At 38.3% G+C, this 140,093-nt stretch overlaps 3 protein-coding genes and 1 non-coding gene across 12 annotated transcripts; 1 reads left to right on the forward strand and 3 right to left on the reverse strand.

The window, feature by feature from the left end:
* Positions 1-17,780: 17,780 nt before the first annotated feature.
* Positions 17,781-66,017, reverse strand: LOC133069352 (torsin-1A-interacting protein 2-like). 5 transcript variants are annotated; one of them, XM_061160840.1, is made up of 6 exons: positions 59,757-59,889; positions 59,568-59,682; positions 29,758-29,936; positions 27,295-27,804; positions 24,153-24,257; positions 17,781-23,351 (listed from the first exon to the last, which is right to left on the reverse strand). In XM_061160840.1, exons 3-6 carry the CDS (start codon positions 29,789-29,791, stop codon positions 22,591-22,593), a joined length of 1,410 nt encoding a protein of 469 aa, XP_061016823.1. In that variant the 5' UTR covers positions 29,792-29,936; positions 59,568-59,682; positions 59,757-59,889; the 3' UTR covers positions 17,781-22,590. The 5 variants fall into 5 exon arrangements, with proteins under 5 accessions (XP_061016823.1, XP_061016821.1, XP_061016819.1 ...); XM_061160838.1 differs by lacking the exons at positions 59,568-59,682; positions 59,757-59,889 and adding an exon at positions 65,878-66,017; XM_061160836.1 differs by lacking the exon at positions 59,568-59,682 and having other exon boundaries at positions 59,757-59,892.
* LOC133069354 (torsin-1A-interacting protein 2) lies at positions 43,809-45,962 on the reverse strand. Its single transcript, XM_061160841.1, has one exon. The coding sequence runs from the start codon at positions 45,754-45,756 to the stop codon at positions 45,361-45,363; it is 396 nt and encodes a 131-aa protein (XP_061016824.1). The 5' UTR covers positions 45,757-45,962; the 3' UTR covers positions 43,809-45,360.
* On the forward strand, positions 65,345-111,540 carry TOR1AIP1 (torsin 1A interacting protein 1). 5 transcript variants are annotated; one of them, XM_061160830.1, is made up of 12 exons: positions 65,349-66,040; positions 68,435-68,512; positions 75,440-75,499; positions 76,568-76,612; positions 91,774-91,815; positions 93,239-93,322; positions 95,290-95,346; positions 98,063-98,104; positions 98,730-98,798; positions 104,515-104,559; positions 104,922-104,978; positions 106,905-111,540. In XM_061160830.1, the coding sequence occupies exons 1-12, from the start codon at positions 65,560-65,562 to the stop codon at positions 107,690-107,692; spliced, it is 1,848 nt and encodes a 615-aa protein (XP_061016813.1). In that variant the 5' UTR covers positions 65,349-65,559; the 3' UTR covers positions 107,693-111,540. The 5 variants fall into 5 exon arrangements, with proteins under 5 accessions (XP_061016817.1, XP_061016815.1, XP_061016814.1 ...); XM_061160832.1 differs by lacking the exon at positions 68,435-68,512 and having other exon boundaries at positions 65,346-66,040; XM_061160831.1 differs by lacking the exon at positions 76,568-76,612 and having other exon boundaries at positions 65,347-66,040.
* LOC133069777 (U6 spliceosomal RNA) lies at positions 92,510-92,616 on the reverse strand. Its single transcript, XR_009695991.1, has one exon. It is a non-coding gene; the product is annotated as a U6 spliceosomal RNA (small nuclear RNA).
* Positions 111,541-140,093: the final 28,553 nt, after the last annotated feature.

Below are 140,093 nucleotides of genomic sequence, written 5' to 3' on the forward strand. Positions count from 1 at the left end.
CCAGGCCCCTGGAGTCAGGGTGCTCTGCCCCGGCAGGCCTTTGGCCCTCAGCCAGGGGGCAGTTGGCTACAGCTCTGTCACCAGCCGTCCCCTGGGAGCAAAAAAGCCTGAGGCAAATCTCTCTCATCCCTGCACCCACCCCAGGCGAGCACCTCCTCCACTCCCCACAGAGCAGCCACACACACGCTCTCCCACCCCCAGCCTCTCCCCCAGCACCTCAGGCCACGGGGTGGACTTCTCTGCGTCTCAGTTTCCTCATCCATAAAATTGAGCTTGTGAGGCCTACCTTATTCCCTTGAAAAGTAAGTGAGCCTGGCACACACGGGAGCCATTGTCGTTAGAAGGATTTGGTGGGGACTCAAATAGGAGCTGTGGAGGCAGCTGGGATCGCTCAGGCATCGGGGTGAAAGGCTCCTCGGGGTTCATTTTCATCTCTGCTCCCCACCAAGCTTCCTGCAGCCTCTCCTCCATCACCACCTCTCCCAGACACTGCCGGAACATCTCTCTGCCCATTACTGCCTCTCCCTTCATTTGGAACTTCCCTTCCCATAACTGCCTGTGACTCTTGGAGGGACCCAGGGTCCCATCAACCTGTGCTGTGCTGCGCTTAGTCACTCAGGCGTGTCCGACTCTTTGTGACCCCATGGACTGTAGCCCACCAGGCTCCTCTGTCCATGGGGATTCTCCCAGCAAGAAAACTGGAGTGGGTTGCCATGCCCTCCTTCAGGGGATCTTCCCAACCCAGGGATCAAACTCAGTTCTCCCACTTTGCAGGCAGATTTACCACCTGAGCCACCAGGGAAGCCCAAGAATCCTGGAGGAGGTAGCCTATCCCTTCTCCAGGAGAACTTCCCGAGCCAGGAATCAAACCAGGCTCTTCTGCGTTGCTGCTGCTGCTGCATTGCAGGCAGATTCTTTACCAGCTGAGCTACCTGGGAAGCCCCCATCAACCTAGGACTCACATTTTGGCCTCACATTTGCCCCAGTAAACTATACAATTAAGGGAGAGAATATTCATACAGACAAGAGTTCAGCTCTCAGCTGGGTTCTGTGCTTATTTCACTGGCTTCCAAGTTCAAGTCCAAGGCTTGGGTTCAAAAGTCAGGTCAGAAGGGGTCCAAGGGACCCCTCCAGCTCTCCCTCTTGAGCCTGGACTCCCCATATTGTCCATCCCTGGCCCTGCTGAGTCTCACCCAGAACCTGCTAGACATTCTGGCTTCTCTGTTGAGGAGTGGACGAAGGCCTCCAGGTGTTGGTGGGGAGGAGAGAGTGGGAGAAAGAGTAGAGGGGGGGATCCCAGCATCTGGCTGGGAGGGACAGGAATGCGCTTCTCTAGGACACCATCTGCACTGTCACAGAGTTGGGGAACCAGAGGAGAATGGGACCTGCCCCATCCCTGCTGCCTCTCGCAGTGGGCTCTGCGGGACCCACCTTCACTCGGCTCTGAGTTCCCCTCCTTGCGTTCTGCCTAAACCCACAGAGAACAAAGGGAAATGATGGCTGAGCTCTGCAACATAACCCGCAGGCCACGAAGGACTCTATTTCCCTGGCTAACCACTGTATCATCACTTCTAATCCCTCCTATCTGGGGGGTGCGCGGGGGAGAATTCCTAAGAAATAAGATCAAAGTCCTCTTTCTCTATTTAGCTAACCCTGCTGTGCTCCTGTTCATCTGTTTTTGTCATAACACTTAAAGTGTGACTTTAGGGAAGTTTTTCATGTAATTCTAAGTTATTTGGGGAAATGTATCCACAGACTTGTTTCCACTTCAAAATGAGCTAAGGCAGCTTGAGTGGCACTAGGAGACTGAGAGCGGGGAAATAAGACTCTGGGACCTAACTGTACTAGTTCTGTAAAAGAACATCAAGCCATTCCCATGGCCTGCTTCCACATGCATCCTTAGAGGGGGCTGGCCAGCCAGATCCAGACAGCCACCAAGCACCACCCACCCACCTCCTCCCTGCCTGCCTTCATCCCTCCTCTGTGTCTTGCTGTGGATGCAAGTGGGAAAAGGCTTCATCAGGCCAGATCATATTGCCTCTGCCTTTCCTCCCTTTCCTTTTGCTTCAGTTCAGTACAGTCACTCAGTCGTGTCCGACTCTGAGACCCCATGGACTACAGCATTCCAGGCTTCCCTGTCCATCACCAACTCCTGGAACTTGCTCAAACTCATGTCCATCATTGGTGATGCAATCCAACCATCTCATCCTTTGTCGTCCCCTTCTCCTGCCTTCAATCTTTCCCAGCATCAGGGTCTTTTCCAATGAGTCAGTTCTTTGCATCAGGTGGCCAAAGTAAAGCAAAGATACATCCTTTGCATCAGGGGCTTACGATCCTATACCTTTTATCTTTTCTTGGATGTGGCATGCAGGATCTTAGTTCCTTGCTCAGGAATCAAACCATCTCTCCCTGCAATGGAAGCACAGAGTCCTAACCACTGGATCAATAGAGAAGTCCCTACAGGGTACTTTTAGATGGGAGGAAAGAGAGCCTATGAGTGTAAAAAAGTGAAAGTGTTAGATGCTCAGTCATGTCCAACTCTTTGTGACCAGGTGGACTATAACCCACCAGGCTCCTCTGTCCATGGAATTCTCCAGGCAAGAATACTGGAGTGGGTAACCATTCCCTTATCCAGGTAATCTTCCCAACCCAGGGATCAAACCCGGGTCTCCTACGTTGCAGGCAGATTCTTTATCATCTGAGCCACCAGGGAAGTAATGTTGACACTTTAATCATGAGTTCTGTTCTAGATCTAACTAAACAACTCAAGGTTAAACCGAAGCCTGACCCTCCTCACAAAGTTCTCTGAACTCTTAGCAAACATAGGACCCAACCAGGGAACAGGTCTTCTCCAGATAACCAGTCAGTGCTGTTACCTGCAATATCAGTGTAGTGAGGAGGCCATGACTCACTCCCCAGAGAGGGAGTCTCTTGAACTCTCCTTCTGACAGGAATCACGAGCAAGGCAGGGCCCTGGTGGAGGGTGAAAGGAGGGTGGAGAATGGCACCTCCACCTTCTAATCTCTAAAACGCAAGATCGTCAAAAGCAACCACGTGCAGGCTATGAAAAATCTCAACGTTCACCAAATCTGAAAGCATTGTCCAACAAACAAATTCAAATACATCCAGGAATAACACACTTCTCATGAATATTCTTAAGGATAATATTTTCTGCCTTTTAATCCAGTTGTTGGGCAGCCATGAACTCTTCCTGAAGCTTAGGAGCTGAACATCCATCCAGGGTCCCAGCCCTAAACATGGCAGAAGTCCCCCTTTCTCCAGCAAACTGCCGCCACAATCCTAGGTGAGCCTGCTTCCCAGGATGGTCCTTTTCCAAGGGTGATTGGTCTCTGGGGGACAATCTGCCCAGGTCTCCAGAAGAGCACTTGACTCCCCAGCTTCCTCTCCATCCTGTCGTGAAGCAACCCCCACCTCCTTCCCACATACACACCACCACTACCACCAGCAAGGAGCCCCAGCCGCAGCTTGGAGCTGGCAGGTAGGCAAGGCAGCCGTTTCCCTGAGCTCACGGGCTCCCAGGCCTGCTCCACCCAGTGGGCAGGACAGGTCCAGTCTTCAAGGGGTGAACGTCCAGAAACTGGGTGACTGGACATCCGAGATCACCTTCCCCTCCAAGTCTTCACATGGTGGAGATGATGACAGGGCCCAGCCAGCCCTGGCCATTGGCACCCGAGGCCCTGGAGGCCCATGGGGCTCCAATGCTGGCCTGCCTGCAGGTAGAGGCCAGGTCCCACACCCACGCCAACCCATCACAGTATCTATATATCCTCCTGGGCTGGGTTTTACCTTAGGCCAGAGATTTTCTTTCTACCCATTGGGAATTACATCCTTACTCCTAACAAAAGATCTTTCCCCTGAGAAGATCCATGTTCTGGGTCTAATCAAACCTCCTAAATTCATAACTGAGGCCTGACCTGCCTCACAACATTTGAGTTCTTTCTGCAAACATGTAGGGCCCAACCAAGAAATCTAGAATGATCAGAAGACCTCAAACCCCAGACCCCTGCATAGAGATCAAGGGTCTCACCAGCCCCCTCACCCTCCCCTTCCTCTGCCTCCCTCCCTCCGCATGTGGTCGCTTGTCTTCACACCTGAGAAGGAGTCGTGAGCTGGTGCCAGTGAATGAGGAGGAACCCAAAAGAGAAAAACTAAGAATCGAGAATTTTCGAAGAGGGAAAAAAGTGGTAATATAAAATTTCAGACACTGGAAGAATACACAGACACACACACACAGACACACAGACACACAAAGAAAAATGGCTTCCTGTTGGAAGGGAGAGGGGAGTCGGTGAGATGAAGGCAGAACCAAAACTTTCCAATGTGTGCTCGCTTGGGCAGCACATATACTAAAATTGGAACAAAACTTTCCAATGTATGCACGTGCTAGGTTGCTTCAGTCATGACCCACTCTGTGTGACCCTATGGACTGTAGCCTTCCAGGCTCCTCCTCTGTCCACGGAATTCTCCAGGCAAGAGTGCTGGAGTGTGTTGTCATGCCTTCCTGCAGGGGATCTTCCTGATTCAGGAACCAAACCCGTGTCTCTTATGTCTCCTGCATTGATTGGTAGGCAGGTTCTTTTCCACTAGCGTTACCTGGGAAGCTTCTTTCAACATATACCTGGTTATATTATTTTCCTTTGGTGACTTTATATTTTGAAAAGTGTTTTCTCTCAGTTAAATTATACCAGACTGTGTCTGAGAACAGCAAGTACCCTCCAGGCAGTCATATGCAGGTACATACCTGGCTATGAGCAGAGCCCTTGGGGCAAGCCTGCTGAGGCCTGTGCTCAGATCTGAAGAGAGGCCAAGTGGTCAGGAGTCTCTTCAGATGTTGCCGCGTTTGGACTCTCCCAGCTCTTGGGCTGGGTCACGGCTCGTGTGTGCCCACTCTCCACAGGCAAAAGGGGCTTGTGTGCTACAAGTTTGGAGTAATTTTCTCTCCACAAGACCAGTGGGCAGAAGACTAAAGGGAAAAACACTGTCAACCCACATAGGTTCATATCAAATAAATATTTTTTTTTTTTTAAGTCTTTTTTTTTTTTTTTTCCAGTGGGTTTTGTCATACATTGATATGAATCAGCCATGGATTTACATGTATTCCCAATCCCGATCCCCCCTCCCACCTCCCTCTCCACCCGATTCCTCTGGGTCTTCCCATTGCACCAGGCCGGAGCACTTGTCTTGTGCATCCCACCTGGGCTGGTGATCTGTTTCACCATAGATAGTATACATGCTGTTCTTTTGAAATATCCCACCCTCACATTCTCCCACAAAGTTCAAAAGTCTGTTCTGTATTTCTGTGTCTCTTTTTCTGTTCTGCATATAGGGTTATCGTTATCACCTTTCTAAATTCCATATACATGTGTCAGTATGCTGTAATGTTCTTTATCTTTCTGGCTTACTTCACTCTGTATAAGGGGCTCCAGCTTCATCCATCTCATTAGGACTGGTTCAAATGAATTCTTTTTAATGGCTGAGTAATATTCCATGGTGTATATGTACCACAGCTTCCTTATCCATTCATCCGCTGATGGGCATCTAGGTTGCTTCCATGTCCTGGCTATTATAAACAGTGCTGCGATGAACATTGGGGTGCACGTGTCTCTTTCAGATCTGGTTTCCTCAGTGTGTATGCCCAGAAGTGGGATTGCTGGGTCATATGGCAGTTCTATTTCCAGTTTTTTAAGAAATCTCCACACTGTTTTCCATAGCGGCTGTACTAGTTTGCATTCCCACCAACAGTGTAAGAGGGTTCCCTTTTCTCCACACCCTCTCCAGCATTTATTGCTTGTAGACTTTTGGATAGCAGCCATCCTGACTGGTGTGTAATGGTACCTCATTGTGGTTTTGATTTGCATTTCTCTAATAATGAGTGATGTTGAGCATCTTTTCATGTGTTTGTTAGCCATCTGTATGTCTTCTTTGGAGAAATGTCTGTTTAGTTCTTTGGCCCATTTTTTGATTGGGTCATTTATTTTTCTGGAATTGAGCTTCAGGAGTTGCTTGTATATTTTTGAGATTAATCCTTTGTCTGTTTCTTCATTTGCTATTATTTTCTCCCAATCTGAGGGCTGTCTTTTCACCTTACTTATAGTTTCCTTTGTAGTGCAAAAGCTTTTAAGTTTCATTAGGTCCCATTTGTTTAGTTTTGCTTTTATTTCCAATATTCTGGGAGGTGGGTCATAGAGGATCTTGCTTTGATTTATGTCGGAGAGTGTTTTGCCTATGTTCTCCTCTAGGAGTTTTATAGTTTCTGGTCTTACATTTAGATCTTTAATCCATTTTGAGTTTATTTTTGTGTATGGTGTTAGAAAGTGTTCTAGTTTCATTCTTTTACAAGTGGTTGACCAGTTTTCCCAGCACCACTTGTTAAAGAGGTTGTCTTTTTTCCATTGTATATCCTTGCCTCCTTTGTCAAAGATAAGGTGTCCATAGGTTCGTGGATTTATCTCTGGGCTTTCTATTCTGTTCCATTGATCTATATTTCTGTCTTTGTGCCAGTACCATACTGTCTTGATGACTGTGGCTTTGTAGTAGAGTCTGAAGTCAGGCAGGTTGATTCCTCCAGCTCCATTCTTCTTTCTCAAGATTACTTTGGCTATTCGAGGTTTTTTGTATTTCCATACAAATTGTGAAATTCTTTGGTCTAGTTCTGTGAAAAATACCGTTGGTAGCTTGATAGGGATTGCATTGAATCTATAGACTGCTTTAGGTAGAATAGCCATTTTGACAATATTAATTCTTCCAATCCATGAACACAGTATGTTTCTCCAACTGTTTGTGTCCTCTTTGATTTCTTTCATCAGTGTTTTATAGTTTTCTATGTATAGGTCCTTTGTTTCTTTAGGTAGATATACTCCTAAGTATTTTATTCTTTTTGTTGCAATGGTGAATGGTATTGTTTCCTTAATTTCTCTGTCTGTTTTTTCATTGTTAGTATATAGGAATGCAAGGGATTTCTGTGTGTTAATTTTATATCCTGCAACTTTACTATATTCATTGATTAGCTCTAGTAATTTTCTGGTAGAGTCTTTAGGGTTTTCTATGTAGAGGATCATGTCATCTGCAAACAGTGAGAGTTTTACTTCTTCTTTTCCTATCTGGATTCCTTTTACTTCTTTTTCTGCTCTGATTGCTGTGGCCAGCACTTCCAACACTATGTTGAATAGTAGTGGTGAGAGTGGGCACCCTTGTCTTGTTCCTGATTTCAGGGGAAATGCCTTCAATTTTTCACCATTGAGGGTGATGCTTGCTGTGGGTTTGTCATATATAGCTTTTATTATGTTGAGGTATGTTCCTTCTATTCCTGCTTTTTGGAGAGTTTTAATCATAAATGAGTGTTGAATTTTGTCAAAGGCTTTCTCTGCATCTATTGAGATAATCATATGGTTTTTATCTTTCAATTTGTTAATGTGGTGTATTACATTGATTGATTTGCGGATATTAAAGAATCCTTGCATTCCTGGGATAAAGCCCACTTGGTCATGGTGTATGATTTTTTTAATATGTTGTTGGATTCTGTTTGCTAGAATTTTGTTAAGGATTTTTGCATCTATGTTCATCAGTGATATTGGCCTGTAGTTTTCTTTTTTTGTGGCATCTTTGTCTGGTTTTGGAATTAGGGTGATGGTGGCCTCATAGAATGAGTTTGGAAGTTTACCTTCTTCTGCAATTTTCTGGAAGAGTTTGAGTAAGATAGGTGTTAGCTCTTCTCTAAATTTTTGGTAGAATTCAGCTGTGAAGCCATCTGGTCCTGGGCTTTTGTTTGCTGGAAGATTTTTGATGACAGTTTCGATTTCCTTACTTGTGATGGGTCTGTTAAGATCTTCTATTTCTTCCTGGTTCAGTTTTGGAAAGTTATACTTTTCTAAGAATTTGTCCATTTCATCCAAGTTGTCCATTTTATTGGCATAGAGCTGCTGGTAGTAGTCTCTTATGATCCTTTGTATTTCAGTGTTGTCTGTTGTGATCTCTCCATTTTCATTTCTAATTTTGTTAATTTGGTTTTTCTCTCTTTGTTTCTTAATGAGTCTTGCTAATGGTTTGTCAATTTTGTTTATTTTTTCAAAAAACCAGCTTTTAGCTTTGTTGATTTTTGCTATGGTCTCTTTGGTTTCTTTTGCATTTATTTCTGCCCTGATTTTTAAGATTTCTTTCCTTCTGCTAACTCTGGGGTTCTTCATTTCTTCCTTCTCTAATTGCTTTAGGTGTAGAGTTAGGTTATTTAATTGGTTTTTTTCCTGTTTCTTGATGTAAGCCTGTAATGCTATGAACCTTCCCCTTAGCACTGCTTTTACAGTGTCCCATAGGTTTTGGGTTGTTGTGTTTTCATTTTCATTCATTTCTATACATATTTTGATTTCTTTTTTGATTTCTTCTATGATTTGTTGGTTATTCAGAAGCGTGTTATTTAGCCTCCATATGTTTGAAGTTTTAACAATTTTTTCCCTGTAATTGAGATCTAATCTTACTGCACTGTGGTCAGAAAAGATGACTGGAATGATTTCAATTTTTTTGAATTTTCCAAGACCAGATTTATGGCCCAGGATGTGATCTATTCTGGAGAATGTTCCATGTGCACTTGAGAAAAAGGTGAAGTTGATTGTTTTGGGGTGAAATGTCCTATAGATATCAATTAGGTCTAGCTGGTCCATTGTGTCATTTAAGGTTTGTGTTTCCTTGTTAATTTTCTGTTTAGTTGATCTATCCATAGTTGTGAGTGGGGTATTAAAGTCTCCCACTATTATTGTGTTACTATTAATTTCCTCTTTCATACTTGTTAGTGTTTGCTGTACATATTGCGGTGCTCCTGTTGGGTGCATATATATTTATAATTGTTATATCTTCTTTTTTGATTGATCCTTTGATCATTATGTAGTGTCCTTCTTTGTCTCTTTTCACTTCCTTTATTTGAAAGTCTATTTTATCTGATATGAGTATTGCGACTCCTGCTTTCTTTTGGTCTCCGTTTGCATGAAATATTTTTTTCCAGCCCTTCACTTTTAGTCTGTATGTGTCTCTTGTTTTGAGGTGGGTCTCTTGTAGACAGCATATATAGGGGTCTTGTTTTTGTATCCATTCAGCCAATCTTTGTCTTTTGGTTGGGGCATTCAACCCATTTACATTTAGGGTAATTATTGATAGGTGTGGTCCCGTTGCCATTTACTTTGTTGTTTTGGGTTCACGTTTATACAACCTTTCTGCATTTCCTGTCTAGAGAAGATCCTTTAGCATTTGTTGAAGAGCTGGTTTGGTGGTGCTGAATTCTCTCAGCTTTTGCTTATCTGTAAAGCTTTTGAATTCTCCTTCATATCTGAATGAGATCCTTGCTGGATACAGTAATCTAGGTTGTAGGTTATTCTCTTTCATTACTTTCAGTACGTCCTGCCATTCCCTTCTGGCCTGGAGGGTTTCTATTGATAGATCAGCTGTTATCCTTATGGGAATCCCTTTGTGTGTTATTTGTTGTTTTTCCCTTGCTGCTTTTAATATTTGTTCTTTGTGTTTGATCTTTGTTAATTTGATTAATATGTGTCTTGGGATGTTTCGCCTTGGGTTTATCCTGTTTGGGACTCTCTGGGTTTCTTGGATTTGGGTGGCTATTTCCTTCCCCATTTTAGGGAAGTTTTCAGCTATTATCTCCTCGAGTATTTTCTCATGGCCTTTCTTTTTGTCTTCTTCTTCTGGAACTCCTATGATTCGAATGTTGGGGCGTTTCACAGTGTCCCAGAGGTCCCTGAGGTTGTCCTCATTTCTTTTGATCCTTTTTTCTTTTTTCCTCTCTGCTTCATTTATTTCCACCATTTTATCTTCTACCTCACTTATCCTATCTTCTGCCTCCGTTATTCTACTCTTGGTTCCCTCCAAAGTGTTTTTGATCTCATTCATTGCATTATTCATTTGTAATTGACTCTTTTTTATTTCTTCTAGGTCTTTATTAAACAGTTCTTGAATCTTTTCAATCTTTGTTTCCAGGCTATTTATCTGTAACTCCATTTTGTTTTCAAGATTTTGGATCATTTTTATTATCATTATTCTAAATTCTTTTTCAGGTAGATTCCCTATCTCCTCCTCTTTTGTTTGACTTGGTGGGCATTTTTCATGTTCCTTTACCTGTTGGGTATTTCTTTGCCTTTTCATCTTGTTTAGATTGCTGTATCTGGAGTGGGCTTTCTGTATTCTGGAGGTCTGTGGTTTCTTTTTGTTGTGGAGGATTAACCCAGTGGGTGGGGTTAGACGATTGGCTTGTCGAGATTTCCTGGTTAGGGAAGCTTGCGTCAGTGTTCTGGTGCGTGGAGCTTGATTTCTTCTCTTTGGAGAGCAATGGAGTGCCCAGTAATGAGTTTTGAGATGGGTCTATGTGTTAGGTGTGACCTTGGGCAGCCTGTATGTTGATGTTCAGGGCTATGTTCCTGCGTTGCTGGAGAATTTGCGTGGTATGTCTTGCTCTAAAACTTAGTGGCTCTTGTGTGGTGGTTGGTTTCAGTGTAGGTATGGAGGCTTTTGGACAGTCACTTATTACTTAAAGTTCCTTGTAGTCAGGAGTTTTCTGGTGTTCTCAGGTTTTGGGCTTAAGTCTCCTGCCTCTGGATTTCAGTTTTATTCTTCCTGTAGTCTCAGGACTTCTCCAACTATACAGCCCTGATAAGAAAACTTCTAGGTTAATGGCTAAAAGATTCTCCCCCGTTAGGGACACCCAGAGAGGTTCAAATAAATATTTTTTTAATTGCTTTCTGTTGTGGTAAATTATCTATAATGTAAAATTTACAGTTTTAAACATTTCGAGGTATACAATTCAGTGGCATTAGTTCAATAGTGGATTTATTTATTTACCTATGTATCTGAGATATAATTGACATATAACATTGTATTAGTTTTAGGTGTACAACATAATTTAATATCTATATATATTGCAAAATTATCACTGCAATAAATTTAATGTCCATTACCACATATGGTGACACATTTGTTGTTTCTTGTGATGAGATTTTAAGATCTGTTCTCTTAGCAACTTTCCCAAATGCAATACAGTAATTTTTAAAATACTTATTTGGCTGCACCTGGTTTTCATTGTGGCATGTGGGATCTAGCTGCCTGACCAGAGATTGAACCTGGGCCTCCTGCATTGGGAGCGCAGAGTCTTAGCCACTGGACCACCAGGGTAGTCCTCAGTAATTTTTTAAAATAAATTTAATTTATTTAAATACATAATTATTAAATACATAATTATTAAATACATAATTATTGACTCAAAGAGTCAATACCATTGTGAGGATCAGAGTCCTAGGGATAGAGGGCAGTCAGAGCTCACATAATCACCCTTACCTCAATGTACTGTCAATGCAAATAATCAATAACCCATCTGAAAATAGAGGGGAGTTTTATTCAAGCCAAACTGAGAACTATAGCCCAGGAAACAGCTTCTCAGTAGCTCTGGGAATTACTCCAGAGAAGCATAGTTTTCAGCAGTTTTATATCTTATCAGAACAAAGAACATCAAACATGACAGGGGTGCATTCCTTCAAGTTAAAAAAAAAAAAAAAAAAGACAGATTAGCACATCCAGTGAGTCAGTATGACCTTGGCGCCAGGAAGCGAGCCTTATCATCAAAGGAGTACTCACACTGATGTCCCAGGAAGGGGGGCATTTATCTCTGTCTTCAAAACAGACATTCTTTACTTCTGAACAGCACACCCTTTTCTTTAATGGTTAGAGCAGCTGTAAAATATACGTGTGATGGACCACAGACAGAATATCCTAACTGGCATAAAGTTCAAGCCAAACCATGTACAAGCTAGAATGACTTCCTCAAAGCTCAATATGTGAAAATTTCTTCCATCAACCATTAGAAACCATTTGGCAGGGAGTACTTCCCTGGTGGTCCAGTGATTAAAAATCTGTGATTCCACTGCAGGGGACACAGATTTGATCCCTGTTTAGAGAACTAGGATCCCTCATGCTGTGTGATGCAGCAAAACAAAATACACATGCATGCTCTTTGGGTTTCCCTAGCAGTCCAGTGGTTAGGATTCCACACTTCCACTGCACGGGGTGCAGCTGGAAATGGAAACCCACTCCAGTATTCTTGCCTGGAAAATCCCATGGATGGAGGAGCCTGGTGGGCTATAGTCCACAGGGTCACAAAGAATTGGACACAACAGTGCAACTAACACACACATACACATAGGGAACTAAGGGGCTTCCCAGGTGGTGCAGGAGAAAGGATCCACCTACCAAGCAGAAAACGCAGGTTCAGTCCCTGGGTTGGGAAGATTCCCGGGAATGGCAAGCCACTCTCGTACTCTTGTCTGGGAAATCCCATAGACAGAGAAGCCTGGCAGGCTATAGTCCATGGGGTTACAAGGTTGGACACGACTTAGCAACTGAACTAAACCTTTAGGAGAATAACATTACATTCTTTTTAAGATAAACATCACTTATTAAAATGTAAATAATAGTGAGGAGATGTTAGTCAAAAGGTACAAACTTTCAGCGATAAGATGTAAGTTCTGGAAATCGAATACAGTATGGTGACTGTAGCTTACGCTGCATTGTATACTTGAAATTTGCCAAAAGAGTAAATCTTGAGTGTTTTTAACACAAAAAAGGTGACTATGTAAGGTCATGAATATGTTAATTAATTTGATTGTGGTGATCATTTCACAATATACATATATCAAATTATCATGTTGTACACTTGAAATATATATATTTTTATTTGTCAATTGTACCTCAGTAAACCTGGGAAAAATGTAAGTAATTCAAAGCAGGTAAGAGATTAGATATCATAATTCTAATATTCTATCTTCCTATGATTATTTGGGGTACTATTAGTTAACAACCTAGTCTTTAAAAACTACATTTAATTTTTAGGTATGTAGTAGGGAACAACCTTTGTGTTCTCTTATAAGCTAATCACGAAGGGGAGTTGCCTATAAGCTTAAATACACATAATGGTCCAACTCTGGGAACCTTGCCTTCCAGGTAATGAGCATTAAGCTAAAACAACTTTGTTTAGCTCAGAGGAATCATCCTGACCAGGTCCACATGTGAATGACTGCAGGGAGGAAGAAATCAACACATTCCCTCCAGAGGCTGATGGGAACCAGGAAGTGCTTGACTTTACGCCCTCCCTTTTTAGTATAAAAGAAGCCTGAGTTCTAACTCAGGTAAGATAGTTCTTTGCCATATGAGTTCCTCATCTTAGTGTGCTGGCTTCGGGAATAAAGTCACTGTTCCTTGCCCCAACAGCTTATCTCTCAGCTTATTGGCCTGTCATGCAGCTAGAAGTATGAAGTTGGATAACAGGTATTTATTTCCATTTAGGTCAAGAGTCTTTTTTTTTTTTTTTTTTTTTAGACTTACTAGGAATTTTTCACATCTTGTACAGATGTGTTAAAAATAAGATGTCAGCTTTGCTACATTGAAGTATTATGGGAAGGAAATAATTCCAAAACTATATATAAAACAGCTAGGAATCAGATATAATAAAAGACAAAGTATATGATGAACAGAAGTACAATATAATACACTTGATCTTAGCCAAAAGGCCAAGAAGTGGTAGAGGTCTGATATAAATGCTAACTAATATTAAATAATACTCATTTAGTAATACAAGGGGACTTTTGGTCATATGAAAAGAACTGTTAGTGGTTTTAACATCATGGTGGACTGATGGTGAAGTCATCTGTGCTTCTGCTTCCTCTTGCTTTCTGAGAAATTTCTGAGGATTTCTGATCTCACTCAGGAAGCATTATGGTAAAAATCTGATTGAAGAAATATACATTGTATCTATGCTGGGTTTTTTGTGGGTTTTTTGTTTTTTGTTTTGTAATTGGAATGGCTAACTACTTGGTACTTCTGCCCCAGACTTTCATCACTAAATAAAACCCACTGAACTGTTGGCTATTCTAAAAGGTACTTTCCTTCTTTGTTTAAATTTGCTAATTCAGGCATGAAGTTTAAAGACAGCTCCATAGAAAGACTATTACCTCGAGTTCACATGGAGTAATTATTGAGGGCGATATTCTTTAATTAAAGAAAGAGGGAGAATAGTTTTTCTTCCTGTACCTACCAAGAATATAAATTTTTTAAAAAATGGCACCAGCTCCTCTATTGTGGCTCCTGTGTACGTTTTTAGACGTTTACTTACTTGGCTGTGTTGGGTCGTTAGTTGCGGCAGGTGGGATCTTCCCTGGCAGTGTTCCGGGTTCTCTCTAGTCGTGGCATGGGGGCTCCAGAGCGCAAGAACTCAGTAGTTGTGGTGTGCTGGCTTAGCTGTCTCGTGGCATGTGGGATTCTGGTTCCCCAACCAGGGATTGAACCCATGTTACCTGCATTGGAAGGCAGATTCTTAATCACTGGACCACCAGGGAAGTCCCAGCTCCTGTTCATTCTGATTGCTGCTGTATAAAATTTTCAAATCAAATGTAATTGTTGAAGTTTTTGTTACTTTTTCTCTAGTTTCCAGCAAACATATTGACATTCTTCTAAAAACCATTTGCTCTAGATTTTACCTGGGGAATATTCTACATGTGGCTTACCATCTCTGTGAAACTCATAAATAAATGAATGAAAAATTGATAAAATGGTCATGCAATATTGCTGACAACAGACCAGGATGGCGATTTAGTAACCAGGAGTGTATAGTTTTTGTTCACACTGTTCAGTAATGTGTCTGATGAGTAATTATAGCCCCACATCAAGTAATGAAACTACTGGCTATAATCAGAAAGATAGTGGGGCCTTTTTAAATTAACTTTCTCCAGACAAACTACATGGAATATAAGAAATTATGAAACTGACTTGCAGTACACTTATAAGATGCATTCAAACGAGATGTTTTCTTAAAAAGCTGCTTGAAACAAAGAATTACTGAATTTTGTGGATAACAATACCAATTTTGCAGGGCTTGCCTATTAGCTGTCTTGTTGATAATAACTAAACTGGTGGGCCTCACATGGGGCACTTGGTTCTAAGCACCCAGAAGCCTCTGCCTGACTGGATGCAGGACCCAGCAGGCCTGTGGCTTCAGCCCCACTTATCACTTTTTTTTTTTTTTTTTTTACAATTTCTGATCCTCAAAGGTGCATCTGTTGTTCTTGAACCTGGCTTTGTGTTTTGTTTTCTAATTTTATTGACGGTAGAGTTGATTTATATTGTGTTAATTTCTGCTGTGTGGCAAAGTGATTCAGTTATATATACATTCTTCTTCATATTCTTTTCCATTATAGTTTATCACAGGATATTAAATATTGTTCCCTGTGCTATATAATAGGACTTTGTTCTTCATCTGTCCCACATATAACAGCTTGCATCTGCTAACCCCAAACTCCCAATCCTCCCCTTCCCCATCCCCCTCCCCCTTGGCAACCACAATTCTGTATTCTATGTTTGTGAGTCTGTTTCTGTTTTTTAGATTATGTCATTTTAAATTTTACAGGTAAGCATATGGTATTTGTCTTTCTCCATCTGATTTACTTAGCTTAGTATGATAATCTCTAGGTCCATCCATGTTTCTGCAAATGATGCTTCATTCTTTTCTACGGCTGAGTAATACTCCATTGTATATATCTACCACATCTGCTCTATCCATTCACCTGTTAACTGACATTTAGGTTCTTTCCAAGTCTTGGCTATTGTGAATAGTGCGGCTATGAACATAGGGGTCCATGTGTCTTTTTGATTTAGTTTTGTCTGGGTATATGCCCAGGAGTGGGATTGTAGGATCATACAGCACCAACTTACATTCTCACGAACAGTGTAGGAGGGTTCCCTTTTTGACCATACCCTCTGCGGCATTTGTTATTTGTAGACTTTTTAGATGATGACCATTCTGACTGGTGTGAAGTGGTACCTCATTAAATTGTTAACGATTTGCATGTCTCTAATAATTAGCAATGATGATGGCTCTGTTTTTTTTTTTTAAGTTCCCTTGAATTTATTTCATCTTCAGAGTTACAAAATTCAGAGTTACAAAATACAGAGTTACATATTCAGAGTTACAAAAAAGTGTTAAAGTGAGAACTTAAAATGGCATCTTTGGTGTTATAATAAAAGGCATTACCAAGTTGAGGGTTCATTTTAAGTACTGGTTTGTATATCAGAAAATTAGAGATCTCCTAAAAGGTGTCCAGCTACAAGTCAAAATAAGTAGTTTGTGTCTCATTTGTAGTATCTGTGTGTATGAAGGCCTTCTGCAGGCCCTAAATTCATATATCATGTGGGTGGATTCCTCAGTAAAGAGTACCCTGCACATATATGAAACAGGATTTGTTCCCTTTTCTTAAAGTAGCTAAGGACTTCAGTAGCTAAGTTCCTTCCCTAGTTTAGCTCAATGGAGCTACTTGTAAAAGAAAAAAATATTCAATGACACATGTTAAAAATGATAAGGCAGACTTCATTCAGGATGTTAATGCTGGTATAGAGACCACTGCAATGGGATGTTACAGTGTGGAGACAGAACTGGGTTCAACTCCAAATACACCTTGCGCAAGAAGCAATTTAGAGGCAAGGAGCAGGGATAGAAAACAACTGAGAGGAAACACCAGGGATAACAGGGGTTCTGGCTAAACTGACTTATCAGATTTCTAGCTGAAGGCAGGCCAGGGTGATAAGACATCACCAAGGGCAGGGGTCCCCAACCTCCAGGCCGCAGACCCGTACCTCCTGTCAGATCAGTGGTGGTATTAGATAAGAAATAAAGTCCACAATAAATGTAATGTGCTTGAACCATCCCCAAACCATCTACCCACCCATTGTCTGTGGAAAAACTGTCTTCCCTGGAATCAGTCCCCGGTGCCAAAAAAAGGTTGCAGACCGCTAAGGGATGCTGAAGGATGAGGAACCAGGTTAGATATTGAGGGTGGAGGGTCAGTTTAACACTGAAACACTTTCAGTTTAACACTGAAAGATGTTAAACTGGGATTCTTGTGAAAACGTTATTTTCTGAAGTACACAGATAGGCCTAAGAAGATATTCAGGAACCTGACTAAAGTTTGGGCAAGCAAAGAATCACTGTCAGCTTCTGTATCAAATATACCATGATCCAGAATGCAACTTCAGACTTCATCTTTATAGTATACTGTTTAAAATTAATTTCCACAGTAACCAAATAATTCACAGCACCTCTTTTCCTTATTAAACAATTTTCACAGCACTGAAGCCTGTCTGTTCCAATGTATTTGGAGAAGTATGTTAACATCCTCTAGTGGTGAGTTTATGAATAAGAATAAAAAAATCATGTTGCTGGAAACCCACTGTGGCTATTTGGAGAACCGTATGCTCTCTACCTTCAGGCTTGACTTATCCTTTGACTTTAGCCCATTCCATGGAAAGCTCTTATTTTAAGACATGCTGATTCCCAAGAGTTTCTATTATTCTGAACTGCAAGAATAAATCTCAGATTTTCAAAACTCAGTTCACCCAACCCCAACACACTGAAAGATGTCTGCCCTTAAGAGTAACACAATTCCCAATCAGCACACCTAGGTTAGGAGCAGTTCCCAGAGGTCTGCTTATTAAGGCAAGTCCTGTTTCTCTCCTACTCAAGAAAGCCTTGTTAAGTAAAAAGAGCACATGCAGAATGCCCAATGAGGCCAGTAACTGATGGCCAAGTGCCACCTGACATTCACAGAATTCTTTGGCTCTTGAACTTACTACCAAATGAGGGCAGTTTCCCTTCCCATCATCAATGACAATACACCCATTTCTATAAACTTGCTATTTTGAGAAACAGAATCAATAACTAGACAATAAACAAAAATTAAGGAGATTTATTTTTGGTAAAACCACGTAACTAGTTTGAATAAGGCACATTTGTCAACATCTATGAGAAACAAATGCAAACACAATCATGGTTACATAAGGAAGAAGGGGAAATACGCAGAATTTTGACATTAATATGGGCAAAGCCCATTTATGTTTGTTAAGTAGAAAAAAAAGCAAAATGCAGTTGTTTGAAGGTCAATGTGTGCTTCCTTTTATGACAGGGATGACAAACTGATTTTAATCTCCTGTAATCTGACCAACCAGAACCAACTGCCTGAAGCTTTGGGCTGAGAAGGCAGAGGCCAGTGTGGGCACAGGAACAAGGATCTGACTGCTGTGGGCGGGGGTGCCAAGCGTCACATCTTCCTACCTACTCAGCCCGCTGCTTCCCAAATCCAAAATGTTCTTTCTGGTTCAGGTGACTGCTCTTAGCCAAGGACAAATTTAGTTTAAGAGCCTCAATAAGGAAAAGTGGGAGAGCATTTCTCAGTATAGGAACCAATCTACGGATTTTTAAAGCCATCAAAACAAACTGAAGTAAACAGAGCATGTAACCTTGGGAAGAAAGGCATTGAAGACTAAATTATTTGTATCTTTACCAATTATTTACAGATTACGGGATACTAGTTGTGTTCTCAGGCCATTTAGACAAGGCTAGTGCTCTTAAATAGTTAGTAAATTTTTAAAACCAGTCGAGGAGCACTGCCATATACAGATCTGATAGGGCAGTATTTTGGAAATAAGTTTCAGTAGCCCAGTCTCTGAATGAGGCAAATTTAGGCCCCCCATCATCAGCTACTTTAAGCCTAAACCCTAAAACTTAACATAATAGGAATAAGGGATATCTTAAATTAAGTCACCTGGAAAACTGTTTCACACAGATATTTTTAGTTAGTTCTCTCTAGAATTGGTAACATCTTCTTTGTAAATGCATTATTCAAAACAAGTATTCCCCATGTGACTCACAAGCCTCAGTATTTCATAAACTCATAGAACCCTTAGAAATATTTTAAAATAATCATTTCATCATATTTCTATGGACTATAGTATTTGTAATCATTAACAATAATCATAATACACATATAAAGACAAATATCAACAGTCCCATTGAGCAAGTGATATAGTGTCCCAGGTATTTTAATTTTGGAAAAACACAAACAGAAAACAGAACCACTATGACTTTCCAATAAATAAATTTCAAAGTGAAATATATTATGCTCAGATTGACAAAATATTAAAATGAAGATTAGTATTTAATTACAAATGCAACAATGACAAATAGATTAAAAACTGCTTTTATAAAATGATATAGAGAAGGCTTTATAAAGATGTCTTACTTTTATAATTATTTATTTCCAGATGATAAAAATAAGGTGTCAGGTTCCTATTTGGAAGTCCTTCTTTATCAATAAACTGTATATAGATATAAGATTTATTCCCATTAAATGATAATCAGATATAATGATTATATCTTCTGCTTAGGTTTTGAAGTACTAGACACCTGATTATGCTGCATAAAAACTGGTCAGATGTATGCAAACACAGTCCCAGTGAAGAGCACCTCACTGAATTACCACTTTCACATGCTGAATTCATTGTAGTTTTAACACCAGTGCTCCTTATGCTTCCTATATACATCAAATAATTAAAAACTGTGAAAGGGACCAAACCACCTCAGCAGCTAACACTGTTTACCTGGGTCTTCACCTGGAGGATGGTGGGTCACAGGCCTGCTGAACCTTACTCACCACATAAGCTTGGCAGGTTTCAGATGAAATTTATTTAAATTACTTAGTTGATTTAAAAATTCAAAATAAAAACAACAGCATTGCTACCTTTGGTTTTATGAATCCTCTAGAACTTCACTGCTAACCCTTGGGAACTGGGAAACTCAAAATTTACCCCATGGGGAAAGACACTTAAGTCTAGAGATGGTCTATAGTTCTACCAGTTGCTTTCAGAACTCTGGTATCACTCAAAGAAGTGACTTACATTAATGTATAACATAATGAGAATTTTCTGTGATAATAATTAAATGGCGATGCTTGGATATCATGCATGGTTATCGTACGCCCACAAGTCATTGTTCGAAGTCAGACAAACTATCTATTACAGTAATGAAAGCTGAACATAAAAGAAAATTTGGAAACTTGAAAAATGTAAAAAAAAAAAAAAAGGTACAACTGAATAGAAATTAACTTGAGTACATTATATAATAGATTTTATTTGTACATTTAAAAAATAAAGTTTTATGCTTTAAGAATAATCATTTTATTCATGAGAAGACCCAGAGCTAACATACTGCTTCTTTTAAAAATGATTTTTGAAATAGTGGCCAGAAAACTGACAACAGTTTCAGTACTTATACATTGGAGGAGACTTTTTTAACGACGTGAGTGAATGAGTGAAAGTCGCCCAGTCGTGTCTGACTCTTTGCGATCCCGTGGACTATACAGTCCATGGAATTCTCCAGGCCAGAATACTGGAGTGGGTAGCCGTTCCCTTCTCCAGATGTTCCCAACCCATAGATAAAACCCAGGTCTCCCGCATTGCAGGTGGATTCTTTACCAGCTGAGCCACCAGGGAAGCCGTTTTTAACAGACCAAAGAGTTAAAAAAAAAAAAAAAAAAAAAAGTGACATTTGGAAATGTTCTTCTAAATTATACTGAAAGGAAATGAGGAAACACCATAGTCAACTGAATGAAGAAACGATCTCTGTCTATGATCTGAGTCATAGTATGTGCATCACTGATGTCATGTGCATACTCCACACTGGTTCTTTATAGATCCGAGGTAGCACAGGTCAGCAGTCATCAGTTCTACAAGGCACCACTGGTTTTGTGTGATGTAATGCTAGCATCTGATATCTAGAAATATTGAAAAAAAATTTAATATGGTATATAGATTTTCCTTTCATTTCTACTGATTTTATACTGTATTGATATTGATCTTATATACACTATGTTTTAACTTTTTGTTCAGGAAGGTCTCGCCTCAAATCTAGCGGAAGAGTCCTTCTCCAAGGCCCCAGTGAAAACAGTGTCTTTAGGTATGTGGCCCTACACTCCGCTAAGCACAGTGTCAGGTCTTGGTTAGAACAAATTTATATGTTTTCCTGTGACAAACACTGTCAATGGCTTCTTCCTCCCATATCTTTATTATCTCTCTATAGGCATCAATAAAGACCCCTATATCTTCTTACTGTTTTTGAAAATCCTTCCACCCTTTAGTCACTGGACTTTAAAGGTCAAAACTTAGCTGAAATATTCTAGGTTCATGGCGATAGTTCCTAGGTATGCCATGTAATGGGTTAGATCCTTCACTTGGTCAAGATCATTTTACTAAAGTTTCTGCTTTAGGGGTTGAAATGCAAATCAATAATCACTGTCTCCATAAACACTGTTCTAGAGCTTTCTTACAATCACAGAACATGATCCAACAATTAACACTAGCTGTTAAAACCTCTTAGAATCTACCTACCATTTCTACTTCCTCTCACTAAGTATAATAGCTTCTGCATTTTTCTAATTGTTAACCTACTAGTACTTCTAACTAGAAGGTCAAGAAATGAGCTGCATTATATAATGTTCCATCACTGTACAATAAGCAAACAGTATGGTAAAGTTATGCCAATGTACCCATATAAAAAGCTACTATTCAATTGGTTATTAAAATCAGTTCTGCATAAAGCATTCAAACTCATCTTAGATAATACAGAATTCCGTCAGGAGAGACAGAAATGCTGAGTAACAAATTAACAAAAGCATAGAAATATGCTAGTAAATACTAGTTTACACATTCTGCTATTCATCTGTAGGTCTTTATATTCTTCATAAATAGCATGTCTCTATGATAAACTTGTACTTCATCTTCTACCTACTCATGAGTTTTAATTCATTTCTTTCTACCCATTTCCTATCTTCTAAGCTGTCTTTTCCCTTAATCAGTGATTTTCAAACTTATCAGCAGAACTCTTTATTCCAACTAAATCTTATGTAGGATCTCAATATGTAAAATGGCAAAAGCAGAACTTCTCTGATACAAAAGGGAGAGGGGCCAGTAGACAGCTTGGAAATCACTGCTCTATATCAGAAAAATTGAAGCAAAGATATAGCCAGTTGCAATTTATTCATTTGCAATGATTATAAGCAGTTCCCCCATCGTTTCCAATTTTTAAGAACATTTCTTGAGCACAGGCTGCTTTTTCCTTAGAGTTCATTAACGGAAGAAAAACATAGGGCCTTACATATAGTATTTAGGTAAATAAGTATTTGAATTCTTTTGTCCTTTTTCATACTATTCAAAAGTGCAAAAAAGCATAAGATGTAGTCCTGCAACTAGGTTATTAAAATGAGTTTTTAAAATATTTAACATGTAATAGAAAATTTTTAAAAATTTTAACTGCTTTATAATTGTAATTACTTTAATCTGAGTCCAAATACTATCCAAAAGGCTCCTTAGAGTCTCAAGAAAACAAAAATCACTCTGTAGTTACTGTGAGATTATCTTCCCACTTAATCATTCTGTCGCTCTATTTTTGGACTGGAAAAAATTCCTCAGTTGTATATACCTGATTCACTTGAAAGGCAAGGAAAGAAAGTCAGGTCAACTTTTAGCTTTGCCAAGCTTAGATTAGAAAGATTTTACGGGATGTAAAAAATGAAAATTTCTTTTCTAAAATAAGCTTGTTTGTGCTTTCCAGGCATTTCCCCACATTCATCAACCTCCTTCCATATAAAAAGACTTTTCAACTGACTTTTTAATAATCCCATGCCGATCATAACCACCTCTGTGCTTAGCTTATACAAAGCAGCCCCATTCTTCTATGCTCCTCACTGGCTGGACGGGCAGCACCAGGTGGGAAATACGGCTCCACAGCCCACTCAATTTGTCTGAATCCATTTGGTTGAAGGAGCTGGGAGTGTTAGAGTTGGTAAACCTCGCCCAGAGAAAATCTCGCACTTTCTCTTCGGTTTCCCTTGGGCTGACGCTTGCTTCTAACGTTTCCTCCTCCAGTAGAACGGTCAGGACCAGGGCCACATCTTTAAAGGCAGCGTTCTCATAGTCACAATACTTGTAGAAGATCAAGGTGGAGCCTGCAGGAAGGGATTCAAAGCGATGGACCACAGCTGCCTTCTGGCCCTTCTCAAATCCAGAGCTCAGTTCCATGTCAACTAAATGCTTGACCTGATCACTGTCCTGCAGGGTTTTCCCAGCCCCATCAATCTGAATGGCAGAGACCTTCTGGGCAGATGTGTAGGCATCCGCAACATAATGGCTGAGGCACTTCAGGGTCTCTCTTCCCTCTCGGGCTGCTGTGAATATGATGGTGGCTGGCTCACTGGGGTGTGAAGTGTTGAGGTGCTTCTGGAGAAATTTACGTGCTCTCTGCCACAGAAAGGAACTCTGGCCTGGAAATTTATCCTTCAGTTGGCTAAAATGAACCAAGAAAGCCTCCAATGCTGGATTTTTGGGGACTTGCTGGGCTGGAGACGAATAGTAGCTATTAACAGAACTTAGCAAAACTATGGTAAGAACCAGGAAGCCAAGAAAGATGGAGCCTGTCAGAGAAAAAGAAAATAAAAGACAAAATTAGAGAATGAGTCAGAAATAAAGCCTGTGGCAAACTAAAAAGAGGCAAGGACACTGTCAGATTTTACTGGATGTGTTGTGTTTCTTTTGCTTAAATCCTTATAATTTTTAGCTGTTAAAATCTACCAGAAATACTTCTTAATTTCTTAACTTATTTAAAGATATAATATCTTTGTTAAAAGGTAAAATCTAATTTATATATTTTTTGCTATATCTAATGATGTGATTTAGAAATGAACTATCAGCATATTCTTCTATCAACACCTTCTGAGAAGTATCTACTACCTACAGGCCATTTTTTCCTAAATGGTCAAAATGTAAAAAAGCCACTTCAAAAGTTAATACTTTCTCACTGAAAAGGCAGCTTGCAGCTTTAATAGGAAGCTATATTGAATATCTTTTAATAGCCTATAATGAAAAATAATGTGAAAAAATATACATATATATAATTAATCACTTTATTGCTCACCTGAAATTAGCACTACATTGTAAATCAGGTGTACTTCAATCAAAAACTGTTTCAGTTTCTTGGTTTATGAAAAGACCTTCCTCCACTGGGAATTCCCATTTTGTAAGGATGGCAAAATGTTGGCTAAAACACCTAAAGGAAAAAATCCCTAAAACTCAATTGCTCTATTCTCATATTACTATAAACATTAAAAAAAAAAAATTAAAACAATGCTAAAACTGTTAAATCTGCTAGTTTTCTGGCCAGTTCTCTGAGAATTTCTGAATGTGAATTACTGCAGTAAAACCAGTTTTGTTCTCACCATAGCTCAAAAAATCCTTTTTATCAGTCCTTCTTATGGTATCCTGTGCATTTTTCTCTTTGTTTTCTTCCAATTCTTGTGTTTCTTGTTGATGTCTCTCAGCCTCTGGGAAAAAAAAAAAACATTATTCTTAGACAGTGTACACTAATGAGAGTGTGCATACCTTTATACTTCTTATCAAAGCAAAGAATTTGACTGAGGATGCCATACTTCATAAAATTTTGTTTTGTACAAAGCTAATTATTTTTCCTGTCTTTTACTTAAGGCTCACTATTGTACTTTATTCTACTTAGAAGAATAAAATAAAATGCTGTGAAATCACTTAAGGATACATCCACAATTCTTCACTAGCCCTTATATCAAGGACAAAGAAACAAGATTGCAGCCAAACCTATTTAAAATGTGATTTGACAAAACGTACAGAACTAAGAAGGAATTTAAGAAATGCTAGCTATATACAAGACTCAACATCATGGGTTTCAGCATTCATCAATAATTTCAGTATTCAGTTCAGTTCAGTTGAGTCGCTCAGTCGTATCCGACTCTTTGCGACCCCATGGCCTCCCTGTCCATCACCAACTCCCGGAGTTTACTCAAACTCATGTCCATCGAGTATTATTCATCACTAATTTCAGTATTTATATTTCAAAAGGTTCCTCAACTCCCAAATATGCAAATAACAGACACTAAGTTTAAAGACAGGAGAGATTACTATACACTAATAGCTTACTTTGCAAAATAACTTACAAAAGTAAGCCTGAAAATTAATGAGTGAGGTACATGAAACAAGGAATACAAGGTTAAGAAAACTTATGAACTATATAAAAACGCAGGTATGAGGTGTGATATCAATCTTAATTGATATCACATTTGTGATAAAATGTGTTGGTGAAAAGGAGGCAGTATTTTGTAGACTGAGCTAAGTCCCTCTAGAGTCAAAATGTGTGCCTGACCCCAGCCAGGTACCTCATATAAGAATGACAGCTGACTACTGCCCACAATCCTTACTAGAGAAATAACTCAAATAGCATACTCTATTAACATAAAGGAGTACAGTCATCTCCACCTATAAAGAACAGTTAATCAGATCACACCAAAATGTGAGTTTTTAAACTATCATGTCACAGAATTTAAGGACTGAAAGGATCTGTAATGATCATCTACTCTAGCCCCCTACCTTACCTACTGTGACAAAAGGTCCAGAGACGTCAAGGGCTTTGCCCAGTGCCAAGCTGAGATTAGAAAGAGGTTTCTCACCTCCTAGATGAGCTCATTCCATTATATTAAGCTGCTTCTCACACATGAAACTGCATTTTTAAAACAATGTTTTCTTCCCCTACTCAGTGAACCTGCGTAACAGTGAAATTCTGATGGCACATTATTGGTCCATATACAAATGCTATCATTTGCTCATTTAACAAATATTCATGAAGTCACTTCTCTGTGCCACGTGCCAAAGAAACACAATGAATGAGACATAGCCCTTGTCTTCACTCAAGTTAATAGTAAACTAATGAAACACATATTTGAGATCAGCCATTGAGTTACACTGAAACATGGAATTCTAGCTCGCAGTCAAGTCCAACAAAAACAATGTCTTACATTTTATACTCCTTTGCTGTGGCAAATAGGCTGAGCTTTCAGAGTACTTATACAACACAAATCCACACAATCCAACTCCATAATATCACAAAAGGTAAAAGCTGGAAGAAACCAGCTGGATATCATCTTGTTCAACTTCTTCATTTCCACAAATAGGAAACTGAAGTACCAGGAAGTTGGGAGATTTGCTTGCTGCTGCTGCTGCTGCTAAGTCACTTCAGTCGTGTCCGACTCTGTGTGACCCCATAGACGGCAGCCCATCAGGCTCCCCTGTCCCTGGGATTCTCCAGGCAAGAACACTGGAGTGATTGCCATTTCCTTCTCCAATGCATGAAAGTGAAAAGTGAAAGTGAAGTCACTCAGTCATGTCTGACTCTTAGCGACCCCATGGACCACAGCCTACCAGGCTCCTCCGTCCATGGGATTTTCCAGGCAAGAGTACTGGAGTGGGATGCCATTGCCTTCTCCGGGGAGATTTGCTTAAATTCACCCAAATTAGGAACTGGTAGGGCTGCAACTAGAATCCATATCTCTTGAGTTCCAGTTAAAGACTTAGCACACTGCAACTATTTTTCGTGAGGAAAGACAGGATGCTGTTATCCTTAACATACAAGTGGGGAAAATCAGGTATAGAGAAATAACTGATTTGCTCAAAGTCCTATAAAACTGAAATATGACTGAGTTAAGGATACTGGCTCAGATGGTAAAGAATCTGCCCGCAGTGCAGGAGACCCAGGTTCGATCCCTGAGTCGGGAAGATCTCCTAGAGAAGGGAATGGCTACCCACTCCAGTATTCTTGCCTGGAGAATCCCATGGACAGAGTAGCCTGGTGGATAACAGTCCATGGGGTCGCAAAGAATCAGACACATACTGTAGTGACTAACATTTCACTTCAAGAATACTATACCACTGATGCTGGTTTTTAAATATACCTATCTCTCGATTTATGTAGCATTTAATTTTCCCCAAAGTAAAAGATTTTAAATAGTGTAAGTGAAAATATAAGAAATAAAGAAAAGGCCAGGGGTGAATTTTTTAAGTCATACCTGTTAAAAAAAAATCATACATACAGTAAATAAATAGAAACTGTTAAAAAATGCAGCTTATGTATAAGTGGGAAGCAACTTAATGTAGTGAGCAGAATGAGCTAGTTTGAAAGTGAAAGTGTTAGTTGCTCAGTTGTGTCCGACTCTGTGACCCCATGGACTGCAGCCTGCTAGGCTCCTCTGTCCATGGGATTCTCCAGGTAAGAACACTGGAGTGGGGTGCCATTCCCTTCACCAGGGGATCTTCCCAACCCAGGGATTGAACCTGGGTCTCTCACATGGCAGGCAGAGCCTTTACCTTCTGAGCCACCAGGGAAGTCTTAGGAGATGAGAAACCTCATTTAATCTCAATGCAGTCATATCTCTTTGTGACCTTGGGCAAGATGCAAAGGCCTTAATCCTATGAAGTAAAGAGAAGCTCTCTGAAAAGAATGGCCCCACCTATGCTGTGACAGAATAGTACACAACAGGACAGGCTCAGGGCTTTTCTCACCTGGTGCCAGCAGTCGCTTCCTCAGTGTGTGCTGGCTCTCCAGCCCTGTGCTGGAATGGCCAGGGCTCTGGGCATCCTGAGGGTCAACGACTGGTGGCTCCTGAGAAGCTCCAGGTCCATCACCGACGTGCTCAGGGAGGGCTGCAGAGCTGCCCGCTATGTGTGTGTCTGTTCTTCCTACCTTGTCACTTGGAGAACACTGGGGTTCTGGATCCACAGGGTCTTCACTCAGACTCTCTGAAGGGAGCTGATGGCCTTGTTCTCCACCCTGAAAACTCTGGCTGTTCTCACCGTCTATATCCTTTAGATATTTCCCATAATCTGTTTCGTCTGGATTTTCTGATTGAGCATCTATATCTGTACTTCCTGGGCCAATTGTTTCTACCTCTTGGTGGTCTTTGTTAAGACGAGGGGCAGGGTCTAGGGTGTGAGCTTCTTCAGTGGTACTTGCAGTGACTGTAGTCTCCTGAGTATTTAGTGATGGATCATTTTCCAAATCCTTCTGAGGGTCTATTGAGACAAAAATTTACAATTTAAAAAATTTCCCTACATTTTTTATTTCAACAAGATCCCTGATTAATAAAAATATTTATATAGATTTTTATGGCTTTAAGAGGCACTCTTCTTAAACATTATTTCTCTTGACTTTCACTAAAGGTGACTGATTACCCAAATTTATTATCATGCTAATCTAACAAATAATACTAATTGAAAACTATTTTGAATGGCAAACCAACTTCTGGTAATATTAAAAATACCCTCTTCCCTAATGAAACAACAAATCTAGGCAATAATCATCAATAGCAACTGAAACCATTATTTGAAAGACTGAAGAGGAATTTTATAGTGAATGAACCAGGCTGACAACTTCCTTCTGAACCCATTGATGAATCTTAATACGACAAAAAGAAGGAAAATCAGACATTTCTAACTTCCCAAATTCCATGCAATAGGAAGTACACTATACTACCTATGAGGTATTCTTGCCAAACTAAAGCAGAATCTAATGAAGCTTCTAGAGCTAACTACCAGTTTCCAAGAAACACAGGGACAGAGGAATACATTAAATTATGCCTCAGGAATGTAATCAGAAAAACCCAAAATGATGGAAATTCTAAGAGACAAAGACTCTGTTTCTTGAATAACACCAGGAGATAAAAATAAATGGCAAGAAAAGATAAAAAAAGGAGGGGTGACCTATTGATTGAGATACTAGAGACACATCAACAATGTGTGGACCACATCATAGATCCAGTGTCCCACAAACCAACTGTTAAAGAAGTATTGATGAGATAATCAGGAAAATCTGAACACCAGCTATTTGATGAGATGAAGGAATTATTGGTTCATATTCTAGGTATGAAAAGGAATTGGGGTAATGTTTTTAAAAAGGAATCTGTACCATTTGGAGATAAGTGTTCAAGTATTTTGGCTAAAATTATATGATATCTAGATTTTGCTTCAATACAATGATATGGGTATAAGGAGAAGAGAGTATAAATGAAACAGCATTAGCCATATGTTGATAGCAGATGAAGCTGGGTCACGGAATTCATTTCATCTCTCTACTTTTATATATGTTTGAATTTTCCATAATAAAGTTTTTTTTTTTTTTTTAAAGCAACTGAAAAGATATATCAACAAAATGCAGTATGTGACCCAAATGTAAAGAAAAAAAAAAAAATTAGAAACCCAACTGTGAAGAAAACAGATTAAGAGACAATTGGGGAAATGTGAATGCTGACTGTATATATGAAGAATAGTGTGGAATAACAATTTATTTTTAGGTATGACAGTGCTATTTTGGTTCTTTTTTTTTTTTTAATCTAGCTTTAAGAGATGTAAACTAAAGTCCTAATAAAATTATATCATGTCTTGCATTTACACTTAAATATTTCAAGGCAGGTAAACAAGAGTAGCATTATGTAGGTAAAAATTGAAGTTAGATGTTGAGTACATGGGACTTCATTATACTGTGCTATTTTTTGTGTGTGCTAATTTTTATATATTGAAAAATATCCTTAATAAAATATTTAAATATGCCCTTCTCTTCCAAAAAACCAATATCATATTTTGCCTATATTTCCTATATATACACTTAAGCAGAATGAAGAATTTAAATTTCATCTTTCCTTATAATTGAAAGATCCTGCTCTAAATTTATAGCATATCACAGCTAACTTGACTTTTAAAAATATAACTCTAAAGATCTGTCTACCATCTTTTTTTAGGATGTTATTTTCCCAATACTACAGGAGTCTCTAAAACTTAACTCTTCTTCATAATTAGGGTCTGGTATGATGGTAAAATTCGGTAAATATCAAAGAATAAGAATCATAATAAATTAAGCAATTCAGTTCTTTTTTACTTCCAAACTTCAGTTTTAGTCACCAGAGACTTTCTCTCCTAGCACAGCCCTAGTTTCCGACAGCACAAACTTCGTGCTGTACAAACGAGCCTTACCCTCTGGAGGATCCCCAAGTCCTCTGTCAGTCATGTTTGAGTTCTATCTCTTCAGACTTTGGGATACTTTCTGTTAGTATCTGGATTTCCTTGTAAAGATGTCTTGGTTTCTTCTTGTCCCAAGTCCCAACAGACTCATGCTTCCCATGGACCCAGGAAACAAGGCATATATACAGTGACTAAAACAAAATAAAAAGAATTAAAATGACTTTTTTATTCATACATGGGAAAAATGCCTAGTTCAACTTTATTTACTAAGTCTGTTTAATTTGAATACTATTTTCTCGCTGAAACTTATCTAGTGAAGAAAAAATGTTTTCTGGCTTTCATGAGACTCATATTCCAAATCCTAGACTATAAATAGAAAAAAAAAAAACAACTTCAGATTATTAACCCTTGTATAGATGACATAACCTCCTAATACATTCTAGTGTGTCTGGAAGGATGTAAAAAGTAAGAACAACAACAACAACAACAACAAAAAAAGTAAGAACAAGTGATCAGAATCTTGAAGGAAACACCTTTGAAACTGAGATAAAAAGTAATTCCAAGAGTAAAAATTTAAGTCACTGCTGAGTTAATCACTGCAGATTTCCCTTATGTCAATTTCTGTCCCATATAAATTTCTCAGAGTTTGCCTACCAGAAACTTCCATTTATCATTAACAAGAAACATGCACCTACAGATGAAGATGGCTGTCTTGGTATTAGGAAAGGCAAATACACATTTAGGGTTTCGTCACTAAGAGTAGTTTTCTTACAGTATTCTTTTATAAAATATGGAGATAGTTATCACTTTATATGATCCCCTTCTATACACTGCTCAAAGAAGTTGTTGTGTTAGTCACTCAGTCATGTCTGACTCTTTGCAACCCCATGGACTGTAGATCAAAGAAGAATATATATAAATTATTAAAAGCTGTATACAAAAGGAATCAAAACCAGAGGTAACTTGTAAGCAATAAAAACTCAATTATATCTTATATTCAGTTGGTGCAAACATAATTGCAGTTTGGGTCCTTGAATTTTAAATCATTATAACTAGGCTTGAATACAGCTTAATTAATCAAAATAGGAACCATTACAATCAACACATTTTTGCTAAAGAGAAATAAGTTTGTTTATTCCTGTAGCATGAAAATCTATGCTTCATGATTTGACAAACTCTTGGAAAGCATTTTCTGCATTCTGTTTGTTGTGAAAGTGTTTTCCCTGCAAAAAGTTTGAGATGCTTGAGGAAGTGGTAGTCAGTTGGTAAGAGGTCAGGTGAATACGGCAGATGAGGTAAAACTTTACAAATAAATAGAAAATCCAGTGACAGAGCAGTCTGGTGGGCTACAGTCCATAGGGTCGCAAAGAGTTGGACATGACTGAAGTGACTAAGCATGCATGCATGCACCTCATAATAAAAACTAAAAGGTACCTAGTAATAAATCTACAACACATATGCAAGGACTTTGGAGTGGGTGAAGTTTATGGTATGTAAATTATACCTCAATAAAACTATTTTTAAAAAAAAGAACTTCTAGGGAGAAAAGTATTAAAACTTTATTGAAGGACATAAAAAGGACCTAAGTAGAGAAATACACTGTGTGTATAGACAGTAAGATTCAAGGCCATTTAGTGCTAATTGCATTCATCTCACATGCTAGCAAAGTAATGCTCAAAATTCACCAAGCCAGTCTTCAATAGTACGTGAACTGTGAACTTCCAGACGTTTAAGCGGGATTTAGAAAAGGCAGAAGAACCAGAGATCAAATTGCCAACATCCACTGGATCATCGAAAAAGCAAGACAGTTCCAGGAAAATATCTATTTTTGCTTTATTGACTACGCCAAAGCCTTTGACTGTGTGGATCACAACAAACTGTGGAGAATTCTTAAAGAGATGGGAACACCAGACCACCTGATTTGCCTTCTGAGAAATCTGTATGCAGGTCAAGAAGCAACAGTTAGAACTGGACATGGAACAACAGACTGATTCCAAATCGGGAAAGGAGTATGTCAAGGCTGTATATATTGTCACCCTGCTTATTTAACTTATATGCAGAGTAGATCATGAGAAATGCTGGACTGGATGAAGCACAAGCTGGAATCAAGACTGCCGGGAGAAATATCAATAACCTCAGAAATGCAGATGACACCACCCTTATGGCAGAAAGCAAAGAAGAACTAAAGAGCCTCTTGATGAAAGTGAAAGAGGACAAGTGAAAAAGTTGGCTTAAAACTCTACATTCAGAAAACTAAGATCATGGCATCTGGTCCCATCACTTCATGGCAAATAGTTGGGGAAACAGTGAGAGACTTTATTTGTGGGGGCTCCACAATCACTGTGAGAGTTGGACTATAAACAAAGTTGACCGCTGAGGAATTGATGCTTTTGAACTGTGGTGTTGGAGAAGACTCTTGAGAGTCCCTTGGACTGCAAGGAGATCCAACCAGTCCACCCTAAAGGAGATCAGTCCTGAATATTCCTTGGAAGGATTGATGCTGAAGCCGAAACTCCAATACTTTGGCCCCCTGATGCAAAGAACCAACTCATTGGAAAAGACCCTGATGCTGGGAAAGACTGAAGGCGGGAGGAAAAGGGGACGACAGAGGATGACAGGGTTGGATGGCATCACTGACGTGATGGACATGAGTCAGCAAGCTCTGGGAGTTGGTGATGGATGGGGAAGCCTGGTGAGCTACAGTTAATGGGGTCACAAAGAGTCAGACACAACTGAGCGACTGAACTGAACTGAACACCAATTCCCTCCAAAATAATCTGTAAATTCATTGCAATCTGAAACAAAATCTTCAGACAATTTTTTTATTATATGTTTCTTATGAAATGAATGAGCTGACCCTAAAATTCATAAAAAGCAGTAAAGAATTAAGAGTCAAGCTAATTCTGAAGGAAGAAAAATGAATTCTGAAGGAGGGAAATCTTTACCAGATATATCAAGATATTAAAAACAATAGGGCACTGGCATTAGAACAGACAAACATAATAACAGAATAGAGAGCCAAGAAATATGTACATACTTAAGTAAAGGAAACTGAGTGACAAAGAGAAGAATGGACTAGTGAATAAACAGTTATGGGACAACTGATTTTTCAAATGGGGAAAAAAACTAGATTTCTACCTCCACAAAAATCAGTTGCAGATTAGAGACCTAAATGTAAAGTGCAAAAACTTTGAAATTTTCAGAAGAAAGTGGGGAATACCATTATAACCTCAAGGTTTTCTTAAGCAAGATATAAAAGACATGCAAACCATGAGGGGAACAAATGTGATGACATTAAAAAAGTTATCTCTATACAAATCATCAAAATCAAGGTCAAAAGATAAATTCACTGACTAGAAAACTATCAGCAACACATATAATCATCAACGGATTAATATCTAGAATACATAAAAACTACCCCAGATCAGTTAAGAGACAAATACTGCTATTTTGCTTTTTAAGTGGGCAAAAGAGATGAACAAGTAGTTAAATAAAAAGAGGACTCTAAATGTCTAATGAATTGGTAAGAAATGCAGGCAAGGAAATGCAAATATTAATGATGAGATACCATCTCACAACCACCAGATTGGAAAAAAAAAAATGTAATACCAAGTGTTGGTGAGGATTTGGAAATACCCAGACCTGTATTGCGGAGAAGGTAATGGCAACCCACTCCAGTACTCTTGCCTGGAAAATCCCATGGACAGAGGAGCCTGGTAGGCTGGAGTCCATGGGGTTGCTAAGAATCGGACACGACTGAGCGACTTCACTTTCACTTTTCACTTTCATGCATTGGAGAAGGAAATGGCAACCACTCCAGTGTTCTTGCCTGGAGAATCCCAGGGACGGGGGAGCCTGGTGGGCTGCCATCTATGGTGTCGCACAGAGTCGGACACGACTGAAGCGACTTAGCAGCAGCAGCAGCAGCAGACCTGTATTGACAATGAGGCCACCTGTTACAACTTGGAGGGCAATACAGCAATACCGAGTTGACACACACATTCTACAAATCAGCAATTCTTTTAGACATGTAACTTAGAGAAACTTTTCCTAAAGTGCCCAATGGTGTTTGTGGCAGCATTGTTAAAAAAGAAGAGGAAAAACTGAGAAAATCTTAAATGTCTATAAATAAGGAACTAGTTTTAAATTGTGGCATATTCTTTAAATGTAATATTATATATAGCAATTAACTAGTTATGTATCAAAAATTCATAAAATGTTCAATATTAAAGCCTTCATATAAAATATAAGAAGCATAAAATACTACATGTGTGTGTGTGTGTGTGTGTGCTCAGTCATGTCCAACTCTTTGCAACCCCATGGACTATAGCCCACCAGGTTCCACTGTCCAAAGAATTTTCCAGGCAAGAATACTGGAGTAGGTTGCCATATCCTACTTCAGGGGGTCTTCTCGATCCAGGAATCAAATCTGAGTCTCATGTGTCTCTTGTATTGGCAGGCAGATTCTTTACCACTGCACCACCTGGGAAACCTATAAATACTATAGAGTGATTAAAAAATAATTAAACAAATGGAAAAAAAATGAACCAACTACTGATACATAAGATGGATGAATCTGAAAAAATGTGATGAGTGAAAAAAGCCACACACAAGATTATATGCCAAATGATCCAATTTATATGAAGTTCTAGAATGGCCAATGGTCTACAGTGAGGGAAAACAGAGAAGTGGTTCCAAGGGTAAGGACTACTGACTGGAAAAGGGCATGAGAAAACCTTTTCGGGTAATAGAAGTGTTCTATATTTTTACTGAGGTGGTGGTTACATTTGTCATCAAGCTTAAAATCTGTGCATCTTATTGCAAGCAGGATATCCTCAATAAACTTAATTTCATGTAAACCTAACTGAATGCTTTAAAAAAAAAAATATTACTTGGAAACTAGGTTGCAGTCAATAAGCAATCTGCAAAGGAACACCAGAGATGTATCTATAATCTTACAAGTGCTCAATATAAGCCTTTCTTATCACAAGGCACACATCATTTCTATAGCCCATTTCACTCAGACCCTTGGACACACACTGCTGTTCATAGCTGAACCAGTATTCCCTCAAGGCTACAAGGAAGAAATGGTATAAACACAGAAGTTCTTGATGTATCTTCAGAAGAAATTACATGGTGTGGTATCTGGGAGACCTGGAGGCAGATTCCAGAGGCAGGTTAATTTTTTGAACTGTGTCTAATCCATACCAGGAAATGTGTGCATTAGAAACCTCTGGATTGCATAGCAGAATTGAGGTAGCACCTCATTCTGATGGAAAATGGACATGTTGAAAACTTTTTGCAGCTTCAGGAAAAACCATCCATGAGCATCTCAAAAAAAAAAAAAAAAAACAATAACAACCCATCTTTGATGGTATCTTGAAAGAAAAAACAACAAACTGATGAAGACCTACATGCTTCATTTAGCACAAAGGATGTTTGCTTTTAGTGAATCCCTTACAAGTTCAATTGTGAAATATTGGTTTTCAGTGCCCCATTTATAGAGGTTGCAATGATTCATTTTTCCATTTAAATAAAACTTAGCCTTATCATTGGTAGGTATCTTTGCTTCCCTGTGATCCTGAAATCTGCAGCAAAACTTACTGTTTTCCTTTAACTTGTCTCCATGAGGGCTCAAATCAGGTTCAAGTTATAAGGTTTTATTGTCTATGGAGAATATAACAGGGATTCAACTTACTGAATTTTAATATCCTGAGACCTCCCTGAAGAGGGACACAGATTTACCTCACTGCTTCTTCTGTTTTGGATGCCCTGGCTTTTCCTTCTATATATTTATTTCGCTGCACTGGGGTTGCAGCATGTGATCTCTTAGTTGTGGCATGTAGGATCTAGATCCCTGACCAGGGGTTGAACCTGGATTCTTTGCTTTGGGAGTTCAGAGTCTTAGCCACTGGACCACCACGGAAGTCCCCTGGCTCTGTCTTTTAAGGTGCACCCTTTCTGCTCCATCTCAATGTACCAACGGTAATGCTTTGACAACCTGGTAGGTGTTCATTGTTTGGTACATAGAATGATCTCTGAACTGCGGTAATAAAACCAAGTCTAGCAGCCTGGAACACACAAAATTAAAAAGAGTAACAGTAACTTTAAAATTGATGCATAACATTGACATTCTAGGAATCAGTGAACTAAGATGGACTGGAATGGGTGAATTTAACTCAGATGACCATTATATCTACTACTGTGGGCAGGAATCCCTTAGAAGAAATGGAATAGCCATCATAGTCAACAGAAGAGTCCGAAATGCAGTACTTGGAAGCAATCTCAAAAACGACAGAATAATTTGTTTGTTTCCAAGGCAAGCCATTCAATATCACGGTAATCCAAGTCTATGCCCCGACCAGTACCACTGAAAAAGCTGAAGTTGAACAGTTCTACGAAGACCTACAAGACCTTCTAGAACTAACCCCCAAAAAAGATGTCCTTTTCATTATAGGGGACTGGAATGCAAAAGTAGGAATTCAAGAGACACCTGGAATAACAGGCAAATTTGGCCTTGGAGTACAGAATGAAGCAGGTGCTAATAGAGTTTTGCCAAGAGAACACACTGGTCATAGCAAACACCCTCTTCCAACAACACAAGAGAGGACTCTACACATGGACATCACCAGATGGTCAACACCAAAATCAGATTGATTATATTCTTTGCAGCCAAAGATGGAGAAGCTCCATACAGTCAGCAAAAACAAGACTGGGAGCTGACTGTGGCTCGGATCATGAACTCCTTATTGCCACATTCAGACTGAAATTGAAGAAAGTGGGGAAAACCACTAGACCATTCAGGTATGACCTAAATCAAATCCCTTATGACTATACAGTGGAAGTGAGAAATAGATTTAAGGGACTAGATCTGATAGAGTGCCTGATGAACTATGGATGGAGGTTCGTGACATTGGACAGGAGGCAGGAATCAAAATTATCCCCAAGAAAAGAAATGCAAAAAAGCAAAATGCCTGTCTGAGGAGGCCTTACAAATAGCTGTGAAAAGAAGGGAAGTGAAAAGCAAAGGAGAAAAGGAAAGATATACCTACTTGAATGCCCAGTTCCCAGGAATAGCAAGGAGAGATAAGAAAGTCTTCTTCAGCGATCAATGCAAAGACATAGAGGAAAACAATAGAATGGGCAAGACTAGAGATCTCTTCAAGAAAATTAGAGATACCAAGGGAACATTTCATGCCAAGATGGGCTCAATAAAGGACAGAAATGGTAGGGAGCTAACAGAAGCAGAAGATATTAAGAAGAGGTGGCAAGAATACACAGAAGAACTGTACAAAAAAGATCTTCACCACCCAGATAATCACGATGGTGTGATCACGCACCTATAGCCAGACAACCTGGAATGTGAACTCAAGTGGGCCTTAGGAAGCATCACTACGAACAAAGCTAGTGGAGGTGATGGAATTCCAGTTGAGCTATTTCAAATCCTGAAAGATGATGCTGTGAAAGTGCTGCACTCAACATGCCAACAAATTTGGAAAACTCAGCAGTGGCCACAGGACTGGAAAAGGTCCATTTTCATTCCAATCCCAAAGAAAGGCAATGCCAAAGAATGCTCAAACTACCACACAATTGCACTCATCTCACACACTAGCAAAGTAATGCTTAAAATTCTCCAAGCCAGGCTTCAGCAATACGTGAACCATGAACTTCCAGATGTTCAAGCTGGATTTAGAAAAGGCAGAGGAACCAGAGATTAAATTGCCAACATCCACTGGATCATCGAAAAAGCAAGAGTTCCAGAAAAAATCTATTTCTGTTTTATTGACTACACCAAAGCCTTTGACTGTGTGGATCACAATAAACTGTGGAAAATTCTGAAAGAGATGGGAATACCAGACCACCTGACCTGCCTCTTGAGAAACCTGTATGAGGGTCAGGAAGCAACAGTTAGAATTGGAACAACAGACTGGTTCTAAATAGGAAAAGGAATACGTCAAGGCTGTATATTGTCACCCTGCCTATTTAACTTATATGCAGAGTACATCATGAGAAATGCTGGGTTGGCAGAAGCACAAGCTGGAATCAAGATTGCTAGGAGAAATATCAATAACCTCAGATATGCAGATGACACCACCCCTATGGCAGAAAGTGAAGAACTAAACAGCCTCTTGATGAAAGTGAAAGAGAGTGAAAAAGCTGTCTTAAAGCTCAACATTCAGAAAACTAAGATCATGGCATCCGGTCCCATCATTTCATGGCAAATAGATGGGGAAACAGTGGAAACAGTGTCAGACTTTATTTTTCTGGGCTCCAAAATCACTGTGGATGGTGACTGCAGCTATGAAATGAAAAGACACTTACTCCTTTGAAGGAAAGTTATGACCAACCTAGATAGCATATTAAAAAGCAGAGACGTTACTTTGCTAACAAAGGTCCGTCTAGTCAAGGCTATGGTTTTTACCGTGGTCATGTATGGATGTGAGAGTTGGACTGTGAAGAAAGCTGAGTGCCAAAAATTGATGCTTTTGAACTGTGGTGTTGGAGAAGACTCTTGAGAGTCCCTTGGACTGCAAGGAGATCAGTCCTGGGTGTTCACTGGAAGGACTGATGTTGAAGCTGAAACTCCAATACTTTGGCCATGTCATGCGAAGAGTTGACTCACTGGAAAAGACCCTGATGCTGCGAGGGATTGGGGGCAGGAGGAGAAGGGAACGACAGAGGATGAGATGGCTGGATGGTATCACTGACTTGATGGACATGAGTTTGAGTAAACTCCAGGAGTTGGTGATGGACAGGGAGGACTGGTGTGCTACAGTTCATGGGGTCACAAAGAGTCGAACAGACTGAGTGACTGAACTGAACAGTTTAGATACAACTGTTACTGAGCAATAAAAATTTCAAAGTGTTCAACTATTTTATTGCAGTGTACATTGTTTAAATGTACATAAAAATTAAACACATGATCAGAAAAGATACATGTTTGCTTCTTGGAGGAAAGGATAGGAAGAGGATGAGAAAGAGAATGAGTTTCAACTGTCATCTGTTAAGCATTTTTTTTTAGCATTTTTTTAAATATGAGGTATATGTGGCAAAAGGTTAGTATACTTTATCTATTTTTAAAATTGAAGTACAGTTGATTTACAATGTTGTGTTAATTTCTGCCAAACAGCAGTGATTTGGGTTATATATATATATATATACACACACATCTTCCTTTTTACATTCTTTTCCATTATGGTTTATCTCAGGATATTGAATAGAATTCCCTGTGCTACACAGTAGGACCTTGTTGTTTATCCATTCTGTATATAATACTTTGTATCTGCTAACCCCAAACTCCCACTCCACTCTCCCTAACTTCCCTCCCCATTGGCAACCACAAGTCCCTTCTGTCTGTGAGTCTTTCCGTTTCATAAGTTCATTAGAGTCATATTTTAGATTCTACATATCATCTTCTATCCATGGACATTTACATTGTTTCTATGTCTTGGCTACTGTGAACAGTCTTGGCACTATGAACCCAGAGGTACATGTATCTTTTTGTTTTTGCCATGCCAAGAACCTTGCAGGATGTTCCCCCATCCGGATTAAATTTAGGTCCTCAGTAGTGAAAGCAAAGAATCCCAACCACTGACCCACCAGGGAATTCCCTGTCTTTCTGAATTATAGTTTTGTCTGGAGTGGGATTGTTAGATCATATGATAATTCTATTTTTAGTTTTTTTGAGGAACCTCCACACTGTTTTCTATAGCGGCTGCACCAACTTACATTTCCAACAACAGTGTAGGAGGGTTCCCTTTTCTACATCCTCTCTAGCATTTGTTATCTGTAGACTTTTTTTCTAAGAAGTGTTGCTTTTTCTTTTCTAATACTTTTATTTTCAGCTGCACAGGGTCTTTGTTGCTTTGTGGGATGGGCTTTCTACAGCTGCAGAGTGTGGGGGCTACTCTTCCTTGGGATGTACAGGCTTCTCACTGTGGTGGCTTTCTCTTGTGGAGCACAGGCTCTAGGGTGTGCAAGCTTCCGTAGTTGCAGTAAGTGGGCTCAGCAGTTGTGGCACGTGGTCTTAAGTTACTCCTCAGCATGTGGAATCTTCCCAGACCAGGGATCAAACCCATGTCCCCTGCATTGGCAGACAGATTCTTATCCACCGCGCACCAGGGAAATTCCATTTGTAGATTTTTTAATCTTGGCCATTCTGACTGGTGTAAGGTGGTACCTCATTGTATTATAGTCTTGATCTGCATTCCTCTAATAATTAGTGATGCTGAACATCTTTTTCATGTGCCTATTGGTCATCTATATGTCTTCTTTGCAGAAATGTCTACTTAGGTCTTCTGCCCATTTTTCTTTTTCTTTTTTCTCTTTCTTTTCACAATTACAGGAGACTTGGAAAATACAGAACAAAATTAGATAGTTCCACTATTTTTTAAGTAGGTAAATTAAGATTTTTATTTGGAGCTTCAATATAAAACTCTCAAAAATTATCAGAATGAGTACACAGAAAAGTAGAATACAGTAGACCTGAAAGCACCATGAACCAATTCAACATAATTACAATTTATAGTGTATGATGTCAGTATCTTTAGTTTATGAAATTTTTGCAACTGTTTTATGTTCCTGTATATGTTTCAGTGTCTCCTAGTTTATAGAAACTTGAATAGAATTTGTATCCTACTATTGTATGAAAATTGCCCATTTTTCAATTGGGTTGTTTGTTTTTTTGTTGTTGTTGAATTGTATCAGCTGTTCGTATATTTTGGAAATTAAGACTTTGTCAGTTGCATCATTTGCAGATATTTTCTCCAAGTCTGTAGGCTGTCTTTTTGTTTATGGTTTCTTTTGCTGTGCAAAAGCTCGTAAGTTTAAATAGGTCCCACTTATTTTTGTTTTTATTTCTATTGCCTTGGGAGACAGACCTAAGAAAATATTGGTACGATTTATGTCAGACGTTTTGCCTATGTTCTCTTCTAGTAGTTTTATGGTTTCATGTCTTATGTTTAAGTCTTTAAGACATTTTGAATTTACTTTTCTGTATAGTATGAGAGTGTTTCAACTTCATAGATTTACCTGTGGCTGTCCAACTTTTCCAAATCACCTGCAGAAGAGACTGTCCTTTTCCCATTGTATATTTTTGGCCTCCTGTGTTGGAGACTGATTATAGGTGTGGGGGTTTAATTTTGGGCTCTCTATTCTGTTCTACTGGCCCATGTATGTCTGTTTTTGTGCTAATATCACGCCATTTTGATTGCTGTAGCTTTGTAGTATTGCCTGAAGTCTGGGAGGGTTATGCCTTCTTTGTTCTTTTTCCTTAGGATTGCTTTGGCAATTCTGGGTCTTTTATGGTCCCATATAAAGTTTAGGATTATTTTTCTATTTTGGTGAAAAATGCCGTGGGTAATTTGGTAAGGATCACATTACACTTGTAGACTGCTTTGGGTAGTATGGCCATTTTAACAATATTAATTCTTCCAATCCAAGAGCACAGGACATCTTTCCTATGTTAATGTATTTTAGGTCTGGGTGCATAGGTGAACACTATTTTCAGCACTTTTCTAAATGATTGATGTTAGTAAATTTTTTAAATGAGTAATAAAATGTAATGTATTAGCTTCTGTGAGGAAAAGTTAAGAATCAAAATGAAAAACCTATAAGGGTTAACTCTGAGCCCACACACAATGAACTTATGTTACAAAGGCACACTTAAACAACAGTTTCCTATGCATTTTGTCACAATCAGCTGAGAGGAGACAGGACAAAGGAAAGCTACTCTCAAGAATAAATTGGGGCTGGGAGAGCAGTAGGACCTTACCTAACCTCTATTCCATCCTGGAAGCTTCAATCTTATGATGTATGGACTTAATATTCCTTCTATTTTACAGATGAGGAAGTTGAGACAGAGAAAGGTGAAGAATCTTACCCAAGAACACACAACTAGTAGAGGCAGAGTTAGGATTTGAACTCAGGTGATTTGAACTCAGGTATCCTGACTGTGGGACCCTAGCTGTTAACTAAAGCAACTGTTGATACTAAAACAACAAAACAACAATAAAACCACACAGTAAACATACTACAAGGCACTCCAAATCTAGGTTTGAATTGTGACTCTAGCACATATGACCTGGGTAAATTTACACACTTCAACTTTTCTCTAATTGCTTTTTTCAGCATTGTGTTAAAGTCTCAGGTGATAATAAATCATAAAATAAATTAGTTATATCTACCACAATTATGATTATAAATGGGCCTAAAAAAAGGTGACAAGGATCTGCCTTGGGTCATTCATCCTAAGCCTCTTAATCTTCATCTCAGACCATGTGATTCACACGACTACAGGCCTGACCTCAGGTACAAGACAAATCTTGTCCTTCATCAGAAAAGATTTAAGAAATTTTTGATAATTTAGCATCAAGTTCTAACAGTTGGCCTTAATCCTTATTCTAAAACTGAGACTCTATCTTATCCCTAGTTCTAACTTTTGCCTCATTCTCTTATACCGCTCCTCTTCCTAAAGATTTACTATGGTGCTGACTGATAGACATGTACCACATTTAAACTTCACAACAGTATGAAGAAGGTATTATTACAAAACTTATTTCATAAATGAAACTGGACAGAGAAAGGTTAAAATGCCCAAGCTCATTTAATGTCAGAAGACAAACTGAGGTCAGCTGGCTGCAAGGCCATTATTTTTCCTCTATAACAAGCAGTTTTCAAGCTGTGTTCCGAAGACTGCATTGAGACTCAAGGGCTGCCAGGGGAGATTCCAGAGGGGTATGGCTCTCAACTCACTTTTACAGACACGTGTATTATGACTGCCACCTAGTCTTTGGATGTCATGGAATTCTTTCTTGCATGTGTGCTTGCCTGGACTATGTTCTCCTACAAGTTAAGAGATGAATCTTAACTCAGTCACCCACAATCCAAGACAGCCTTCTCTTTAGTAGATACTTTCCATTAAATTTCTACTCCTAGGTCTGCATTAAAGTAAAAGAAAGTATTTCTGGAAGTTATTTTAGAAATGGCCACCATTACATGTAAGTAATATTATCAACTCTCCCAGAGGATGGAAGTGGAGCTTAATATGGCTCACATCATCCAAAACAGTGGATCATCTGTGTTAAGAATTTTAGGAATACACTTATACTTTCAAATTCATTATTCATAACCATGAATGAGTATTTTAGAATAGTCTGCAATGTTTTAAACCCAGTGAAGTCCTACTAAAGACCTAAGTTGAAAAGCTATGCAGTTTTCTAAATTTTCTCCCCTGCTCCATTTTATGACCTCTACCACATGATGTTGTTTCTGAGAGCTGACCATATCAGGTATGTGGTAATAATCATGTATGAAGGCAAAGTACCCTTCTTAATGTAGTATTAAAATTAGCATTTTTGATTCCTTTCTCTTGCCCATATGCTCACAAAGTTTATAATGACACCCTACAGAACTGTTTAAGGGCTACAATAGAGCCCTCCCCACAAACAGTTGAGAAAAATGTGACTGAGTTATCACCTGAAATATCAGCAGAGTCCTTCAGGCTGCTATGAAACCTCTTTATATGTCACTGGCAAAGTACAATAACTACCACCATCTTACAGTGTTATGAGTACTCTTGGTTCCTACTCTTTTAAGCTAGGTAACTAAATATGATGGATATGCTGCTATGGTATTTTTCAAGGTATGGTTCATAGAGCATCTGCATAAGAATCTTTTGAGGCACTATTTATAAAATGTAGATTCCTGGGCCCCATAAGAAACCTTGGAAATCAAAATTTCTGTAAGATCAGGAAATTTGCATTTTTGACAAGCTCACCCAGGCACTGACTTGAAACTCAACTGTATAAATCCATTTAATGTCCTACTATTTAAGAATGAGATTGGTTAAAACAAAAAAGAAACTTTCTCTATTCTCCTGAATTGAACATAAGCAGTGTTTTTTGGTGTGTGTCTGAGAAAGTTTAGGAGACAGTAATATTGACTATAATACCATCCTCAAAAGCAATACCCCAAAGTAAATTTTCACTTTTTAGATAAAGCTTTAGGATAGTGTAGTTCTTAACCAAGGATTGATTAATAAACTAATTAGTCTTCACTCAGTATGGCAGTCCACACACAATTTATTCAGCAATAGAACAGAAGAGAACGTCAATCATGACAGACATAAGGCAGATACAGGGCAGATCTCGGGGTACACTCTTTATACAGACCAACAGATGACTTTAAACAACATGTGGCAGGCATGATTTGCTGCACACCAACAGCCATTCATCCCTCACTTCTTCCTCAAAGAGCCCTGATTTTATTAGGGGAGACAACGTGTCCTACCCAGGCAATGTCAACTCCATTCCCCTCTGTCAGGTTTCCCAGGCTCCTTTCTGAATCAAGGATGTAAGGGAAAATCCCTGATGTAATTAATGTAAGGAAAAATCTGAGGGACTTTTGAGAGAGAGATTTTCTTCCCAAATAAAAAATAGAGACTTGAAAGAACAAAGCTTTTTGCTCCCTACTTCCAGTCTTTGAGAGAGATTGAAATGTCTGGAGCAGCAACAAGCTACATTGTACTCACTGAGAAAACAACTATGTGGGCAAAAAGCCAATACAATAAGGATCCCAGAGGGGAAAGACAGAAAGAACCTGGGACCTTGAGACCATTGTTGAGTTTCTACATAAGCAATGTATTATTTAGCATCTTAAGTGGAATTTTTAAATTGTTAAGTGGACTCTGAGATGTTTTCAGCTGCTTTTTCCAAGTTTCTTAACTCAAACTCTGGTTCCATGATTCTCATGAACAAGTGAAGGCCAGAATGAGGCCAATGTCAGGTAAGTCCTTTTTAGTTCTAAGAAAAATGCTTCCCCTAAACTGTTCATAATCTATATGGAGTCAAGTTTGATAACTCCTTCTGTCACCTAGCCCCTAATACAGGTACTTTTCCATTTCCAGAGGAGGACATTCTAAGTTCAGTCACCACAAAGACAGGAGAGTCTTTGCTTATGTAGAGCCAAGTAACTAGATGGTGGCATTTCTGCATATTTTCCTGTAACCTATACAGGTATTGCCTGATTGAATGTGGTTTCTCTGACAGTGACCAGTTAATAAGGAAGGTCAAAGCCACACTGAGAATAAACCAAATAGAGCCAGTGATGAACATTTGGTTAGATATGAATAAACCTTATATATATATATATAATTATCACTGATTAATATATAAGAGGTGGAATTGAGAATATAGATTCTTATTAAACGTCTAATTGTTTTACTGGAATAATCTAGAATTCAGCTACAAGGATGCTTTCCCACAAAAGTTATTACTAGAATTAAAGTACACACAGTATAGGCTTCTCCTCCAGGACTACCTTGTCATAATAACGTCAATGATTAGGCTGTGGAGATTTTTAGGAGGAGCAAGCTAATTCCAAAACATAGGAAATATGGATTAGTCAGGTTCCAGAGGAACAGTCTGGCTTGGACTAATAATTAAATTCATGCTGAACAAGAGATGTATAGACCCTGGAAGCAGATCCAACAATTTAAGCAGTTTCCCAAAGCAGTGACAGTCTGGATCAGATTTAGAAAGGAGTCATTTTTCCATCTTCCTTGGGTTACTAGTACAAAACCCTCTAGAGTCTCCATGATCTTGACTGTTTAAGAAGTTACTTGCTTTGGCCAAGTTTTTTGTTTAAGGTTTTGTCTGTCCTCGTCAGGATTAACTGTAGTGCAGGGTTAAAACCAGCAACTCTAGAGTCATGTATTCTTTTTCTAACCAGTGGAGGACCCAAAAGAAATGGGTGGCAGGCTTTTTCAAAGGTCCACCTGGTAAGATTTTGAGGAGCCCACTCAAGTGGGAAAGACCAAGGAAGAACAAGGCTTCTATTAGCAGGATTATCAGGGTAACACTCAGGGCAATAATCAGCTCTGTTAATACGGTCTAAGAACACTTGGTAACATTCATTCTCAACCAGTTCAGTTTGGTACAACCAATGGCCTAGTTCTAAACTAGGGAACCACTGCTGCCCACAGTCAGGGCAATGTGAATTATCTGAAAACATTGGGATCTGGAGAGACAACACAGACAGCAAATGTAACAGTAAGAGGCAACAATGATAATACAGAGAGACACCCAAGTAACCAGACCTATTACAGTTTCGGTTTAGCACTTTCTCAGTCCAACCACCATTACTTGGAGAGGATAAAATGTGGCTTGCACCTCCGTGCAATTCTTCACGATTTCTTTGTCTATTTTTCACTCACTTGTAGCCAGTCTCCAAACTCAGGGACTGATCCAGTCTGTTATCAGTCACTACTAGCAGCACAGATGTCACAAGAGCTCCTTTAAATCTCAGCTTCTTAAGAAAAGACAGGGTTCTAGTCTAAGTTACTTTTTCTTGTGTGTTATCAGCTGGTGGTATGTGCAGAGGCACTTGGCTTACTCTGCTTTGCTGGTAAGTTATTATGTCTGTTTGGTGAAACAGAAGCTGACAGTCCAGTGAGTCTTTGGTGGGTGCTGGCACTCTTGCCGTTGTAATACAAGTACCCAAGTCTTAAGGCCTTAGTGCTTTATAGCGATGTAGAGGGGTCAGGAAAACTTGGCAGTGTCCTCTTGAGCGTGGATCCAATGAAGTCTTTCTTGGGAGGACCTTAATCAGGACCCAGTCACAGGGAAGTAGCTGCTGTTGAGTTGGTTGAACGGTTCTGGGAATGCTTCACATACCTGTAAATAATAAAACTTCAGACAACTCATATGGGCTTTGAGTTGCTCACAATATCATTAGAAACATGCATTTGGAAATCATTTGGGTCAGTCAAGGTGCAGAAGAATTGTCTCATGGGATTCCCCATGACAACTTTATATGGATTCAAACCAACTTATCTGTTGGGAATTATTCTTATGCTCAACTGGGCAACAGGGAAGATTTTGGTTCATTTAAGATTTGTACTAGTTTCATTTATTTTTTTAGGACTATGTATTTATTTTTCCTCCTCCTTTTGCACTTTGGGAATACTACAGTCTGTATAATCATATACATGGTAAAACTTTGAGATTTCTTTTATCTGTCTTCCATGAAATGGGTGCCATATATAGTATTACCATAATGGGTGGGATAATGTTAACAATGGTTACAGCCTTCTAAAACAGACTTCAATGCAAGGAAAACCTTACAAAATTATTAGATAATATTCTTAATAACTATCCATAGAAAGTTGGATGAAATCCTTTTGAAGGCTGGAAAAGAAACCACAAGGGACATGCCTCACTGCCCACATCCGTCTTTATAGGCTTATAAGCATGTAAGTTTAAGCCAATTAAAGCAAAGTCCTGAACTATCCTTGGGACATATATAGTAAATCAGTTGGGATTTACAGGCACTTTCACCATCTTTGTACTCCTTCATGACATTTAAATGTAGCAAGTAAACAAGGTGGGGTAGAGTAAGATGTACTGAACAACTAGAGAGCCACCTAGAGTATGCCACAGACCATCAGAATACGACATATAGCCTGCCTTTCTCCAGCAACTCTTTTGTGAATTCTGAGGCCTGATTCTGTGAAAGCACTAAGGAACACTGGGGAAGATGGGTGTCCCATTTACACAGGGTTAAAACTGTATAAAGACATAGCCTGAAAAGCAGAGGCAGTTATATCCTTAGCTGTGATCAGCCAAATCATTTTCCTTACAGACTATCAATAGTAGCTGTGATTCTTCGATTTTAAAATGAACACTTTAAAAGATAACTGGAGAGCCACCTCTGAAAGGGCTGCAACATGGAGTGAATATTTTGGTGGGGACTCCAGATGGGGTGAGATAGAATCAGAGTCGATACACTGATGTGTTTTATGAGGTTAGGTGACAATGTGTGAAGGCTACCAATCCAGCCCCTCACGCAAGAATGAACACAAAATAGGATTTCTGACCTTTGTGGTGGCAACACAGGGTATAGCAGATTTCCCTGAGGATCTACTGTCAGGAGCCACTACAGTAGAAGTTTCACTTGCTGAATCAGGAAATCTAGGGTACATGAAAGAGATGATGAATAAAACCCACATGATTGTGGGGTTTAACACAGAAGTTAGTGGTAGTTATATGACTAAGTTTGATGTTGAAAAAATATAGAATTTTGGAATTTTTAGAGTAAAAAGGGGAAACTCAATTAAAACCACAAGATACCATATTTCATTTCCACCAGACTGGCAAAAATTAACAAGTTTGACAATGTGGGCTCTATATACCCTCGGCAAGACTTCCCCTCCCCCATGACTCCACATCTCTGTTATAGCAGAATCAAGAGGAAGCTGTAAAGCTCCAAATGCTCAGGATAGATCCACCCTTCTCCCAACCTTCATTTCTCCAACTTTAAGAGTTAAGAAAGCACTAGAGCTCCAAGTGCTTATATTATATATTAACTGCTTAACTTATATGCAGAGTACATCAAGAGAAATGCTGGGCTGGATGAAGCACAAGCTGGAATCAAGACTGCCAGCAGAAGTATCAATAATCTCAGATATGCAAACGACACCACCCCTATGGCAGAAAGCAAAGAACTAAAGAGCCTCTTGATGATAGTGAAAGAGGAGAGTGAAAAAGTCGGCTTAAAACTCAACATTCAGAAAACTACTAAGATCATGGCATCCAGTCCCATCACTTTATGGCAAACAGATGAGGAAACAATGAAAACAGCGAGAGACTTTATTTTTCTGGGCTCCAAAATCACCGAAGATAGTAACTGAAGACATGAAATTAAAAGATGCTTACTCCTTGAAAGAAAAGTTATGGCCAACCTAGACAGCATATTAAAATGCAGAGACATTACTTTACCAAGAAAGGTCCGTCTAGTCAAAGCTATGGTTTTTCCAGTAGTCATGTATGGGTGTGAGAGTTGTATTATAAAGCAAGCTGAGAGCTGAAGAATTGGTACTTTTGAACTGTGGTGTTGGAGAAGACTCTTGAGAGTCCCTTGGACTGCAAGGAGATCCAACCAGTCCATCCTAAAGGAAATCAGTCCTGAATATTCATTGGAAGGACTGATGCTGAAGCTAAACTCCAATACTCTGGCCCCCTAACTAGAAGAACTGACTCATCTGAAAAGACTCTGATACTGGGAAAGATTGAAGACAGGAGGAGAAGGGGACGACACAGGATGATATGGCTGGATGGCATCACTGACTCAATGGACATGAGTTTGAGTAAACTCTAGGAGTTGTGATGGACAGGGAGGCCTAGAGTGCTGCAGTCCATGGGATCGCAAAGAGTCGGACACGACTGAGTGACTGAACTGAACTGAGAGCTCCAAGTATTCTTGAACCAAGAGAACTCTAGTGTTCCATATGTTCCAGACAAAACTGACCCTCCCCTGGTCCTCCAAACCACTACAGGTAAGAAGGGAATCAAAAGGGGGCTCCAAAGCACTAAACGATCAGAACAAGATCACGTACTACCAGCCTCCTAACTCATTCCCAGCCTTATCACCAAAGAGTGAAGAGGCCTTCCCCAAAATACTCCTGGAAAGATTCTCAAACCTTCCCACTTCTCGCCCTCACAATTTCACTACCATCATCTGCTTGAAAATATGAGGACAAACCAATCCCATCAAACCTGTACCTCTGTTCATGTCAATCACCACATGGAGCCCAAAGCTTCCTGATTATACTTCATCCCCTTAGTCTCTAATCTGCTATGGCTCTGAGCACAGTGAGACAATATTCCCTCTCCTTCTTTACTTTTCCTCCCCATAAAACATGTACCATTTTGATATATTAAATATATATCAGAGAACATAGAGTAACTTGAATTCTTATACCCTAATGACAGGAACATAAATTAGTATAACCATTTTGGGCATTATCTAATAAAGCTGAGAATGTGCGTTTCCTATAACTCAGTAATTCCACTCTTAGGTAATTACCCTAGGGAAAATTACATGTTTATTTAAAAACATGAATAAAAATATTCATGGTAGTTCTATGTATAATAGCGAAATAACAGCTAAAGTGTCCACAAACAGTAGAATGGCTAAAAAAAAAAATGACATATTCTTATAAAAAGCAAGTAGCAGAAGGATATACATACTCTCTCTTATGTAATAGTTTCCATCTACATAGTTTCAATATATTGCTTAGGAACAAATATGCACTAAAGCTAAAAAGAAAAAGTTAAGCACAAGGATAATTACTACCTTTGATGCGAGAGGGAAGTAAATGGGGTCAGGAAAGGCATACAGAGTATTTCAAAGATAATTATAAACATTTTTTCTTTGAATGGTTGGAGGTACATGAATGGTCACAGTATCACAAATCCTAACAATTTACATAACCTCTATTTGATACTTTATTTTTTTCTATTTCTATCTTCATTTTTATATTTTAAATAATTTTTACTGGAGTATAATTGATTTGCAATGTTGTTAAGTTTCTGCCGTACAGCAAAGTAAATCAGTTATACTTAAATATATATCCACTCTTTAGAGCAGAGCAGAAAATATGAGTGGGCTAGAAAAACAGATTAACAGGCAAAACCAAACTTTCAAACTGTGGACAAGAAGATCAGCAGCAATTATTCTGTTCAGAGGCAAGGTGGGTGACTGAGGAAGAGGAACGCTATAGAAAGACATGGAGCTGTGTTTTTCTCATAATACTGCAAGCAACTATCTCTTTGTACAAACAAGGTAAAAGGAAATATAATATTATAAATCAGCTATTTGTTGTTGTTGTTCAGTCACTCAGTCGTGTCTGATTCTTTGCGACCCCACAGACTATAGCCCGCCAGGCTCCTCTGTTCATGAGATTCTCCAGGAAGGAATACTGGAGTAACGGGTTGCCAGGCTCTCCTCCTAGGGATCTCCCCAACCCGGGGATCTAAGCCTGGTCTCCTGCATTGCAGGTGGATTCTTTACTGTCTGAGTCACCAGGGAAGGCCAAGAACATTGGGAGTGGGTAGCCTATCCCGTCTCCAGAGGATCTTCCTGACCCAGGAATCGAACCGGGGTCTCCTGCATTGAAGGCGGATTCTTTACCAGCTGAGCTACTAGGGAAACCCTACCTAATGTTAATTAATGGAATTAATTTCTCCATTAGCTACCCAATGGAAAGGAAAGTTTATCTTGGCATATTTTATAAAGGCACGAATCTCTGTGCAGCACTTTTTTGTTTTTTCATATGGTGTCTTTGTGCATATTAGAAAAGCAGCACTCTCCTTCCAGGCAAGATGAAGCCCAAAGGACCTCAACTGGCCTCACCTGGCCAAGCCTTCAACAGTAATCCTCCATCTGTGGAATACTAATCCTTTTTTTTTCCCCTGGCCACACAGCACGGCAAGTAGGGATCTAATTCTGCACCAGGGATGCGCCCCCCTGCAGTGGAAACAGGGTTCCTCCACATCCTAAGATTCAAACAACCACAGACTATGCAGTACCATACTATTTATCGTTGAAAAACATCTGCATGTAAGTTGACCCACACAATTCAAACTGTGTTGTTCAAAAGTCAACTGTACACACATTTAGATTCACAAAAGAATCTGAAATGGTTCAGAACCATTGAGCAGGAATGGTTCCGAACCATTTCACTATCAAAGGCAATTTTTATTCGTACGCTCCCCCCTCAGATCTCACTTTGGAAGGATGCTGGAACAGCTACCATTCCTGTAATAATGTCATTTTCTCATTTTATTAATTAGACATGTAACTCTGCCAGTCAGCACTTCTAATAAAACAAGTAAAAACCAAGGGTTAATAGCCCTGGTTAAGAAATTTTCAATACTTTAGAGATAATACTCAAAGCACCTGTAACATAAAGTTGGAAAGACTGAGACATTCTGGATTTGTTTCCTTTCTCAACACCATTAGCTTAAGTCAGAAGTGGTTGATTTGAGGTGAATATATGATAACCATTTTTGCATGCATGCGCAGTCACATGTGACCCTTTGTGACCCCCACGGATTATAGCTCACCAAGCTTCTCTGTCCATGGAATTTTCCAGGCAAGAATACCGAAGTGGGCTGCCATTTCCTACTCTAGGGGATCTTTTAGACCCAGACATCAAACCCATATCTTTACTACTGTGCATCATTATGCTTGTAGAAATGCTGAAAATACCCAGGAACAACCAGTACTCAACTGATTATTGTATTGTTTAAGTTACTGAGGAAACCACCATGCACTAGGCACAATGCTAAATATTATAAATACAAAGAGAAAAACCTTACAGAACTTCTAGATGTCCAGGGAATCCAGAGTGGAACCAGTGCTTTAGGTAAAGGTCTTATAAGGGCCTTTTTTTTTTTTTTTTTAAATAAGGGCTTTTGAAAGTGAAAGTGAGGTCGCTCCGTCATGTCCGACTCTTTGCCACCCCATGGACTGTAGCCTACCAGGATCTTCCGTCCATGGGATTTTCAAGGCAAGAGTACTGGAGTGGGTTGCCATTTCCTACTCCAGGGGATCTTCTTCCTGACCCAGGGATTGAACTTGGGTCTCCTGCATTGCAGGCAGACACTTTTACTGTCTGAGCCACCAGGGTGGGTTTTAAGGGCTTTCATATGGATATTAAAAGACTGCCTATAGAAATCACAGAAAATTATGGAAGGCCCACGGAAGAAGTTGGAATGTTTTTATTTTCAACAACCTTCCAGCCAACAATAGTGAGCAAAAAACAAAGTTTAAAAGGCTTCTCTACCACATAAACTCTATACAGTCATCCTATATAAGTGGGGGATTCAATCCAGGATCACCCAGATACCAAAATGCAAGGAGGGATGAACACTCCAGTCCCTTATATAAAATGGCATAGAATTTCATATAACTTATGCACATATCAAGATTACTTACGATACCTTATACAAACTAAATTCTAAGTAAATGGTTGCCAGAGCACAGCAAGTTCAAGTTTTGCTTTTTGGAACTTTCTGGAATTTTTTTTCACAAATATTTTCTATTCATGGTTGGTTGAATCCACAGACATAGGACATGTAGATACAGAAGACCAATTCTACAAAAGAAAAAATAAAAATTTTTTTTTTTTTTTTTTTTTTTTTTAACTGCACTGTGAGGCTTAGTTCCCCAACCAGAAACTGAACCTGGGCCATGGCAGTGAATGTGCCCAGTTCTAACCACTAGACCACCAGGGAACTCCCTAAGTCAAAATTTTTGTGTGTGAGATGTTTTCTGCAGCTTTATTAGAGGAAAATTTAGAAAACAGCACTTTAACATCAAAATAGAAAATGCAGTTCTATTTAAACCAGTTCAATTTACATCTACTAAAAACGGCAGCTCAATATATATTAAATAATCATCTCTAAATATTTTGAGTCTATATCAAGAATTGCTATTTCCTGAATGCATGTTAGTTAGACAGCTCACATCTGCCTTTGATAGACAAAAACTCCCTTATTCTTTTTAGGCTGGATAATATGTTTCAGATTGAGTAGAGCTGGGGTGACTTCTCCAGGCAAATCTATCATTTCAGCCAGGTCCTCATATAATACATAAACCAAAAGACAGGCATGGAAAAAATACAAATGCTCTAAATTTTCTTGAGTTTCCATTTTAAATATTTTCTTCTGTGGAATATTTTATCCTAAAGTTAATCAATAATCAAAACTATTTTTTGTATGAGACAGAGCTTCTCTGGAAGTCTCATGCGTGTGTGCTCTGTCATGTCTGACTCTCTGTGATTCCATGGACTGTAGCCCATGAGGCTCTTCTGTCCATGGAATTAACCGGCAAGAACAGAGGAGTGGGTTGCCATTTCCTACTCCAGGGTATCTTCCCCTGTAAGTCTCACATATAAAGTGAAATCTCAAAAGCTTCATATTTCATTAACCAGTTCTGAATTTAGATGTTGAGAGTGAAGAAGTAGGGCTTCCCAGGTAAAGTGGTAAAGAATCTGCCTGCCAATGCAGGAGACCCAAGAGGTGCCTCAATCCCTGGGTTGGGAAGATCCCTTGGAGGAAGAAATGCAACCGGCTCCAGTATTCCTGCCTGAAAAATTCCATGGACAGAGGAGCCTGGTAGGCTACAGTCCAAGGGGTCACAAAGATTCAAATACGACTGAGCAACTGAGCACACACAGCACAGATTATAAAGTATGGAAAAAAAATTCCTCTTCTTTTTAAATTGACCTAACCTAAAATAATTCTTTGCTTAAAATATATTATGAAAATACAAGCTCCTGAAAGAAGTTTTCAGTCTGTTTTGTGAGGAATTACTTTGAATTTGGCAAAGTCGTGAGATCAGAGAGAAGGCACACTCCAGCACTATTTGGCACATACACTATTCCCTCTTTGAAAGAAGATAAGCTGAACAAAAAATATCCTGAGTCGCACAGGAATTGACACAAAGAGAATTCCCCTGGTGGTCCAGTGGTTAGGACTCTGAGCTCTTAATGCCAAGAACCAGGGTTCAATCCCTGGTTGGGGAACTAAGATCCCACAAGCCTGGAGAGGTGCAGTCAAAAAAAAAAAGCAAGGAACTGACAAACATAAGAGGTGTGTTTGTGCATTGCTGGCATTCCACAAAGGGGAACAACTGGTTTAGACATTTACTGGTGCATTTCAATCTACTCTGCCCTAACGGACACAAGTTCATGGTTCAAATTCTGCCTACAGTTTCAATTTAAAACACCAGGGGCCAAACTTTTAAAGTTAATTCGCAGTTTTCAATAGTGAGACCTAGTAGCGCTAAGGTTAGGTATTTCTGAATTTGTACCAGCAATTTGGGCTTCCCTGGTAGATCACTGATGAAGAATCCACCTGCCAATGCAGGAGACTCAGGTTTGATCCCTGGGTCAGGAAGATCCCCTAGAGAAGGAAAAGGCAACCCACTCCAGTATTCTTGCCTGGAGAATTCCATGAACAGAGGAGCCTGGCAGGCTCGTCCATGGAATCCCAAAAGAGTTGGACTAACTGAACAACAACCAACACCACGCATGTCTGTGTTGAAAACTAAGTACCTAAGTCTTGCCTACTCCTCTGTACCATATCCATTGTCATAATAAGTCAGGATTAATATTTTTAAATTTTAAAGTCATTTCCCAGTGCTTTCCCTAAGTACTTATCCCATATTTTAAAAGGCGAGTTGAGAAAGTACTAAAACCTAGAAACAAAAAGCACTCCACTTACTTCCCTAGGGAACTGTTTCTTTTCAAGAGCCTGGAGCAGTTCAGATATATACCTTTTCTGAGTACAGAAAGTTTTCTTTTCCTTCTTACCCTTTGTTCTACTCCCTCCCAACTCCTCTGATTTGTATCTCAGGTTTAAGATGACTTATGTAGAGGCAAAAAGCAACACACAAAGGTTCAGAGAGTTTGCTATGATTCCAACAGTGGGCAGCACAACTGATTCCCAGTGTCAGTTCAAGTCCACTAATCATCTTTAGTATCTACATGAAGCCAGCACGTTTTTATTAAACATTTTATTTTTAACTAATTTTATACCTGTTATAAAACCAAGACATTAACATGGTACAAGTCAATTAACTACAGACTGTTTGAATTTTGTCAGTTTCTCCACTAATGTTCCTTTTCTGTTCCATGGTTCAATCTGGGATCCCTCATTGCATTTAGTTGTTAATTCTCCTGAGTCTTCAATCTGTGACGGTTTCTGTCATTATCTTTTGTGACTCTTCCTGGTCTTTGTAACCTTGATACTTACAAAAAATACCAGTTGGTTATTTTGTAGAATGTCCCTCAATTTGTGTTTATAATGTTTACCCATGAGTAGAAAAGGAGGAGGCAATGGCACCCCACTCCAGTACTCTTGCCTGGAAAATCCCATGGACGGAGGAGCCTGGTAGGCTACAGTCCATGGGGTCACGAAGAGTCAGACCCAACTGCGGGGCTTCACTTTCACTTTTCACTTTCATGCATTGGAGAAAGAAATGGCAACCCACTCCAGTATTCTTGCCTGGAGAATCCCAGGGACAGAGGAGCCTGGTAGGCTGCTGTCTGTGGGGCTGCAGAGTCGGAATCGACTTAGCAGCATCAGCAGCATGAGTAGAAAGATAAAGACGTTATGCATTTGGGGCAAGAATAACACCAAAGAAATGATGTGTCCTTCTAAGTGCATCACATCACTGGGTTCATGAAATCCATATGCCTTATTTCTGTGGAGATTTTAACCTTGGTCAGTTGGTTATCACAGTATCTCCACTGTGAAGTTACTAATAATTATCTTGGGGAGACATTCTGAGACTGTGCAAATATCCTGCATTTCCTCAAACTTTCACCTACCAGCATGACAGGCACATTTTGTTTGCGATAATTACTATGCTGCTGTTTTGCCTAACAGTGATTTTCTATTTCCTTCTTGCTGTATTTATTCATTGGAATTCTTCTATAATAAAGAGCTGCCCCTCCTTGAATCCTATCTATGTACTCAGCTATGTCAGTACGGACTTATGGCCACTTATTCTATGAGTTAAAATCCAGTACTACCATTGTGCATTCTATTACTCAACGTGTTCCAACGTTGGCAATCAGGAGCTCCTTCAAGTCACTCTTGTGTCTTTTCAACAAGCTCCCAAACCGTTTCGAACACTTCCCTAATTTCCAGCACCACAAAATGTTTCAGGCTCCTCTTATATTTTCCCTGCCCATGCCCTAGATTCAAGTGCTCCACTCCCCCCACCCCGGGAAAAAGTTCAAGTTCCTTTTATTAGAGGATAGGATTTTAAAACAGGAGCTGGGAGCTCAATGCTACTGAGGTTTCACTATCAGGCCAACAATTTGGACAACCACCACTAATATTTGTTTCCTTACTAAACTCATTAGCTGGAAATCATTAGCATCACCTGGGAACTTATTAGAAATGTAAACTCTTGGGCCCCACCCTAGACTTATTAGACAGAAACTTTGAGGGTATACAGGAATCTGTGTTAAGAGGTTCACCAGATGATTCTGATGCTCCTTATAAAATTTAAAAAACACTTATAAACACTGTTTTAATGAAGAAAACATAGCTCTCTTTCACTATAAACCCTGTATTTATGTTTATCTCTAATTAAAAAAAAGGGAAAATTTAGTCTTAATAACTTGTCTGGTATATAAATCATATTTTTTACTGCCACAACTATTAAAACTATAGGTGAATGCCTCAACTGTGAAGACACTAAACACCTCCCTACTCCTGTTCTCCTACACATTTTTTTTACCTGTGGTGGTCATGGTTGTTGTAAGGTGTCAGGAAGCAATTAACTGCTTCCTGTGTGCTGTTTTGGCTCTGTCATGAATCCTCTCTTCCTTATTAATTCCTGAGTATTCAGGAATTAAGAGGAGAGGCAAGCCTCTCCTGAGGAATCCAGGCATTTCCTTTGTTAGTTTTTCAATATGGTGGTAAGTACCCTCTTCCCTCTTATGAACCATACGGTAAAAGTGATTGTTTATGACTCTTTCTCTTTAATATGGATCGCCTTATGCTTTGTAAGTCTGGAATTTTAATCTTTATCTCTGCTGAGAATAACTACCTTGTAAGACAGTATATATGCCCACACCATGTTGATTAAAACACCTTTGCTCCATCAGAGCTTGGGTCCCCATGTCTGTCTGTCTTTCTCTCTCTCTCTATTTCTGGCTGATTCCCTGGAGCGCGAAGGCTGGCTGCGTAACCCAGGGAATATTAGCCTCTTTCCTTCTTTCACTTTCTCCTTGTTGACTCCGGACCACCAGGTTCTGGTCCATTAAAGGACCAACAATAAGATACAAATACTGTTTGTTGTTTTTATACAAAGAAGTTGTAAGTCAGCCTCCAGGATCATCTCCTGCATACACGTACAACTTGACATCCATATAGTGAATCTATAAATAGGAAAGACTGGCAGCACAGTCCCCTAAAGTCAGACTGCCTAGGCCTGAATGACTGCTCCAGCACCTGACTTGGTGAACTCTTCCCTGTTTCTCTGGTTTTCTTAATAACCACAAAATAGAATAACACTACCTACATGAAAGAAGCATTATGAGTGTTAAAGAGATAATGTGCAGTCCTTACCACAAAATAAGTCTCAGAAAGTGTTTATTACTAGTCTAACTAGTAAGTGAAAATACAACTAGACATTTATTTTTCAAACTGAGAAAAACAAGTGGAAACTGTACTAAAGGAAAGCTCTGCTCTTTCATCACTAGTAGATCAGAGAGGCAGAACCAGAAATTTATATAATTTATATATTTTATTTAATATATAAATAATATATAAATATATATTTATATTTATAAATATATATTTATAAATATATATTTATAAATATATAAATATAAATATATATAAATTTATATAATTTATTATTTATATAATTAAGACAAAACCTTTAAAAGTTTACAAACTAATGTCTTAAACTTGCCTATTTGCAAAAATGTTATTTACATTATGTATATCCATGAACGGAGGCTAAAGAGGAGTGTATAAAAATTTTAAATTTTTTATTTGTTGAAGTAGTAGAATTATAGGTAAATTTTCCTCCACTCTATTTTGATTATCAGCACCATATGCCACTTATTTTAATATTAGTAAAGAGAAAATTAGCCAATTGGCAATAACTGTTTCCACTTAGGTCCTTAAACTATCCCATTTAATGTTCCAAACAACTCTAAATCTCTGCTTTCATGGGCTCAGCTGTGACTCCAAAGTCTATGCTCCTAACCAACGTGGGCACCATCTTTCTTTACTCACAAATGCTTAATTTGCTGTCCAAAACCTACGGTAAAGTATAATCAGTGTACTGAATTATCTCTTGTTGGGCACAATAGTCATAAAATATTGCCTAGCAATGAAATTTTAACACAATTAAACTTCTAAACGCAAATGAGAAACAGCATAAAGCATACCAAGCTTCTCTGAGCAAACTTTCCTTCAGGAAATTCAAGTTGCACTTCCGAAGAATGTGGATTCTCATTCAGATTTCAAAACTACCTCCATGGCAAAGACAGATTACATACAAGACACTGTGCATTATTAAAATACCCAATAACCCCCAAATAATTAAATAAATTATCGTTACTTTATTTGTGAATTATAGACGCTCTCAGGCTAGTATTATCTCTACTTAAGTTAAAAAAAACAAGTGAAACACTGCTTAATGAGTCACTTATGGTTACGTGATAAACCAGAAGCAAAACTGGTAATCAAGCTCTGGACTCTTGTGTTCAGCATAAAAAATATTGCTGAGGAGAGGCTTTCAAAGTTTTCAAAGCAAAAGCCAGTTTTCCAAACTATTCTAATCCACATAAAGGCTTCCAGGAACATTTTCAGTTCCTTTACCATTAAGTTCCTTTTAAAATTATTTTCCACTGGCCAGTTACATACTAATCCTGTGCTTGAAAAACAAAACTGAACTGATAGACATGGAGAACAGTCACAGTCCTAATTCTTAACAGAGACAAGGAAGGAATCTCTCACAGAGACCCAAAATAAAATGTTTTAGAACCTTGAGAGAGGTAAAATTGAAATAAAAACAGTGTATTGAATCAGATTAAGATAACTGATTTTTGTATCTTGTGTATAAAATCTTTCAATTAAGGACTACTGATTAAGTAGGCAGTACATTTTTTTGAAGGAAGGAAAAAGGGATAAACTTTCTTACTGGGTATGAAATACAATTGGGAATACATATATAATATGTAATAAATTGGTAATTGCAGGGTCTCATTAAAACTTCAAACTTCGCTCTTTTTAGCACAATTAAGGCTAAAAGGCAGGGGTGGGGGAGTGAGGGGCGGCCGGGGCACTATCTTTCAAGGATTAAGACGACGAATGACGGAATCTAGGCAAACACGGAGGTAAGGGAGTAATCAACACCTGCACTGGTAGATTTCCCGTTTACATTTGAACCTTAGAGGAATTGTGCTTCTCGTTTCAAGGTCCAAACCAAACATTTATTCTCACCTTCCTGTTTAATGTTTACGCGATTCTGTTTTTCACTCCAAAACAAAAATATACCTCCAACCTGCTCCGTTTAAGGTTTTTGCGGTAAGGAGGTGGGGGTGGGGAGGGATCTTTTCTGAAAGATATTTAAAAAGAAGGTATCAGAGCAAATATTAAAACATGGGAAAGTTGTACACACATTTTACTTACAGTGTCTAGCGATGTTTTAAGCCGTCGACTGTCAACGTCAGGAGAGCCCTTCGAGCGTTCTTTCTGGTTCACAACGCGGGCTGCACCCCTCGGACGCCACAGAACTGAACGTCGCCCCGTCCCTGCCCACGTGATGGCGACCTCCGCGGGGAGGGTAGGCGCCCGCGGAATGCTGGGACTGGAAGGCGCCGGCCCCTCCCCCTCCTCCCCCAGGCGTCACCCCCGGCTCCACTCCCCCGGCTCCACTCCCCCGGCCAGCCGGCGGCCGGCGGGAGGCTGGAGGCGTGGGCAGTGCAGGGACAGGACCGCAAAGCCTCCCAGCGTTCTCGCTGTCGCGCTGCTCTCTGACCCGAAGGCAGATATCTCTGCAACACATTGGAGGGCCCTGGAGTTGGTGAATGGCCAGGGAAGCCTGGCGCAGCTGTTGGGGTAGAAAGGAGTCGGACATGTCTGAGCGACGGAACTGAACTAAACTGAGCCCTTAAAAAGACCTAAAGCTCATAGGCTTGAGGAACCAATGGAACCAACGCAGTGAGCGGCACTAGCCAATGATAATGGCAAGCACCAGTCAGGCTTGATTTGGAAACCGACTGCCTGCCACCTTTATGAGGTGCGTGCCCCCATGTTAAATGCGGACGCTACATACATACCTCATAAGGTGGTTGTGAGTAAATGAAATAATGAACAGAAGTGTCGGTTAAATGGATAAAACATGTTTTCTTGATCTATTAATTTTATAAACATGAAAAGTGAGAGATGGAAAGCAGTTTACCCAAGAACACATAATTGGTTAAGGGCAACTGTCAAGTCAGTCTAAAAGTCCTGTTCCTGAACTGGGCCAATTCAAGACAACAGAGAAGAAATCTGCTCATATAAATCTCACTTCCCCTTTCCTAATTTTTTCCCTATAAAACTCCTGACCAACATACTGTTTTACTTACACTGATTTTTATCTGACTCCCATAGAATATAAAATCCTAGAAGGAAGAGAAGGTTGTCTTTGGTCTATTCTTTTCTGCTATATCCCCAGCACCTAGAATAGGGTTTACCTAGTACATAGCACAAGCTCAGAATTTTATTGGGTTAATGATTCTTCATGTAAGTAACTTATTTTTTTGGTGTCTTCAACCATCCTTTTTTGGCAGAAGTTGCAGGATTTGGGAACATTTTTAGATGTTTAATTGCAATTTCAAATTCAACAAAGAATAAATGGAAGGCTATTTATTGTAGTCACTTCATTTCCAGCAAGACATTTTCATTTATATTAATAGTCTTCAAAATATTTTTTCTATCACTTGTGAGAATGGGGAATAAATGCAGCTGGTTACTATGTCTTTACTTCCTCTTATTTAGTATTTTAATCTTTTTATTAAAAATAACAATGCTACCTTTTTCTACTAAGATATAACCCCAAAGTTATTTTTCTGACCAAAATTGTGAACACTATATACAATGAATTGATAAATGCTTTCTCACTACATAACAGGATTTCTGCTTACCCTGAACAAAAAACTCCAGGAGATAATGGAGGACAGAGGAGCCTGGCTCCTGGAGTTCATGGGGTTGCAAAGAGTCAGACATGACTTAGCAACAGAAAAGCAAACAAAAAACTCATGTACAAAAATTATCTTATTAAAATAGCTGCTTTACTTAGAAATCCAGAGTCAAGAACATTAGATTTCTAGACTGAGGCCTAATAGTTAGGTATTTAAATTAATGCCAATTATAATTTTGTATATATCTGTCTTCCCTCAGTTCAGTTCAGTCGCTCAGTCATGTCTGACTCTTTGCGACCCCATGAATTGCAGCATGCCAGGCCTCCCTGTTAATCACCAACTCCTGGAGTTTACTCAAACTCATGTCCATCGAGTCCGTGATGCCATCCAGCCATCTCATCCTCTGTCATCCCCTTCTCCTCCTGCCCCCAATCCCTCCCAGCATCAGGGTCTTTTCCAATGAGTCAGCTCTTCACATGAGGTGGCCAAAGTATTGGAGTTTCAGACTCAGCATCAGTCCTTCCAATGAACACTCAGGACTGATCTCCTTTAGGATGGACTGGTTGGATCTCCTTGCAGTCCAAGGGACTCTCAAGAGTCTTCTCCAACACCACAGTTCAAAAGCATCAATTCTTCTGTGCTCAGCTTTCTTCAGAGTCCAACTCTCACATCCATACATGACCACTGGAAAAACCATAGCCTTGACCAGACGGACCTTTGTTGACAAAGTAATGTCTCTGCTTTTTAATATGCTATCTAGGTTGGTCATAACTTTCCTTCCAAGGAGTAAGCGTCTTTTAATTTCATTGCTGCAGTCACCATCTGCAGTGATTTTGGAGCCCAGAAAAATAAAGTCTGCCACTGTTTCCACTGTTTCCCCATCTATTTCCCATGAGGTGATGGGACCAGATGCCATGATCTTAGTTTTCTGAATGTTAAGCTTTAAGCCAACTTTTTTCACTCTTCCACTTTCATCAAGAGGCTCTTTAGTTCTTCTTCACTATCTGCCATAAGGGTAGCGTCATCTGCATATCTGAGCTTATTGACATTTCTCCCGGCAATCTTGATTCCAGCTTGTGCTTCTTCCAGCCCAGCGTTTCTCATGATGTACTCTGCATATAAGTTAAATAAGCAGGGTGACAATATACAGCCTTGACGTACTCCTTTTCCTATTTGGAAGCAGTCTGTTGTTCCATGTCCAGTTCTAACTGTTGCTTCCTGACCCACATACAGGTTTCTCAAGAGGCAGGTCAGGTGGTCTGGTATTCCCATCTCTTTCAGAATTTTCCACAGTTTATTGTGATCCACACAGTCAAAGGCTTTGGCATAGTCAATAAAGCAGAAATAGATGTTTTTCTGAAACTCTGTCTTCCCTAATATATGAAAAATTCCCTCAGGGTAAAGAATACTCTTAATTGAATTCATATATTTATTAAGCATCTATTCTGTTTCAACACAGATGTTTAATAAATACATGAATTAATGAGTCTATTCTTTGTTCTAATCATTTTTTCTCTTGTTTTCTTTCGATTCATTGAATTCCTCCACAGATTTCAAACTCCCACAATAACTAACATTCAGAGCTCATGCTTCCTATTGGATTAGCAGTCCAGCAATTCCCTTATGATATTAGCTGAGTCTACCATCTCTATAATGTCACCTCTTTTGTGCCACCCTTGGGTTTGGAAAACATCTAGAGCAGAATATCTGGTTCGACAAGGGTTTAGCTTTACCTCACAGTTGGTAATGAAAGTTGGTATTTGTAAGGTTGCTAAGTGTGGGAGGCACTTATGTCAGAACTAGGATTATGTACCCTTATTACCTAGACAAAAGAGGGAAAACCCTAAAAAAATGTATGTTTTAATGCTAAAGTTACCATTCCTCTGTTTCTGCATCAAGCTTCTCATGATTTTGAAAACCATTCCTAAGTTCTTCAAGCATTTTTAATTACAAGATGACACAGGTGGCGCTACTGGTAAAGAACCTGCCTGCCAATGCAGAAGACATAGACATGCAGCTTCATTCCCTGGGTTGAGAAAATCCCCTGGAGGAGGGCCTGGCAACCCACTCCAGTATTCTTGCCTGGAAAATCACATGGACAGAGGAGCTGGTGGGCTACAGTCCGGGGCCGCAGAGTCTTGGACAGGACTGAAGCAAATTAGCAGCAGCAATACATGTATTAATATATTGAATCTCCTGTCTTCTTTTTTAATACATCCCCCCAAATCTGTTTTAAAATCTGTATCCATTTCTATATAGTTAACTGTCCTCATAACTGTTTTAAAGAGCTTAATATATGTATTAATATTACCACTATATTAACTTTATTAATACTACTTGTATAAAGTTTTATATCCTTTAATCTATTAAACCCTTTATTATATCCTTGAATCTATTATATCTTTTCATCTATTACAGTACTTTTACTGTTACATATTAATAGAGTAATATAATAGGTACCTTATAAAGCACTAGTTAAAACAAGTAAAAGCCAGATATTAACCAAGTATCAATACTACTCAGCATTTTATCAGAAAAGAGTTAAGTCCCACAAATTTTCCAAATATACTATCTAACTCAGCTGACAAGGGAGAACATGCTTTTAATTTTCCCTAAGATAAAAGATTCTTTAAAAAGTAGCATCTCTCATGTTACTATTCCTTCAGTTTCTTTGGCTATATTGTATATAATTAAAAAAAAAAAAAAACAGAACAGAAAACTAAAGGAGAGCTTTTATCAAGCAAAAACCTAGGTGATTCTAAAGCATGTAATTACTTGTGTCTGTGGCCAAATTTATGGACTATTAGTGAAAACATAGGACATCGTTAAGATTTCATTAAAATGAAATATGTGCCCACTTTGGAAAATGAGTTGCTCAAAAACATTCTAAACTGATTTTAAATACTTGAAAGAGTAAACACCTTTCTGGCTCAGCTGGTAAAGAATCTGCCTGCAATGCAGGAAACCTGGGTTCGATCCCTGGGTTGGGAAGATTCCCCTGGAGAAGGGAAGGCTAACTCTAGTATTTTGGCCGGGAGAATTCCACGGACTGTATACCATGGGGTCCCAAAGAGTCGGACATGACTGAGCGACTTACTTTCACGTCACTTCAAAATTTTCAGGCCCATTCACTGTAACTGCTATCCAAATTGCAATTTTTAAAATCTATTCACTAAAATCAATTATAGAAAATCGTCCGAGGAGGGTGTGTGTATGTGAAGGCAAGATTAACCGTTTTTTCAATAACATTCCCTCAGTGTGTCTAAGTTTAGATATTTGCAGATTTTCGACAGAACACAGAAGTGTACACAGAAGTGAAACAAATGGCTTTGTCATGCTTTCTTACTCAGTAAACAAAGCGCAGAAAAACCCTGTATCAAATGCAGTATATCAAGTCATGCTCAGAATCAAAGTGAAAATAATGGACCACAACTGAAAATTACAGTGCTGTCTTTAATCAAAGTATTTGTTCATTTCTTACTGTCCATAACACAGCACTAACAATGTCTCTGAACAGCTGAAGTAGAGCCTTTACAGGAAATCAGGAGTAATACTGTTTGCTGCGTACGTTTTGTAAGTGGAAATCCACCCAAGTAAGCCTATAGATCCGATTTCGTACACTCAACAAGTGACTTAAAACCTAAAACTGGTAAACTGCCTTCCCAAAGAACTTGAAACTAAAATTTTCTCCAGGGAAAGATGACACCTGCGAATATGTCTTTCTTATCAGCCCTGCAAAGGGACGCTGGAAAGGTACGGCGAAGGCAGGAGTCGATCAAAAACGCTGCGGGGAAACTGCGCAACAGCCTGGGGCTGAGGACCGAAACTTCTCCACCCGCGTTTCACTCCGCCTCTCCCAGCGACTCTGTGCTGGGGGCCCTGCCGGGCGCCTCTTGCGAGCAGGCAACAGTTGCCAGGAGCAGCTGGACTGAGGAGCGGCAATTTGCCCAGCCACTTGTCCCTTCTCCGTCTTCCCTCCCTCCCTCCCCGAAGGCCGAGGACAGCGACGCCTCCTCGCTCTTCTCCTCCTCTTTGGCGCCTTCAGCCAGGAGGCGGGAGTGACCCGCGGCAGCTGACCCAGCACAGGCACTGCCTCTCCCACAGCCCTCGGAACACACCATGGGCCCAGAGGCGGGTTTGCAGCACAGCAGCGACGACGCAGGCGGCAGCCCCGGCGACGCTCAACTGCCTCCCTGACCGCCGACACCACCGCCCTACACCCCGAAAAACGATCGCCATCAACGGCAGGAGACTTTTAAGGGCACCGCAAAGCACCTTCGCGATCGACTCAAGCTACGTCAACAACTATGGCAGGCGAGGGGCGGCGGGCGGAGCCGGAGAGGGAAGGATGGGCGCTGTACGTCACGCCCAGGGCTCCGCTACGGGAGGGAAGGCCCCGGCTCGCCCCTCAAAATGGCGGCAGCAGTGACGTGCGTGCGTACGGAACTCCTACGCCGTCGCGCCACGGCCGGCGGGAAGTGAGGTTCTCAGAAGAGCCGCCCGAAGTGTACGGCGACTTCGAGCCCCGGGCGGCCAAAGAAAAGGCCCGGATGGGAAGACAGATTCCGGTAGAAGGGTTCCGGGCCGATTCCGCGAAAGAGGAAGTGAGAGAAAGCGCCTATTACCTTCGGTCTCGGCAGCGAAGGCAGCCCCGACTCCACGAAGCCGAGGAGATGCAGACGCGGAGAGCTACTCGCCTCCAGCAGCAGCCGAACTCACCGCCGCCTCCGATACGACCGTCTCCGGTTACCACCAGAAGAGGCTTACGAGACTCCCATTCATCCGAAGGTGAGACAGTCGGAAGTAACGGTGTCAACCGCGAGTCAGGGAGGGCGCGCCGTGGGCGGGTACGCGCGAAGGGTGTGCGCGCCCTGGGCGGGCGTGTGCCTGCCTTGAGCTCATCCCCTCTGAGCTGTTCCGGGATGGACGTGAGCCCCCACCCCCGGCCGCCCCGTCGGCGGGCGGGAAAGTGGCAGGGCCGGGGGCGCTGGAAGGAAAGGCGGTCGTGCCTAGTGACCTGAGCAGAGCCGAGGAGCCGCGCGCTTCCTTGGGCATCAATTTAGAGGTGTCAGGATTGCCCGTTCTCTGCAGGCCTGCACTTCGGGGCGGCCAGTTAGGCAGCAGGCAGGACACTGAATCACTCCGAGTTCAGTTTCACATCGGTTTCATGTCGGTTCTCTCTACCCTGCGGATGTTTCTGCCAAAGCCACTTCCATTTCCTCCTTTTAACTCCCAGACCAGAAGTACCTCAATGAGAATTTTGGTCCTCTAACCTTCCAGTCTTTCCCCGTCACTATCCAGGAGGGGCGAAAGGAAGGGGAATTTCGTGAGTGGCTCTTTTGAGGACTAGCGTAGTTGATGAATTGATTTGAGATCCCACCCACATGTTTACACTGAAGTGGGGTCAAGGCAGTCATCCTGAACCTGAAGCTTCCCAGTGTGTGATAAACTTGAACTGATCGCTCTTTCTCTAATGTGGTGGTCTCTGCCAGAAATTCGCATGTTGGGGACCTTAAGTGTAACCTCAGTAGTTAAGTAGTAGCGTGACAAAGTAAGACTTTCATTAGTTTTCATCTAAATGGGCCAGAGGATTACTGACAAAGTGATGGTGTAGTTTTAGGAAAGTCACAGACGAATCAACTCCGGTAATGCGTCCTCTCCTACACTGCCCCTTCCCCCCCATCTAGTACTGAGTCCCAGATGGAGTTTCATGCTGGCTCCAGGTAGAGCACCTATGAGGTAAAACCAAGGGGTTTGAATCATAATGGGATTACATAGTTGGTGATAGACCATTGGTGGATATGAAGAAGAGGAGGTGGATTTTCAGTTTAGAGCTGAGTAATACACTGCACATTACCTGCTGATGCCTGAAGTGCTGACACAGTAGAAGTGTTGATGATTTTGGAAATTATGTTAAAGATAATGTGAGTTACTATTGGGAGTAGCAATTCAAGACTGTTTAACCCTATACATGTTTTATCTCTCTTTTAAGATTATAAACTTCTGAAGACAAAGATACTACATATATATTTGAGGGACCGTGTTATACTTCAATGTTTATGTTCTTTCTGTATGTCCAGTAGCTAGAAGAATGCTTTGGAAGGCAAAGGAAATATGCTAAGTTGTATTGACTCTCCCACACAGGCCGATGCAGTTGTATAAGCTAGTTGTTTTTTTAATTTTAAACACACAAAGGATTTACTTCTATTTTTAGTGAATCTATGAAAATCTACACGTTTTTCATTCTTCCTCTTTAGCCCATCTTTCAAATTTTCTAGAGTAATATTTCTGTGTTTTTGTTGTAAAGCATCATTGGTGAGTATTTTTATGTTGTCCTAAAGAATAGTTCTCACTAGTTCAATTCCCAAGTTTTGGTAAACCTAATTTTGTGTTGTTTAGTGTCCCCTAAGTCATGTCTGACTCTTTTTGCCACCTTATGGACTGTAACCCACTAGGCTCTTGTGTCCATGGGATCTCCCAGTCAAGAATACTGGAAGGGGTTGCTATTTCCTTCTCTAGGGGATCCTCCCTACCCAGGGGTCAAACCTGAGTCTCCTGCATTGGCAGGCAGATTCTTTACCACTGAGCCACCAGGGAACCCCTTAATTACACATTTCTGAAGGGATTGAAACTGAGTGGGCCCCTGTGAGCCTCCCAGGCCTTTCTGTCCATTGTTTGGAGGCAGTACACCAGCCATTATGACCTTCTCTGAGTTCCAAAGGGCAGGTTCCAACTGTTGCTAATCAAGGGAAGAACAACCAAGAAGTCACTTGATGCAAGATTAAAAGGCCCAGATTAATCATCAGGATTAGGAGACTGACCACCTGAGATGAGAGTAAGGAGTAAGGGAGTGCATACCTTGCTCACAGCCTTATCTTGTCAGACACCCTACCTTTGACCCACTTTTAAAACACTCATCAAGTCTTTTGGAGATGGGATACATAGTTTTTCAAGGCAGAAGCCTGATGTGTCTCCCTTTGCCTGGCAAAGCAGTAAAGCTATCCTTCTCTGCTTCGCTCACAACTCTGTCTCTGGGATTTGAATTGGCATCTGTGCACCGAGAGACCGAGTTTTCATAACAATGAATTACTTGCATTTCTGTTTATATATTGCTGTTAATATACATAATCCCTACTCACTTTGCATATTCTGAATTTTACAATTGTTATGTCTGTTCTTTAGAGGATGACCCACCTTCACAAACTCTTTTAAGCCAAACGGTCACAAAGAAAGCTATCAGGAGAACACAAGAGACTCCAGGTAAGAAGTTGAGGTTCTCAACTCCAGGTTGAGTTCGTTTTTTTCCCTAACCTGTCAGCTTTTTTTATGTATAGATTATAGCCTATAATTATTGGGTTATTGGATTATTGGGTGGATCAGGGGTCCCAAATCATACCTCATTCAAAGTTTCAGTGAATCTTATTTTTAGGTTGTTAAATTGAATTAAGCAATAGTAGCATGTGTCAAGAAAAGACAGGGCGCATACTTGAATACCTTCTAAGTACCATATACTTGGTATATGTTAATTCACTCACATAACTATGAAGGATAGATGTACCTACTTTTTTGGTGAGGAAACTGGAGCTCAGAGTAGCTGACTCTTCTCTTAAGATTACTTGCTATGTAACTGAGCCAAATTCAGACCTAGGCTTGTCTTCTCCAAAGCCCCTTCACTCCAAAGCCCCAAGTACCTCACTGTCACTCTCCCATGGAATAATTAGCTGCTCAGTGAAACTTGTTAAGTGTTGAATGAATAAATGTGTCATGTAAAATGGATTAAATGGTCTGCATAGTAAAATCATGACACAATATAATCAATCTCAATTTGATACTATATTTTATTAAATCTAAGATCTCATCAGTTGTAAGATCCATCCCCTTGGGCTTCCCTGATAGCTCAGTTGGTAGAGAATCTGCCTGCAATGCAGGAGACCCCGGTTTGATTCCTGGGTTGGGAAGATCTGCTGGAGAAGGGATAAGCTACCCACTCCAGTATTCTTGGGCTTCCCTGTGGCTCAGCTGGTAAAGAATCTGCCTGTAATTCGGGAGACCTGGGTTCTAACCCTGGTTTGGGTAGATCCCCTGGAGAAGGGAAAGGCTACCCACTCCAGTATTCTGGCCTAGAGAATTCCATGGACTGTATAGTCCATTGGGTCCCAAAGAGTCGAACACAACTGAGCGACTTTCAGTTTCACCTAGGAGGAAGAGATGCTGCCAGTTAATGGTAATGTACCTTAGATTGTATAATACATCCCAATTTTAGAGATGTTAAAGTGTAGAAGTATTTGCATCTTAGTATCAAGTGGCATTAGGCTACATTTGGTAGTGGCCATTTTAAAACCTGTTTTGAAAAGCAAGGGAAAGGATTAAGTTCAGTTATTAATGCATAGTATCCTTTGATTTTTAGTTCTGTTTATTTTCAGTTTGTTTTTCTTGATATTAGGAAATCTGCAGTAATAATGACTGTAGCTATTGAAACTGATCATCTGTGGCTTTTGTTTTAACCCAAATCCTGACTGACTTCCATACCCATTGCTTCTAATAAGATTATGCTTTGTAGTTTAAACTATTCTGTTTAGAATAAATAAATATCTGGTTGAAGATAAATTCCAAATAACACACCCTTTATGCTTAATTCCTTGAACAGCCTATGTTCCTGGAGTCTTAAGATTAGAAACTGTTTTAGAAAAATGCTTTGAGTGATAGGCTCTATAATCACATTTTTCAGACCATTTGGGAAAACTGTATTCTTGAAATTTTATTTACAGTAGCTTCAATTACATGACGCTTATGCCTAGAAAAGCAAGTTTCTCATTTTTAAAATCTACAGCAAAAATAAATAAAATCTACAATAAATTTATAAAATTTATGGAGTTAAGTAAATTGATTTAATGAAGACTGTTGAGCACCAGCCTATAGACCATACAGACCACTATAAAACTATTACACAATAGAATGTCTTGTACATCTTTTGGAGTTCACATTAAGCTTGTATTTTAGGACTGCTATTGAGGTACATGGCTGCATTATGTTGTGCAAAGAGCACTGGACCTTGGTCACATTAACTGCTGCTGCTGCTGCTGCTAAGTCGCTTCAGTCGTGTCCAACTCTGTGCGACCCCATAGACAGCAGCCCACCAGGCTCCGCTGTCCCTGGGATTCTCCAGGCAAGAACACTGAGCCATGTTAAACCTCAGGCCTTTATCTGTATGACTTAACCCGGCCTAACTCAAAAGCTCACTGCAAAAGTGAAATAGTACTTGCAAAATCACTTAGTATATAGTAAAACATATGGATATAAGGTGGGGTTTTTTTTCCTCACAGCACTTTGCAGGCAGTGTGAAGTTCATAAAATTTTGCTTAAGCATTTCTTTTTCTGACAAAGCTCATGCTATGGTTGATAATGGAAAAGACAAAACATTTCCCAATGTAGATAGTAGATTGATGGAACTCATGCACAGATTACCTGGACTATATTGTGCTGCAATATAACTAGACATAAAGATCTGTGCATTTTGGGGAGATGTGAGATACTCTGGGTTCTTTTACTATTAAAGGTGCTTTTAAAAATCATACTATAAAAAAAAAAATCATACTATATCTAGGACTTGTCCTGCTCCTCTGTCATTCCTCTTAAAAAAGGAGAACGTTTAGGAAAGTCATTAAATGAACGCTTGTAGAGTCTGTCTTTACAAGCTTTGTAAAGTACTGAGTATTCATTGGAAGGACTGGTGCTGAAGCTGAAACTCCAGTACTCTGGCTTCCTGATGTGAAGAACTGACTCATTGGAAAAGACCCTGATGCTGGGAAAGATTGAAGGCAGGAGGAGAATGGGATGACAGGATGAGATGGTTGGATGGCATCACCGACTTCGTTGGCATGAGTTTGAGCAAGCTCCAGGAGTTAGTGATGGATAGGGAAGCCTGGCGTGCTGCAGTCCACAGGGTCATAAAGAGTCTGACACAACTGAGCAACTGAACTGAACTGAAAGTCTGTCCAGCAGAGGAATTACTTAAACTGGAGTCAGTTTGATGGAATACTACTTTAAGTGCAAGTTTAAGATAGGCCCTTCCTTGTTTGAGGGAATGTTAATTGGTACAACCACTATGGAAAACACTAGGAGGTTCTTTAAAACTAAAAATAGAACTGCCATATAATCCTGCAATCCCACTCCTGGGCATATATCAGGAGAAGACTCTTAATTCAGAAATATACATGCACCCACAGGTTCTTAGCAGCGCTATTTACAATAGCCAAGACATGGAAGCCACCTAAATGTCCATCAACAGATAACTGGAATAAAGAAGTAGAAGTGGTATGTGTGTGTGTATGTACATATATATAAATGTATGTGTATATATATGTATACACACGTGCAAAATGGAACAATACTCAGTCATAAAAATGAATGAAATACTGCCATTTGCAGCAACATAGAAGGACCTAGAGGTTATCATATTAAAGTGAAGTAAGTCAGAAAGAGAAAGACAGATGTATAGTATCACTTGTGTGTAGAATCTAAAATATGATACAAACAAACTTACGAAATGGAAACAGATTCACAGATTTATAGTTACCACAGGGGCAAGAGGGTAGAGGAGGAATAAGTTAGGAGTTTGGGATTAGCAGATGTAAACTACTATATATAAAATAGATAAACAACAAAATCCTACCGTATAACGCAGGAAACTATATTCAGTATCCTATAATAAACCGTTACGAAAAAGAATATGTATATGTGTGTGTGTGTATATATATATAGAACTGAACCACTTTGCTATACACCAGAAACTATTAATAATACAACATTGTAAATCAGCTGTACTTCAGTTAAAACAAATATATAGGTTCTTCCTCCTCCTTGTAGAATCACAGACTTTCAATTCAACTTTGGTGTTCAAAATCATGCTATAATTGTATATAGGACCACTAGTGTGGTCTGACAAAACTTTATCCAAAAATGTCCTTGAAAATGACGACCTATACCAAGGGACTTCCCTGGTGGCTCAGCTGGTTAAGAATCCACCTGCACTGTGGGAGACCTGGGTTCGATCCCTGGGTTGGCAAGAACCCCTGGAGAAGGGAACAGCTACCCACTCCAGTATTCTGGCCTGGAGAATTCCATTGGGGTAGCAAAGACACAACTGATCCACTTTCTCTCTCTCTCTCACACACACACACACACACACACACACACATCAAGGGACCACTTTCTAAAACAGCGTAGTAATCCATTGGGGTAGCAAAGACACAACTGATCAACTTTCACACACACACACACCAAGGGACCACTTTCTAAAACAGCCTAGTAATCCATTGGGGTAGCAAAGACACAACTGATCAACTTTCACACACACACACACCCATCAAGGGACCACTTTCTAAAACAGCCTAGTAATCCATTGGGGTAGCAAAGACACAACTGATCAACTTTCACACACATACACACACACACACACACACACCAAGGGACCACTTTCTAAAACAGCCTAGTAATCCATTGGGGTAGCAAAGACACAACTGATCAACTTACACACACACACACACACACACACACACACACACCCCCCAAGGGACCACTTTCTAAAACAGCCTAGTAATCCATTGGGGTAGCAAAGACACAACTGATCAACTTTCACACACACACACACACACACCCCAAGGGACCACTTTCTAAAACAGCCTAGTAATCCATTGGGGTAGCAAAGACACAACTGATCAACTTTCACACACACACACACACATCAAGGGACCATTTTCTAAAACAGCCTAGTAATCCATTGGGGTAGCAAAGACACAACTGATCAACTTTCACACACACACACACACACCCACCAAGGGACCACTTTCTAAAACAGCCTAGTAATCCATTGGCGTAGCAAAGACACAACTGATCAACTTTCACACACATAGACACACCAAGGGACCACTTTCTAAAACAGCCTAGTAATCCATTGGGGTAGCAAAGACACAACTGATCGACTTTCACACACACACACACACACCAAGGGACCACTTTCTAAAAACAGCCTAGTAAAGACAACCACATCATTTGTCGTCCTGTTTTGGAAGTCATGAAAATGTTGATTGTATTAGTCTAGAGTAGCTTATTGTTTGAAGTTTCAGAATTGCATTATTTTCAAAGTAAAAGAGCAATTAGGTTGTTCGGTCAGTTCCGTTCATATATACATATGTAACTTCTTCTATGGCCAGATTCATTCCATTCATGAAACTAATTTCATAACCTAAAAATATAGTAGGAAAATTTTAGTAACTTTTCCTAACGTTAAATATTTTTAGTAGTTATGGTTTCTAGTTAAATAATTATTGTTAAATATTTTTAATGCCTTCTGGTTTAACATGAGGGCTTCCCTGGTGACTCAGGAGTAAAGAATCTGCCTGCCAATGCAGGAGACACAGGTTCGATCCCTGGATCAGGAATATCCCTTGGAGAAGGCTACCCACTCCAGTATTCCTGCCTAGGAAATCCCATGAACACAGGAGCCTGGTGCGCTCCAGTCCTGGGGTTGCAGAAGAGTCAAACATGACCGAGTGACTAAACAACATTTTGTCATGAACATTTGATTCTCTGACTGCTGTAATGACAGCATTCATTCATTCTCCAGATGTTTATTGAGCACCTACTTTACATTAGTGCTGTTGCTAGATGCTGGGGGTGCAGTGGTGAGCAAGAGCGGCAAACAAGGGAAGGAGATTGCTACTAAAGAAGAATCCTTGTTATTTTATTCCCTAATACCTCTCTCTGCTACTCTCTCTCCTTCAACCCCTCTTACATAGGGCTATGTATTTGCTAGAGCATACAAGAAAAGCTTAAATGAAAAGATGGGGTCTGAAATAGTCATTGATATCTATAGATTAAAGTTGAGTTTTAGGTTTTAACTAAACCTGCAAAGGATGGGAATATAGAGGAAAAAAAGAGGAAAGTCATTGTAATAATAAGAGTAATGGACATATGTGAGATTTCTTTTTAAAGCTATTTATGTAAGTTCTAAATTTGTGTTATGTAGAATGCTAACAACTGATACATTGCATAGAATCTTAGAGCTGGAAGATTTACGAGAGTCATGTAATCAGAGTTTCTATCAGTGTAAGTGTCCCTCTGTTAACATCCATCCATGCACTGTTGATCATCTGCAGTGATGTGGAAATCACTCCCTCACCATCAGTTCTGTTTTGGAGACAACACTAATAATTTGGTTGCTTTTGTTTTTACCGTTGAACTAAAAGCTCCTTTGCTGTAAATTTCCCTTGATCTTGACTCTACCTTTCGAGCTACATAAAGTCAATTATTTCTCTACCTTTTAAGATGTACAAAAACATGCTTGATAAGTATTTTTATAACAAATAAATGGATATCCCTTCAGGATTTCTCTTCTTGATACCGTGAAGAGGAAATGGGGTTAAGTCAGTTTTGTGAGAACAAACATAGGCAGCCAGTATAATGGAGAAGGGGTCAGTGATAGCTGGTTCAGAGTATGATTTTTTCACTTCTCACGAAGAGCCAAACATGCTGCCTTTTTTATAGATACAAATGAAGCTAAGTGTAATATAATCCAAATTTAAATATAGATTGGGTTTTATATTATGTTGTGCAAGGCTTTCTGAGGACATACACTTGGATTTCTAGGCTAACATTAACTTATTATTTAATGGGGCTTCCTCATTAACCCTGTGTCATTGAACTATAGACAGTCTGAAACAAATTGTGGCTAACGTTAACATCTTTTTTTAAATCAGGGTTTGTATTTGCTGAAACACACAAGGTTAAATAATTGGAGGGAGTGTATTAACTCTTAGGAAGTTAACCCTCAAATCAAAGTTTGACATAAATAATCCACAGTGAGGGTATGCCACAATGGAATAGATAATTGAGTTGGTGCTACGGTACAGATTTTGGTTCTTAATTGAGAAATTTAGAAGTTTTATTTGATACTCCTTTCTTTTTATACAAATATGGTCTGGTGAGAAAAACTGCCAAATTTTACGTCAAGCCCATATATTTTTTATGGCAGCAAACCTTTCTCTAGTTCACTATTGTATTCCCATACTTAGCATAATGGAGAGCTCAGAAAAAAAAACTTTGCTGACTAAATAGGTGATAGTATAATAAATCTAATATGTTAGACGCTTTATATATGTATTTTATTGTTTTGTCTTCCCATGTTAGTGATGAGTGAAGATCCTGTAATGAGTCTGTGTAGACCCCCTCTAAGAAGCTCAAGATCTGGTAAGAGATTGTTTTGTCTGTTGGTTCAGCTTGCTCGTATTTTTAAATAGAGTACTTACATGTATTTATATGGTTTGAAATTCAAAATTTCTATTAATATACAATGGAAAGTCTCCCAGCTCCCTTCGTTTGTTTGTCCACCCAGCTTCCTTAAGCCACCAGTGTTGTCAGTATCTTAGATATTCTTCCAGAGATATTTTATGGAGATATAAGGGAATTCATGTATAAATCATCGTTTCCTCTCTTTTTTAACTCACAGTTTAGCCCAATAATTACTCTTTTCTGTACCTTCTTACTCTTTATTTTTACTTAAAATAGATTGAGACATCCTTCCATATAAGTGTATAAAATAATTTCTTCATTCTTTTTTAGAGGCTATGTCCTTGTATGTTGCTATGATTCTTTTTGTTAGCAAAATGGTTTTAAATTAATGTCAGGGACTTTTTATTCTTCCCAGTATAATGCTAATAAAAAATTGAAGACTGAGGCTTTGTGGCTCAGGGCTATAAATTTTTCCTACCTTAACTGCATTTCTTCCCTTGTGGCTCAGCTGGTAAAGAATTCACCTTCTACGTAGGAGACCTGGGTTTGATCCCTGGGATGTAAAGATCCCCTGGAGAAGGGAAAGGCTATCCACTCCAGTATCTTGCCGGGAGAATTCCATGGACTGTATAGTCGTGGGGTGACAAAGAGTCGGAAATGACTAAACAACTTTCACTTTAAGAGCTTAGAAGAGTATTGCCCTTAAATTGATTTCATGACTATGAAAGAAAACTAGGAATGTTATTCCAAGAGATCTACTTCATTTTTAGAGTTTCTCAGCCTGTAAGGGCGCTTTATTGTGGGAACTAAAAAGGAAACATTTACCTTCACATGAAGTTTCTACTCCCCAGTTATTCTCTTTTAAAAGAGTTAGGTTGAATTTTTTTTGTTTTTTTGTCTTGATAGATGAACTGTCCTTTTAAGTGATAAAAATCTGTTAAGGTTTTGATGATGAACCTGTGGTAAAGAACCATATGATGCATTTCCTTTTAAGCACTAATCATTTTATTGCTATCTCTCTTTCAGATTCGGCACACAAAACAAATGGAAATACTAAAATGAGTGAATTAGGTTTGTTTATCTCTAATTCTTATAGGTTCTCTTTGAGGCTTCTAATTATCAGTAGAATACAGGAGTACTTTCATTTGGTCACTGGCTTGAAAATATTACTTTGTTCATTATTTCAGCTTGAGGGACAGTGTCTTTATGACCAATAGCCTTGGTTTTTATTCTCTGAAATTATGTCCTTTGTTATATTATTGTTTAAGTTCACATAAGAAAATGTCATAACCTATATTTTAGTTTTTATTAGCAGTTGTTAAGTTCACACTATCGCGGGAAACTCGAGATAGCAACTTACCTATTAAGTTTTTTCTTGATTTAGAAAGTGAATTGGAAATTTTTCTGTAGTAAGTTGTGTCCTTTGCCATGTTTATTGAAGTGGTTTATATTCTTTTCAGGATTTGCCTTGATATAGGACTTGAGCTAGCAAGATCTGTGGCTTTAAGTGAACTTACACTGATTGTGGTTGGACTTAGTCTTAAGTTACAAATTTTCTAAATTTGGAGATGAGTCAAAGGAGAGAAGCTTCATTTTTCTTTATAAATAGTTGCAGCTTGGTTTAAATTTGTCTTCCACTTAAGCTCAATTTTTTTTAGAGACTTCAGAATTTATAGTGTCTGGGTACTGAAAAATGATCCTTGTAGTATGCAACTTATCATGTGTACTTATACCTACCAGTTTCTCAAATGCTCTATGTAAAAACTTAAAAAGGAATTTTTTTTTAAGTCATAGAGTCTTAAATAGAAGCAAACTTGGAGCTGAAATAATCTAGCACTTTTGTGTTCTTTCTATGCTAGATTTAGAAATTATTTCTGTAAGTACTTTATAATAAAAGCTAACTTAAAAAAAGTACTTTCCAACTTAAAGGAAATTTCTGTGAGATCAATAAAGAATGACACCCTTTTTTTTTCCCCCAATGTAATTTATTAGTAATTACCAGTAATGCTAGTAAATCTTGAAATGTATAAAATGGCTGTTCATGGAGCTTGAACGTTTGTGATATTTCCAGACTATTCTTTATTCTCTTCTTCTTGCTGCCTCACTCTCTTGTTCTCCAAAGCATGATTGGCATTGAATAGTCTTAAAAGGTACCTTTCTTAAAGGTATCTATAGTGGGGATCCCCAGAGTACAGCCTCTGAGTAAAATCTGACCTGTGGTCTTGTTTTTATACAGCCTGTAAGCTAACAAAAATTTTTACATTTTGTGGAATAAATATATATATGTATATAAATAAATATAAATATGCATATGACAGAGACCTTATGTGGCTAGTGAAGCCTAAAATATTTACTATTTGGCTCTTGATGGAGAAAGTTTACTCACCTCTAATTACATTAATGGCAGACCTAAAGACAGCAAATCACCTAAATTATCCGTTGTTCTAAGAATAAATTCAGAGAGTTAAATAACTGCCTGGACATAGATTTATGTCCACACACAGATTGAACATTCCACACTAGGTTTTACTGACAACACAAAAAGGAGATACAGTGTCTCCTATCTTCTCTTTGAAAAAGCATGATCGTCTCACTTTTGAATCTTTGTGCCTTTGTCCCCAGACACAACACAATTATGAAGTTTGTATTTCCTTGAATACCCTTCACGCCTCACACCAGCACATTCCATAAATCTCTTGGAATAAGAAAGGCTATAGTAGAAATATACTGGGACTTTGTATTTTTCTTAAAAACCGTGACCAGACAAAAGAAAGTGAACCGAAAGTGATACAGATAATGGATGATGTCCACCAGAGGAGGTGGTTTTAAGTGATCTGTGTTTTATAACAAACAGAAAGACCTTAGACTTCTGAAAGTACCTTTCCGTAATTGGTTGAAATTGTTAGAAAAGTGACACCTCCTTAATAGCACATTTAATTATTGCCATTTGTCTAAAAGCCACAGCCTGTGTAATTTTTTTTAAATAACCTTTTTTTGGTTAGGGTATTATTGCTCCAAATAGAATTTTAATGTCTTGAAAGTTTTCGCATATGTGTAGGAAAGAGTGGTACTTTTTTAAAAAAAAAATTTTTTTAATGTTTTAACTTCCCCTATGTAGCAGCCAAGAAGTTTAGAATAAAGGAAGCTAAATGACAAAAGAGGGAAATAAAATTAAAAGCTATATAGTCATAGATACTGCTGATTCATCATCAGATTGTATTTGGATATTTATCTATACATTCTTTGCAGCTTGGGTAAAAAAATTGTTATAAGTATTAAAATAGTGGTATATGTATATGGTAGAGAAGAGCCCTACTCTGTGGAAGAGGTCAGGAAGGTTTGATGGCGATGGCATTAGAATTTTGAAGGAAGCAGAACAGGCAAAATGAGGAGAGTTATAAATACTACAGTTTGTCTTGTAATAAAATGTTACTCTTTTTACATTTAGAATTCAGGCAATATGAGAAACTCCTTTACGTTAGAAACAACACTCATATTAACTGTGGCTCCTTGAACTATCTTATGGTAAATGATTTTCAGAATGACATTTTCAGCTGGTTTCTAGAGTGAGAACTATGTTTTAAAATGTGTATACAACCAGGACAAAAGCCTATTGCAATGAAGAGTACTTGTCAACTATATAAAATGTATTATTATTTAAGTTGTCTTAATTCATAAAATACTGCTGGATTATAAGGCACAAAATAATACTGTTTTTTGTTCTTAGTGATGTTACTATGATAGCCTTGCTTGACAAATTATTATTTATGTTTTATATAGTGCTGATAAATATTTACTGTTAGGAACATGGAATTCTAAAGAAAGGATTTTTACACCCTATATTAAAAGTCTTAAAAGTGTTCAAAAATAGATTAAATCCATGATTTATTTAATACTTCATATTAAAAGTATTAAAAGTAAGTGCAGAACTCCCTTATAGAAGCTGATTTAAAAATACTTCTAAATCCTCCCTCGTGCTAATTAAAACTAATTGACATAACTAACATAAACAGAAAAAAGGGAGATTGAATTGTAGGCAGCCTGGTATAGGAAGGATTGATTATTAGGTAATTTGCTCTAGACAGTTGACATAGATTTGCAGAAGTATTGTGCAAATACATTATATCAGGATGAAAAAAGAGGGATTACTGTACTATTTGTTTTTTCTGATAGTTTGGTGAATGAATATAAATTTTCAACATACTTTTCCTTCCATACATACAGATTCAAAAGTCAGTTCAGCCTTAAATTTTGCTACAACAAATAATTTCTGAACTATATAAAACATAATGCCCTAATATAAATGTGATTTTAGCAAAGCTACTGTGTTACATTTAGGTATTGTTGGAACCTCTTATTTTAGAAAGAATTCACTTTTCAGCTTTCCCCCCATTCATTCATTTACTCAAAAAATTATTGAGGGAGACTTTTTAAAAAGGTTCCATGTGTAAGGAACTTGGAAGTCACCACTTTAGCCTAATAACAAGTCAAAAACTGACAACTGAAAAGTCAGCAACTCTTCTTAGATCCATAAGAGAGGAAATGACACAGGTCAAATCACGCTATCAAAGCTAATCAAAGCTATGTAGGAAGTCATAGCTTGCTGGAGCCAAGACTCACAAGTAGAAGCCTCTGCGGGAGGTAGTGCTGGATAGGAATACCTGAACTGCAGTTAATGAATTGTTGGATGTTCTGTGTGGACAAGTCTGAAGAGTTTAAAAATTTCAAGAGGACCCAATCTAAGGCAGGCCCCTACTGTGTTGCGATATTTACCTCCAGAGGCTCAGCCAGGCTCACATTAAAAAAAAAAAAAAAATCCCTTCAGACTTCTGCAAGGTAGAGGGAGAAAGGCAGCATTTTGAAACATGCCAGGGTATTCTGTTCCTCTTAACAAGACAAGCCCTCAAGGAAATCTAGTTAACTGGAGCCTATCCGTCTAGTCAAGGCTATGGTTTTTCCAGTGGTCATGTATGGATGTGAGAGTTGGACTCTGAAGAAAGCTGAGCACAGAGGAATTGATGCTTTTGAACTGTGGTGTTGGAGAAGACTCTTGAGAATCCCTTGAACTGCAAGGAGATCCAACCAGTCCATCCTAAAGGAAATCAGTCCTGGGTGTTCATTGGAAGGACTGATGCTGAAGCTGAAACTCCAATACTTTGGCCACCTGATGTGAAGAGCTGACTCATTGGCAAAGACCCTGATGCTGGGAAAGATTGAGGGCAGGTGGAGAAGGGGACGACAGAGGATGAGATGGTTGGATGGCATCACCGACTCAATGGACATGGGTTTGGGTGGACTCCGGGAGTTGGTGATGGACAGAGAGGCCTGGTGTGCTGCGGTTCATAGAGTCGCAAAGAGTCGGATACGACTGAACTGAATTGAATCTACTGTATCAAAGCCCAGCTGACTTGAGAGATGGGAAATACCCAACTCCAGACCATTTTGAGCGTTCTATTCCACATAAACAGGAAGGGGGAAAATTTCAAACTGTTGTGAAGTTCATGGTCTTGAGGCATAAGCTTACTAAAAAATGGACACCTAGAGCTGTGAGATACTTCAGTTCTCCCAGGATACTGCCCCTCCCCAACACCTTACCACCACTTTACTAAAGACCTATTTACAGCAGTATTCTTTTTACCCAGTACATCAAGAAAAAAATTATAAAACATGACAAAGTGCAAAAAAGCAGTTTGAAAAGATAGAGCAATATCAACCAGATATGGCATGGATGTTAGAATTATCAGATCAGGAATTTAAAACAACTATGGTTTAATTTATGATTTGACTTAAACTATTATTTAAGTGATTTAAATTCAAATAATTTTAAATCAAATGATTTTAAGTCAAATTTTAAATGATTTAAAATCAACTATGATTTGATTTAAAACAAATATGCTATAGACTCTAATGGATAAAGTAGACTGCATGCCAGAACAGATGAACAATGTCAGCAAAGAAGTAGAAATCCTAAGAAAGAATCAAAAAGAAATGCTGCAGATAAAAAAACATTGTAACAGAAATGAAGAATTTTGATGGAGTTGTTGGACTGGATATGGTTTAAGCTCTCTAGCAATAGAATATCATAGAATTCTCAAAGAAATGATAGATGACATGATTTATTCGCTAGTGCTATGATGATAATCATACAGGAATATATAAATGTATCAAATCAACACATTGTATACCTTACACATAACACAATGTTAAATATCAATTATATCTCAATTTAAAAAACAGAATCCTTGAAAACCAAAAAGCAATGAGAACAATGACTAAATAATACAGAATATCCTAGACTGCAACAGCTACAAAAGATAAATGTATGCATACTGTGAATAACAGAAAGAGAAGAAAGGAACAGAGGAAATGTTTGAAATATAAATGACTGTGTGCATGTGTGCTCAGTTGCATCTGACTCTTTGCTACCCCATGAACTATAGCCTGCCAGGCTTCTCTGTCCTTGGGATTTTGGCAAGAATACTCGAGTGGGTTGCCATTTCTTCCTCTAGGGTATCTTCCTGATCCATGGGATTGAGCCTGCATCTACTGCATCTCCTGCCTTGGCAGGTGGATTCTTTACCACTTGAGCCACCTGGGAAGCCCAGTAATGACTTAAGAATTTCCCAAATAAATGTCAAACACTAAACTCAGATCCAGTAATCTCACAAACACCAAGAAAGATAAATGCCAAAAAATAAAAATACACTTGGGTATATCTTTGTTAAGCCACAGAAAGTCAAAATAAAAAAAAAAAAAAAGAAACCTAAACAAAGCCTGAGGAAGACAACACATGACCTGTAAAGGAATAAAGGTCAGAATTGCATCTCACATCTCAGAAAGCATGCAAGCAAGAAGAGATTGGAGTAAAAGATTTAAAGTGTTCAAAGAAAAAAACCCACCAGCCTGGAATATTGTACCTTCACCTTCAAAGGTGAAGCTTCTGCCCAAGTTAACTAAGAAAAAAGGAAAGAAGAAAAAAAACGGAGGGGGATGAAAGGTAGGATGCAAGTTACTAATGTCAAGAATTAAAGAGGGGACACTGTATATCCTATGGAAATTAAAAGGATAACCTGGGAATATTATGAACGACTTTATGCCCACCAGTTTGATAACCTAGATGAGATGTAACTGATTCCTTGAAAGATATAATCTGCCAAAACTCACTCAGAATGAAATAGGTGATCCGAATAGCTCTATATCTCTTAGATAAATTGAATCAACAATTAATAACCTTCCAAAATAGAAAGCATGAGGCCCAAGTGAGTTTCTTAGTGAATTCTTTCAAACATTTAAGGAAGAAATTATGCCAATTCTTTACAATCTCTTAGGAGGATGGAAGCAGAGGAAATACTTTCTAATTCATTCTGTGAGGCCAGCATTATGCTGATACCAAAACCAGACAAAAACATTAGAAACAACTATAGGCCACCAGTGTCAGAAACATAGCAGTGTGAAACATCTACCTTTGTCTCTCTCCTTCACTGTATAACCAGTGAAAAATTCACAGCTTAACAAAGGTGTCTCTGCTCAAAGCAACAGGATGCTGGAGAATTCCACACATCTGTGCATCTACGGGTGGGTGAATTGTAACACTTAATGGAAGAGGAACTGTGGTAATAGTGGAAACGGGGCTGCACTTGGGGTCCTTTGATGGAAACAGCAGAGCCCAGAGACAAAGAACCCAGAAACAGCAAGAAAGGCTATACACATGAGTTGAACGAACTGACCAGACCAACACCCAAGGCCACAAGTAACTGGTCGATGGCAGCAGTGGGGCCTGGGACTGCAAATCAACAGCCACTGAGGTGCCCGCATCCACATCACCCCCCATTCACAGTGGCAGAGCCTGCAAACCTTATAACAGACAAGGTAGAGTTGCCTGTGTGACTCCAATCCCTCTGCCCCCTCCGTCGTCTTCCCACATGGTGGAGCTTGTGTCTCAGGGGATCCCAGATGCAAGGAAAGGAAAGAGCCCACCATCCTGGTGATGACAAAGGCTATAGCACAAGCAAGGAGCTGTGACCTTGGTGGCAGAAAAAACTACAGTAAAGGCACAGTCACACCTCTTACAGAGAAGGTAGAGTCTATGAAATGCCATTCAGACAGATGTAACCAGTGGCAGCTTAGGTAAGAAAAACAAAACTCATGTGATAGTGCCACCAGCTGGAAAACAAAGGAGTCTAACTTCTAACCTGTCATTTAATATCAAATGCGCTGACAGAGGAACAAGTTCATCATCAAGCAACAGGAAGAACCACAGTAACAGTATACCACAAAAAGAAAATGGCAATTGTCCAGAAACAAAAAGTCATGAAATATTGTAATCTGACTGTTAGAGAATTACAAACTTATCATGAAGATACTCAAAGATATAATAAAGATATAATACTCAGAGATATTCAAAGATATAATAAAACTCAGCTTAATGAGCTCAGCGATAAAACTAATGGGCAGAAAGAATACCTTACCAAGATACTAAAATTCTAAAATTCTGGAGCTGAAGAACACAATAAATAAGATGAAGAATTCATTAGAATGAGAGCAGGCCACATGAAGAGAGTTCAGTCCAGTCGCTCAGTCGTGTCCGACTCTTTGCAACCCCATGGACTGCAGCACGCCAGGCCTCCCTGTCCATCACCAGCTCCAGGAACTTGCTCAAACTCAAGTCCATCACGTCGATGATGCCATCCAACCACCTCATCCTCTGCTGTCCACTTCTCCTCCTGCCCTCAATCTTCCCCAGCATCAGGGTCTTTTCAAATGAGTCAGTTCTTTACATCAGGTGGCCAAAGTATTAGAGTTTCAGCTTCAGCATCAGTCCTTCCAAAGAATTTTCAGGACTGATTTCCTTTAGGATTAACTGCTTTGATTGCCTTGCAGTCCAAGGGACTCTCAAGAGTCTTCCCCAACACCACAGTTCCAAAGCATCAATTCTTCAGCGCTCAGCTTTCTTTATAATCTGGTTCTCACATCCATACATGACAACTGGAAAAACCACAGCTTTGACTAGACAGACCTTTGTCAGCAAAGTAATGTCAAAGTAATGAAGAGAGAGGTAGTGACTTGTAGATAGAAATCTAGAAATAATACAAGTAGATGAGAAAAGAGAAATAAGATGTTTAACAGGAGTAAAGATTCTGCAGTGACTGTATCTGTGGTGCTTGTGCAGATTTTTCATGAAAGAATAAACTAAGACCTTTTCCATGTCAAAAAAAAAAAAAAAATGAAGGAGCCCTAAATACTCAAAACTGAATGACAGTATTTTAAAGGCAGCCAGGGAAAAAATGGTGACCTACAAAGGAACCTGTATCAGCCTATTGGTGAATTTCTCAGCAGAAACCCTACAGGCCAGGAAGGAATAGAATGACATTTTCAAAATACTGAAAAATAGAAACTGTCACCCAAGAATACTCTATCCACCAAAGTTACCATTCAGATATGAAGGAGAAAAAGACTCTCCCAGACAAAAACTGAAGGAGTTCATCAACATGCTTTGCAAAATATATTGAAAGGGGCTCTTCAACCAGAAACAAAGTGGCCAAAATGTGCAAAACTTTGAACAAGGTGATAAGTAGAGCCAGAAAATTACAACTGTCTATCAAAAAAGGTTTTTAAACCATCTATTATCTCATGAAGATTAAAGGGAGAAAAAAGAATAATAAATAGAGCTATCTCACTTTGATAACAAACTCACAACTTAAAAAGGGATAATTTAAGACAAAAACATAGAAGAAGAGGAAAAGGACAGAACTTGTAAGATGCTATCAGCAGAAAATGGACTGTTTTAACTGAGATATTTCATACAAAACTTAGGATAACCATTAAGCAGAGACACAAAACATGAGAGGAACCTGTGGAAAATATCTTAGAAAATCACCAAACCAAAATGGCAACAGAAATGCAAGGAGAAACAATGAAGACATAGATCAACCAGAAAAAAAAAAAAAAATTGATTTAATAGTAGTACTGTCCGTATCTACCAATAATCAGCATAAATATAAATGGATTGTACTCCCTAGTCAAAAGACAGAGTGGCTGGATGGGCTGAAAAACAAGTACATGTTGCCTCTAGACCTCAGCTCTAAAGACAAACACAGGCTAGAAGTAAAGGCATGGAAGATAATACATGAAGCAAATAGCAGCCAAAAGAAAGCTGGTGTCTCCATACTCATATCTGGAAAAATAGACTTCAAGCCAAAAAAGGTAGCAAGATGTAAAAATGAGCAGTATATAGTAATGAGACAACCCATCAAGAAGACACTACAATGATTATCATATTTGCATCTAACATAGGCACACCAAAGTATATTAAAGCAATTGTTAGCAGACCTAAAGGGAGAAAGTGACAGCAACATAATAGTAGGGCATTTTAACACCTCACTTTCATCAGTGAGTAGATCTTTCAGATGAAAGTCAGCAAGGAAACACTAACCTTAAACATTAGACCAGATTGCTTTGATAGATTTTTAAAGAACATTCCATCCAAATGCAGCATAATATGCTTTCTTCTTAAGTGAACACAGATTTCTCAAGGATAGACAATATGTTGCGGCATAAAACAAGTCTCAGTAAGTTTAAGAAGATTGAAATCATATGCATCCTCTCTGATCACAGTGTGGAATGAAACTGGAAATCAACTACAAGAAGAAAACTTGAAAAGTCACAATATGGAAACTGAACAACTATTGGGTAAATGATGAAACAAATGTAAAATTTAACAAGTGAGATTACATCAAACAAAAAAATCTCTGCACAGCAAAGGAAACCATCAAGAGAATGAAGGAATAACTTACTGAATCGGAGAAAGTATTTGCAAAGTGTATATCAAATATGGGGTTAATATCCAAAATATATGAAGATCTCATACAATTCAAAAATTAAAAAACCCTAAACAACCTGGTTAAAAATTGGACAGAGAAGCTGAATAGATGTTTTTTTCTAAGAGACATACAGATGGCTAACAGATTCATGAAAAAATGTTCATAACTGATTATTAAGGAAATGCAAATCAAAATCACAGTGAGATATCACCTCCCACATGTCAGAATTCTCAAAAAAGGAAAGATAAAGCAAGCGTTGGCAAGGATGTGGAAAAAAGGGACTCTTCATACATTATTGGTGGAAATGTAAGCTGATACAGTGACTGAAAGACTGTATGAAAATTCCTCAAAAAATTAAGACTAGAACTACCATATGATCCAGCTATCCCACTCCTGGGCATTTATCCAGAGAATATGAAGATACTAACCTGAAGTGATATCTGCATTGCCACTTAGCTCTGTGATCATCACAGCATTACTTACAGTATTCAAGATATGAAAACAACCCAAGTGCCTATCAACAGATAAATGGATAAAGAAGATGTGGTGTATATATACATACACACACACACACACAGACATACACATATATATACAGTGGAATATTACTCAATAATAAAAATATGGCATTTTGCCATTTGTGATGATGTGTATGGATCTTGAGGGTGTGATGCTAAGGAAGATAAGTCAGAGAAAGACATACATATGATTTCATTCATATGTAGAATATAAAAAGCTAATATTTAAATGAACAAACCAAACAAAAGTAAGCATGTAGATATAGAGAACAAAGTATTGACTATCAAAAGGGAAAGAACAGTAGGGAAGGGGAAGTAGGTAAAGGGAGATCAAATATTTGATTTGTGAGCACATTGTAGGGTATATAGATGTAGATATGTAATGCTGTATACATGAAACTTATAGATCAGTGTTACTTAAATATTTGAAAATGTTTTATAAGCTACAGACTAATATTTCTCATGAACACAGACACTAAAAGTACAAGAAGAATACACTACAACCAAATAGGATTTATCCCAGGTGTTCAAAGCCTGATTTAACATTTGAAAATCAACTCATATAATCCATCACAGTAACAGAGTAAAGAAAAATCATACAATACGATCAATAGATGCAGGAAAAAGCATTTGATAGAGTCCAACACCCACTCATGATACAAAAAATTCTCAATTAGGAATAGAGGTAAACTGTCTCAACTTGATAGAGAGTATCTGCAGAAACTACAGCTAACATCGTGTATAATGGGAAGGAATTGGAACCTTCTGTACTAACCTCAGGTACAAGGTGAAGATGACCTTGCTCACCACTTTTAAACATCAGGCTGGAAGTTCTAGCTAATGCAGTAAGAGAAAAGGAAATAAAAGGTACAGAGATTGAGAAGGAAGAACTAAAACTGTCTTTATTCACAGATGATATGACTGTCTATGTAGAAAATCCAAAAGAATGGACCGAAAACCTCCTGGCACTTACAAGCAGTTATGCAAGCTTTTAGGATACAAGGTTAATACACAAAAATCAAGCAATTTCTTACATACCAGCGATGAACAAGATATTTTAAAATAAAAACAATATAATTACCATTAGCATATCATACAATGTAATACTTATATATAAATCCAACAAAATATATACAAGAACTATATTTTAAAAAATCTGCAAAACTTGGTGAGTAAAATAAAAGAATTACTAAGTAAATGGGGAGATATTCCATGTTTATGGATAGGAGGACCCAATATTGTCAAGATGTCGTTTCTTCCCAACTTAATCAGTAGATTCAATGCAACACTGAACAAAATCCCAGCAAGTTAACTCATGGACATCAACAAATTGATCCTAAAGTTTATGTGGAGGAACAAAGGACCCGGAGTAACAGAATATTGGAAGAATAAAATAGGACAGAACTGCAAGCTAAACTAAACCTAAAGCTACATAACTGAGACAATGTGGTATTGTCAAAAGAATAAACAAATATATCACTGGAGTAGAGGACAGAGCCCATAGGTAGAGGCATATATAGTCAACTGATCTTTGACAAAGGAGTGAAGGCAATATAATGGAACAGAGAGTCTTCTCAACAGATGATACTGAATCAACTGGACATCTACATGAAAAAAAAGAATCTGTACATAGACCTTAACACCTGTCACAAAAATTAACTCCAAATAGATCACAGACCCACATGTAAGCACAAAGCTATAAAACTTGTAGATTACATAGAAGAAAACCTAGATGATCTTGGGTTTGGTGATGCCTTCTTAGGTAAAAACCAAAAGCAGAATCCATGAGAGAAATAATAGGCCAAATTTTGTTAGGATTAAAAACTTCTGCTCAGCAGAAGACAGTGTCAAGGGAATGAGAAGGTAAGCCATAGATTGGAAGCAAAAATTTGCAAATGATATATTTGAGAAAGTACTGTTATCCAAAATATACAAATAACTCTCAAAACTCAGCAATAAGAAAACAACTTAATTTAAAAATGGCTCAAAGGCCATAACAGATACCTCACCAAAGAAGTTAGATGGCAAATAAACATACGTAAAGATTCTCTCCATTGTATGTCATCAGGGAAATGCAGTTGAAAACAATGAGATCACTACATACACTAACAACACCAAATGCTGATATGAATGTGTAGCAACAGGAACTCCTATTTGTTGCTGGTGGGAATGCAGGGTTGTCCACTTTGAGGTTAGTTTTATAGTTTCTTAAAAAACTAAACATACTCTTAGTATGCAACCCAGCAATCACACTCCTGGATATTTACCCAAAGGAATTGAAAACTTAGATCCACACACAAACCTGTACACATGTGTGTGGCAGCTTTTTATTCATAATTGCCAAAACTTAAAAGCAACCAAGATATCTTTTCCATAGGTGAATGGCTAAATAAACATCCAAACAATGGGATAATAATGTGTTAAGAACTATCAAGTCATGAAGAGACATGGAAGAACCTTAAATGTATCTTATTAAGTGAAAGAAACTAATCTGAAAAGGCTGCATACTGTATATGGCATCCTGGAAAACGCAAAACTCTTGAGACAGTAAAAAGATCAGTGATTGCCAAGGGTTGTGAGGGTAGGAGATCAGGGAGCAGTGAATAAGTCTGGCACAGGAGTTTTCTAGGACAGTGAAAATACTCTGTATGATACCATAATGGTGGTATACATGTCATTGTACATTTTTCTAAATCCATAGAAGGTGCAGCATCAATGTAGAACTGATAAAAAAACGAGCTGTAATGTAAATTATGGTCTTTGGGTGGTTATGATGTATCTGCATAGGTTTATCAGTTGTAATAAATGTACCACTGTGATAGGAATGTTGGTAATGGGGAAGACTATGCATGTGTAGAGGCAGAGAGCATATTGGGAAATCTCTCTCCCTCGCCCAGTTTCATGAATCTTAAACGGCTTTAAAAAATTAATTTAAAAATAAAAAAATTTAAATTACTGAGTGCTTACTATGTGCTATTATTATGAACAAAGCTGATGTAGTGGGAGAATAGTAGACTCAAAATGAGAAGAGTCTATTCAAGTCCTTTTTGGTCACTTGTTAGTCTTGACACCCTTAGACAAGGCACTTGATGTCTTTGAGCCTTACCTATGATAGTGTTCTCTTATGATGTTATGGGAATCAGATTAACACATGAAGTTTTTTGAAAACTAGCAACATGAAGATACTAAGGACTTACTATTATTAAAATAACTAAGACATGACCATTGGCTCTTAAAATTTTTTTGTTTGCATGCTTTGTAAATAGTTGCATAAATGAATAAAGCAAAACTGCTGTATAAAAAAGAAGTACTGTTAATGGTTATGAATTTAGAAAATAAAATTTCAAAAAGAGGGCAATACCTTTTAATGTGAGTGGAAATATTAACGTTTTAATAGAATAGCGGTAAGACAAATTTGACTTGCCAGGTTTCTGCTTGGGAAAGAGAAGATAAAATGAAAAGATAGTCTTTCTAAAGAAAGAATCCTATGCTGTGCTGTGCTGAGTCGTGTCCTACTCTCTGCAACCCCATGGACTGTAGCCCATCAGTCTCCTCTGTCCATGATTCTTAGGCAAGAATACTGGAATGGGTTGCCATGCCCTCCTTGAGGGGATCTTCCTGACCCAGGGATTGAACTCAAGTCTCCCACACTGCAGGTGGATTCTTTACCTCTGACCACCAGGAAAGCATAAGAATACTGGGGTGGATAGCCTAACACTTCTCCAGGAGACCTTCTTGACCCAGGAGTCAAATCTGAGTCTGCTGCATTGCGGGCAGATTCTTTACCAGCTGAGCAACCAGGGAAACTCAAAGAAAGAATTGCATAGTATTATTAGCAATTTTCTCAGAGTTAATTTTTTTATAGCAAAAATGTCAAATGCTGATTTGCACTTGCCACTATTAAGTAAAAGTAGCTTGGCTAGTATTGATGTTATACCAGTCTAATTAAACTGATTTTTTAAAAGTATTTCCACATTCATAGTCTGATGGGTTGGTAGTTGCCTTCTATAATACAATTCTTTTTTCTTTTGAAAAGCAAATAGGAGTTACAATCAACAGAGGAAGATCTGAAAGGAAACAAATTTTCATTTTTGTGGAAACAGTCTGGTTCATTTCTGTTCTCATATGATCATTCAGCAATATTTTAGCCCAATTGTGCAATGCTTACATTTGGGTATATCTTCCTTTATTAAAAAAAAAAAAAAACGGGAAATTCCCTGGTGGTCCAGTGGTTGGGACTCTGCTCTTCCATGCCAAGGGCCCAGCTTCAGTCCCTGATTGGGGAACTAAGATACCACAAGCCAAGTGACACGGCCAGAAAAACCCCCAAAAAATCAGAATAGCCCATGTGAAAATACTGCATTTCTTTGACACATTTTACTCATTTATCTTTGTCCAAATTCTCTGACTCTTGAGAATAATGGTGTATGTGGACCTGCTGGAACTAGGAGTGTTTCTTTACCTTTCTTACAATCTTTTTAGATACACCAATGCATTAAAACACTGGTTTTTCAGGTCCACTTGGGGGTTGACTTTTTCGAAGGAGTATGGGAAATCTAGCAGATATGAGAAAGAGAATACAGTAAACCTATTTACCAACCTAAGGGACTCTATTTATCAACATAGAGCTTCACATTTTCTACAAACACAGGTTACATTTTATAATACAAATAGACCTCTCACTGAAGATGAAGTCTTTCTGATTCTAGTTTGTAGCACATGTATTCCTGAAATAGTGTAAAGGGAAATAATCCTTTCTTTTTTATGATTTAACAAGGGGAAAAAAGTTTAATTGGTGTGATATAATATTCACTTTCCTAAATTAAATGTTCTTATTTATTCCTGAACTTTGGCTTATGATGTTATATACAACATGTATGCTTTTCTTTTCTAGAAGCTGCCAGTGTCCAACAGAAGGTCAATATCTTGGAAGAAGGTATTTTCTCTTAAAATACCATGCAGTTATATTCTAAATCTTTTTGTTGTTGTTAAGAGTAGAAGCAATTTTGGTAGGTATTTAAGAGAGAGGACAGAAAAAAAGGCCTTTTTCTTCAGGAAAAAAATATTCATGCTTAAAATCTGAACTGTTAAATGGACAGGTAAAATAGGATAGAATGTGTGATAATGGCTTTTATGTATATTTTAAGCATCTTTTGTCTGTTGAAATTAATTTAAGAAAAGCTAATATTTTCTATTTCTGTCATGTGCTAGCCTTTGATTATGGTATTAAAGTAACCAGTTTTCCAAATCTTTTTTTTTTTTTTTTAATTTTTTTATTAGTTGGAGGCTAATTACTTCACAACATTTCAGTGGGTTTTGTCATACATTGATATGAATCAGCCATGGATTTACACGTCTTCCCCATCCCAATCCCCGCTCCCACCTCCCTCTCCACCCGATTCCTGTCGAAACATCCCACCCTCGCCTTCTCCCAGAGAGTTCAAAAGTCTGTTCTGTATTTCTGTGTCTCTTTTTCTGTTTTGCATATAGGGTTATCGTTACCATCTTTCTAAATTCCATATATATGTGTTAGTATGCTGTAATGTTCTTTATCTTTCTGGCTTACTTCACTCTGTATAAGGGGCTCCAGCTTCATCCATCTCATTAGGACTGGTTCAAATGAATTCTTTAAAAATATGGAACGCTTCACGAATTTGCGTGTCATCCTTGCACAGGGGCCATGCTAATCTTCTCTGTATCGTTCCAATTTTAGTATATGTGCTGCCGAAGCGAGCACCCAAATCTTATATTTGAATAGTACAGTAAAATTTAGTGGTTTTTTTAAATTTATTTATTTTTTAATTGAAGTAAAATTGCTTTACAGAATTTTGTTGTTTTCTGTCAAACCTCAACATGAATCAGCCATAGGTTAGTCTGTTTTTAAGTTCACCATAATTTGAGATTAGTCCCGTGCATACTGAAATGTTTGTGTACGGGTGTATGTATACACACACCCTGTTCGCAAACATACACACATATATGCAAACACATTAGTGCATATACTAATCTTCTGTGAATTTGTACACTAAATTGTGTGTACTTTTCCTCACCATAAGGTAAAACTTTCCTTCTGTTTAATGTTCGTTTGTTTACTTTTTTACTCTAAAGCCTTAGAATACAATCTTACTGAATATTCATTTGGGATATAATTATGAACTTCAGAAAACATGAAATAAATGAGCTCAATTTTAGCTTTTTTAGAACTTTGTGACTCAGGATAGTAAGCATAATAAATAGCAATTCTAGATCTGATTATTTAAAAGGCTTCATTTTAATGTCAGATTGTTTTTATTTTTTTAATCCAGATATTTAAAGATGTAGAATAAAGACTATAATAGTGTGTTTTTATTTTGTTTTAGGGGAAACTGAGGAAAATGATCAAGACAGCTCTAACAGTGATGTTACTGTTAAGGTCAGATCCGGGGATTCTGTTGAGTCTGGAGGTAACATTGCTTTATGCTTTATGACTCTTTTCTTAGGAGCTGTAGTTCTAGGTAGAGTATAAAGTATTCTGTGAATTTGCTAAATATTTTAAAGTATTAAAGCTACTTTTTAAAAAGTACTTTAAAAAAAGTGTACATTTATTAAAATTACTGATTCCACATACATATCTGATTAGTAATATGATATCTAAACAAACAAATCACTTCTACCTTGCCTTGTTATTTGTGGAACATATTTTTTTGCACCAAAAAAAAGCTATTTGTGGTTTTTAAAAAACTTTGATAGAGAAACTGATCACACTGGCATAGACTCACTGTACTGTCAGGAGTATTAGCTAGCTTTTAGAAAGTTTTAGTAAACTTAGATTACTACTTCTATCTCTGAATTGCTCAAATTCACACCAAGTTAGCAGTAACAGTTTCTGATTGTTCATGAAAATTGATGTTTAAGTTTATTCAAGGAAAAAATCAACTGAAGGAAAAAGAAGTACCAGCTTGAGGCTTAATGAGAGTGCCGATCAAATTTGTAAACAGTGTAACTTATGAGTAGTTTTATTTATATGTTAGTCCCATTAACAATAAAATCTATACGTATTCTTCCCCACCTTTTGAGAATTTCTGTAATTCCTATGTTTTACTTAATCAGTCTCCTTTCAAAATGAGCTCAGAAGCCCGCTTATGGGCATTTGATATTCTTTATATTTCCCACCCTTTGTCATTTTTTTCCCCATCCTTTCTTGACACATAAATCCCAACGGAGATGTGCAAGACTCTAATATAGTGGTTAAGATCATGGCTCTTGAGTTTCACTGGCTTTCACTCTTCCAGTACTATTGATAGGTTTTGTGCCCTCAGGCAATTCCTTAACTTTTCTGTTCCTCAGTTTCCTCACTGGTTTTTTGTGAGGTTAAAATACTCAGAGAGTGCCTGGCAAATAGTAAACACTCAAGTTACGTGCTGTTGTTAGTTGTTAGTTTTCATATATGCATACATCTGTGCTCTAAAACTGAGAGACTGATAAAGCCATTCATATAACCACTGGCTCGATACCATTGCCATCAGTGCTACTCTTTGAAACCACATAAACCACAGGCTCTGTAATCCCTTTAGAATTCTAATAAATTCGTATTGAACCACATATACCCCATGCAGAGGAAAACTCTAGCTAAAGAACAAAGAAGTGAAGCACATTAGGAAGAATACTGGTCTTTCTCGATTCTCTTCTGTGCCTATTGTCGCCACAGAGGGAGAAAATCCACTGGAGTGCAGGAGGAAAATATTAGAATTTAGTGTATTACAGCTTTTAATTCATCCATTTAAAATGTCTATTTTAGTTTGTTTTATAATATGTACAATACATTCATTAATATTATTTTAGTAATGCTTATATATAAATTAAAAATATATTTTGGAGATTGACGCTCAAAAGTTTTGAAGTTATAGGAGTACACTGGCAAAACTACTTAGCCACTGCCTGGATGTGTCAAATACTTTTGCTCCCAAGATAGCAATCTGATTGTTTTTAAACATAATTTGTTATAAATTCTACTTTTAAATGAAAAAAAAAGTTGAAGATTTTTAAGAAGGGAAGACTAAAATATATAACATATTGATCATTTACAAGAAAAATTTAAAGCAAAATGGATGGTAATGATTCCAAGAAGATCCATTATTGTAAACTTTGAAGATTTTCCCCCATTCACAGGTTGTCATTATTTCTTTTATCTCCTGCCATGTTCTGTATCTTTTATCTTTAAAAAGAAAAGACAGATAATTAATTTTTTAGATATAACATGACCCTTTAGAAACTATATTTTAATAAATTATACATTCACATTGAAGTGTTGAATTCCATGAGGTTTATCTGAATATTTTTGCTCTTTTGATTATTCATTATTTTCTGGTAAATGTGCACTTAGAAAGTTAAATGTGCTTTATAATATACTATATTTCTTTTTTGTTTTTAGACCAAACCACCAGATCATCAAGTCAGTATAAAGAATCACTTTGCCATTCATCACAAAGTAGGTAAAACCATAATTTACGCTCTTAAAAGTCTAGATGTGATTGTGGCCAAATGCTATTCTGATTTTTCAAGATTGTCTTTTGCAGTTTAGTGTAAAATGTTGAAAGAGGGTATAGTCAATGCTAAAAAAAAAAAAAATTCATCTTGCATCTTGAATTTGCTTCTTGAGTTAATCACCTCTGTACTCAACCTTGATTTTGAATGGAAAAAAAAAAAAACTGCTGCTTTCTGTGGCTTGTTGAATGCCCTTGTTTGCAATATGAATTTGTTGATAAGTCAGGTATAGTAAAGTTCATGGTACATTAGTTGGTGTGTATATAACAGTCTTACAGCTTTGCTTCCAACTTTGAAATTTTTCATAATAAAATGTTGAGAAAATGTAACAGATTGGGAGGTAGTATGAAGATGCTAACAATGATTTGTTTAGGACAGTAAAACCATTGTTAACATTTTTCATTTTCTTTTATCTATATTTTGTAGATTATCTACAATGAGTATGTATTTCTTAAACAGAAATTACACTTTTTTTCTTTTTTCCTTTTTAAATAAAATCCCAGAATTCAAATTAATAATCAATCAAAGATATCCTGGAATGTAAAATCTTCAAGGACTTTGTTTTCCTCCCACATGGCCATTTTAAAAATGAGACTTTTTATATTTTTAAAGAAACATTTTTTTAATATATGTAATTTTATTTATTTATTTATGGCTGTGCTGAGTCTTCATTGCTGCACTGACTTTTCTCTAGTTGCAGAGGGCGGGGTCTGCTCTCTAGTTGCAGTGGCGCAGGCTTCTCATTGCAGTGACTTCTCTTGTTGTGGAGCCTGGGCTCTAGGGTATGTGGGCTTCAGTAGCTGCCACTGCTGGGCTCTAGAGCGCAGGCTTAATAATTGTGACACATGGGCTTAGTTGCTGCATGGAATGTGGAATCTTCCCGGATCAGGGATTGAACACATGTCTCCTGCCTTAACAGGCAGATTCTTTACCGCTGAGCCACCAGTGAAGCCATGAGACTAGTCATGAGACTATTTTTATAAAGAAAGTCTTTGGAAATCTGTTTTATAATCACTATGTTCATAGAATTCCACTTTATATATGTGCATGTTGCAATGGCAACCCACTCCAGTACTCTTGCCTGGAAAATCCCTTGGACGGGGGAGCCTGGTAGGCTGCGGTCCATGGTGTCGCTAACAGTTGGGCACGACTGAGCGACTTCACTTTCACTTTTCACTTTCATGCATTGGAGAAGGAAATGGCAGCCCACTCCAGTGTTCTTGCCTGGAGAATCCCAGGGACGGGGCAGCCTGGTGGGCTGCTGTCTATGGGGTTGACAGAGTTGGACACGACTGAAGTGACTTAGCAGCAGCAGCATACATGTATTAGTTTTTAGTAGGTTCTGGGTTTGGAATTTAAAGCATCTGAAACAAAAATCAGTCTTTTATGGAAAATTACTCTGAATCATCTTATATATATATGCCCTTTGTTATTCTAAATGTTTAATCTTGGGAAGCTCTGAAATGTGTCTCCCTATATTAATTATGCTATACTTATGCAATGGTATACTTTTCAGTTATGGAAAATGAGTTGTTTGTATAGTTAGGTGATTAGTATATATTTCTTTGAATGTAAAATGCCATCGCTTTTACATGTCACTGAGAAACCATCCAGTTAAACTGTGTCATACCATTGATTGTAAGATATAGCCCTAACACAAAGGTGTTTTTTATTATTTTTTTTTTCAATTATTTTTTATTAGTTGGAGGCTAATTACTTCGCAACATTGCAGTGGGTTTTGTCATACATTGACATGAATCAGCCATTAAAGGTGTTTTTTAAAAATTAATTCATAGAATCAATGAAAGAATACAAAAAAGCATGTGTACTTTTTTGAAGTTGTTAGTATAGGCTGAAAACAAACCTGGAATATATGTCTGTGTTATTCATCATAGTTTTCCTTCAGTGTTTTGCACATAGTAGACACATAATAGATTTTAATGAATTTTTAGGTTATGCATTTCTAGAAAAGTGTGTTTGTATTACAGCCAGCATATATTACATTTATAGTCAGAAAAAAAATTACATTGAACATAAATTTATATTGATGCTTGTATCAGTAGGTAGAAATAACTTGTTTCTTCAGGGAAGATTTGGAAATCGACCACATTATAATTATAATATCATTTTCTAGTTATCTCCTTGTATCGTTTTATAGTTGTCCTTAAATACCATCCCCAAACATGAAGTAGCATCTTGCACTACTTTGCTTATATGGTGTTCTCAATTTTGCTTGTGGAGTATATACTGTTATGTATGAACTGCTGGGTTTATATCTCAGTCCTACTACCTTTACATATTTAATCTTGGGAAAATTTTTAGTTTCCTTATTTGTGAAATAGGAATAATAGTATCTACCACATAAAGTGTGAGAATTAATAAAATTATACTTAGTACTGGTAAGCAGTCAGTACATTTAGTCATTATTTTGATGGTGTTCCTCTTAAAGCTAGCTTCTTCTTATCCAATTCCTGAACATTTTGACGTTTAGGAAAGGAAAACACATATAGGTTGTATATGTTTGGGACTGATGACAGAAAGGTTTGATTTTTTTGTTTGGTTTTGGTGTCAGTAGTAAACAAGCAAAATGTCTATGCATCCAACCATCTTATTTTTTTTTCCCAAGGTTTCTGTGACCTTATCTCTGTTTTCTGTTTCAGGTGGAGACTTCACAACGTTTGATAAGCAACCGTTAATGCAAAGTAAGTGGTTGGTTGTCTCTTCTTTATCAGTTAACCAAGTCTAACCCAGTCTTATTCTGCCAACAAAAATTTGAATAGGATTGAAAGTCATTTTACCCCCTTTGCCTTTTAATCCACCACAGATTGGTACTATATGTAGTAATGGTACTCTGTAATGTGGAAATGTGTTCAGGACTACTTTACCAAACGTAATTTATTTACAAAAGTAAATGGTTAATCCATGGCTGATTCATATCAATGTATGACAAAACCCACTGGGAAAAAAAAAATAAAAATAAAATTAAAAAAAAAATAAAAAGTAAATGGTTAACCTTTCTCTTCTTAATTAACACCAAAGTGTTAATGAAGTTCAAGTGTTGATAATCCCATTTAGACCATAGCAAAGGACTTGTACATAGTTTTGTCTGTTAGGAGATTATGTATTTATTTGTTGCCTCTTTTGCTGTGAGAAGTAGTTCATCCTCACTGTTGTGATCTTTTGACATTATCATTTACTTCTGAACCTATTGCTTTTGTTTTTTCCCTTCCTAACTTTGTTTTACCTTTCTGATAAAATGTACCTTATAACACTTAGATATAGTATACATTTTCAAAGTATGTGCAGTGATATCTTGATATGTCGCAGGCTCAGGATATCAGAAAACTCCTCAGGAATGGGTTGAACAAACCACAAGAATAAGGACTAGAATGCAAAGTAAGTTGATAAATCTGTACCTGTTATTGAAGTATTTGTAAATCTCTGTTATTGAAGTAATTTTAAGTTTCTTTGCTGTTTTCTTGATTATTTTACAGATAAAGCTGTTTAATTCTTCAGATAAGCATTTGAGTTGTTTGCGATCTCATTAATAAAGGACATTTATGATTGCTAGTGTAGTTATTTCTATCTATCTGGACTGGTACAAAATGTAGATAGTAGTGTGAGAAAACCAGTGGATGATACGTCTATACTTGACAAGTTGTCACTTCTATCCAGCAGTGGTACAGTCTGCACATGAAAATTAAATTCTGATTTTTTGACAATACCTGTTTTTTTTTCATATTTAACAATTGTTTGTGTGAAAGTCACTCAGTAGTGTCCGACTCTTTGCAACCCCTTGGACTCTACAGTCCATGGAATTCTCCAGGCCAGAATACTGAAGTGGGTAGCTGTTCCCTTCTCCAGGGGAATCTTCCCAACCCAGAGATTGAACCCAGCATTGTAGGTGGATTCTTTACCAGCTGAGCCACCAGGGAAGGTAAACAGTTGTTTACCATTATGTAAATAAACACTTAGACCAGCTTTGCATACCCATTATTTTAAGTTATAAATGCTGAAATCCTCAAATTGTATTTTCATGTTTAGGTTTAGGATAGAGTAGAGTCATAGAGTTTAAGAAATATTTATTTAAGAAATAAATAGGTGCTGTGAAACTTTGAATTCAATGTCTATCGTAACATCTATAGCAATGTATCCACATTAAACTTTGTATTAAAAAAATCCATGCCATGCCTTAAGCTAAATTGATAACTCCTATATAGTATATTCTCTGTTTGCATTTCTGCTTTGTCTTAAATTTGTACATTTGCTGTGGCTTAAACATCCTGATTGATAGCCATCCACTGTATATATAGGACTTCCAGAATTAAATAGAAATTATGTAGCAGAAGTTTGCACATCAAGGTGCAGATAACAAAATTTTTTAGGTTTTTGACTGCACAAGGACTTCAAGATAAGAACAATAAACAGGAAGAATTTTCAAAGTAGAAGACTGCAGTGGTTTCCAGGCAGCCTTATAGATTTCTCTTCAACCTAAGATCATTTGAAAAAACTTTTCCTTAGGTGTCCAAGTTTCATATCTCATTGTCTTTAACTTTGCACTTCTGCTTCTTTGAGGAAAAAAATACGCATTTTTAGATTTAGGTGAACTTGGATTTCAGATTGTTATTATTCTTTGTTAGCCGTGGCTTCCTGGATAGACAGGTCCCAGTTCAGGTTTCTGCCTGTATCCAAACCTTTTGGGAAAGATAGAGCCACTGTCTTTACTTTTGGTGTTTCCCAGGTGATAAAATAATGAGAGTAAGAGAGACTGTCCGTGGAAAGTCAGGCCTCTAAGTCTATGCTTCATCAACATACATGCTTTGGAACCTGCCTCTGAAAGTGGTATAGAGAAAAGAGGAGAGCTTGGAGTTAGAGCTATTGGGTTGTGGTCCCGGATCTTCTATTTACTAATTGAGTGATCTCGGTAAAGTCACTTAACTGTTGTCAACCTCAATTTTCTTAACTTAAAAGTTGGGACAAAAAAAAAAAGTTGGGACAGTAGTACCTATAACTAGGTTATTCTAATGAGCTAGATATGTGAACACATTTTTTAAATCTCAGTGTTTTAGTTGCTCAGTCATGTCCAACTCTTTTTGACCCCATGGACTATATATAGCCTGCCAAGCTCCTCTGTCCATGGGATTTTCCAGGCAAGAATGCTGGAGTGGGTTGCCATTCCTTTCTCCAAGGGATCTTCCCAACCCAGGTTTCCTGCATTGTAGGTGGATTCTTTTACCATTTGGGCCACCAGGTCTCAATGTATCACATGAAAAGTGAAAGTCAGTCTGTCTGACTCTCTGCAACCCCATGGACTATACAGTCCATGGAATTCTCCAGGCCAGAATACTGGAGTGGGTAGCCTTTCAGGGGATTTTCCCAACCCAGGGATCGAACCCAGGTCTCCCGAATTGCAGGCAGATTCTTTACCAGCTGAGCCACAAGGGAAGCCCCATGTATCATATAATTAATATTTATTATTAACTGTTTATGTGTAATAATCAGTGGTAATAGCTATGAAATGTTCATGCCCTCTGCTTTTGACTTTATAGAGTGATTGATTGTTACCTACTCTTCGTACTAAAAATAACTCTGAGCTTTATCTTTTTAAAAAGATCTTTTTTAAAGGAATTTTTATTACTGTCTAAAAATATTTTTAATAAGAAAGATAGAGTTTATCTTTTAAACAATGTGCTGCCTCAACAGTATATGCCTTGCTAAGTTTGTGTTCTTTGAATTCTATAAATAAATATTTCATACAGTGTATAGTAACTGTTACAGTAAATTTTCATACAGTATATAGTAGCTATTCTATATCTTTAAAATCATCATAGAAGGGCGCGTAAAAACATTTTTACGTGTTGTCGCATTGGATCTTTGAAACCATGAATTAAGATATTCAAGATAAACATCTTGATGGATTTTCTTCCTTTTAAGAATATTTTATTGAAGTATAGTTGATTTACAGTGTTGTGTTAGTTTCTGCTGTAGAGCACAGTGATCCAGCTTTATATATGTGTGTGTGTGTGTGTGTATTCTTTTTCATATTCTTTTCCATTATGGTTTATCACAAGATATTGAATAAACTTCCCTGTGCTACACACAGGGACCTTGTTTATCCAGCCTATACATAATAGCTTGCATCTGCTAATCCCAGACTCCAGTCCATTCCTCCCACACCCTCACCCTCTTGGCAGGTCAGCCTGTTCTCTATGTCTGTCTGTCTATGAGTCTGTTTCTGTTTTGTAGATATGTTCATTTTGTGTTGTATTTTAGATTCCACATATATGATATCATATGATATTTGTCTTTCTCTGACTTACTTCACTCAGTTTGATAGTCTCTGGGTCCATCCAATGCAAATGGCATTATTTCATTCTCTTTTATGGCTAATATTCCATTATGTATGTATGTGTGTGTATGTGTGTGTATATATATATATATATATATATATATATATATGTGCCACATCTTTATCAGTTCATCTGTAACTGATAATACATTTAATGTATACAACTTATGTATTTAATGTATACAACTTGATGAATTTGGACATAAGTATACACCTGTGAAACCATCACCATAATCTATGCCATAACATATGTATCACCTCCAGAAGTTTTTTCCCACCCTCTTTATTTATTGTTATGTGTGTGAGATAAGAACACTTAACATAAGAGCTACCCTCTTAGCAGCAAGTTTTTAATATATAGGACAATAAATACAGATACTATATAGTAGATGTCTAGGATTTATTCATCTTATTTAACTGAATCTGTGTACTCTTTGACTAGTATCTTCTGATATCCCCCTGTCCCAGGCCCTGGAAACTACCTGCTTCTATGAATTTGACTATTTTAGATTCCTCACATAAATGACATCATGAAGTATTTGCACATCTATATCTGACTTATTTCATTGGGATAATGCTTTCCATGTTGTCAAAAGTGGCAAATTTTCCTTCTTTTTAAAAGATGAATAGTAATTCCATTGTGTGTGTGTGTGTGTATCACATTTTATCCATTAATTTGTCAATGGGCATTTAGTTTGCTTACATATTTTGGCTATTGTGAATATTACTACAGTTAACATGAGTGTGCATATATCTCTCCAAGATCCTAATTTCAATTCTTTTGGATATATATCCAAAAGTGGGATTGCAAGATCATATGGTTGTCCATTTTTATCTTTTGAGGAACCTCCATAATTCTTTTCCTAGAGATTGTACCAGTTTGTAGTCCCACCAGCAGTGTACAGGGATTCTGTTTTCTCCACATCTTCTCCACATACCTTGCACTTTTGTTTTTTTGATAATAACTACACATTACATTTGATAATATGAGGTGATATTGTGATTTTGATCACATAAGTCATTATGCTTCTCAAGTTCAATGTAATCCCATGGTCTATTTTTACTTTTGTTGTCTGTGCTTTTGGTGTCATAACCAAGAAATCATTGCCAATACCAACTTCAAGAAGGTTTTAACCCATGTTTCTTATGGGAGTTGTATTATTTCAGTTCTTAGTTTAAGTCTAGTCTGTTTTGAGTTGATTTTGGGGTGTGGTATATGATATGGATCCAATTTCATTCTTTTTAAAAGTGGATATCCAATTTCCCCAACACCATTTACTGAAGAGGCTGTCTTTTCCTCATTGTGTATTCTTGACACCCTTATTGAGGATCAGTTGACCACATCTTAGGTTTATTTCTGACTCTGTTCTCTTCCATTGGTCTATTATGTCTTTTTATGGTGGTACCATAATGTTGTGATTACTCTAGCTTTGTGATATATTTTGAAATCAGGAAGTGTGGTGCCTCTAGTTTTGTTCTCCTTATTCAAAGTTGTTTTGCCTATTTTGGATCTTCTGTGGTTCCATATGAATTTTAAGATTGTTTTCCTTTTCTGTAAAAAAGAAATGCCATTGGAATTTTGATGGGGATTGCGCTGAATCTGTAGCTTGCTTTTGGTAGTGTGGACACTTTAAGAATATTCTCTAGTCCATTACCATGGGATGTCTTTCCATTTACTTATATCTGCTTTAATTGCTTTCATCAGTGTTTTAGAAGTTTCAGTTATAATTCTTTTACCTCCTTGATTAGTCTTATTCCTAAATATTTTCTTCTTTTTGATGCTGTTGTCAATGGGAGTTCTGTTTATGTTAACTTTGTTTTCTTAATTCTATGTTCTATGAGTTATAAATGTTATATATGTTTCATAATAACTAATTTAGCTATTCTCTATTATTAATATCATCATGTATGTCACAGATTTTTCATATATTATCTCATTTGATCTTTGCAGTCAGGGAGTAAGGTATTTAAGATAAACATTATCTAATGGAATTTTAATTTTAATTTTGGTGACCTAACTTTGAAACTTCTAAATGATGACATTTCCTAGCCTAAACTAGTAATTGCAAAGCAGTTATTAGTTTAGAGTTAAGATTGATGCCATTTTGTTTCATTTGAGGTTTTTTGTCATATGACCAGAAATAAGGCTATTTCTATTAAAAACAACAACATAAATTAACAGTGCTAATTGTATTCCTCCAGTTTCGTCCAGTGTTTCTCCAGTGAAAACTGTTGGTAAATACTAGAAAGATCACTTATACACATAAAAGCTAAAAACTCCAGGCAAGTGGTAGGTGACAGTATTGGTAATGTAGATCATACAAATGAATAACTCAGCCTCTTCACCTTCTGAACACTGTCTTTCCATTTCCTTTTTCTTAGATGTTAAAATCTGTCACCATGTCAAAAAAGATGGAGGGGGAAAGGAAAGAGCTGGATAGTTTTTTATTTGTTTTCTAAAGTAATGATGGAAATAGAGATTTGATGGAGTTGTGAGAAAATTATTTTTGACATCTATTGTTGAACTAGCCACAAAGCTAAAACAGAATTAATTGTCTATTAACAGAAATGGTGAAAAGTTTTTTAGTGTAATTTCTAAAATATTACTGTTATTTGTAATGGTCAGAAGCACCAGAGGCAGTATTGAGTTCGTTTGAGGTAGAAAATAAGAAGATTTAAGATTGAATTTTACCTTAAAAATGCCTTACCCAAATAGCTCAGTAATCCATAATCCATGTTTTGTCCTTCTATCCCTCTTTACAGCATCATCACCAGGCAAGCGTTCAATATATGGCAGTTTTTCAGATGGTATAATATGTTTCCTTTTATTATAGTTGTACTTGTTTTCTTTGTCCTCTTGCCTTTGTCCCAGAAATTTCACCACTCTCATTAAATAATCTGGGTCAAATTCAAGGCTTTCTCACAAAACTAATGTATTAAGAGTATGCTTTGTACTAGACTCTTACATGCCATGAATAATTATGAAAGAAATGGGTCTGTGTCTCAAACCACTGTCAATCTATTAGACACTTGAATCTTCTGCTTTTTCTTCTGTTTCTGGCTGATCTCTCCCTTATTTTCTCTTGGTGAAATTTGTATTTTCATTTTTCTATTGGACATACTGAAATTATGAAACATAAATTGATAATCTCTATTACTCCTATCATTAGATGACAGTGTTCAGAAATCAGAGCTTGGAAACCAATCTCCATCAACCTCCAACCAACGTAAGTTTGTCTATTCATCTTTTATTAAATGAGTCTCAGTCTCAATACCACTTACCACTGGAAAAGTTAATAATTATCCCTTAATAAGTATCCCTAGGGACCTTTGGGGAAAAAAGGGTTATACCTGTCCATAATTACCTAGAGATTAAAGCTGAAAAAAATTTTTTTTAATGTTTGTCAATTATTTTTAAATAATTTTGTGTTTTCTCTAATCTCTAATGCCTGGTTTAATAAAATGAGCTGGAATTTCATTCTGCTTCTGTATTCAGCCTGTTCTTCCAATAGATTGTTTTGGTTGAGGTATCTGCAAAAATTTAGCTTTGTACGGATATGTAATGTTTTAACAGTCTTTAGACAGTTGTGAATATTCTCTTTTGATACTCTCCCAAACTCAGATAACATTAGCTTCTAAATGTTGTTTGAAATATGAACTCTGAAGCCATATTAATGAACTTTTTGTATTCTGTTACATTAAAACCCATTGGTCTTTCTTGTACTTTGAGTATCATGCACTGGTCATTTGGAAAAGGTTGGTTCACTGAGTTATATCGATCTTCCAAATGCTGACATGTTTTTAATATGATATAAAAAGATCACATTTGTTAAGATCGCTACCAGTCTCAAGACAAAGAAGTCTTAAGTATTGAGAGCTGTTAAATTCATGATGGCAGATATCCTGCAACTCTAATTTTCACTTGAAACCTTGAATCTTATCACTGGGAACAAAGATTGTCAGTTTCCTTGAAAGCAAGAGGCTCACATTGTTCCTTTTCAAGAAATGTCTCCCAAATATGAAGTCTGACTAGCCATAGTTTGTCACTTGTCCTTTCCAGTAAAAATTCTATGGAAAAAAGCACTGGTTCAGCTCACAACTCAATTGTGCAAAGTGCTTTATATATACTTCCCATTTCTTCACATAGAATGTTATACTCAAGGGTTGAGGTTTAATAAGGTAAATAGCTTTAAATGCTTCATGAAGGATGTTCTTAGGTGAAATTGATAACCTTGAATACATGGCCGTGAAGAATACAAAGACAGTCCTAGGATAGTTTGATGGTGCCACTGCCCTGTGATTGATCTAAAGCGTCAGTTGTTTTTCCTATTATGGCTTTTTACACCATTGGTGCAGATATCAATATGGCGGGAAGAGATGAATAAGATCTTAGTGTTAGGAGAACAGCTTTAACCTCAAACATTCCCTTGAAGAAATCTTGAGATAGCCTACCAGCCGTACTTTGAGACCTGTTGGTCTACAGGGTCCATAAATAGAAAGAAAAAACATTATTGCTGTCATATTTAAATGGTTAAATGATAAAGTATATGAGAAAATGCTTTATAAACTGTGGCTGCAAAGCACTAGGTAAATATAAATTGATATCATTGCCAATAATAATTAGGAGTGAGTTACAAATGAAATTTTGCCAATGTTAACAACTGCATGCCACAAAAGATAGGCATCAGTGCAATTATATGGAAGATTTCATGTATAATGCATCCTTTTGTTTATCCCTTTTTATACTTAAACATTCCACCTTGGAGGATAATCCATGTTAGTTTCTAGTTTCTAAATTTAAAACTATTTTGTGAAGTGTCTTCTAATATTGTTTACCTCCCAGATATTAGCAGTAGTAATGATAGCTCTGCTTTATAAATTATATTCTTTCTGATTTGCATATGCCATTTCATATATTTAAATTCTACTTTTCCTCATTTTGATATTGAAGAGACATATGCATGCTCATACACATAACTTAAAATACATGTGTTAAATTATTTCTTTAAGAAAGTAAATTATCAGCTCCCTTCTTTAAATTCTTCTCTCTCTTATCTAATGTTTGTAAAGATTAATATGGGCTTTAAAAGTCACTTGCTCTTGAATCTCAGAAAATAATGTTTGTGCGTGTCATGTTTTTTTTTCCTGAGCAGAAATGACTGGGCAACCCAAAAGTGCATCTTCTGTCAAGACAAAGTGGTATTGGCCCCTTGTTGTGATAGCCGCTCTTCTCCTTGGCAGTTTTTGGTACACTCGTCCTCCTGAAGCAGAAACCACTGCTGTTCAAGAGTTCCAGAACCAGATGAAACAACTGATGAATAGGTACCAAGGTCAAGATGAGAAGCTGTGGAAAAGGAGCCAAACGTTCCTGGAAAAACATCTCAATGGTTCCCAACCTCGGCCTCAGCCTGCGATTTTGCTTCTCACCGCCGCCCGAGATGCTGAAGAAGCACTCAGGTGTCTGAGCGAACAAATCGCTGATGCCTACTCTTCCTTTCGTAGTGTTCCTGCCATCCGGATTGATGGTGCCGGCAAAGCTACTCGAGACAGTGATACTGTCAAAGAAGAAGTAGATCAGGAACTGAGCAATGGATTCAGAAATGGCCAGAATGCAGCTGTGGTCCACCGCTTTGAGTCATTGCCTGCAGGCTCTACTTTGATCTTCTATAAGTATTGTGACCATGAAAATGCAGCCTTCAAAGATGTAGCGTTAGTCCTAACTGTTTTGTTAGAGGAGGAGACGCTTGGAACCAGTCTAGGCCTAAAGGAAATTGAAGAAAAAGTGAGAGATTTCCTCCAAGTCAAGTTCACCAACTCTGACACACCCAACTCCTACAAACATATGGACCCAGACAAATTGAGTGGACTCTGGAGCCGTATTTCTCACTTAGTCCTGCCTGTACAACCTGAAAATGACCTGAAAAAGGGCATCTGCTTATAAAGGAAGGCAGAAGAGAAAATTATGTCTCAAGTGCTGAGAATTTTTTCAAACTTTCTAACCAGACAGCACTCAGAGCTCTTTTTGAAAGAACGGGTTTCTTTTTAGAGGAGGTTAGGTTCTTAGATACACATGGAACATCTGTATTGTTTATTCAGACTAATTATCTGTTACCTGAAAGACTCATTTCCCACTGAGATCTGTGTTAATGTTATCTACAGACTATAAATTATATACAGTCCCATAGAGGATCTACTTAGATTCCAGAGTGAATCATTATTGCTGTGGTATGACCAGTGGGAGGGATTTGGCTCCTTCCTATAAATCCTCCCCAATTTTTTAACTTGGATTTTTTTTCACAGAGTTTGTTATTAGTAAGACAGCTCCCTGAATGCAACTGTGGGCTTTCCTGTTTTGTTCTCTTTTTACATCATTTAGATGTGAATTCCTTAGTAAGCTTCTCCTTATAGGAACAAAAATAATGAAAGGCCATCTAAGTGTTTGTTTGGGTATTTCTTTCTTTTTTTCTTTGACTTTGGAGGGCAGGGAAAAGGAGACCAGGGAAAAGTTGTGGAATGGAGAAGGAAAGGGGAGGAAAAGTCTTCAAGATTAAATATTAAAATAAGTCACTGGGGGGATTCCTAGATGGTCTAGTGGGTGGGACTCCATGCTCTCACTGCCGAGGGCCTGGGTTCCATCCTTGGTTGGGGGGCTAAGATTCTGCAAGCCGCCCCATGCACACTCAGAAATTTAAAAAAAAAAAAGTCACTGCCACCTGGGGTTCATCAAACATAGATATATGAACTCCATTCTCGGTAAATTCTGTTGGGACTTTTATTTTCCTTTAAGAAATTTTTACTCCTCCCAAGGATTCTGAAGCATGTATATGATGAGGTTTAGTATACTTGCTCACTTGGCTCTTAAGAACTGGCAAATTCAGGCAGTTTATTTTGTTCATATCCTGAAAGTTTTGTTAAGAAAGATAATGTCAGAAATTGGTAAATTGTTTTGTTTCCTCAGTGACTGAAGAGGGATTTGATTTTCTGCATGTCCATTTGTTGCAGTCTAAATCCTTTAATGACACTCTTGTAACAAGATTTACTATGCACGTGATAAATTCTATTGAGTGCCTCAAGCCAAAAAGAAAGTGAAGTTTACTATATATGAAGGATGTTAAGATGTACTGCTGTACATTACTGTTACCATAGTATTTCAGTTTTAACTTTGCATCTCTTAACAGCTTTCTCATCTGTCAACAGCTTTGGTTTTCTTAGAATCTCAAAATTCTGGATCAACTTTATTTTTTTATTGTCTATAAACCTTTAAATGATAATATTGTTTTTAGAGTACTAGAGCCTGTCAGTGGCTTTATCATTTACCTTTTGAGAACCCCATAACTGATGGTAGAATATGGTCTTATTTCTTCCACTAGGACTACCAGTATTTGTAAATTTATACTCCTTATTATAATTTGTTCCCAACACTGTCAGAAATCAGATATTCTTGATTTATAGAGGATTCTAAAACAAGAATTTTTGAAAAGGCTTATTTTATACATATATGTATTATATGGAGAAACAGATGTTTTTATTAACTGTTTCACTGACCAAAATTTTAAAATAATTAATATTACTTATATCAGGAAAAATAATTGTAGCAGCTGATCTGTAAATGACTTTAAAAGCTATTTTAGTAATTTAAATAAATTTACTTTTTTGATTTGTACTCTGTGTGTTGTAAGTTTAATGACTTGTATAAAAAATTATTATATTCATATTATAATATTATAATTATATTCATACAATTTATATAATTATATAATTATAATATTATTTATATAAGAATTATTATACTTTCAAAAAATTATTCCTAGAGTTTTCTTTACACTTGAACAATTTCAGTGACTTCTGCTTGGAGAAACAAGAGCAGAGAGAACTGGGGCTGCTCACAAGTACGTGGTAGAAAATACAGTCACTGTGGTTTTCTCTTTCATCTGGGGATTTTGAATTATCACGAAAGTTGAATTAAAGTATTCCTCACTTGGTAAAAATCTACACCATGTTTCTCAAATTTTCCATTCTCACCTCCCTAAGGAACCTTTTTAGATTTTTTTTTTCCATAATCATCTACCCCCATGAAATTTTAATAACTGCATACAGACTGTGAATCATACACATTTTTATGCTTTATACACATGAAGGGTAAGATTTTGTTGTCCTCACTAAAAATGCATGCTCAAGAACATCTATATTTTAGATCATTGATGCCTGAAACATTGTTTTGTTCATGTTACCGTAATACTTTTGAAGGGGAAATTGTAGTAAATCATTGGCTTGAAAATAGGAACTTGGGCCTCTAGAAATTAGGCCATTGTGACTTTGGGTGACTACATGGGCCCAGGGAAAACTACAGTGCAATACTGACCTTACAGATTTCTGTAAACATAATTTGCTTCCCATCTTTTAATGACTTTCTTATATTACTTGTAAAAAGTTTTCTAAATCTCTAATCTTCAAAACAAAAACTGGAAGTAAATCTGATTTTCATTCTATGAAGAGAATTTAGAAACTTAGAATTTCTAAGAAATTATAATTTGTAACTTAGAATTTGCATAGTTAATACCTAAACTGATTTACCTCTGATCTTAGATCATCAGAAAGTGGACTTAATGTTCACAATATGAAGAAGCATTTCTCATTGACTGCCAAAAAAAAAACAGTGGACTTTTCTACATTGTCCTTATCAAGGCCACAGAGTAAAATCTTCTGACGATTTTTACTGACCTTAACAACCTGGATGAAAGTGTAAGTCCTGAGTTTGGGAAACCGAACTGAGAAGTCTTCCATTGTTTGCCATTGACTTGGATAAAGAGGAAACTCCTGCGTTAAGCCTGTCTTTGGCCTAGAATCAGAGAAGTCCTGTTGGGCTTTCAGGTTCTTTTGGATGGTAGGGGAAATATAACCCATCATCTGAGCATAAACAGGAGAAACCTTTGGCAATTTGCAAATTGTAGTCTTTTTGCATACTCTTGAACACTTCCGAAATATTCATATACCTGCCTTCTCTCTTTCTCTCTGCTAATTATGCTCTGCTAATTCTTACTTGTTCTGAAGCCTTTATTTTTTTAGGCAGAAATTCACTGAAACCTTCCTTAAGTCCCTACTCTGGAATACCGATGCAGGTGCCTCTTTATGCTTTTGTATTACTCCTGTATTACTACTGACAACACATTTAGCACATTCCCACTACCATATTTGTTGTCTAGTTGCTCAATCATATCTGACTCTGTGATTTCAAGGACTGCAGCATGCCAGACTTCCCCGTCCTTCACCATCTCCTGGAGTTTGCTCAAATTCACGTACATTGAGTCGGCGATGGCATCCAACCATCTTGACCTCTGTCGTCCCCTTCTCCTGCCTTCAATCTTTCCCGCATCAAGACCTTTTCCAATGAGTTGGCTCTTCACATCAGGTGGCCAAAGTCTTAGAGCTTCAGCTTCAGCATCAGCCCTTCCAATGAATATTCAGGACTGATTTCCTTTAGGATTGACTGGTTTGATCTTGCAGTCCAAGGGATTCTCAAGAGTCTTCTCCAACACCACAGTTCAAAAGCTTCAATTCTTCGGTGCTCAACTTTATGGTCCAACTCTCACATCCATACATGACTACTGGAAAAACCATAGCATTGACTATACAGACCTTTGTCAACAAAGCAGTGTCTCTGCTTTTTAATATGCTGTCTAGGTTTGTCATAGCTTTTCTTCCAAGGAGCAAATATCCTTTAATTTTGTGACTGCAGTCACCAACAGAAGTGATTTTGGAGCCCAAGAAAATAAAGCCTGTCATTATTTCCATTGTTTCCTCATCTATTTGCTATGAAATAATGAGACCCGATGCCATGATCTTAGTTTTGTGAATGTTGAGTTTTAAAAGCCAGTTTTTTCCATATTCCTCCTTCACTTTCATCAAGAGGCTGTTTAGTTCCTCTTTGCTTTCTGTCAGTAGGGTAGCATCATCTGTATATCTAAGATTGTTGATATTTCTCCTGTCAATCTTGATTCCAGCTTGTGCTTCATCCAGCCCAGCATTTTGCATGATGTACTCTGCATATGTAAATTAAATAAGCAGGGTGACAATATACAGCCTTGACATACTCCTTTCCCAATTTGGAACCAGTCAGTTGTTCCATGCCCGGTTCTAACTGTTGCTTCTTGACCTGCATATAGGTTTCTAAGGAGGCTGGTAAGGTGGTTTGGTATTCCCATCTCTAAGAATTTTCCACAGTTTGTTGTGATCCACAGTCAAAGGCTTTACCATAGTCAAGGAAGCAGAAGTGGATGTTTTTATACCTCTTTTTTAAAAAATCATATTTACAATGAAATTAGATTTATAATATTGTGTTAATTTCTGCTCTACAGTAAAGTGATTCAGTTAGGTATGTATACAGCCTTTTTCATGCTATTTTTATTATGATTTATTATAGGATGTTAAATATAGTTCCCTGTAGTTATACAGTAGGACCTTGTTTATCCATCCTAAATATAATGGGTTTTTTTTTTATCCTAAATATAATGGTTTTTATCTGCTAATCCCAAACTCCCAATCCTTCCCTTCCCTACCGTTCCTCCCCCACTGGCTGCCACAAGTCAGTTCTCTGTAAATGTGTTTCTGTAACATGGATATATTCATTTGTGTCACTTGAAATTCCACGTGTAAGTGATAACACGGTATTTGTATTCCTCTTTTTTTCTATATAATTTAATTTTTATTTATTTTTGGCTGTGCTGGGTCTTTGTTGCTGAGCAGGCTTTTCTCTAGTTATGGTGAGCAGGGGCTACTCTTTAGTTGCAGCGTGTGGGCTTCTTCTGTGGGGAGCCCAGGCTCTAGGGCCAGTGGGCTGAGTAGTTGCGGCTCCTGAACTCTAGAGCACAGACTCAGTAGTTGTAGCACATGGGCTTAGTTGCTCCACAGTATGTGGGATCTTCTGGGTCAGGAATTAAACCCATATCTCCTACACTGGCAGGTGGATTCTTTACAGCTGAGCTGCCAGGGAAGCCCTGCATTTCTCTTTCTGACTTAACTTCACTCAGTGTAATTCTAGGTCTATCCTTGTTTGCACTATCCTGCAAGTGGCATTATTTTGTTCTTTTTAATATATGTGTATACTCACATCTTTATCTGTTTATCTGCTGACAGACACTTAGGTTGTTATCATGTCTTGGCTATTGTAAATAGCTGCTATGTACATAGGTATGCATGTATCTTTTTGAATTAAAGTTTTCTTAAAAGCGCTAGCAAGTTTCCTTACATCTTTTCATGTTGCCTAAGACGGTAATTATAGTCTAGATAAGAGATGGCTATTCATGTGGAGAGAAGATAGATAAGAATAATATTTGAGAAGTAGAAATGACAAGATTTGGTGGTTGAATGTAATATTACAGAGAAAAACACCTCACAGAGGACTCTTCAAAGTGCCATACTACTAAAAATACCTCTTCAGTCTATTTAGCTCATCTGTCTTCTCTCCCCAGATACTAAGTACACAGTGGTAGACTAAATTCTTATCTCTACATGTCTTTCTGTTGGCTTTTAGCATTTTGTAGTTGAGACTCCCGTATTCAGGAATTACTTGATTGTTAATAAAAATCGTGTCTCATCAACAAAAGAGAAAAGGAGGGGTAAGGTGGATATTATAAGAATACAGATCTCAGACTCCAAGGTGGAAAAATATGGGAACTGTGAGGACTGTTCTACATGGAGACCTCATGGATGTTCCCTCTGCCTCTCTACTTCCTGCTTGCTATGCCTCAGCAACTTCCCCCTTGTGACTTAAACACACCAAGAGAGTGAACCTGATTGGCTTGGTCTAGTGTATGGGGTGATCCCTGAAAAGAATGTATAATTAAACATAGCTGCCTAGGTCACCCCTTTAATAGGGTCTGTGGGCTGGGGATAGAGTTGGAGGTCAGGCCAAGGAATGGGCAGACACGGTTAAAGAACAACTGAATATATCCTCAAATTTATAGGCCTTCATATAATGTGATGCTAAAGTTTTTTATTCATTTTGCCTTTTTAAAAAAAATCAGTGAAAGGAAATTAAAGGTAGTGGAAACAACAATGAAGTTTTAAAATCTGAGTCCTGGTCATGGCTCTGTCTGATAAATTTGACCAAGCAAGTCCTTTTCATAGCTCTGCTACAAATGTGTTCTGATTTTTCCCCATTGCTTCTGTGTAGTGTTTCCTAGGAGAAGGCAATGGCACCCCACTCCAGTACTCTTGCCTGGAAAATCCCATGGACGGAGGAGCCTGGTAGGCTGCAGTCCATGGGGTCTCGAAGAGTCAACTGAGCAACTTCACTTTCACTTTCCACTTTCATGCATTGGAGAAGGAAATGGGAACCACTCCAGTGTTCGTGCCTGGAGAATCCCAGGGATGGGAGCCTGGTGGGCTGCTGTCTATGGGGTCGCACAGAGTCGGACACAACTGACGTGACTTAGCAGCAGCAGCAGCAGCAGTGTTTCCTATGCTGAAAAAAAGAATGGCACAGTAAAAAAATTCCAGCTACTATTGTAATGTATAATGGCTATTAATTTGTTCTAAGTCCCTCACAAGCACACTGAGCATTCTTTAGTCTTCAGTCTGTTTCTTGGGCAAGTGAGGTAGGAAGTGACTCCTAATTCAAACTTGATTTTTTGTTTGTTTTCCCACTTTTAGAGAGCACCATTCTTAGGCTAAACCCAAGAAGAGAAACCCACTCCTTTCTATATAGCCCATAAGAGAACATTTAAATATAGTAGTTATGTCCTTTTCCTGATGAGCAACTCTTAATGTGCTCTCACTATCTCTAAGTTTAAATGCACTTTCTTTTACCTTGTCTGTAATGAACATGAGAAAGATCTATATCAAGATTTTTGTATTTGAATATTTATGAAGTTGTCCCTCGTTCTTTTCTAGTTTTTGTTAACTATTGAGTGCTTATTAATGCTCAATACACTGTTTCAACAGCTCTGTATGTATTAACTGATTTCTCACAATAACCCTGCAAGGTGGTTCATTTCAGTTCAGTTCAGTCCCTCAGTCATGTCTGACTCTTTGACACCCAATGAACTGCAGCAAGCCAGGCTTCTCTGTCCATCACCAACCCCTGGAACTTGCTCAAACTCATGTCCATAGAGTCAGTAATGCCATCCAACCATCTCATCCTCTGTTGTCCCCTTCTCTTCCTGCCTTCAATCTTTCCCAGTTTCAGTCTTTTCCAGAGTCAGGTCTTTGCATCAGGTGGCCAAGATATTGGAGCTTCAGTTTTCAGGACTGATTTCCTTTAGGATTGACTGGTTTGATCTTGCAGTCCAAGGGACTCGCAAGAGTCTTCTCCAACATCACAGTTCAAAAGCACCAATTCTTCAGTGCTCAACTTTCTTTATAGTCCAACTCTCCCATCCATACATGACTACTGGAAAAACCATAGCTTTGACTAGATGGACCTTTGTTGGCAAAGTAATGTCTCTGCTTTTTAATATGCTTCTAGGTTGATCGTAGCTTTTCTTCCAAGGAGCAAGCGTCTTTTAATTTCATGACTGCAGTCACCATCTGCAGTGATTTTGGAGCCCAAAAAGATAAAGCCTTTCACTGTTTCCATTTTTCCCCCCATTTTTCTGCCATGAAGTGATGGGACCGGATGCCATCATCTTCATTTTTGGAATGTTTAGTTTTTTGGGTTTTTTTTTTGTTTGTTTTTTTTTTATTAGTTGGAGGCTAATTACTTCACAACATTTCAGTGGGTTTTGTCATACATTGATATGAATCAGCCATAGATTTACACGTATTCCCCATCCCGATCCCCCCTCCCACCTCCCTCTCCACCTGATTCCTCTGGGTCTTCCCAGTGCACCAAGCCCAAGCACTTGTCTCATGCATCCCACCTGGGCTGGTGATCTGTTTCACCATAGATAGTATACATGCTGTTCTTTTGAAACATCCCACCCTCACCTTCTCTCACAGAGTTCAAAAGTCTGTTCTGTATTTCTGTGTCTCTTTTTCTGCTTTGCATATAGGGTTATCATTACCATCTTTCTAAATTCCATATATATGTGTTAGTATGCTGTAATGTTCTTTATCTTTCTGGCTTACTTCACTCTGTATAATGGGCTCCAGTTTCATCCATCTCATTAGGACTGATTCAAATGAATTCTTTTTAATGGCTGAGTAATATTCCACGGTGTATATGTACCACAGCTTCCTTATCGATTCATCTGCTGATGGGCATCTAGGTTGCTTCCATGTCCTGGCTATTCTAAACAGTGCTGCGATGAACATTGGGATTCACCATTGCAACAAAAAGAATAAAATACTTAGCATATCTACCTAAAGAAACAAAAGACCTATACATAGAAAACTATAAAACACTGATGAAAGAAATCAAAGAGGACACAAACAGATGGAGAAACATACCGTGTTCATGGATTGGAAGAATCAATATTGTCAAAATGGTTATTCTACCCAAAGCAATCTAGAGATTCAATGCAATCCCTATCAAGCTACCAACGGTATTTTTCACAGAACTAGACCAAAGAATTTCACAATTTGTATGGAAATACAAAAAACCTCGAATAGCCAAAGTAATCTTGAGAAAGAAGAATGGAACTGGAGGAATCAACCTGCCTGACTTCAGACTCTACTACAAAGCCACAGTCATCAAGACAGTATGGTACTGGCACAAAGACAGAAATATAGATCAATGGAACAGAATAGAAAGCCCAGAGATAAATCCACGAACCTATGGACACCTTATCTTTGACAAAGGAGGCAAGGATATACAATGGAAAAAAGACAACCTCTTTAACAAGTGGTGCTGGGAAAACTGGTCAACCACTTGTAAAAGAATGAAACTAGAACACTTTCTAACACTATACACAAAAATAAACTCAAAATGGATTAAAGATCTAAATGTAAGACCAGAAACTATAAAACTCCTAGAGGAGAACATAGGCAAAACACTCTCCGACATAAATCACAGCAAGATCCTCTATGACCCACCTCCCAGAATATTGGAAATAAAAGCAAAACTAGGAGAAGGAAATGGCAACCCACTCCAGTACTCTTGCCTGGAAAATCCCATGGACAGAGGAACCTCGTAGGCTACAGTCCATGGGGTTGCAAAGAGTCGGATACGACTGAGCGACTTCACTTAAATCATAGTGTCAACAAGTTCTTAATGAGGTAGGAAGCTAGCTAGTATTGCTAAGAAGTGGTTCTGCCATTTAGGTAAGACCACAAAGACTCTAAACTGAGGACCTGACACCTACAGTGTATTTGCTTTTTTTACAAAATGAAACAAATTTTTGCCTAAAGCTAGCTGGGATAATAGGATCATCACAAGTTGCAGTTTCTAGAACTAAAATTAGATTGAAATCTTATCTGACCTAGAACATCTTCCTTCAGGCATTCAGCAGCCTTCAGAAAGAATAACCTTATTTTGAGCTAGTTTGGTTGTTAGTTTACTGTGTCTCTTACTCAATAAACAAGCAGAATTTTTGTCCTGCCTTATCCAGGTCTAAATGATGAAAAGTTGGATCCGCTGAGTTAGTATGTTTCCTTTGAAAAAATTGTAATTAAACTGAAGTTAATCCCTAAAAAAATAAAATAAAATAAAATAAAAGCAAAACTAAACAAATGGGACCTAATGAAACTTAAAAGCTTTTGCACTACAAAGGAAACTATAAGTAAGGTGAAAAGACAGCCCTCAGATTGGGAGAAAATAATAGCAAATGAAGAAACAGACAAAGGATTAATCTCAAAAATATACAAGCAACTCCTGAAGCTCAATTCCAGAAAAATAAATGACCCAATCAAAAAATGGGCCTTGGAGAAGGAAATGGCAACCCACTCCAGTATTCTTGCCTGGAGAAACCCCATGGACAGAGGAGCCTGGTGGGCTACAGTCCATGGGGTCGCAAAGAGTTGGACATGACTCAGTGACTAACGCTTTCATTATAAGTTAACGTCATTAAATGCGTACATACTAACATGAATAACAAATTTCAAACAAATACAAATAAAAAGTAGAAGTCTGTTAAAAAAAAAAAAAAAAAAAATGGGCCAAAGGACTAAACAGACATTTCTCCAAAGAAGACATACAGATGGCTAACAAACACATGAAAAGATGCTCAACATCACTCATTATTAGAGAAATGCAAATCAAAACCACAATGAGGTACCATTACACGCCAGTCAGGATGGCTGCTATCCAAAAGTCTACAAGCAATAAATGCTGGAGAGGGTGTGGAGAAAAGGGAACCCTCTTACACTGTTGGTGGGAATGCAAACTAGTACAGCCGCTATGGAAAACAGTGTGGAGATTTCTTAAAAAACTGGAAATAGAACTGCCATATGACCCAGCAATCCCACTTCTGGGCATACACACTGAGGAAACCAGATCTGAAAGAGACACGTGGAATGTTTAGTTTTAAGCCCGCTTTTTCACTCTCCTCTTTCATCAAGAGGCTCCTCTGTTTCTCTTCGCTTTCTGCCAGTAGGGTGGTGTCATCTGCATATCTGAGGTTATTGATATTTCTCCTTGCAATCTTGATTCCACCTTGTGCTTCATACAATCCAGCATTTCAGATGATGTGCTCTGCAAGGTGGTACTATTACCCCAACTTTATTGACAGGAAACTGAAGCACAGAAAAGCTAAAATGACACTTAAGAATACCTAAGTAAAAAATATTAAAGCAGAGATTTGAACACAGGCAGTCTGTGTTTAAAACACCTATCCTTACTAATGTACAGAGAGTCTCTAAAAGGACATATATGATGTTTTCCTCCAGTTTATTCAGGGTCTATACCGGTTGGAGTATTTCAACTCCAAGTATTTCAAGTATTTTTATATTTCAAAAATACAAAGTATTTTTCCAACTTGGTAGAATTTTTTTTCTGTTGAATTATAGTTGATTTACAGTATTGTGTTAGTTTCAGATGTACAGCAAAGTGATTCAAATATATTTTTTTCAGATTCTTTTCCATTGTAGATTATTACAAGATGTTCCCTGTGCTATACAGTAAATCTTTGTTTTTTGTCTATTTCCTATATAGTGGTATGTATCCCATACTTCTCATTTATCTCTCCTCCCTTCCTTTCCCCTTTTTTAACCATGTTTGTTTTCTATGTCTGTGAATCTGTTTCCATTTTGTGAATAAGTTTTTGTATCCTTTTTTAGATTCCACATATAAGTGATATCACGTGATATTTGTTTTTCTCTGTATGGTAATCTCCAGGTCCATGCATGTTCTGCAAATAGCAATATTTCATTCTTTTTTATGGCTGAGTAATATCCTAATGTATATATGTACCACATCTTTATCCATTCTAGTGTTGTGGACATTTGGGTTGTTTCTACGTCTTGGCTATTATAAACAGTGCTGAACGTTGGACTATATGTGTCTTTTCAAATTAGAATTTTTATCTTTTCTGATATATGCCCAGTAGTGGAACTGGGGCATCCCATGTGGTTCAGTGGTAAAGAATCTGCCTGGCAATGCAGGAGACCCTGGTTCAATCCCTGCATCAGGAAGATGCCCTGGAGGAGGAAATGGCACCCCATTCCAGTATTATTGCCTGGAGAATCCCATGGAAAGAGGAACTTGGCAGGCTACAGTCCATAGAGTTGCAAAGAATCAGACACAACTGAGCGTGCACGCACGTGGTAACTCTATTTTTGGCTTTTTAAGGAACTTCCATGCTGTTCTCCATGGTGGCTGTACCAGTTTACCAACAGTGTAGGAGGGTTGCCTTTCCTCTACATCCTCTCCGGCGTTTACTATTTGAGACTTTTTGATGATGGCCATGCTGACTGGTGCAAAGTGATACCTCACTGTAGTTTTCATTTACATTTCTCTAACAATTCATGATGCTGAGCATCTTTTCATGTGCCTGTTGGCCATCTGTATGTCTTCTTGGGAGAAATGTCTATTTAGGTATTCTGTTCATTTTTTTGATTGGATTGGGTCTTAGATATTGAATTGTTTGTCAATTTTTGTAGATTCTTCTTTGTGATTTTCCTTTAAGCCATTTTCTTTCTTGCCTTCTTACTCAGCTTCATGGAATCCAATATTGCACACACCAAGGATCTAAAGAATTCTGAGTAGAGTGAGACAATCACACAGTCCTACCTGTTGACTCACATTGGCATATGTTGACATCATGCTTTTTTAACTGGAAACCTGAAGTGTTGACTCACAGTTCATCATTTTCAAAATACTTACACTCAACCGAGTTGTTAGCTGTCCCTGCATACCACAGAGCCTTTGTTTTTGCCTGCCCTCAGCCTTTGATGTCAGACAGCACTTCATAATCTCCCAGATTTGGGGGAGATTATTTCCCACCCTTCTCCCACCCTTCTCACCAGAAGGGTGAATTCTGGTAACTGGAAGCCCTTTGTTTAATGAGCATTGCAATAGATTGGGGTTTGTGATGGAGCTATAAGCTGGAAAGAAGCCCACGTACTCTATGTAATAAGGATCACATAGGAGGTAGAAATAGAAGCCAGCCACAGTAGATGCCACACAGAGGGGAAGAGGAGAATCCTTAGTAAGAATTTAGGTGAATAAAAGTGGCTAATGTTGTACCCTTTGACGTGCTCAGCACTTTCTAAGTGCTTTGTGCGTGTAACTGACTTAATCCTCACAATACCATTAAGGGAGTAGCTATATTACTTCCCCCTTTTTAGAGATGAGGAAACTGAGGCACAAAGAAGTAATTTGCCAGTGTCACTCATTGAAAAGAGTATGGAACTGGGATTGTAGGGTCTGTGCTCTTAATCATCCTTTTCCAAGAGTTTCTGTGAAATTGCCAATTTTTTTTTTTTTTTTTTTTGTCTGTCACACCACATGTCTTGCTGGATCTTAGCTCCCCAACCAGAGATCGAATCTGGGAGATTATGAAGGAGGAGAAAGCTTTCCATCTCACACGTATTATTGATAGCTCTTTCATATTTCCATGGCTTATTCAGCTTCACTGTCCTCGAATCCTTAAAGACCTTACTTTTACTCAAGCAGCTGTAGTTTGTTGAGATTATTTTCCAAGTGCTGCACAGACCACCCTGTGTTAAACACAGAGATGTGCCTTTGATGTCAGCCAGCACTTATTGAAATTCCTAGGGAAGAGTGCACTTGCTTTAATAGCATTGGTCATTTGGGAATTCCTTGGCAGTCCAGTGATTAGGCTTTCACTGCAGGATGAAGCGGGGCTGGGGGTGGGGCTGGGGATGGGGGAGGTGGGGTGGGGGGGTAGGGAGTGGGAGGGGGTGCACATCCCATGGCTGATTGGCAAAATATATATACATAGACTCAGCTTTCTCAGCCCAAGACAATGGAGTTAGGACTGGTCATTTGCATCTAGAGCTCCCCCATAAGCTTGGCTGAGGCTATAGCACTGTATCATAGTGTGACATCCTGCTTCCTTCCCTACCCTTCCACAGGTGTTCATTCATACCCAGCACATTCCCTGGTAAACATGTAGCATACTAAATTTTGTTTCATAGTCTGCTTCTCAGAGACACCCCCTCCTGTGTCATGCTCTAAGCTTAGTGTAGTCCATAAATGGAGCAAATAATAGCTAATGTTTACTGAGCACTAAGATCATGGCATCTGGTCCCATCACTTCATGGGAAATAGATGGGGAAACCGTGGAAACAGTGTCAGACTTTATTTTTGGGGGCTCCAAAATCACTGCCAATGGTGATTGCAGCCATGAAATTAAAAGATGCTTACTCCTTGGAAGGCAAGTTATGACCAACCTAGATAGCCTATTTAAAAGCAGAGACATTACTTTGCCAACAAACGTCCATCTAGTCAAGGCTATGGTTTTTCCAGTGGTCATGTAAGGATGTGAGAATTGGACTGTGAAGAAAGCTGAGCGCCAAAAATTTGATGCTTTTGAACTGTGGTGTTGGAGAAGACTCTTGAGAGTCCCTTGGACTGCAAGGAGATGCAACCAGTCCATCCTAAAGGAGATCAGTCCTGGGTGTTCATTGGAAGGACTGATGCTGAAGCTGAAACTCCAATACTTTGGCCACCTCATGTGAAGAGTTGACTCGTTGGAAAAGACCCTGATGCTGGAAGGGATTGGGGGCAGGAGGAGAAGAGAACAACAGAGGATGAGATGGCTGGATGGCATCACTGACTTGATGGACATGATTTTGAGTAAACTCCAGGAGTTGGTGATGGACAGGGAGGCCTGGCATGCTGTGATTCACGGGGTCACAAAGAGTAGGACACGACTGAGCGACTGAACTGAACTGAAGTATGTGCCATACACCATGATTAGAGAAGGTAATGGCACCCCACTCCAGTACTCTTGTCTGGGAAATCCCATGGACAGAGGAGCCTGGTAGGCTGCAGTCCATGGGGTCACAAAGAGTCGGACATGACTGAATGACTTCACTTTCACTTTTCACTTTCATGCGTTGGAGAAGGAAATGGCAACCCACTCCAGTGTTCTTGCCTGGAGAATCCCAGGGATGGGAGCCTGGTGGGCTGCTGTCTATGGGGTCGCACAGAGTCAGACACGACTGACGTGACTTAGCAGCAGCATACACCATGATTGACACTGTAAATATATTGGGTTGGCAAAAAACTTCATTCAGTTTTTTCCATAAGCTGGCTTTAGTAACAGTTACCTTTAACTACATTCATAGGAATTTTGTTAGATTGCATTGTAACAACTGTCATTAAAAAAAAATCTAAATTGACGATTTTTTATGTAGCCATTTTAATATTGAAGATAGAAGGAAAAAAGTGACATTTTCAGCATATTATGTTTTATTATTTTAAGAAAGGTAAAAACACAACTGAAATGCAAAAAAAAAAAAAAAAAAAAAGGATTTGTGCAGCATATGGAGAAGGTGCTTTGCTATATATTGAAAATGTCAAAAGTGGTTTGCAGTTTCATGCTGGAGAATGCTGCATGTTCAGGAAGACCAGTTGAAGTTGATAGCAATCAAATCAAGACATTGAGAACAATCAATATTATACCACTCAGGTGGAAGTTGACATATTCAAAATATCCAAATCAAGCCTTGAAAATCATTTGCACTAGCTTGGTTATGTTAATCACTTTGATGTTTGGGTTCCACGTAAGTTAAGCAGAAAAAACAACCTTCTTGACCATATTCCTGCATTGGATTCTCTACTTAAACATAACAAAAACGTTCAGTTTTTAAAAACAAATTGTGACAGTCGATGACAAGGGGCTATTGTACAATAATGTGGAATGGAGGAAGTCATTGGGCAAGCAAAATGAACCATTAACAACCACACCAAAGGCCTGTCTTCATCCAAAGAAGGTGGTGATGTGTATGTGGTAGGATTGGAAGGGAATCCTCTACTATGAGCTCCTTCCAGAAAACTAAACAATTAATCCCAATAGTGCTGCTCTAAATTAGGCCAACTGAAAGCAGCAGTCCATGAAAATCAGCTGGAATTAGTCAACAGAAAACACATAATCTTTGATCAGGATAACGCAAGACCGCATGTTTCTTTGACAGCCAGGCACAAATGGTTACAGCTCAGCTGGGAAATTCTGATTCATCCACGTGTTCACCAGACATCACACCTTTGGATTTCCTTTTTTTTTTTTTCTTTACAAAATTCTCTTGGTGGAAGAAATTTCAATTCCCTGGAAAATTGTAAAAGGCATCTGGAAATGGAATTGCGAAGTTCCTGGAAAATGGCAGAAGGTAGTGGAACAAAATGGTCAATACATTATTCTATATAGTTCTTGATGAAATGAAAAATATATCTTTTATTTTTACTTTAAAACGGAAGGAATTTTTTGGCCCACCCTGTAGTATCTCACTTAATTTTCATAATCCTTTGAACTAAATAGTACTACTATCTCACTGTTACAGATGAGAAAACAAAGATACAAAACTATATTGTTAGTAACTGGTAGAGATAGAATTTGAATGCAGATCATCTGACTCCAGAGTCTACATTTTTAACCATCATGCTACATTCTATCCCATCATAATACCTACTTCTTAAGAAGTGAAAATGATATTAAACTATGTCTTACAAACCATAATATATAGTGGATATGAGTTAGAAAAAACATAATGCATGACCTGTAAGATTACTTCACAATCTGATGAAATTTTTACCTCTCTATAGACATAAAACCTGGTTTAAAAATTTTTTTTTTGAAACTTAATTAGGAAGAATACTTTTCTAATAACTAAGGCCTACTGTGGTTCTGATTTCCAAAATCTTAATGTAGGTTGAACTAGAAGTGCACGTGTGTGTGTTCAGTTGCATTTGAGTCTTTGTGACCCTATGGACTATAGTCTGCCAGGTTCCCCTGTCCATGGGATTCTCTAGGGAAGAATACTGCAGTGGGTTGCCATGCCCTCCTCCAGGGGATCCTCCCAACCCAGCGATCGAGCCTGCATCTACTGTGTCTCCTGCATTGCAGGTGGATTCTTTAACCAGTGAGCCATCTGGGAAGCCTGAACTTCATGTAAGTTGAACTAAATCTCTGTCAGTGCTGATTCTATAAATTTGTCAAAGATTATGACATCTGAAAATTCTGTAAAGTCCAAAGTATTTTGCTTGATGTCACCTCTGAAAGAGTCTTTATCTCTTGTACTGCATAATCTATCCATTGTTCAACAGATGATTCAAGCTGGGTTTGGGTGGTGTCATACTTGCCACTTGAAATACAACACCCCAAATTTCCTGGGCAAATTCCAGTAAAATCTTTCCTTTTGGAAATAATCCCAAAGGTTTAGATTTTCTGTTAACTGGTGGATTCTAAAGACCAAAGGTTTGCTTCTCTGAAACATTTTTATTAGCCTTGAATAAGCAGGTTGACAGACTCAGAGGGAATGAAATATGTTCATGTTCAGGAAATTCAGCCAACTTCCTATCTCTGTCTTCACTTCTAAGTTTTTATTGTTACTGAATCAGCAAGTCTGCTGTTTGAGTCATGTGGGTTACTCCTGAAGGAGACCTTTTACCTTTGCCATTTTTCCTGAGATCGATGTGTGTTAGCTAGTTGGACTATAGGTTTAGCTCATATTTAGTTCTAAGTGGCTAATCTTTTGCCCTTGCAACATGTTATCTTATTTCTCTAAAAAAGGTACACACACATCAAAATTTACAGCCCTCTCAATATCTCCCTTAAATCTTTCACAGAGTGTACAGGAAGGACTTATATATCTGTGTATGCTAAAAATTGCCTTTTATTATGAAATAAAATGTAAATAATGCAAATAAGAGAGATGGATAAAGCTAGTATAACTCTCACAGCTATAGTTGTCTCCTCTAATTACAAAGTTGTTCAAGTACTTTCTGATTTGTTTCAAATCTTAAATGTAAGCATAAGAGTTTACATAAGTGAACACGCCAAACATAAAACACTTTAAATCACAGTTTCCTCAAAGCATCAACTCTCCTCAAAACAACACAAGCAGCACAATGAAATTAAAATGCATAAAGAGTATACATAGAAATGAATGACACTGAAAAAGCAATTGAACAGGAAAAGTTCGAAAGTAAGGTGCTGGGCTAATCAGCAATCTGGTGAAGTTCATTTCTTCAGACAGTATGAGGTCATGCCTCAGATAACAAAATACTTCTGGCGCCTTTCATCAGAGTTCTTCAAGTGCTTTGCTGACATTATCTAATAGCAAATATTATTACCCCCATTTTATAGGAGGAGAAACTAAGATACTAGGAGATTAAATAACTTGCTTAAGCATGCACAAGGAGTTGGTGATAGAACCAGAAATTTATTTCAGGAATCTAATCTACTTTTCTGTTCATATCATTAGGTCAGCTTTCCAGATACCAAAAGACATTTATTGGTGTAAATTTGTATTAAATGTACTTTTAAAACTGTTATCTTCTGTAAACAATCAATGAAAATGCTTTTGTTCTCAGTTATGGTTGCTTTTTGTAGAAGTTATTTGAATTTAAAAATAAATTCTCCCAGGTTCAAGAGTATCCACATTAAGTTAAAGTTACTTAGAAGAACCCATTTTTGGGTATCTAATACAGAACCATAATGAAATTATGTCAGTTAATATCCAAAGTCCTAATAATTGTGTATGTGTGTTATACACTATTTTTGGTGGGGAAGAGCATGAACAGGAGAGATCTAGGAATTATTCCATACTTCCTAACCCTACTCAACTCAGAATTGTCCCTGAAAATTCTATAATCTCTATGGGAACATATTAGGGGAAAAGGGGTGGTTTATGTTGTTGTCCTTTCTCAAAAATGTTATTCACTCTTTCCCTTGTCTTAATCTCCAAGCTCCTGTAAATTTTTATAGTCTGCTTCACCAACACAAAATTTTCAGCGTGTAATTTGCTACTTCTGACAAGAATCACAAATATAAATTATTTATATTCTACTACTATCAAATACTTGTGCTAAAAGTAAGCTGTTCGTAGGACAAAAATTAAGTCTTATAGTATTAACTGCATGTAAACTCTAACTACATTGCAAAATGGAAAACTAATAAACTTCTCCTTCATTTTGGCCTGAACTCAGGATTAAAGTTACTGACAGGAGGTCAAGGGCAGGGCGCTTCGTATGAACATGCAAGGAGACACACTTCCTTTATTACCTGTGTGTGCTGGGTCCAAAGGTGACTTAAACTATACTTCAATTTGAGAAAAAAAAAAACAAAAGAAATAATAGGTGACCAAAGAGTTGCGAGAAAGAGAGGGATCATGAACTCAGCAAATACAGCTGTTTTTCACTTAGTCACGCATATCCTTTTTATTCAGCCAAAGCACAGAAATTCACATCCCAGTGTTCTTTCCAAAGAGCATCTAACTGCTTTGAACAGCCATGCTGTGTAGTAGAACAGGAATACGTTCTGGATCTAGAAGAGGGAGTTTCCAGTGCCACTTCTAGCACTCTCCAGCTTGTGTCTGAGAGCACCCCACTTCACCTTTGCTCATCTCTATGATGCAAATACAGCTCAGGTGTTCATGAGAATTACACAAGACAGTGTGTGAATAAACAGGTTATTGGAGGTTATACAAGAGTTACTTATATATTTACTTTATATAACTAATATATATTAGTTATATAAAGTAAATATGTAATAGTTGTATAGTTACACTGTAACCACTTATATGTTTAAAATAATTGTCAACATATGTTAGATCAGTATATATGTTTGCTTGACACAAATTTTTCAATTCATGCTTGATATATGCAATCATATTTCCCAAAGCAGCTACCTATTCACCATCACTCTCATTTCTGTCTGTCATTTTTTCTGTCAGACAATTCCAGCTGCTTTTGCCCTCTTATAATATTTTGTGGGCCTTCTTTTCATGCTCTAGGATTTGTAACCAAATGCTCACATGTTCTCATTTCTTGTTCAACAGGTGGGGAGCACTCGATCCTGGGATTCCAGGAGTGTTTTTAGTGGCTGATAAGCCTCATTAAAACCTGTGGGTCTTCTTCCCAGCTGCCTTTTTCTATTTTTGGAATGGCCACAGAAAATGTCCTGTCAAGAGCTTAAAATTTTCCACTGTCTGTAAATAGGATGGTTTATCCCTTGCAAAACTTAACCTGGTTTGGTTACATACAACCTCATTCAGACTTATAGTCTTCGTTTTTTGTTTTTTTTTCAGTTGCACCTGTCTTGCTATCAGATGTTTCATTGCACATTTCATTTGTATAATTAGTTCATAAATAAGCTCTGAAACCAAGAGATTCTCTTAAGAGAGATGGTCTTCTCTCTGGTGTTCTAAAAAACAGGGCTTGCCTTTGTATATATAGTAAAGGGATCACCATGTCTGTTAGCTAAGCTATTTACAAGCAATGCCAGTAGGTAAAATACTAAAAAGAAGGCACTCAGCAAAAAAGAGACTAACCTTTGAAGATTCATGGAGATTAAATAAAGGAAAATACAATTTTTAAAGCTTAGAAACATTTCAAAATCACATGTTTCAGAAGTACTCTTGTTCTTAACAAGTATAAAATTTAATTTGGGGAAAATGGGAAAGACTTAGTACTTAGATTTAAACATACTAGTTGTCTCACTCATAAATCCTGTTGAGAAAAACTAAGAAGATAGAAGTAAATCATAGAGATAAAATGATCAAAAGCCAACCTCACCCTAATCCATACCTCCTCCCCAATGTCAGAGTTTATCATTTTTATATATTGTTGCATATTTGTATATATACATGTACCCACAGAATAAGTATAGAATCATTTTGTTTTTTATTTACATAAAAGTCAGAGTGCAGACATCTGTTCAAGCAAGTTGCTTTTTTACACCCTACAACGCTTTTTTTGTTGTTGTTGTTATTCATGTATTTGGCTGCACCAGGTCTTAGTTGCAGCATGTGGGATCTAGTTCCCTGACCAGGGATCAAACCTGGGCCCCCTGCATTGGGAGCTCAGTGTCTTAACCACTGGGCCAGCAGGGAAGTCCCCCAACAATGCTTTTTTTAAACAATATTTTTGAGACACACCCCTTGTTTCCAATGTCTCATAATTGTCACAATAAATGAATCTATGGTTCTAATCCTGTATATTAAAAAAAAAAAAAAAACAACTATCAGCCTCAGATGTGTGCTAAATCCTGGTTTACTTTTGACCTTACCAGAAATTGAGGAAGGAAGAAACTCTCTAACCCCATTGCCTGGCGCTATGCCAAGAGTACTTTAATATTCATCTTAAGAGAGGGATTAGCCATCAAAAGTGGAATGTGGGTTTGAAGCAATTTTCCAGATAATTCAGTCTCCCAAAGCTACTTTGATCTGAACGAGAAGATACTTAAGAAATGGTTTTTGTTCTGCCTTAGATTTCCAACTAGTTCTCCTCATCTGCTTCACTAAAGGAATGAATTCATCCATCCATCCATTCAATGAGTTTTTATTAACTGTTAGAACTAAATGCATAGCACTATGTTAAACAGGTCTGCATTTTTTTGTGATTGCAAAGAAGGGCAAGCCCTCTGTGAAGGGCGTGTTTGTCCTTCTCACGTCAACTTTACACATTACAGGATGTACTTCCTTAAACCTAGCTACCTTTCCCAACCACTAGGAACCAATAACTCAAAAACAGGATGGGAGAAAGTGTAGGTCCTACCACAGATTTAGCTGCTCTACAATTTCATCACATCTTCAAGTAATAGCCTATATCACAAAAGTAGAAATAGACCCTAAAGTCAGAATCCCTGCTAACACTAGGTCCATCCAGGTTAAATTCCTTGTTTTAGAATCATAGGGCAAGTCTGTGTGAGTAGAGAGTTTGGAATCAGACAACCAACAATGCCCTGCTATTTAAAATTTCAAGTCCTTGTAAACCCTGAGGTATTTTATCACAAGGTTTTTATTCTCAGCATCTGGTTTGTGCAAAATCAATGTTAATTGTATCTATAGATTATTTGGAATGGGGATATTAAGATCCTTTTTTGGCCTGTGCTGTGTGGCTTGTGGGATCTTGGTTCCCCAACCAAGGAATGAACCTAGGTCCCCACAGTGAAAGCACTGAGCCCTATCCACTGAACAGTCAGGAAATTCCCATTAAGATATTTTTTAAAGTTCAAAAATAAATTTCCAGACCATCCAAAAATATATCTGAGCCTATTTGGGTTGTTTGCTGCTAAACTCATTTGGCTGCAACATACATTGAAAACCTCTCTGATTTCTTTCTGAAGCGTGATGTCTCACTTTCCCAGGCAGGGTTAAATCTTTTCCTTAGCAATAAGACAGAGATAATATTTCAACATTTACTCAACAAGAGGTTGTAGGTAAATTTAGTGAAGGTCTCTGTTGTCATTTTACTAGATCCTATTTAATGAGAACTTCTTTCGTCTAAGCTATGGCTTTTTGCAATGGTCAGGTAACTTTTTACATTTAAGAAGAGTGAGTATTCTGAGCCATGGCTGAGCTCAAATCCTAAATCGTTCCTTCACTGAGATAGACAAACATTGCTGCCTTATTGGTGTATTCTATCTGTGACTTGAATGGCTGAATTCTCAGAGAACTCGAAGACATATTCTTACATGATGTATATTTTAATCAGCAATAGGCCTCATTGTGTGCCCTCTCACAGAATCTCAAAATCCCAGGGCAGTTCCTCTGAGCTGAGTCATGGTCTCAGGACTGAGTGGCATCCACCATGAGAAACACAATGCATAGACTTATGCCTACAGGTTTGTCCAGTGAAAAATGGATTCTGCTGACGTGACCCAGTAGATTCTTACCAAAGGCAAATTCTTGCCATGTATTTATTTCTTTTAGGGCTGTTGGGATCATTAAACAAATGGGCTAAAACCCACTGAAAACACTGCCATAAGATATTATACCTAATTTTCAGCTGATGTCTAACTAGTCTGTACTAGTTTAGTTGTTTAAATATTAAAATAGTTCTGTACAAGTTGCTGAAAAACTGCTGTCCCTCAATAAACTGATTCATAAGATCTAACAACTAAGGAGCTGATTATCCCCATCCCAAAAGAGGTGGCGGGGGGTGGGGGGGGGCGGGCTGTGACCCTGCTCCATTCTTATTGGCTCCAAACCTTATTGCACATTATAAATTTTAGTGTCACTCTCACCTAAAACAAATGTAAAAATAAAAATGAATGATGTAACAAATTCATACACAAGTAGACTGACTATGTTTTTATAAATTTAATGTCCAATTATTCATGTTGCATAACACATTATCTGGAAATTTAGTAGGTTAAGTAAAAATACTGCTCAGAAGTCTACAGATTGGGCAGGACTTGTCTCTGCTTCAGTTATGTTAGCCGGGGTGACATAAAGACTTGTGTGATGGTTAATTTTATGTGCCGATTTGGCTAGGCCACAGTGCTCAGTTATTTTATCAAACAGCAGTCTGGATATTGCTATGAATGTATTTCTTCAATGAGACTAACATCAAATCAGTAGATTGTGAGTAAAGCAGATCACCCTCCATGATGTGGGTGGGCCTCATCTGATCAGACTGAGGTCCCACAGAGAGGAAATTCTGCCAGTATACTGCCTTTGAACTGAATTCTTCCCTGGGTTTCCAGCCTATCGGCCTACTCTCAGATATTGGACTTGCCAGGCTCCATGGCTCTGCAAACCAATTACTTAAAATAAATCTCTCTCTCTCTTTCTCTCTTTCCATATATACATAAAATATGCCATTTCCTTTTCCAGGAGATCTTCCTGTCCCAGGGATCGACCCCTCATCTCTTGCATCTTCTGCATTGGCAGGCAGACTGTTTTTTAAACACTGTGCTACCTGGGAAGCCCCATTTTAAACTTGAACTGGTACTAATTTACCCCCAGTGAAGTTACTGTTGCTTTTTCTTGGATATAAATTCTTTTCTTGGCTTAAACTCTGATGAAAAGAATGGCTGTGTTTTTCTGTCCAGTGTTGAAAAGTTGAAAAGCTTCTTGAGCCCCAGTTTTGTAAGATGTCACTTCTACCGAGTGAAATTACATTTTTGTGCTATTCTTCCTCACATTCCCCACAAGGATTTTTAAATTGCTTATTTTTATTTTTAGCATGTACTGTTTAATATTTTGAATATAAAAGAGCTCTGAAGAATAATAGCACATCTATATATCCACACCCAGCTTGAGAAATAAAACATTATTAACACAGTTTAAGCTTCCTGTTTTTACCCCATCACATATTGACTCTCCTTCTGCTCCCTTAGAAGTAATCACATTTCTGAATTTGGTATTTTTTTATTCCCTGATATTCGGGCTTCTCTAGTGGCTCAGACAGCAAAGAATTTGCCTGCAACGTGGGAGACCTGGGTTCAATCCCTGGGTTGGGAGGATCCCCTTGAGAAGGGCATGGCAACCCACTCTAGTATTCTTGCCTGGAGAATCCCCATGGACAGGGGAGCCTGGCAGGCTACAGTCCATGGGGTTGCAAAGGACATGATTGAGCGACTAAGCACATATATTCCTTGATAGTTAAAAATATTTCACTACAATTGGGTGTATTCCTAAGTAAGTTATACCAAAGTTGCACATGTTCTTAAGTTTTGTGGTAGTGGTATTATGTATATAAGGGCTTCCTCAGTGACTCAGTGGTAAAGAATCTGCTTGCCAATGCAGGAGATTCGAGTTCAGTCCCTGGGTTGGGGAGATCCCCTGGAAAAGGAACTGGCAACTCTCTCCAGTGTTCTCATCTGGGAAGTCCCATGGACAGAGCAGCCAGGCAGGCTACAGTCCATGGGGTCACAAAAGAGTCAGGCATGACTTACTGACTAAACAACAACAACAAATTATGTATATACCCTTTTTCAATTTGCTTTTTAAAAACTATATTTGTGAGATTCATCCTTTAATTTAATTTCATTGCTGCCTAGTATTTTGCTGTATGACTATTCCCCAGCTTACTTACCCACTCTCCTACTAATGGACCTATTATTTCCCATTTTTGAGATTATAAACAATGCTTTCATAAAATCTCTTGTAGTTGTCTATGCACTTGGGTTTCTTATAGAAGTTAACACAAGTTTGAAATAAGGAACTTGTATCAGAATACAAATCAATGTACCCTTTCTTTCATCAAAAAAGTTTTATTACCAAAAAAAAAAAAGGTCAACTCACCTAGGCATTGTGCTTAGTGATAAAGTTGATTTATATCCTTGCACAAACTTTTGGGGCTTCCCTGGTAGTTCAGCTGGTAAAGAATCTGCCCGTAATGCAGGAGACCCCAGTTCAATTCCTGGGTCAGGAAGGTCCCCTGGAGAAGGAAATGGCAACCCATTCCAGTATTCTGGCCTGGAGAATTCCGTGGACAGAGGAGCCTGTCAGGCTACAGTCCATGGGGTCACAAAGTGTCGGACACCACTGAGTGACTTTCACTTTCACAAGATTTTTATCTTATTGTGGTTCAGTAACAACAAGTTTGAGAATGTGGGCCACTTTCAGTGAAATTTTTGGTTCATAGGGATATCTTCAACGTTACTGCCTATTTCCAAACCATTCTCCCAAATCATTGAATCAATTTACACAGCTATGAGAAGTGAATAGAAATTTCCATTGCTTCACATCTTTGCCAACATGTGGTATTACCATATTTTAAAATTTCTGCTAATCTGGTGGTGTCAGATGGTTTCTTATTATGGTTTTATTTTGTCTTTCCATAATTGCTAGTGATACAGGGCATCTCGCCATTTAGAAGAACTTTAAAATTATTTTTTTATTGAGATATAACTGACATATAACATTGTATTAGTTTTAGGTAAACAATATTATTATTTGATATTTGTATCTGTTGTGAACATATAGTATTTGTCTTTCTCTGTTTGACTTATTTCACTTGGCATTATGTCCTCAAGTTCCATCGATATTGCAAATGGCTGCCACTTTTAAAAATCGGTTTTCAGCTGTTTTTTAAATCACTGAATTTTTCTGGACCGTTGCTACTAATCTTTCATTTTTATTTAGTTCCTTTTTCTAAAGACGAACTATGTCAGCTACTGCTTTTTCTTGTTTTTATTTATTTATTTATTTTTGATGTGTACCATTTTTAAAAGTCATTATTGAATTTGTTACAATATTGCTTCTGATTTTTATGTTTTGGGGTTTTTTTGCGGGGGTGGTTTGTGAGGCACGTGGTCTCTTAGCCCCCTGACCAGGGATCTTAACTGCACCACCTGCATTGAAAGGCGAATTCTTAACCACTGGACCACCAGGGAAGTCCCCCACTACTGCTTTTTAAATCTCCTCTTTCTCTTTCTTTCCCCACTGTTGATGATTCCACTCTTGCCTGTGGAATATTACTGATGCACGTATGACAGACTTTCTGCTTTTCTAACTCTTTGCTGGCTCAAATTCTCTCAGGATCTATCTCCAGTTGTAAAGGTCATGTAACTGGCTGCTGAATAAGCAAGACTTAGGGGTACAGTAATAAAAGCAGCATCATTCTTGCACTGTCCTTCTAAATCTATTCTGTGAGGGAAATCCTTCTCTCACTCCTAGATAAAGCTCAGGAAGTTCTCATGACTTTTCTGATCAATTTTAGTTAATAAAAAGTCTTAAATCACGTAAGCTAGCAAACAATGTTAATTCAATAATAAAACATCCAGTCCAGTTTATGAATCAACATTTCTATCTTTACTCAAAAATATGACTTCTACTTCCCTCTTATCTAGGGCTTCCTGCATTTGTGGTATCTCCTTCCAGGGAGGGAGTACAGTGCTTTTCTTTTTCTATCTGGACTGTCTCCCTTTCCTCAGTTTTGCTGCTTAAACAGGAGAGGAAGGCAGGAAGTCAAGGAGGCAGCAGGGAGCTGTGAGGCTTAGGAGAACATTCTCACCTGACTGGTACTGTTGTAAGGTAAATGTTTAAAGCCAATCCTTTCTCTTGCAGTACTTCCCTGGCTTCTTTAAAGGTTCTCCTGCCTGGTCACCATAGCTGCAACTCCCTGGGTGGGTGTCTTGCGTCCCCTTCAGCTGACCACTCCCAATATCCCCTCATCTTCAGTTCCTGGACAAATACTCTTCTTTCTCTCTGGACTTCAGGCTGCCCTCTTAGGAGGATTCCTTCACTTTTTTTTTTTTAAAGGAAAATACTATTCTTTATTTTAAAATATTGAGTTGGCTGAAAAATTTGTTCAATTTCCCCAGAACATCTTATGGAAAAACCTGAACAAACATTTTGGCCAACCCAATATTTGTTTTTTGAATGGTTAGTATATTCACATCTTTTACTGACAAGTTGCTTTAGTAACCCAAAGGAGTAAAGGAGAAAGCAGCTGCCTCACCACCCAGAGATTGATTTGTTCAGATATTTCGGTGCCTCCTGATACAGTAAAACCATGAAAATTTTCTTTTAAAAAAAGTTCAAAATTTTAAAAGTATAAAGGAGTACAACTGATATGTCTCCTTCTTACTCCCTGTCATTAGTTTCCTTCCACATTGACAGTCAGTGTCACACTCTCCTCTGCACCTCTGTAAATAGTTTATGAGTGTGTAAGCAAATGTTATATGTCCTCCCCTCTTTTCTTAAGTCCAGTCAGTTAAATTGAATAGTGGAATACTAATGACATGGGTTTCTACTTCAGGTCCCACCTCTGGTTCCTGAGATTCACTAATCTCTGACTCCCCTTTCAGAGCAAGGAAAACTTAATTTCACAAGTAGCGTCAGATACTCAGACACAGAAGCTGTTGTTCGTTTTTCAGGGCCAATTCCAGCCTCAGGCTACTCTGGCGTCCAAATTCCGGAGCACACATGTAGTTCTCCATGTTGTCTCCTCAGAGCTCCTCTCTCACTAGCCTGAGGTAAGGAAGAAGCTACCTCTACACCCCACTGCCTGTTTTTTCCCCCAAAATCTCTCCCTCAAAGCCTCTGAATCTTCAATCTCTGAATTCCTTCATATCAGTGACCAAGTTGAAGGCTCTTTGGTGAAGTTATGTGAAGAATCATAATACTTCTTTGAAAATGTGCTTCTTGGAGGCCCGTCATGTAATTTACTCTGGTTGTTGCTATCAGTTTGCCTTAGGGCTTCAGTCAAAAATAGTAATTTCACATTTTTCCAAAGAAGATAGGCAGATGGCCAACAAGTACATGAAATGATGTATCACTCATCATCAGGGATGGAGGAGGCAATAGCACCCCACTCCAGTACTCTTGCCTGGAAAATCCCATGGATGGAGAAGCCTGGTAGGCTGCAGTCCATGGGGTCGCAAAGAGTGGGACACGACTGAGCGACTTCACTTTCACTTTCCACTTTCGTGCATTGAAGAAGGAAATGGCAACCCACTCCAGTGTCCTTGCCTGGAGAATCCCAGGGACGGGGGAGCCTGATGGGCTGCCGTCTATGGGGTCACACAGAGTCGGACACGACTGAAGTGACTTAGCAGCAGCAGCAGCAGGAAAATGTAACTCAAAACCACGGTAAGTTGGCACCTCACCTCTGTTAGAATGGCTGTTATCAAAAAGAGATACCAAGTGCTGATGAGGATGTGGAGCAAAGGGAACCCTTGTACACTGTTGTTGAATATGTAAATTTAGTGCAACCACTACTATGGAAAATCATATGGAAGTTACTAAAAAAGTTAAAAATAGAATTGCCATATGATCCAGCAATTCCACTTCTCAGTATGAAAGCACTTAACTTGTATAGATGTATGTACCCCCATGTTGATCGCATTATTATTTATAATAGCCAAGGTATGGAAACAAACTGTTTATCAACAGATAAATGATTAAAGAAAATGTGATACCCATCTATCTATCTATATATGTGCAATAGAATATCAGCCATCGAAGGAACAAAATCCTGCCCCTTGTGACAACATGGATGGACCATGAGGGCATTATGCTGAGTGAAATAAGTCAGACCAAGAAAGACAAATACCACATGATCTTACTTAGATGTGGAATATAAAAACAAAAGGAAAAGAAAAACTAGACTCATAGATATAGATCTCTGGTAGAGGCCAGAGATGAGGAAGTGGGGGTGGAAGAAATGGATGAAGGGAATCAAAAGGTACAAAACTTCCAGTTATAAAATAAATGAATCATGCAGTTGTAATGTAGAGCATGGTGACTGCAGTTAATTACACTGTATTTCATAATTTGAAAATTGCCAAGAGAATAAATCTTGAAAGTTCTCATCACAAGAAAAAAATTCTGGAACTATGTATGGTGGTGAATGATAACTAGATTTATTGTGGTATCATTCTGCAATATATACAAACATCAAATCATTGTGCTGTACACCTGAGACTGATATAATGTTATTTTTCAATTATATTTCAATTAAAAAAAAATGAAAAAATTAAAAATTGCAATTTAATATCTCTGTTAACAACAATCATATATGGTTAAATGCTGCCTTTATAGACATTCCTATTCTCCTTTTGCTCTCTGGATTTGGTGTCAAATGACTTCTCTGACCATTATTACCTTGGCTTGTGCATACGTACTCACATACACACAACTATTTATATATATGAAGATAAATGACTATGTCTCTGTTTTCTTGTCAAACTTCTTATTGATAAATTTTAGTTTTGTTTTTTTTTTTATAATTCTGCACATCAGAACACCAAGCACCCTAAAATATTCAAGACTAAGCCAAAAGACTGAATCTAGAAAAAGCAAGTAACCAGAAAACCCATCCTTAAATTTGCACAATTTGTTAGAATTGAAGGGAGATTTGCAGTCTGAATGGTTGAATTTATTATTGAAAAGGTGGTGGACAAGATTACAGGTCAGATTTGACACCTAGGCTTGACATTTCAATAGAAGTGTGTCTTTAGCCATCCTGACACATAATTTCATTCAATTAACCTCAAATAGTGAATGACACCACCATAGCTGTATCTCTCTGTTGCTCAATTTGTTATGTCTAGAGATCATTGTCAAAATTTACATTCTCAGGAGAGAACACATGTAGCAATTCACCTCAAACTTAATTAAATCCAACAAACATTCAGTTTAATCCAACAAATACTGAGTGCCTAGTACATGCCAGGCACATATTCAGCTGATAAAAAAATAGCAAAAATAGCTAACATTTTTGAGCACCTACTATACACAGAGCATGTCCTTTATGTATTATTTATTTTTGGCTGCACTGGGTCTTCGCTGCTGTGTGCAGGCTTTCTCTGGTTGCGGCGAGCGAGGGCTACTCTTCATTGCAGTTTAAGGGCTGCTCCTACAGTAGATTCTCTTGTTGCACAGCACAGGTCCTAGGGTGCTCAGGGTTCAGTAATTGCAGCACATGGGCTCAATAGTTGCAGCTCTTGGGCTACAGAGGGCAGGCTCAGTAACTGTGACAAACAGGCTTAGTTGCTCCACATGTGGAATCTTCCCAAAGCAGGGAATGAACCTGTGTCCCCTGCATTGGCAGGAGGATTCTTATCCACTGTACCACCAGGTAAGTCCTATGTCCCTTACATGTGTTGTTTCTTTTGAAAGTGATAGTGTTAGTCGCTCAGTCATGTCCAACTCTTTGCGAACCCATTTCCTTCTCCAGGGCATCTTCCTAACCCAGGGATAGAACCTGGGTCTCCTGCATTATAGGCAGATTCTTTACCATCTGAGTCACCAGGGAATCCACACAAAACCTTGTGGCTGTCAGGAAGATCCTCAGGAGAAGTGAATGACAACCCACCCCAGTACTCTTACCTGGAAAATCCCATGGATGAAGCAGCCTGGTGGGCTACACCCCATGGAGTTGCAAAGAGTCAGATACGACTGAGCGACTAACACACAGGAACTATTGTAATCTCTACTAGACAGATGCAGGAATTGAAGCACAAAGAGGTTAAGTATTTGACCAAAATCATTTTATTTAGTCCAGGCCTGTTGCTGCTGCTAAGTCACTTCAGTCGTGTACGACTCTGTGCGACCCCATTGACAGCAGCTCACCAAGGCTCCCCCATCCCCGGGATTCTCCAGGCAAGAACACTGGAGTGGGTTTCCATTTCCTTCTCCAATGCATGAAAGTGAAAAGTAAAAGTGAGGTTGCTTAGTCGTTTCCGACTCTTCACGACCCCATGGGCTGTAGCCTACCAGGCTCCTCCACCCATGGGATTTTCCAGGCAAGAGTACTGGAGTGGGGTGCCATTGCCTTCTCCAAAGTTTGTGCTCTTAAGTAACTATGAAGGAGACAAAGGGCTTTACAGTCTAATGTGACAAAGATGTGTAAGCTAAATGCAGAATTATCTATAGTAGATATAGCTCTGAGGAGGTACAAAGCACTGTGGAGTGCAGGGGTGTGCTCAGTACGGCAAAAGATGAGCAGTCATGGAGTTTTTCCTGCAGTAGATGGCTTTTGAGCTTCTACTGGATGTGAATGTGGCAGAAATTACAGACCAGGGTGAAATGTGATCTAGGTTATAGAACAAAAATCTATAAGGAGGAATGAACAGGCCGTGTCTGATATCCAATTTGACTTGAACATAACATTCAATTAGGGAAGTAATAATAGCCACTGTTTATTACTTTCTTTTATGTGCAGGCACTTAACAAATGTTATTTCTAATCTTTAAGGATTTCTCAGGTGGTGCAGTGGTAAAGAATCTGCCTGCCATCGCAGGAGATGCCAGAGACACAGGTTCGATCCCTAAGTCAGGAAGATCCCCTGGAATGGGAAATGGCAACCCACGCCAGTATTCTTGCTCGGAAAATTTCAGGGACAGAGGAGCCTGGTGGCCTATAGTCCATGGGCTCACAAAGAGTCAGACATGACTGAAGCGACTTACCATGCATGCACAGATAATAAAATGAAAGTTTTTGAGGTCATAGGGCAAGTGATAGAGCCAAGATTTGAACTGGAATCTTCCTGACACCACACCCCTGCCTGTTTTTTGTTTTTTTTTTTTTAAATACTGCCTTACTTTAGGAAGATAGAAAGCTTGGTTTGTGTCATATTGAGAAGATCTTAATGACTGAGGTGAGGAATTTTCACTTATTTTGGCAGGCACAGGCAGGCAGGGGCAAAACTCAAGCTGAACTCTAGGAAGACTGCTGAAATTATTTGGGTAATAGAAATGAGAGCCTGAATTAGAAGAGCAGTGGTACAACTGGACAGAAAGGGAATAGATAGAAGAAATATGTATTACTGGTATTTAGAGACAATAGTTGTTTAGGTAGGAACAAGGCATAGAGAAGAATATGTAATATTTTAATACTTTTGATTCTCTCAGTTCTCAGAAGCATGTTTGCAATGATCATGAACAGAAATACAGGGCAGGAGGAGGATCTGGCTTTGTGGAACTGAAAAGAGGGAAAACAATAAACTTAATTTGGGAGTTGGAGGCACTGATCTGTATCTATGTGGAGATGGGTAAGACAGTTGGAGATTCAGTCTGAAGTTTTAGGGCTAAGATCCAGTTCTTCAAGAGAGTTGAGAGTCAAAGCTAAGTTCAGAAAAATTTGATCTTGGTGTTTACTAAGAAGTAGAAGAAAAAACGGAGCTGCATTAAATACCTACTATGTGCCTAGCACTGTGGAAACTACTCGGAGGTTAATGTTTCCTCATTAAGCTTCCAATCTTGTTTAAGAGATTAGTTACTCTTATGAAGAGCAAATAGTATAAAACTAACACTCAGGAGCTAATCTGTAGGGTATAAACAGTAGGAGTTAGGAGATGTTGAAAAGGAGAGAGCTTGATTTGTTTACGGTATTTTCAAGGTGAGGGAGAGGCCAAAGATCAGTACAAGTTGTAAGAGATGGAAATTGTGCATAGGCTGAAATGAGAGTAACGTTGCTCCCCACACAGTGACAGGAATTTTTGGCGTTTTCTCTATTGCCCAGGGGATAGCATGGGGATGAAAAAAATATAAATAGTCTTTGGATTAAGGAGACCTCAAATTCTACATTTGCCCTTTATTAATAGTTTAATATTGGGCAAATTACGTAGCTTTTCAGAACTCATTTTCTGTTTTTTAAAAAAA

Source organism: Dama dama, chromosome 14 (assembly GCF_033118175.1).
Source record: "Dama dama isolate Ldn47 chromosome 14, ASM3311817v1, whole genome shotgun sequence".
NCBI lineage: Eukaryota > Metazoa > Chordata > Mammalia > Artiodactyla > Cervidae > Dama > Dama dama.

Excerpts from the sequence above, each read along its gene's own strand:
- LOC133069354 (XM_061160841.1), bottom strand. The coding sequence starts at position 45,756 with ATGTTTTCAGATAATTCACATTGCCCTGACTGTGGGCAGCAGTGGTTC.
- LOC133069352 (XM_061160838.1), bottom strand. The coding sequence starts at position 29,791 with ATGACTGACAGAGGACTTGGGGATCCTCCAGAGG. Across the intron at positions 27,805-29,757 it reads ACTTGGGGATCCTCCAGAGG|ACCCTCAGAAGGATTTGGAA; the intron begins GTAAGGCTCGTT and ends TTGTCTCAATAG. Across the intron at positions 23,352-24,152 it reads AAAGGATTTTTTGAGCTATG|GCTCCATCTTTCTTGGCTTC; the intron begins GTGAGAACAAAA and ends TTTCTCTGACAG.
- TOR1AIP1 (XM_061160830.1), top strand. The coding sequence starts at position 65,560 with ATGGCAGGCGAGGGGCGGCGGGCGGAGCCGGAGAGGGAAGGATGGGCG. Across the intron at positions 68,513-75,439 it reads GAGAACACAAGAGACTCCAG|TGATGAGTGAAGATCCTGTA; the intron begins GTAAGAAGTTGA and ends TTCCCATGTTAG. Across the intron at positions 76,613-91,773 it reads TACTAAAATGAGTGAATTAG|AAGCTGCCAGTGTCCAACAG; the intron begins GTTTGTTTATCT and ends TTTCTTTTCTAG.